We start from the raw sequence: 137,604 nt of genomic DNA on the forward strand, positions 1-137,604 counted from the left end.
CAGCCAGCAGCGGTGAGAGAAGAAGGCCAGACTGCCTCAGCCTGGTCCCTCTTCCTTTTCAGAAGAGAAGCTGTGTGCATTTGGATCTTTATATCCTGAGTGTGTCTTGGATTTCAGCAGCCTTTCCCCAGGACTACAGTTGCTATCTTAAATGAGAGATTTTAGGGAAGAAAACTTCAAAAATGGCTATTGTTTTTTCTAGTATAAAATATATGCTCATTAGAGAAAAGCCCAAAGACTAAAAATCTGTCTTTCCTTCATCTAGAACAGAGCTAGACTTTGAATTTCTTTTCAGTATTTAAAAATGCATAAATATGTATATTTAAACAAAAAAGAAGGTCATATATACATAGGCAGGTTGGTATTCCAATTTTCCCCCCTCATGTACATGGTGTCACAGGTAGCTTACTATGTCTTTAAATCTTTGAAAATGAATTTCTAGTAGCTGTGCCTTCCTTTAGTTTATCCATTCTCACCCTGCTGAAAAATTCATTTCAGATCCTTTGTTATCACTGATGCTATGATAAACTTTCTTGTGTCTATCTTTGTGACCCTCTCCTTGGTGATTTCTTCAGGGCAGAGTCCTAGAAACTGTTGTGAGGAGGGGGCCTCTCATTGCTGGACTGAGTACAAGTTGATATCACCTTTAGGAATGTGTGTCATGGGGATGCATCTGTGACCTCTGAGGGCCCCAGTGCCCTGACTGAGCTGCCATGTGAGTGGCAGTGAGGGGACAGTGGCAGAACAAGGCCTTTCGAATGCCCCCAGTTACTATCTTGGTGGCCTCAAGCTCTTCTCTGCTTCTTTTCTGTCTCCTATCCTTTATTCCTGTGTCCCTACCTACCTGCAGTCACTGTTTTGGGTTTTTTGGGTTTTTTAATGGTTTATTTTAATTTTTTAAAAAATAAAAAATTTTAATTAAAATAATTTTTTTCTTTTAAAGATTTTTTTTTAAAGTAGATAAACCATTAGTGATTTGCCATCTAAAGTGAATGAGGCACATATTCAGGGATTTGTTTCCACTTGAGTATAGCCATAAGTTACTTATTCTTATCAGTGTCATGGGTAGATCAGATGACAAAATGTGTTCTGGTGAAATAAAGCCATTTTAATCCCTTGTTTTTGACTCTTAGAAACTCAGGAGACACAAAGAGTTTCGGTTTAGCTTCTTAGTCTGTTGTTAGTTGAGGCCCCAACATCGGACTATAGGTTAAATTCATAGTCTACCCTGCCACTCTGGGTTTTTCACTCCCTTCTTCCTTCTTTTCTTTATTATATCTCATGTTTATGAGAGGTAACTTTTTTCCAAAAGAAAATTTGCTAGTTTGCTAATTATTAGGTAGTACCAATTATGTTGTATTTAAAATGAATCCTTTTTTCTGGTTGTCTTTTCTGTTGTAAGGTGGTCCTATTTAGACTGCTGTATCTAATCCTTCAAAAATACAGTGAGAATCAGTTTTCTGGGGAAAGATGAGCTATAAAGGGTGTAAGAATGATTCTTTATATGATTAACTCTTGATCTGAATAATATAAATATATAATCCCCCAAAACTCTTACTTAGGAATTCACTTATGCTTTTCAGGCACTCTGGAGCCCAGTACCTTCTGCCTGCCCCAGTCTTGGAACAGCTTTGTGTCAGGTAACAGAGCAGGGCTGCCTTGCAGCCACTGGCCCAAATGCTCTGCAGTACCAGTTCCACTCACCTGCTGGGAGATGCATTGGTTACCCACTTTGCTCAGAGCACTAAGGCCCTTGCCTAAATGTCAACTGTGGTTAGAGGGTCCTATGCTTGCTCTCTACATAACTGGACAAACTGGGTCATCATTTGCTTGTTTTTTGTTTGTGTGTGTGTGGTTTCTTTTCTTTTCTTTTTTTGTACTTGGAATTGAACTCAGGGACTCATGCTTGCCAGGCACACACTGCACTACTGCACTGCTGAGCTACATTCTCGGCCCTGTGTGTGTGTGTGTGTGTGTGTGTGTGTGTGTGTGTGTGTGTATTTTCGTACTGGGGATCAAACTCAGGACCTTGCACTTGCAAGACAGGTGCAGTGCCACTGAGCTAAATCCTCAGGCTTGTGTGTGGTTTTTTTGAGACAGGGTCTCACTGTGTAATTCAGGCTGGTATTAAACTCACTGTGTAGCCCAGGCTGGCCTCAAACTTGTGATCACCCTCTTGTACCCTCCTGCCTCAGCCTTTCAAGTGCTGGGAGTAAAGGTGTGCACCACCCCACCCAGCTGGGTCATCATTTGGGAAGTAATCAAGCCAACTTCCTTTTCACAGGAACAAGAATATCAGAGGATGTAGTTCACATGTCCCTGGTGGTGACCTAGTCTAATATGGTGCATGCTGCCTTAAAGATCGTGCTCTGCCAAGTGGAGGTCATTAATCTCATGCCCTCCAGACTGAACTTGAAGCATTTGTCCTCTTTCCACCCTCCTTATTTGTTATTAATTCTTAACTTTTTCTCACATGCTAGGTGGATAACCTGTTGGCTTTCTGCCAGATAACCTTCAAAAGCAACTGAGTTTAAGTCAGCATTATTATTATTATAATTTTTTTGGTACCAGGGATCGAACTTGGGACCTTCTGCTTTTGAGGCAGGCAGCAGAACCACTGAGCTAAATCCTGGCCCTTATGTCAGCATTATTATAAGCACAATCCATGGCTACTTCTGTTTCCCAAAGGTTTCCCTTCTCAAGCTGCAGCATGCTGGGACAGAGTTGGGATTCCACCAGGATATCTACTAAGTCCTAGATAAGGATCAGAAATTCCAGATTAATAAGCTAAAAGGATTGAGAGGAATGGAATTGGGAGACAGATAGTTTTTTGGGTTGTTTTTTTTTTTTTTTTGGTACTGGGGATCAAACTCAGGTCCTTGCACTTGCGCAGCAGGCAGCGAAACCACTGAGCTAAATCCCCGGCCCGAGAGACAGATAGTTTTAAGGGAGATACGTGTATTTGATTAGTGGGAGTGGAAGGGCTTATTCATGGATTTAAAGTCTATAAAGATTTTGCTTCTTCCTGCACTCAGTTCATCATGTGTTAGAGATTCAGAGGATAATTACCTGGGTTCTGGTTTCACTTACCATCTGTGTATCTCTGGATTAATCACCTTACTTTTCTAGGCTCCTTTCTGTGCTTACAAAGTTAGAAAAACTGTAGCATTCTATAATGCATCCATCACTGCTTCTGTGCACTGTCCCTTGGCACTGTGTAGCTTCTGCTTTGGTGCAAGCTCTCATCCTGCCTGCGGCCCTGAAGACAGAAACTGCGTGGAAGGTGGGAATGAGGAAAGCAGGCTGCCATGCCATGTCCCCTGGCCTCGCTGATGAGGAAAAGCCTCCTCCCTCCATCTCATGCTCCACCTGGGATCAAAATATCCTTCTCAGCAGAGCCGTGCTGTGTGTGGCTCCAGAGAACTCATGTTTCCACTGGGTCCACTGTTTAACCATAAAGAGAGAAATGAAACCTCTATCATAAGCCACATTGCCAGTGTTGGAAGGTTTATTAAAAGGAATGTAGAGTAAAAATGAGGCAAGTACATCTAGTATTGTAGATAGTAGGCTACTGAGAGGAGGAAAAAAAGAAGACTTTGTCCCTTAAGGACAAAAGAGGTTAAATATATGTTATAGAGGGAGAGTTGGATTGGTACTTTAAAAGAAAAACATTAAGACAGAATGTAAACATATTCCTTTTTTATGTTGTCATATCTGTCTGAGAACATGTGAGGTGTCCACAGTTTCAACACACTGTTCTCCACCCCCGAGCCTAGATAGGATGAAGGTGTGGGGATCCTGGGAAGTCTCCAGAGCCCATGTCTCATATAACCCTGGCTTGCTTTGGACTTTGTCTTGCTCACCTATGCCTCTGCCTGGGTATCAGCTAGACAGACATGAGCAAATGTAAAGTGTGCGTTTTATAAGCCACAAAGACCTCTCTGTGTATATATCTATTCCCTGTGACCTGGCAGAACGTACTTCGTCTAGTTCATTCTTGAGCTTAGTTTTAGTCCCAAAGAGACTGTATTAGCTTTACTTTGTGTAACATAGGTTTGTACCAAGCATTTTCAAAGTGGATCTCCTCACAATTGCCTAGAACTGTGATGGTGAACCTATGGCATGCGTGCCACAGCAGGCTCTTTATATCATTGAAAGCTCTAAAAGGTTCGCCATCACTGGCCTAGAAGGAGTCCTTGGTTTCTACCTAATGATCATTTTTGTTGTCATTCCAGAAAAAATAAGCAGCTAGCCAAAAAGAAGGCTCAAGTACATTTCTGGGCCCCCTTCTAGAGGGTCACTAACTGTGTGTAAAGTTCTGATATCTTCAGTTAATATCCCTTAGAGCTGATGAAAGCCCCAGGCAGTTGGCTTTGTTTCTTTTGAATGAAGATATGGGTGTTTGGCCCTGGAGGTGGGGCAGGTCTGAGCCATAGCACTTACGGGTTCCTTTGAGTTCTTGGATCCAATGAGCAGGACTAAAGTTGACTCAGAAAAAGAAAAGAACATGAGTTGGGGTTAGGTTTTCTATTTAAAACATTATACAGATGCAGAGCAGTTGGCTCCCACCCCCCAACCCCCCATCAACAGAGCTTGACCTTGGCCAAGATTTTGCCTCATCCTCTCGGCATTTCAGCATAGAGTTGCGTTTCAGCCATGGAATGCTTAACCAAAAGCACATGCTGTAGTGGTGGGTTCCAAAGAGCAAGTTTTTGCAAAAAGGCCACATAGCATTGTTTTCTCAAAACAACAGCTTTCTCTGAACCACCAATCCAGCAATCCTTTCAATGGTGATTCTTTGGCTTATTTGTACACAAGGGCTGGGATTTTCATCGTTGTTAGCAATACCGAATTGAAGTGCAGTACAGTTAACATACAGCAGATGCACACATCTTAAGGGCACAGCTGGATGAATTCTGGCAAATGTTATACAACCAAATGGAACCACCAAGGGCTCAAGTTCTTGTACTTGATGAAGCACCTATCCTGATGATGTCCTTCTGGGGACTGGAAGATTGTTTATTCATCAAGCAGAGCAAACTACCCCTAAAACAGTAAATCCAGGTCAAAATGTGGACGATTAGGTATACCGAGTCCAGGCAGTTGGCCCACCTCTGGTGAACTTGGTTAATGCAAAGTTGTATGAAGTTTGATTTTAGTAAGTTAATTTTTTTAAAAAAGGTAATATGTGGGCCGGGGATTTAGCTCAGTGGTTCCGGCTCCTGCCTCGCAGCGCAAGGACCTGAGTTTGATCCCCGGTACCAAAAAAAAACAAAAACAAAAACAAACAAAAAGGTAATATGTGCACTTAGTATAGAATTTTTTTAAACATGTATGATGAAATCTTAGTCCATTACCTCCTTGAAGGTAACCAGTGTAACTATTATTTGCATGTTGTACATCCTTCAAAGAGTGCACATACATGTTTTGGATTGATTTTTTTTTCCCGGTACTGGAGATTGAACCAGGGGCCTCATGCATGCTAAGCAAGTGCTATACCACTAAGCTACATCCCCAGCCCTTGGGCTGATTTTTAAATCCAAAGTTTCTTCTTTGACTGTTGACCAAGAATACATTTCTCCACTCTTCATCATCCAGGTTCTAGTCTAGGATGTTTATGCGGAAGCTTCTTAGATCCCACAACCACAGTAGGACTAATTCTGTTTGTTGCATACTGTGTACAGTTCACCCTCTCTCTCAGTCAGCTGGTTTAGAAGCTCGTTCGTGTTTCTCAGGCTGGGGATTTAGCTCAGTAGCACCGCGCCTGGCTGGCAAACACAAGGTCCTGAGTTTGATCCCCGGTAACAAAAAAAAAAAGAAGTTCATGTTTCTCATGGGATTCCCCATGATCTGGTAATTGTTGCTCCTGCTTTTTTGTTAAAGTAATGCTTAATTGCAACCTAAAAGCAAATTACAAGTGAATTTTAGCCCCTCCCTGCCATCCAAATCTGTGATATTATTCACCTACACAAGCCATCCTCTTTAAATATAGGATTGACTTCACATTTATCTTGAAAAGCCAGCTTCTCTAGCAGGCACGACTTGATTAGTGCATTAAGTTCTTTTGTTTATTTTTATTTTTATTTTTAAGACAGGGTCTTGCTATGCATTTCAGGCTGGCCTTGAACTCACTATGTAGCCCAGGCTGGCTTTGAACTCATGACAATCCTCCTTCCTTAATCTCTCGAGTACTGGGATTACAGCCGTGCACCTCCAGGGCTGGCTTGTTCCGTAAGTTTTGCAAGCATGTAAAGAATATACAGAGCAGAGGACTTCTATTCAGCCTATTGAACAGTATTTTTCACAGCTCACTGGCTCAAAAGCCAGGGGGAGGAAATCATCTTAGTCACTTTCCTTGTTGCTAAGACACAATGATAAACACCCGTAACTTAAAGGAAAGGTTTATTTTGGTTCATGTTTTAGACCACTCTTGCATGGTTGACAGCATGATAGAATGGCCTGGGCAGAGGAAAGCTGTTCGCCTCATGGTGGACAGGAAGCAGAGAGTGAAGGGTAGAGCCAGGGAGGAAGCTACACCCTTCCAGGTCATACCCCCAGTGACCTACCTCTTCTGACCAGTTCCCACTTTTTAATAGCAAGACAGCAGTAGCCCCCCATAATCCTAACAGCAAGCTAGCTGTAGCACCTTCCACAACCCTTACCTCTGAGCACATGAGGCTTTGGGGGACATCCAGATATAAACCATAGCAGCCCTCTCATCCTAATCCCATCAATGGAAGAAGGAGCCTAGTTTGCAGGGTGGCTTTCCTTGGCCACTTCTGGCTCCCAGCCTTCTTTTTCACTTCCTCTGTGGCAGACTGCTAGGAGTCAGTTCTCCAGTTTGAGCTTCCCAGAGATCCACTGTCCATGGAAAGGAGTGAGGCCCTCGGTGTTTTCCAACTCAAGGCTCATATGGTTCCCCTTGGGCCATTTTACCCTTGATAGCCTTTTATGCTTTCTCCTTGGTCTTGCTGAAATCTAATCAGCTAAGACCTTTCAGTCATCACTGAGAATATTCCCACTGGTCAGACAGCTCCCTTTGAGCATCTCCTTAGAGCAGCTGTCATGTTTGAGCAACATCTGCTTTCTGACAAGCTTGAAGACAGGATGAAGGAAGTCTTTGGGACTGTGTTCAGCACACTAAGAGCCAGTGGCCAAGTGGCTTGGGGAAGGGTTTAAGGAAGAGGGGTCATTCTAGATGGGGCAGGGATCTTCCCAGTCTTAGCCTGTGGTCAGTGCAGGGTCCTAATGCCGGACTGGTTCCCTCAACCTCTGGCTCCAGCCTCTTCTGGACAGGGAAACAGAATGAGGCAAAATGCCTGGTGCATTTTAAATAAGGCCTGCTTGCTGCAGCCAGCCAGTCCACCCAACAGCTTGGAAGGTGAGTGACCCTTCCTGAGAGATTTATGTTGCGCCAGTGCTTTCGCCTCCAGCCACTTGAACACCAGCCACCTCAGGCCCTCCTGCCCATCTCTCTGACCTAACTGCACTCATGTTAACCGTCCTTGGCTGCTCTTTGGATGGTTTCTCCTCAGGCCTTTGTGGCTTTAGTATTTGTTACACGTTTATTGGTTTTCCCTCTCTGCTTTTTCTTTCCCTGAGGCTGTTTTTCCTTGTGCTCTGTATCTTTTCATCTCTTGGAATCTGTTTGCATCCACTCTACCAAGTGTACATCTCCATCTGCTGCTGCTTGTTTGGCTCGGTCATGGCTTTCCGATTGTCCTCTTGCCCCCACTTTCTCACAGCCTGCTGGGAGACAGCACAGCCCTTCCTGGGTAATGTGCAGTTAGGGAGCCAGGAGAGGCCACCCATTTCAGTGATGGACACTGGGACCAGTAGCATGAGGTCATATTGCTCTAGCACTGCCAGCATACCCAAAGTACAGCACGGGCAGCATGCTGGCCCATGTTCAGAAGGCTTCCTCCAGCAGAGAAAAGCTTATGACTCCAGAGGACTAGTGTGACCTCTTCCCATCCCATCATAGAGACCACTTACAAGACTTAAGAGTAATTTTCAGAATATTTTAACTTTTATCTCAGGTTCCCAATAAGAAGTAATGTGAAGGAAAGAAGTTAGTGTTTTTAATTTACTGGTAGGAGGTTGGCTGTGTTGATCTGGAAAGAAGTAAATGTGGGGAATGTGAATGGAGGGTGCAGGCGGAGGAGCCTACCTCAAGCAATCCAAATTGTGGTGCAAGTGACAGCTCCAGACAGGAAGTGGACCTCAGTGAAGGCAGCTGTTTCTGAGAGTGTGTCCACATGGGAGGTCAGCCAAAAGAGGGGGAATCAGAAGTCAGAAGAGGGGTAGAGGGAAGTAGGGGACACAGAAGTGATGGGCCAGCACCTATCCAAGGTTGTGATTAGAAAAGGAAGCACAAGAGGAAAGCCAGGTTGAGGCTCAGTGTCACAAGGGCAAGCTGATAAGGAGCTGGCATGGGGAAAGGGGGAATCAGGGGAGTGGGACCTGGCCAGAGATGCTGCAGCCCAGTTCTGCTGAGCAGAGGCAAGCAGCATAGGGCTGAGACTTGGAGAAAAGGACTCTTCCATGACTCTCATTCCCCACTCCTCTCTATCGCTTTTTTTTTTTTTTTTTTTTTTTTTGAGATAGAGTCTCAATATGTAGTTCAGGCTGGCCTCAAACTCACAGCAATCATCCTACCTCAGCCTCCTGAGTAATGAGATTACAGACATGTGCCACCACGGCTGGCTTATCCTTTTTTCTTTTATATTCCTGTCCTGTTATATTAGTAGCAGAAAACATACAAAAAAAAAGGGGCAGCCTGTCTTTAAAAGGGAATGGCAAGGGCAGGAGTTTAGTTGAAGGCTGGATGTCCCTTGCTCTTTGCTGGCTTTTTAGGCCTCTTCACTCATCTGGCTGCTGGAGCTAGGAGAGTGGCCCCTCACAGGAACACCCTGCATGTCATCCCTGTGCAGCACAACAGCCCAGCACAGTGCCATGGGAGCCAGGAGTGGCCAAGGGGCAGCAGGGCAGCAGGCTGTAGGCCAAACCAGCTGCAGAGCCTGCTGTGAAGTGGGGCTCCCAGCAAGTGATCCCAGCTGCATCTGGCTCCTCTCCCCCTGGTACTGAGCTGCACAGAGGCCAGTGGTGGGAGAAAGACAAAGAACTTTTTCTTACTTAAATTGTTTTGTAAATGAAGAGGTAGAAAATAGAAAAAAACTAGATACAACAGATACACAGCAAAGCCTCCCTCCCTCCAGTTCTTAAGTGCCCCTCCTCAGAGGCATCCCTGGACCTACCAATTTCTTGTACATTCTTCCACTTTCTCCTTTTTTTAGGTCTGTTATAATTGTAAGTTTTCAGGTTCTTAATCAAAGGATATTTTAAATTGTTCAGATGCATATGTGTAAGACGTATGGGGATGAAATGGCAATAAAGAAAATTATATCCCAGTTATTTGTCAATAACTCTTGCTGGGGCAGGGAATAGTTTAAAATATTAAAATAAGTAAGTATAATCCTAAAATGCTGACCCTAGAAAGGACCTTCTGAGTACTTTTGTACAAGAGTCCATTTATTGATTGAGCGACGATACTGGGAGTTGAACCCAGGGTATCCACACTGAGCTGCATCCCCAGTCCTTTTTGATGTTTTATTTTGAGGACAGGGTCTTGTAAGCTACTAAGTTGCCCAGGCTGGGCTTAGACTTGTGATCCTCCTGCCTCAGCCTTCCAGAGTGCGGGGATTACAGATATGTGCCACCATGCCTGACCCCCAAATCCTATTTAAACACGAGAAAGAGGCTCAGATAGGTGACTTTCTAGGGTCACCAGGCTGGGTGATAACATACCTGTGACTGAAACCCAGGTTTTCCATCTCAGTCATCCTAGCTCCCCAAGAACATACTAAATGCTGTAATTCTAGGTAGTGGCCTTTGTAAAGATGTGATCCAGAGATGGAAGTGAAAACAAACAATTAGATATATACATTTAGAAATTTCCTCATTGTGTCCACTTGAAATCAGTTAATTCCGGGACAGTAATCAGGAAAGAAATCAGTAATTGCAGGAAAAGCCAGAAATTAGAATCCAGTTGAAAACAGTCTGATACACGCCTCCATTCACACACACAGTCATATGCACAGACACTGGCAGAGGACAAAGGTGTTGGTCCCAGCTGCAAAGTCTTGTCCATTTCTCCTGCCGGACTCCAAGCTAAGGTCAGGGGTCAGGCAGAGCCTCTGAGCAGCAGCACAGTGCCACCCTGTACTGGAGGACCCACAGCCCTTGGAACTATCCTCGCTGCTGGAAGCATAGGGTGGTGGTATTTTCTTTCTGGGCAGGCAGTAGAAATGTCAACCTACTAAGAGGAAACCTGTGTGTGGGCATGGGGCAGGGATTCCAAGGGAGAGGGAAGGAGGTGGGGAGGAGGTGGCTCTGCCACCTCAGAGCTCCACCACTGCTGGCTCCAGGAGCCCTGACAGACAGCCTAGCTGCTTACCACCACCTATCAGGAGGAAACTCAAGATTTATGCACTGATAAAATGGCAGGATGGTTTAAAAAAATCCTTTCTGCTCTGGCAGCAGCTCCAGACACTATGGACAATTTCAGTGTCCAAACCAGATTGATGGGCTTTTTCATGGCTTTAGAGGGTGGCTTCAGTGAGAGGGGACATGTATGACTGTAAACACTGGTTGTAAAACCCTCAATTGCTTTGAAATGGTAAATTTCCAGGCAGTGTGATCTGGTGTTATACGCCTCCTGCATTAACGGCTTTTTCTTCCTGTTCAATTATTTTGACTTGTAAGCGAATAGAAATTACACCCAAAATACATCGATAGATGTTTTCAACCTGAGAGCTTCAAAATATATACCAACCCTGGGAAAATTCCCTTAATTTCCACTTCCCAGTTTCACAAGGTAAATGGAAGTATCAATTTTAGGCACTATTGGACTGAAGAAAGGCAGGACTAGGATAACACACCTCTTCAACTCATATTCTCTCTGGCCTTATCGCCTGACCTCTTTGATACTGAGCCGAAATTTGTACAAACTCTAGATCTAGGGCTTCATCCTGATGTGTACCAGGTGGTGAGGTCCAAATGAGTATTGCTAAGAGTGTGGTCCAGGGGCTTGAATCCAGCCACCTCACAGAAGCAGAAAAAAATGGCAGTTCTCTGTATCTTCATCTTCACACAGGAGATGCAGAAGCCCTAATTTCTGATGTACATTGTCTCCCCCATACCTCAGTACTGGGCTCATAAGCAGCCACCCAGCAACCTATTTGTCCCACCTATGCTTCTGGTTTTTCATCTCTGACTGGCCTGTCCATTCCTCTTCCTTCTCTTCCATTCCTCTTCCTCTGTCCATTATCTTCCTGAGCTCCAGATCTGCATTTGTAGATGCCTTCCTGGAGCAACCACAGAGAACTCAAGTGCAGTTGAACATGCCTTTCAAACTTGCTCCTCCTGACTCCCCATTTCTGTTCATGGTTATCTTACACCAAAACACTTCTCTGCTATGCAAGAAATTTACATGTTATTCTCAAATATCTTTTTCTCTCTTCACCTCCAAGATCACCAAATCCTCTGAATCCACCTTTTTCTCCAGCTTACGTTACTGTCCAAATCTAGGCTCACAGTGTTGTTTCCTTGGCTGCTTGCAATATTATAATGATGCCCCTTCACTAGTCTTTATTTTTCTCAATGAAATTTATAACCAATCACGTCACCCTGTTTTAAAATTTGGACATTTCTTTTAGACTTAAGTACAAATTTCATCAAAGGCCTAGAAGACATATCAACTGGTCTATGTCCACCCTTCTAACCTCATTACCATCGCCACCCCCTCTGCCATACACACCAGGCCGCTCACCATTTCCTGTGTTCCCGGATACTCATGCATCTTAGCAACTTTGGCTTGCTCCTCTTCCCAGAATTCCTTTCCAGATCTATCTTACCCACCTGTTCATTCTTCAGGGTTTCAAATGACTTCTGACTTGTGAAGATGCCCCCTACTTTGCTTCTATAGAGGCTATTATATCATATTTTGATTTTTTTTTTTTTTTGGTACTAGGGATTGAACTCGGGACCTTGTGCTTTGGAGGCAGGCAGCAGCACCAGTGAACTAAATCCCCGACCCCAAATTGTGATTATTTTTGTATCTATCCCCACTCTCAATTACAGGACCCCTTAGAGGCTAGGGGTAGACCTTGTTCTTTTTTTGGGTACTGGGGATCGAACTCAGGACCTTGCACTTATGAGGCAGGCGTGGTGCCACTGAGCTAAACCTCTGGCCCTCATTTTTGTATCCCCAGTTCCTAGAAGTACCTGGCATGGTCAGGAAGAAAAGGAATGGACTAGAACTCACATGCCAGCAGGCAAACAGGCACTGGTTCTCTGAGAGGATGATTTGGGGCTTTTATGGGATTTTTATGGGGATGGTGAGTAACATCAGTGTGTCACCCTAGATATTTATTCACTCAATCACCTACTCTGCACAGATATTTAGTGGGTGCTGCCAAGATGCCAGTGCTAGAAACTCAATATACAGAAGTTGCTGCCAGTCTCTGCTCAGAGGAACTCCCATTCAAGATGGAGAAGCACATGGTAGGTGCTGGCCTGGCATTCGGTGGGCCATCTGGCCTGTCTGAAGACCTTTGCCACTCAGCTCTGCAGAGGCTGTAGAGAAGGGGAAGAGGCAAGGGAGAAGGTGGCAGAGAGGGCAAGGTCAAGAGCCTTAGAAAGGGCTCTGCCTCTGAGACCAGTTGTGCTGACCAGTTGGCTTTATTTATGCATTTCTCTTTTGTACGAATCCCTTGCTGTTAATAAAGAACATTTGACACATTTCTAATTAGCCCACAGACTCTGTGGGCCCATTATTCCCAAGTGTGACAGCTGGGGCATTTCACGATCAGCAATAACATTCATAGTTCTTGCAGTTGTCCACCAGAATCAAGGCCATTCTGTCTCTGACTTCTGATAGGACCACAGAAGACTTTGTCACACTCTCTTGGGGCAGCAGGGTTTGGCCCCAGCCAGACAGCTTGGGGAGGGAGTGAGCTGCTCTGAAAGAAGCACTATTAGGAGAGTTACTACCCTGACCCACCCTGACCCTAGATGAGTTGTCCCTTTATCTGGGCTGTAGTCCTACACCCATGTCTCAGGTGCTGAAGAGAGAAGTGCATGCTTCACAGAGCTACCCTGCCTTTTTTCCCCCTTCCCTTTCTCCTTCCCTCCCTCCCTTTCATCAACAAATATTTAATGAATGTATACTGTATGCCATTACTGTAAGCACTGTCCTAAGCACTAGAGAAACTGGTGAACAAAATATAGAAGAACCTCTGAGGCCTGGGTCTGCAGTTAAGGGGTAGAGCACTTGCCTAGCACGCTCTCCCCTTCATTTATAGTGGTTTATAGAAACTCAATTTATAGATGACTTTTCCTTAGAGACAGTTGATATATTCATGCAGTCAGGTGGCAGTAGGTGGCATATGCTCCCTTGGATGGTTGGTGACCTTTGCAGGCATCAGTCTCCTCATCTGTGAAATGGGGATAGAGCACTGAATTCTGAGATTGTGTGTCTTCACAGTGTTACCTGGTAACACACGTTCTGTTCACCATCCCAGCCTTCTTTCCTGCTTAGAGCACATGTGGGCAGTGCAGGAAGGAAGAGTTCAAACCAGATCCCTCACCTATCCTCTGGGCCTCTGCTGCAGCCAAAGACAGAGCAAGAGGCTTCTGTGCTGGCCCAGGGTTTCAAGGGTAATGTGTAGACAGGCCGGGGCCCTGCCTGCTCTATGCTTCTCCTCTGCCTTGCCTCCAGCCTGCTCCACACAAACTCTGGAAGAGGCAGTCACCTGGCTGTGGAACAGGACAGTCTGTCCTTATTGGCCTGTAGGTGCACTGGGAGAGGTCAGCCTGGGGTCTGTGCTTGGCAGCAGTCCCCTGCATGTGCCCTGACCAGGCCCCTCAGGAGTCCGATCACCACCAGCACTGGCAGCAGATCTGCAAGGGGGCCTCCACGAGACGGGAGGTTGCAGGCACTGGATTTTACATGCCTTCGTTCATCCAGTTGCTCCCAGCAATACCCAAAGTTAAGGGTTGACAATGCCCCCATGTTACAGTTGGCAACTTCCTGCCCCTTCCTGCCATCCCCTAGGAAGCTCCCACCTCAGAGAGGGCACCTGCCACTCCTTTGTGGTGGCAGGGGCAATCCTCTCTTGGGGTCAGAACTGTCAGGCAATGACAGCTGGTCCCAAGTCCTGGGCAGTCAGTAGTGAGACTTGTAGAAACCCTGTACATTCTAGCTCCTCCCTCCCTCTCCTCACTGAGCCTTCTTTCTTTAGCCACCAGAAATCCCTACACTTGCTGTCAGCCTGGCATGGCCCAGCGTCATCCCCTACACCTAAGGGTGAGTGTGGACCCTCCCACCATGGGTTTCGGGGATGTCTTTGGATCCTACATCCTTTTACCTGGTTCTCTCAAGATCAAAGGCAACCAGACACTTGTAAACCATGCTGGAAGAGGGGAGCGGCCTATGACAGCAGAGCCTTGACCTCCTGAGAGCATGTGTGAAAATGGAAGCACTGGGAGGGCAGTTCCCTTACATGTCAGTTGACTGGAGATGCCTCTGGAGCCTGATTCCTAAGGAACGTCTTCCTTGGCCTCCCTGGATTTGCTCCATGATTCATATGGAAACCAGGCTGGATTGAGAGTGGTTTTCCCCATCTATGCCAATGAACCCTAGCCCCAAGATGGTCAAATTAAATGTGTCAGGCAATGAAGATACGGAGGAGTGAAGTTGGCCTACTGCTCCAGGGCCGGGGCATCTCTGCCCCTTGCCCCTGTTGTTTGTGACTGCTACACAGCTTGTGCCTCAGACTCCCTGTTACTTCTGTAGCCCCTTTCTGAAACCCTCTTTGGTGTACCCTCCTCTTTGTAGGGTCACAGTCCTGATTGGGCCACTTTTGGACTTGTCTAGATGTCCTTGTAATTAGTCTTCTTAGTCAAGGTATTGTAGTCGCAATGATAACCCTAGGTTTTCTGGAACAAACAAACAACCGCCTTGGATTGTTCTCACTTTAGTAGAAACGTACACATCTATTGTGTACATGGTTTAGTCCCCAGTGCTGGAGAAATGGAGAAACAGAAAAGCACCACACTATTTCACTTCCACGCCTCAGTAGGGCTGATGGTATGGTTGGGTAGGACATGGCCCTGAGACCACTGTTTGCTTGATTCCCACAGGTGGCTTTATTTGCAGCCCCAACCCTACCTTCAGAAGAGCCACGATATCCAGCAGCATCAGCAGGGACCAAACTCCCTGCCAACTCCGCCCTTGGGATCCAATGGCTTCCTGAGTTCAGACTCTCCCTGCCTGGCCAACCTCAATTCCACCAAATCCTTCCCAGCATCCAGTGCTCTCCCTTAGCTCGCCAAATACTTCCACCTCTGGACCTTTGCTGGGGCTGCTATTCATATCTCTGCCCTCCCCTTTTCCAGTCTCTTAAGGATTTATTCAGATTTGTCCACCTTTTCTGAGAAGCCTCCCCAAAGACCACCTTGCACTAAATGATGTCCCCCTCTGTGATCCCTACTTCCTTATCTCATATCAGCTGCCCTGTGCCAGATGCTGTCTGATTTTCTAGTGCTGATCCCAGTCCACATTGTTTTCTGCTTGGAGTGAGAGTAGTTCACAGCTGATTCTCATCACCTCCAGCCCACTAGCTGATTCTCCATGAAGTCTGTGTCCTTGTCTCTCAGCACTGGGTTTTGCACTTTGTCGAAGAAAAGTGTCAGAAGACTGGCTCTGCCCATTAATTAGCTCTGTGCCCTTGGAGAATCATAGTCACACCTCTTTCACCTCCCTTCTTTCTCAGGAAATGATGATGATGACACGAGTGTTGACCCCTAGACAGTGAGGCGGGGTGGAGGGAAGCACCGTGAAGGCTGGGACCCCGGGGCCAGTGAGAGACATGGAGTGGCAGTATCCTATTCTCCTTGCTTTGGCTGCCAGGCAGTGCCGTCTTCTCTTCTCTTCATTCTCCCTGAATGTCAAGTGCACCAGCTTCCAATCCCTCTCTGGAGCGGCTCGAAATCCTAGGCTGCAGAAGATTCCAGTGCAAACTCAGACTCTGCTCCCCGCCCAGCCACCCCTGCCCAAGGACTCTCGGAACACACCTTGAACCCCCGCGCCAGAGCGCAGTTCGTAGCGCCGCCCGGAACTGCAGCTTCGTGGCGTGGGCCAAGGCCGGGGGTCGCGCATCTCCAGCCGGTGACTCAGGGTTGCTCAGTCAGGGGTGGGTGTGGGTAGGCGGGCCCGACGAGGGCAGCGCTAGGGCAGCCGCCGAGCGAACGGTCGCCGAGCTGTGGGAGCCGAGGCTAGTTCAGGCCCGTCGCCATTCCGCCGCGGGCGTCCGTCTCGCCGGGTCCCCAGACGCGGGAGGAAGGGCTGCGCTACTTCCCACCGGGCGCGCTCCTCTGCTAGTGCGCAGCGGCCAGGGCGGCCGGCGGCGGCGGAGCGCGGAGCCGGTTCCGCTCCCGGATGAATGGGCGCCGGGAGACGCGCGCCGGGTCTGAAGGGCATTAGGACCGTGAGGATCGCTCCGCGCTCCTGTCTCTCCCTAACACCCGCCCGCCCTCCTTTTTCTGCTCTGCAGGACTGAGCAGCCAGGCGCGAGAGAAAACAAACAGCTGGGGTTAAGAGCGCCCCCGGCCCGTCCCCGGCCCGGAGAGCACGCCGGCCCTCAGCCCGGGCGCCCGTCCGCCCACCATGAGGAAGATCCGCGCCAATGCCATCGCCATCCTGACCGCAGCCTGGATCCTGGGCACTTTCTACTACTTATGGCAGGACAGCCGAGCCCACGCAGCATCCTCCGGTGGCCGGGGTGCGAAGAGGGCCGGAGGGAGGCCGGAGCAGCTCCGCGAGGACCGCACCATCCCACTCATTGTGAGTCCGCCCCGCGCGCCGGGCGTCCCGGGAGCCGAGGGCGCGGGGCCGGGCCCGGAGATGCGTGCCCGCCGCGCCGGGCCGGCTTTGTAGACGCTCGAGCATTCCAGTTCGTTGTTATGGCAACCTCTGCCGGCAGGGCGCGGGGGGGGGGCCTGGGTGCACGGATGGAGGGAGGGTGACAGCGGGTGGGGGCTGGGAGAAAGTGCTGCAAGTTTGGTGGGCCCGGCGTGCACGCGCTACTGGGAACGTGGCGGCTCCCTCGGCACTGCGCCGCCCCGGCTGGGGGCTGGCGGCTGGGGGCTGGGGGCTGCGGCGCTTGGCCTTGTGCGCAGCCGGAGCGCGGTGGGAGTCGCGCCGCCGAGCGCGTAGGTGGCGGTGCGAAGCGGGTCTCCAGCCTCCCGGGGGTAAAGGACGTCGGGTTGGGGGGTGGGGATCGAAGGGTCGCTACGCACCGCTCCTGGCTTAGCGCCTTCTTCTCACCCCGGGTCAACTTGGACTTGTTTCTCCGGCATTGACACCCCCGGGGCTTCTCTGGTTTGGGGAAAGGTCTCGTCCTGTATGCGTCCCTCATCCCCAACATTAGGGTCCAGCACCTCAAGTGAGCAGCAGCGTCTGCACTGGGCTGTGCGATGCCTTGGCATGAAGTCCACCCCGTTGTCCTGGCCAGCCGGGAACAAAGGCGGTGTGGCACGTCCGGGCCCTCGGCGGAGCTGCGGGGGCCCTCGGCGCTCTGGGTACTCGGGAGAGGGCTGCGAAGACCCAACCTCCCTGCAGGGGGCGTTCCTGCTGCCACCTTCGCCCAGGCTCCTGGTGACAGCTCCTTGTAGCCAAGCAGGGCACCTGTTGAGGGAGGGGACTCTGGGATCTGCCGAGAGGGCAGTGCCCTCCGTAGCGCGTTCTCCCAACGGGAGCAGGTGGTGAGTGAGATTCTGGGATGACCCTCGGGACAGACTGCTGGACCCGGGCAGCCTGGCTGGAAGAGGACAAGAAGTGAGGCGGGGAAGGGTGCGTTTTTAACGTAGAAAGATCTGGGCCTGGAGGAGGGGTGAGGAACCCTTTGGGGAGGTACAGGATCAGGAGGGCTGAAGCTTGTATGGAGTAGAATACAGGACTCTTGTTCAAAGGCCACTTTGAACCCCAGGAATATGGGGAGGGTTGGTGTGGACGAACTGTCATATTCTCATCCTGCCCCAGATTCCACTCCCATCACCCACTTGGGAAGAAGTAAAAATCCTCTGCAAAGGAACCATTATTTCTGGGCCTGGCCTGAGGGGATTTAGGGGTCTGGGACTTTATCCCAGATCCCAGTCTGGACGCATCTTGGGGTAGCCTAATTAGGGGGAGTGTTTCCTTCTGGGCTGTGGCCCTGTTCCTAGGACACTGCTCCCAAAGCACTCGTCAGTGTTTGGACAGAAAGAAGGAAAAGCCTCTTGTGCTAAGACCCCAGAGTCCTGAGATCCTGGTGAACTGACCGGCTGGAGCAGGAACCAGCCAAACGGATAGGGCCACGCCCATGGAGCCCGGGCACTCCAGGAGTCCCAGCTGCCTTCCTTCTCCCTGGAGGAGAGGACCAGCCCTGCTCTAGGAAGGTGGCCCCGGGCCTGACAGGGTAGAGGCAGGCTGGCCAGAGGCTCTGTCCCTCTCTCTGGTGATGAGATGGGAGGTGGTTAAGAGTCTGAGGGAGGGCAAGGAGAAGAGAGAGGGCGCTGGGAAACTTGTCTCTGAATCCAGACCTTGCTGGGCCCCTCTGTCCTGCTTCTTCCAGATGAGAGCCCACAGTGTGTGTGTGTGTGTGTGTGTGTGTGTGTGTGTGTGTGTGTGTGTGTGTGTGTGTGTGATCACTACGGGGGAGATACAGCACTAATTTCAAGGCGTTGAAATTGAAAGTTGTGGCAGGACATGCTAGTGAACAAGCTCTTGCCTCTTCTGATTCCCATGGCAGGTTAGAAAGGGGCTAAACTTCAAGTGTGAAGGAGAATCTTAAAGAGCCTAGGAGCTGGGAAGTGAAGGTGAAGGAAGAAAGGAAGGATGGAAGTACCCAGGGGTGGAGTGGCAAGGGCCTTCTCTACCCACTGAGGTGCACAGCCAGCTCCCCTTCTGTCTTAAGCTTTAGCCTTGGATGTCTGCTCCTCAGCATCAGTCCTGATCATGCACTGCCCTTGACGCTACCTTGCACTGTATTCTTGTCTTTGAGTTGGTTCACTTCCCTCTAATTCTCAGCTATGCATGCAGGGACTATGCTGGAAGCTCCTCGTATCCCCACATCGATGCACACAGCAAGCAAGCTTAATAAGTACTTCTTTTATAAAGGAGTGCAGTAGGATTCTTGCCTATTTCTGGGAGTAGTCAATGGGCCAAGCTTCGGATCCTCTTGATAGTTATTTGCAGCTCTGCTCTGACCAGGTGAGGAGGTGAAGAGTCCACGCTCAGTCATCTCCAGGAGTCCAGCCCTTTGTTTACCCTAAAGGGGCAGGTGCAACTGAGCATTTGCCTTCTTCCTGAAATTTGTGGTAACCACTTGCTACCCTCTCATTTCTAAAACATTTCTCTGTCTGGTTGGGCCAAGACGTTGTGTATGGGTTTTCAGATTCTTGGAGAATGAAGTGGCCAGCCCTGCTCTCAGAGGCTGAGCAAATTCAGACAAGCGTCATCATCACTTGCCCCCTGGGAAATCAGAGAGCTGGGAAAGGGAGGGGCCGCATGTGAGCTGGATCCAGAGTCGGCTCCGTGTTCACACTGTTGGGTTATTTGAAGCCAGCCACATTGCTCCTGGACCTCTGAGACACTGTTTAGGATTGTGGGGTGTCGGTATGGCAACTGAAAGGCCCAATTTCTCAGGGAGGTCCTCAGTTTTGCTATCTATCCTACTGACAGTGCATGTGTCGCAAATTTCCATGTGAAAAATTTGGTCATAGAATCTGTGAAAGTAAAGGGAGATGCTGATTCCATCCCTGTCTGGCTGCTTATGATGTGGCAAAGTCTGTGACCTTTCCATGCTGTACCTTATGGGCCAGGCCGTGCATCTGGGGACATCCCCTTGAATCTCCACTGACATCCACTGGCACAGGGAACCCACTTGTGCAGGAGGTGGAGCAGACGTGGCTGAAGTCTGAGCCTCCCAGTGGGGGAGAACGTTTGTGGTTGTTTTGATCTGGGACTTAGGTTTTCCATATGCCAGTTCTTTAACAGGCATGGGTGGGAAGCCAAGGTGTTGCAAGGAATTTCACTTTACATTATTAAAAAAGACTCCCCATTATGGGTGTTGTCAGCATAGATGTACTAATTTGCAACAACAGTTTCCTATTTAAAACCATGAAAGATTTAGGCAGGAGTTTTCCTCAGTTGGAGTTTCTTATCCTGAAAGTGAGGTACTGCTGAGTAACCATGGACAAACTATTTGCCATCTCTGGACTTGGTTAATCTCTGTGTTAAATTTCAGTTGAATGATTGACAAGGTCTACTGATGCTTTGACAAACCAATGACAGTTTGCTTTCTAGAATAAGTAAATGGCTTTAAGGAAGCTCTCCTGTGAGGTTTCACCTACTGAGGGACGTGTGCCTGCCAGAAGGTCTTCCAGTGACCTTTCAGGCCTTGCCTGGATCCCTACTTACCTAAAGGGGACACTGAGGATGGCTTTTCTGGCACTGTTTTCTGAGAGCAGAGGATGCCATAAGTTCTGGGTGAGTTTATATTTTATTTATAATGTGAGCATTTTGGAGCTGTAGAAATATGATTTGCATAAATGACAGAAAATTGGTTTGTATTTAATTTTTCTAGGTGGCACAGGCATGAAAGAGGGTGGGGAGGGAGAAGCACAAACACCCACAGTTCCCTTTGCCAATATGTTCAGATTTAAAGAGCCCAATTTCCTGCAATGGAGTGTATTTCTGGGCCATTTTGAGACCTGCCCATAGGGCACAGGGACAGCCTACAGGACTCTGAGCTTGGTGGGGGTACAAACAGCCTAAGAATCTCCTTTCTGGGAGGCCCAAGGCCCAAGGGCAGAGGATTAGTTTGAAGGTGCTGCTCATTCCTGTGGTAGGCCCTTTATTTCTCTCCTAACAAGAATCCCCCCACCAGCCTCATGGGGAAGCATGGCTTCCTTGTGTGGTGGCTGTGTCTGTCAGCTCAGCAAGCAGAGGAATCCCTCCAGTCTTCAAATGCCATTGAAGGCGGCCATGGAGGGGGCACCTCTATCAAGGCCAGGCCAAGCTGCTCAGGGGACTGTCTTGCTATAATGGAGAAAATCACCCTGAGGTCAGAGGGGAGCCTTTGGCCAAGCAGTTCATTACAGTTACAAGATTGAAGATTTATAATCTGCCTGCTTTTTGAGAAGACCAGAGGCACCTTCTCCATGACCAGCAGGGCAAAGACAGACGGAGGTTAAACTGACGCAATCCCCGAGTCTCCTGGAAAGGAGCAGGGGAGCCAAGCTTGCAGACAAGAGGCCAGCAGTGATTACACTCAGGCACTAAATTTGGTTCACTTAATCAGACAGTGCTTTTGCCTGGTAAGGTTGCAGTCTGCATATGGCCCCCTCTGAAAAGGGTTTCAAGTGGCTTACTCTCTCCCTCTGAATGCCTGTGGTCTTTGATCATCTGTTCCTGTCCAACCTTTGTAATAACCATCTACTCTGTACTGTATTTTTGGTGGCTTCATTCGTTGGATACTTTAATGGTGTGTAAGTATCTTACTTACAAGCTTTACCTGTTTGAATCCCTTCAATGACCTAATGAGCTGGGTACCACTATTAGATCCATTTAACACACAAGTAAACTGAGTATGTTTGAATCTAGGTGCTTGTAACTCTTAAGCCCAGCTCAGGCCTTCTTTTTCCTGGAATATCTTCAGGGCAAGGTCCAAGTCCGATAGACCATTGGTCTTTCATCTCTGCAGGCTCCACCTCTGGGATTCAACCAACCGTGAATTAAAAATAATGGGAAGAAAATGGCATCTATCCTGAACATTAACAGACTTTCTTTTTTTTTTTTGTACCAGGGATTGAACTCAGGTTCTTGTGCTTGCGCAGCAGGCGGTGAAACTACTGAGCTAAATCCCCAGCCCCAGACTTTCTTTCTTGATCTTATTCCCTAAATAAAACAGCAGAGTGACTATTTACGTGCATTTATGTTGTGTTAGTCATTATAACCAATCTGGACAGGAGTTGGAGTATACGAGAGGATGTGCGTGGGCTCTAGGCAGATTCTTTGCTATTTTATATAAGGGACTTTGGTATCAGTGGATTTTGGTATCCTAAGTGTGGGTCCTAGAGCCAGTTTCCTTTGGATTCCAAGGGACAGTGGTATCACTGTGTCTTTCCTGATGTCCCTAGACCAGTACTTTGCTTGTATGCACTCCATAAACACTTGTTGGGGAAGACTAGGGAGTGTAGCTCAGTGGTAGAGTGCTTTTCCAGAGCATGCAAGGTCCTGGGTTCCATCCTCAGTACTGGAAAAAAAATTTTTTTTAGGAGAGTGGAGATGGAAAAAACCATACAGAACAAAATGTTAGCAGTAGGAAAGCAGGGTTATGGGTGGGCAATACCCTCTTCCATTTCTTTTCCCCCAACATTTTTTTTTTTTTTTTTTTTTTTTTTTTGGTACTGGGGATCAAACTCAGGACCTTGCACTTGCAAGTCAGGCGCCAGAACCACTGAGCTAAATCCCCAGCCCTTCTCAACATTTTGTAATAAGCATCTATTAACATTATAATGATAAAACCAGTAACAACATTATAGTGATAAAACCACTAAAAGTAATTATTTAAAAATATTTGATGACTCGATTAGAATTACTCTTGACTCCTCAAAGTATAAACTTATCTGCACCCCACAACTTCTGAATCCCCCCCATCAGTCCTTAGCATAGAGCCAACAGAGAAGGCAAGAGCCTGATTTGGATTACACTGTGGGTTCCAAGGAATGGACTGGACCAATAGGTAAAAGTTCCAGGGAGAGAGATTTCCCTGCAGCAGAGGGAAAATTTTTCCAACATTGGAGTGGCTCAAAGGCCACCAGGGTGTCTCTCCAAGGCTGTCAGCAGCAAGCAGCAGGTGGGGGAGAGAAAAAGACTTGCTGTTCTGAAAGAGGGGCCAATTATTGCACAGCAGGAGACCTGGCACCCGGGAAGCAGGGCCAGCCTGGCCCAGCAGGGCCCAGCACACTGAGCCCTGGAGGAAGGTGAGAAAAATAAACCTTTAACTGTTGCAACACCGTCACCCTTCCTTTAGTGCAGCCAGGCAGGGAGGGAGAGAGGGGTGGTCAGAGGCAGAGCTGTAAAGTAGGAAGCACTGGTAGTCAGCACCTTTCTTGCTTCTCAGACTGGTGCTACAGAAGTGTTTCTGCCCAGTAGAGTCCCACCTTCCTATACCTCACCTCCTCTGTTTCCCCAGTCCAGCCCAGATACGGCTGGTGAGTTGCCTGTCCTGTCCCCCAAGGCCCTGACCCTTACTTTCCAGGGCAGCGCTGGTGGCAGAGCCACTGAGCTGTATGTTTATGCAGGGGGTGCAGCCCAGGCCTGCCTGTCTCTCTGCCCCCCTAGAATTCAGCTGCACCCTTGAACAGTGTCTGGTGGAGGCAGCATGGCCACCTAGAGGGCTGCTGTGAACATTTCAGAACAGGTAGGAGTGGGGGCTTGGGGATATTGTGGGGACATGGGAACCCTGCCCATTACACTATGAGGCAAGTCTACCTCAGGACCAGCCTCTCCACTTTTCTGAGCCTGTGAGGAAAAGCTTCGCATTGAGCTTCAGGGCACCAGCTGTCTGTGCTGCTGTTTCATAAAGTGAGGTGTGGCTCCATGTGATCAGGGACCACACTGTCTCAGAGCTCAGAGGGGAACACCTCTCAGTGTCGCAGACTTGTGAGACCTGCTGTCATGGCATTCCCCTGGCCCAGGATGGAAACAGGTGCTGGCCGTCGGAAAGGTAGGTGCCAGCAGTTAGAGAGAGGATGTGAAGGAATGCCGTGTGAGCACTTCCCGTGAGTCCCTTCTATTCTTTGGGCTTTGGTTTCCTATCTGTCAGATGAGGGTTAAACTGCAGACCCCAGCTCAAAACATATATTTTTTTTTGTTAGTACTAGGGATTGAACCCAGGACCTTCACATTGAACTATATCCCAGCCCTTTAAAATTTTTTATTTTGAGACAGAGTCTTGCTAAGTGGCTAAGTTGCTCAGCCTGGCCTTGGATTTGGGGTCCTTCTGTCTTGGCCTCCCCAAGTCCTGGGATTACAGGCATGTACCATGCCCTGCTTCTTTCAAATCATCTTTGACTTTGTTGAGCATGCCCTGCAAAAGTGAGGTGGCCCTCAGCCAGGGCTCCAACCCTCACGGTGCTTGGCCTAAGGAGAATAAGGCCAGAGGGTGAGGTGATCAAAGAGCCAGACCACTTGTGTATAGAAATGCTTGAACCGGGCTGGGGATTTAGCTCAGTGGTTCTGCTGCCTTCCTTGCAAGCGCAAGGTCCCGAGTTCAATCCCTGGTACCAAAAAAAAGAAATGGTTGAACCCATTACATTCTCTTCTCACCTAGCAGTTGAAAGTATCTGTGCTCACATCTAGGGTGCACACAGACCAGAAGGAAGGTACAAAGACCCTGTCTTTGTACACACAAATAGCACAAAGAAATACAAATACACACAAATAGGGCACAAATAGCAGAAGACAGGCATGGAATTGCCCTGAGGCCAAGCCTGGAAATTAACTGTGTTTAGAAAAATCAGTTGAAGTAGCTTACTAGTTGGTCATCTGGCAACCTTCATCTTTTCCTTGGTTACAAACACAGCAGATGAGACAAAACAAGAGGAGGGAATTGCTAGGAGCTGCCGAACACACTGAAAGGTGATGCCAAAGGACTGGGCCAGGAAGGGGCAAGCTAGGCGGGACCTTTCTCTCACCTGCACACACACAGATCAGAGTGCTGAAGGCATCCTTTATGTATTTCCTGAGCACCTTCTATGTGCCAGGATTGTCACAGGCACTGGAGGTAACAAAATGAGTAGACCTGGAACAAGCTACCATCCTAGTGGAGGGAGGAAATAAATAGACAAACACAGTTCATTAGGAAGTAGCAAGTACTGTGAAAACAAAAGGCAGAATAAGGGGGCAGAAAAATGGGAGAAGGTTGGCCAGGAAGGGCCTCTCTGGTGAGTTGGCATTGAGCCAGGGTCTGAATGGAAAGAGTGAGCCTCGCAGACATCTAGGGAGAAAGTGTTCCAGACAGTCAAGGCCCGGCCGCCGTCCACAAAGGGTGTGTGCCCAGTGTCCTTGGACAGGGCAGCTTGAACAAGCAGAAAAGCAGCCTGAAGTGGAGGCCACATCATTAAGTCCTGTGGTAAAGTCAGCCTGAAAACATGTCCCTGAACCACCAGGAAATGATACATTACACTCAGCATACAGGCGTGGTACGTCAGGGAGCTGTGTCATTCATTTCAGAACATTTTCCAGCGTGATGATCAAATTTGTTTGTAAGAATTGGTTCTCAATGTTCTATTGCTTGGACTATTTTATTTCCTTAGAGCGTGGGGTAAATGAGGTACTTGTGTGTGTGGTGTGCGTGTGATATATAGATGGTATGTGGGTATCCTATGTGGTGTGCAATGTCCCTGATGTGTGCATGGTGTGGTGTACTGTATGTAGTAGTGTGTGTGATGTATGGTATGTGTGTGATGGTGTAGTGTATTGTGTGTCGGTGTGCAATGTGTGGCACATGTGTGGTTTGTTTGTGATGTGTGCCTGCTGTATTTGTTATCATGTGTGATATATGGTGCGTAGTGTGTGATGTGTGATGTGTGTGGTATGTGTATGGTATGTGTATCATATGCGATGGTGATGGTGTATATTGTGTGGAATGCATGTGTGATGTGTGGTACGTGTGATGTGTGCACAGTGTGTGTGTCATTTGTGCTGTGTGCCCGGTGTGGTGATATTGTGTGGTGTGTGATGTGTGTGCGGTGTGGTATGAGACTGGTGAGGGGCAGAGAAAGGATGCTGCTGAGGAGGTTCAAGACAGAAGATGAGGGGCCCTTGTTGGGGATGGTTGGGACGGGCCGCTCTGGCTGGAGAGGCCTGCATGGGCAGGAGCGCTCCCTGTGCTGATACCTGATTGAGTCGCCTTTGTTTCCTGGTCAGGTGCACGGCGGTCTCTTCAGGTATAGCTCAGACTCTAGAACTGGTTTTCAGGTGATACAGAAACTCGAGGTTTTTTCCCTTCTGAGAAGCTGAGTCCCTGAAGGTGGGAGGCTTCCTGAGACAGAGGTCGCACTGTGTAGGGTGGCTGAGGCCTGCCAGCACCGGGGATCCCATGCAGGAGTGGATGCAGGGGCTGCTCTGTGTCTGAGGTTCAGGTGGCTTCCCCTGTGCCTGGGTGACCGGTTCCATGTGTGTCCCCGGCACGCTTCGGGTGCTTCACGTTTTTGTTTCAGGTCCCCAGACTGCTGCCAGTTATGCCCTTTCTGAGCTCTGGTCAATACTCTTATCCCTTTATTTTCTCACAGCAGTGGGCTTTTTGCTTCTTCAAACAGACTGTTGGGGAGGGCTCCTGACATTTCAAGGTGCCCGGCCTGGGATGGCACAGTGGGGAGAGCTCCTGTTGCTCTCCACAGTTTCCACATCATGGTCAGTTCTGGGGGGTTTGTTTCTGGTGCCTCTCAAGTCTGGGACCTGATTCTGCTTGGAAACCTTTTTTCCCTCTCTGTGAAATCTCTCACAGGAGCTGGGAGATGGAGGCTGGTGGGGGCTTGGGGAATTATTCTGGGGGTCGGGGTAGGGCCCAGCCTGAGGCTTCGGGAGAAAAAACACATTGTTCCACTAGTGATGTCTGCTGTGGTTTCAGTGGCTTGAAGGGGTGAAGTGGTCAGGACTGATCATAGCCCCTAAACAGTTCACCAACCTAAGAGGACAGATGAAGAAAAGGAATCAAAGTACAGGGCCAGCACCCTGCAAGGACCAGGGCAGACAATGCAGGGCATTTGGGAGCAGGAAGTCCAAAGTGACTCTCCAGTAGAAAGCAGAGGCTGACCACGGTAATGTTCTAGTACAGTCCTGGTGCCAGCTGTAGGGACACAGAAATAACCGGGGCCTTCCCAAAATACCAGCAGGAAACGACACATCCCTGGATGCAGCCCAAGATTGCCAGTCCCTGGTTTGGATAGCCAAGAACACAGCTTCACCTAAATAGCCCTTGTAGACAAGCAGGGTTCCTGAAGCACACCTGGACGTAGCCTGGGGCTGGGGCTTGCAGAGCAGTAGGGATGGCCCCCAGGAGGACTCAGGAGGGAGCCCAAAGAGCTGAAAGCCAGTGCTGAGTGCAGGTGAGGGCCAGCCACAAAGAGCGTCTGAGAAGGGGCTGCAGAGGGTAAAACCAGTGTGCGGCCACAGGCCCGAGCAGGAGTGTCCAGAGGAGCTGGCCCATAGGTTCCCCAGAAGCCCTGTGAAGAGCAGCAGGGCTTCGAGGAAAGCTGGCATGCGCCCAAGGGTGAGGTGAAGCCCCTCCCCTGGCCCAGACCTGTCCCAGCCTCGTGATAGCCACAAGGCACATGGGGATATTGGACATTGACAATGTGGACAGTACAACCAAAGAACAGAATCTTTAATTTCATTTAATTTTCTTTGATTTACACTGTAAAGCAGACACTCATTTCAGTTGTTGGAAAACTTTTAGTAGTGTTCAGAAGAACTTCGACTTGTGGAATCTATAATCTCCAACCCTTTTAATGTTTTGAATTTGAGATGGAGTCTCACTGAAGTTGCCCAGGCTGGCTTTAAACTTGCAATCCTCCTGCCTGGGCCTCCCTATTAGCTGGGATTACAGGCGTGCACCACCACGCCCAGCTCACATGTACAGATCGTACACTTTTTTGTTTGTTGTTTTGTTTTGTTCCGTACCTGAGATCAAATTCGGTCCTTGTGCTTGCAAGGCAGGCGCTGGAACCACTGAGCTAAATCCCCGGCCCCCAGCTCACATGTAATTTTTATGAAATCTCAAAACAGATAAAATACTTGTTATGAAAATTTAGTATCTAGGTTGAAATGCATTGTAAAATACACACTAGACTTCAGATGTAGCATCAAAAAAAGAAAAATATTTCACTTTTATGTTGAAATGATGTTATTTATGTATACTGGACTATATATATATAAACCCAGGGCCTTGTGCATGCTAACCAAGCATGAGTTGTACCACTGATGTACTCCCCCAACCCCTATTAACTATTAAAATTAATTTCACTTGTTCTCTTTTACTTGTTTCGTGTGGCTACTGAACATTTTAAATTACATGTGTGGCTTGCACTCTGTTTTCATTAGAAAGTGCTGGTGCTCACGCTGGTCTGGTCCTTTCTAGAGCGCTAGGAGATTGTCCCAGGAAGGTTACACAGACAGAGAACAATGTGTTTGTACAGCCCAGTTTACCTTCTCTTCGAGATAAGTCCTTTCTGGTTCAGTTGCTGGGGAGCTGTTGGTAACTAATTCGCCATCATCGGTGAGCACAGGACACCTCCCAGCATGTGCTTGAGTTCTTATATCATCATTAAAATCAAGGTCAATATTTTCTTCAGCGTCTTCTCTTTTAGAAATCCCTTCTCAGCTCTCACTGTGATGAAAATGAGTTTTGGAGGAGGAGTAAGAGCAATGGAGGCAGGAAGCCTTTTACTCCCCTGGAAAGGAGAGGGATTAGTTCTAGTCTGTTGCTTTTGGTGTTTCGTCTTTGTCCTGTTAGAGCCAGAATGACAAATAGGTTTCAGCTTTAATGCCAGCTCAGAACTTGTGAAAGTGGCAAGCTGAGGCACCATGGTGAGAAAGGTTCTGAAACTGCATCTAGGCAGAGTGGGCAAGAGGCTGTGATCGATTAGCTATGTCTGCACAGGGCTTGGAAGGGGGCCGTAGAACATATACCTTGTAGTTACTAATCCTGTGTTAGATGAAGTGGTCTTCCTGGGGTGATTTGTCTCCACACTGGAGAGTGGTTATGCTTTAAGATACTGGCCTCTTTGAAGAACCAGGATGAGGTTTCCATGGAGTCAGAACATGGGCAGAGAAGATAGTAGTCATCTCCTAGGCTAGATCCTAACTAAGGAGATGTGCACAATTTTACAAAGTTTTTCTGTCAGGAAAATCTCATCTTCCTTCCTCTTATTTAGTGAGGGAAACCTTGGCTGTAGTTTGGGACCAGCCTACTGGCATCAAGGAGGCAGAGCCATAAACCCAAGAAGTACAAGAACCTGAATGGTCTGGGATACCAGGGGTAGGCTGGCACTTGGTCTTTTTCTTTCTTTTCTCTTCTTTCCTTAGAAGCAGGTGCTGTAGATTTGAGAACATTTGTGGCTTTTTGATGTGAAATTTATGTTTATGGCTTTGTTCAGGATGCAGCTTGGGGGTAGTATTATGAGCACAGACATTGGAGCCAGCGTGTTGGGGATCTGTGTTCCAGTTCGGGCACTTAAGAAGTTATTTAAGTATTCTGTGCCTCCGTTTACTCACCTGTAGAATGGGAATTCCTTCAGCTATAAAGATGAAATGAGTTAATTCGTGTAAGTTCAGAATTGTGCCTAGCACAACTGTGCTACTATCCAAGCATTAGCATCAAGTTGTTAGCAATAAGTTGTTATAGTTTGTTCGCTTGTATGTTAGTTATCTGGCTATATAACAAATCACTAAGATTTACAGACTTAAAACAATATTCATTTATTTTCTTTTGTTTCTGTGGGTCAGGAATTGGGGAGTGGCTTGGCTGAGGCCTGGGGGTTTTCTCACAAGGGTGCAGTCCCATGTCAGCTGGGGTGTAGTTGCCTGAAAGACTGAAGGTGTTTGTCCCAGACAGCCGGGAAGTTGGTGCTGGCTGCTGGCAGGGTGACCTTGGCGGGGAGCTGGCGGGTGGGAGTGCTGTGGTGGCAGTGCAGGCTGGGTACTGAGTGTGGCCTCTAGTGATGCTGGGGTGATAAATCGGACTGAGCCCTTCTATATGACAACATGCTGGTCAGACACAGGCAGCAGGAACGTCAGTGGGGCCTGAGCAAGGGCTTGGTGTGGCGATCCTGATTCCAAATCACCTGGTAAGGTCATCCCGGAATGGTGGAGGGCTAGGCCAAGAAACAAGACTGGCAGTGGGGGAAGAGACCTGAGTTCACCCCGAGGCCACTGTTCAGTCCCCAGGTCACACAGACTCCGAGAAAGCCCAGCTTAGAACAAGGTGCTCAGGCTCTGAGGGGGCCACCCTCCCTGTATCCTGAGGTAATGGTAACATTCATGCCTGCTATTGATTTCTCCTCATTTAAAAAAAAAAATATCTCTGTTAAGATACACAGAATATAAACTTTACTATTTTAATCATTTATAAGTGTACAATTCAGTGGCATTAAAGACATTTATTCACCTTATAAAACAACCACCACATCTGTTCCCAGAACTTTCCTTCCCAGACTCAAATTCTTTCCCCATCCCTGGTTTTTGTTTTGTTTTGTTTTGTTGAGACAGGGTCTCGCTATGTATTTCAGGCTGGCCTTGAACTCATTATGTAGCCCAGGCTGGCCTCGAACTCACTATAATCCTCCTGCTACCATGCATGGCCTCCTGGACTCAAAATTCTGTTCCCAATAAACACTGAATCCCCATCTTCCCACCCCTGTGCAGCCACCATTCTACTTCCTGTCTCTCTGAATTTCATTATTCTAGGTACTTTATACAAGTAGAATCATATAAATATTGACTTTTCGTGGTGGTTCATTTCACTTAGCTTAATATCTTCAGTGTTCATCTGTGTTTTAGCATGTATCAGAATTTTCTTCCTCCCCCCTGCCCCGCCTTTTTTGCTGTACTTGAGGTTGAACCAAGCTTTTTAAAATTTAATTTAATTTTTGTATTTTGAGACAAGGTCTTGATAAGTTGCCTATGCTGGCCTCAGACTTGTAATCTTCCTGCCCCGGCCTCCTGAATAGCTGAGATTACAGGCATGCACTACCATGCCAGGTAGAATTTCCTTCCTTTTTAAGTGGAACAGTATTCTATTGTATATTCATTCCATTTTGATTATCCATCCATCCACCAACAGACTCTTGGGTTACCTCTGCCTTCTGGCTACTGTGGATAATGTTGTTTTGAACGTGGGTGTTAAACTGTCTATATCTATGCAAGATCCTGTTTTCAGTTCTTTGGGGGACATACCCAGAAATGGAATTACTGGATCATATGGCAATTGTATTTTTAGTTTTTTCTGAACTGCCATACTGCTTTTTTATTTTTACTATTTTTACCAGATAAGGGAGTGCCAGGCACCCAGAGTGGTGCTTTCCCCTTTTGAACATGCAGAGAATCTCGGTGGACTGCACAGGGCTCCTGGAGGCTCAGTAACTTGCCTGAGGCCCCTAGCTGGTGGAGGCGCTGGGATGAGCCAGATTCAAACCCAGAGGCCAAAAAAATCTCTTTCCCCCCATCCTGTACTGGTTCCTGAGAAGGCCAGGCTGTTCTCAGTACCAGAGAAATGTCCCTTTCCTCCTCATGGGGCACAGCTGGGGACATGGCCTTTAGAAGAGTCCCCTCCCCTTGACTGCAGTCAGCTGCAAAGACTGCGCTTGACTGATGTGATTGTAGTGACCCGGGGAAGGAGAAGAACGTCAGGCAGGTCACAGCTGCAGTCACTGGAGTCAAGGAGGAAAGCAACAGCTTGGGCAGCTCAGGACTAATAAAATTCCAGGGTCTGTCACATGCCTGAGACCAGGGCAGCAGCTGCTGCGTTGTCCACAAGCTGTGCTACACATGGCTTCTCCTTAGCCATCCTCTGTACGCCAGATCGGCAAGTCAGCATTTGCTCTTGACCTCCACCATCCTGGTAGACAGTGAGCACTCAGGACTCCTGCAGTGACTGAACCTCCAGGGCCTCCTGTGTGCCAAGCTGGGGCTAAGAGCTTAAGACTAAGGGTTGCCTGTATCCCCACTTTACAGATGGAAAAACAGGCGCAGAGAGGCCAGCTCCTCAGTAGCAGGGCTGGCAGAGAAAGCTGCCAGCTGGGCTCTGAACCATGCAGGCAGAGCTCTCTGCCAGGAGACACCCTGTTTCGGCTCCAACCTCTGGGGCCTGGTGCATGTGGTCCCACTCAGAGCCCTCACTGGCTGACTCCTGGAGGGGCATGGAGGAAAAGGGGAGCAATTCCAAAGCTGGGGCCAGGTCCCTGCAGTCTGCTCTACACGCAGGGCACGCAGGGCCCTTGAGCCTGGTGGGGGTGTCCCTCCCCTTCGTCTCAGTGGCAGGACTGGAGCTGCATCCCTGTGTCACCCTGGCACTGGCTGAGCCTGCCCTGCCTCCCGGCTTCCTGTGCTGAGGTGACCCAAGGAGCCGCGGCTGCTCACGCACACTGACCTCATTCTCAGTTCATCCCAGGACACGGGCATGTGACTCATGGTTCTTAAGTCTCTTCCTAGAGCCAGTACTGTCTCCCCACTGCTCCAGATGAAGTCCTCAGCTTGGGGATGGGCGCTAGGTAGAAGCTGAGCTGTGCCCCCAGCCTGTCTAAATCCCAGGCGACCATGATGGTCATTAAAGAAGCGGTTTCCATTTTGAAACTGCTTCCTGCTAGTAAGCACTTGTATACACAGAGCACTTCAAAGCCCAAGCTTTGGGGTTATTAATTTTCCTAAGTTACATGGTGGGGTTTTTCTCAAAGGACCTATGAGAGACATCAACTGATGAAGATTATTTTTATCCTAGGTGAGTTTTTCCCTTAAGTGTAGATCATCCAGTTGCATGGGAGGTCTTGTCTCTTTCAGGGGTGTAAGCTGGGACCATCCTTGTGGTCCTCCGGAGGCAGTTCCTTATGTAGTTCCCGTGCACACTGCCTGCTCGGACATAGTGTTGTATGGAGGCCACAGCTCTGGAATCTACTGGGCCTGGGCTCAAATTCCCCGCTTTGGTGATCTCTGTTGTGCCCGCAATTCCGTGTTCCAGCCACACAGCCCCCTTTCTTTCCATCAGCACATCTAGTCATCCTATCCCAGGACTTTTGCACAAGCTGTGCCAGGATCACCCCACTCCAGGTTGGCTTCTCTTCCCACCCCACATTTATTGCTTGTAGAACGATACTGTTGTTGTTTTGGGTTTTTTTTTAGTTCTTTTATTGGTACATTTTAGGTATACAATTCATTTACATTTATCATTGGCTGCTTGTACCTGTATATGATGTATTTTGGTTCTTATTTTTTCCCCATTACCTGTGTGCCTTTCCCTATTTACATAGATTTCATTTCCTTTTTTTTTTCTTTTCTCATAGTTTTTCCTTTCCCTCTTTTCCTTTCCCCTTCCCCTCCCTTCACTCCTTCGGCTTTGGACCTTTTTTCCTATTTCAAATGATCAATGATTCATTTTAATCATTTTAACCCTTGTTTACACTTTCAGTTTCTCACACTAGAGAAACTATTCGGTATTTACACATGTGTGTCCTATTTATTTCACTTAAGAGTATGGCCTCAATGTGCATCCATTTAGCTATAAATGTCTCTAATTTCTCGTTTTTTATGGCTGAGTAGTACTCCATTTTATAAAAAAACCACATTTTCTTTATCCAGTCTCCAGTTGATGGGCACTTGGGCTGCTTCCAAGCTTTAGCTATTACAAACTGTGCTGCTATGAACATGGGTGCACATATATCACTGTGATATGATTCTTTTAATTCTTTTGGGAAGATACCCAGCAGGGGAATAGCTGGTTCAAATGGGACCTCTACTCCTAGTTCTTTGAGGTATCTCCATACGGATTTCCACACTGGTTTACACTCCCACCAACAATGGAGAAGGGGAACGATACTGTTTATATGCTGCTTCCTGCCCTCTATCTCCCCGCAGCTGCTGCACATGCAACTCATGAGAGAAAAGGTGTTCACTTCAGGGCCACCAGAACACCCTGTCATGCAAATACCTGAAAATATTGGCCAAGCAACCCGATGTCTCTGAACCTCAGTTTCTTCATCACTACACTGGCCATAATTGTGGCTGTGGGGATTCCTTTAAAAGATGCTCACCATCGTGCTGTGCCTGCACTGAACAAGCCCATCACAAAGGAGAGGTCAATTAGTGACATTCACTTGGCTACTTCTTGAGTCCAAGCTGTCTGTCTGCTGGCTGGGCGGGGCCTGGGCGGTACCTGGCACCCAGGCATGCAGTAAATGCTGGGTCAGAAGAATGTTGACCACTGTCAGGATGGCCAGTGTCTCTGCCCACAGCTTGGCCCTTCATGGGCTGTAGAGTCCATGCCTTTGTTGCCATGGTCACATTGGCCTCTTCCTGGTCACACTTAGGCTGACTCTGGCTCAGGCTGGTGCAGAGCTTGGTGTCATATTCCAGGGAGCTTTTCCAGGGTAGGAAAGAGTGTGACCAGGATTAAGACCACAGACTTGGGATGGGGGTGTAGCTCAGTGGTGGAGCACTTGGTTGATATGAATGAGCCCCGGGGTTTCATCCCCAGCACCACAAAAAGAAACAAAAGAAAAAAAGACTATGGACTCTGAAGTCTGACTGGCTGGGTTCAAAGCTACCTGCCATTTACTAGCTGAGTGACTTTCAGTAAGTTCCTTAACCTCCCTGTGCTCTGTTACTGTAAGTGGTGTTAGAATGATGCCCACCAGTTACTGTTACATCATCATCCTCCTCCTCCTCCTCATCCTTCTGCTTTCTCAGCTTCCTTGTGTCATGTATTTATTCATTTATTGCTTAACTACTTAAGCAATTTCCATGCATCAGGAACTGTGCAGGGTAAGCCAGCCATGCTGGCACACACCTGTATTCCCAGCACTCTGGGAGGCTGAGGCAAGAGAATCACAAGTTCAAGCCCAGCTGACACCATTTAGTGACTTAGTGAGACCTTATCTCAAAAAATCAAAAGGCCTAGGGATGTAGCTCAGTGTGAAGGCCTTGGGTTCAATCCCCAGTACTGCAAAGGAAGGCAAGGAGGGGAGAGGGAGAGGAGAAAGAAGAGGAGGAGGAACTATGCTGAGAGCCAAGGAATCCCTGGAGGAGTTTACAGAAAGACTGGGGACAGATGATGACAGAGGTGTGGGAAATACCAGAGGAGAGTGCAGGTTTGGAGGAATGGATTCCAGTGTGTGGTGTTCACCCTTGCCTTGTGCTCCCTGGCCCCCTTCTGAGGGAGTTAGATACTTTACCTTTTTAGAGCTGGATGGGGCCAGGAAGACCCATGATTTCTTCCCCATCTCCACCCGAGCACCTGTGAGGAAAGGATGCCTGCTCTTCAGCCACAAGGCACAAGGGGCAGAGCCACCTCCTTGATGCCACCATCCAGATACCAGGGTCCACCACTGTCAGCAAGGACAGGTCAACACCACTATGAAGCAGGAGCCTCTGGTGGCACCTTTGGTCATTCACCCTGCAACACGTGTGGAGGAGGGGCACTTCCCGAGCAGGAGGTGCTTTACATGGGGCTGCTAGCTGGAGGCAAATCCCCCCAGACAGAGAACTTAGGGGTCAGGCCTGGAGCCATGAACTTGGGCAAATTATTGCCTCTGTTCTGTCTGTTTGCTCAGTTGCAAAATGGGGATAAAGTACCTGCTGCATGGATAGTACTGTCATGAGGATCAAATGAGGTTATGCATGTAGAACGCGTGGTACTGTGCTTGGCTTTGGTATTGTTATTGTTGTCATAGCTACCGTCATTTTCCAGGAACAGTTGGCTTGTGTGTGTGGCCATCACACAGAAGTGGGACAGCTCTCTTTGAGATGAGTCCTTTAACTTTCACATTAAACTATTGGGTTTGTACCTGTGCTATCCACGACTGTCTGTCTGGCCACTGTGTCTGGGTGCTGTTGTCACATGGAGAAAGCCTGTTCCAGCTCCCTCTGAGGAAGATGGCTTTGTGATGACACAGAGACCAGGACTGTGGTTGGCACTGGAGGAGGCCAAGACCCTCTGGCTCATCCCTTCCTTGGCAATCCCGTCGTTTCTTGCAGTGTCTGCCTGCTGGGCTCCCACGAAGTACTCCTCCTTGTCCGTGCTGCTCCAGCCTTAGGCTGGCATGTGGCCTATGATCACAGTGACCCAGATCTGTCGCAGGCCCTGCAGCTCAGCATCCTTGTCTGACCAGCAGGGTCTCAGTTTTCTACTCCCTGAGAACCCTCATAGGCCCAGCCCTCCCTGCTGAGCCAGGCCACAGACATCGAGGGTCACTTTCCCCAGCACCTGCAGGTGCTGTCTTTGGGTCAGGTACTCAGTCTGGTCAGATGGCTGTTAGAGCAAAAAGGGTCCAGGGAATGGGGGCAAGGGCAGAATCTCTTAAGAAGGAGTGGATGAGATCTTCTGGAGTGGTGTTAATATTTAGTTCTTGGTAGTAATTTGGACTAGAAAGGTACACGCATTTATCAAAATTCATCCAAAGGTATTTGTAACATAAGTGCATTTTACACACACACACCATAAACACATATTGGATTCTAGTTAATGGTATGTATGCTGAAGAATTTTTAAGTGAAGTATGCTGAGATCTCCAGTGTCCTTTGAAATGCACCACAAAATTAAGATGAGTTGATTGACAGATGAAAGGATGGATAGATATATGATAAAGCAAATATAGCCAAACCTTAATGTTAGAATCTAGGTGGTAGTGCATGGATGTTCACTGTATAATTCTTTAACTTCTTGGTACACTGGACATTTTTTATAATAAAATTAAACATATTAATAAAGGGAGTTTGAGAAGGCAGGCGGCAGCATCTCAGTCTGCCCTTTTGCCAGTCAAAAGCACAGGACAGGGCCGAGGATTTGGCTCATTGGTTCAGCTGCCTGCCTCACAAGTGCAAGGTCCGGAGTTTGATCCCCAGTACTAAAAATCAAAAAACAAAAACAAAAAGCACAGGACACTTGTGCCCCAGGCCCCTACCAAATGCCGGGCATATCTCTGGCCAGTGCCTCACTCCTGTCAAGAGCTGAGACAAATCACAAGCAATCAGGAATCTCCAGGGTCTGTGTGTCACTCACTGCCCCTGGTTTTCCGGATCAAGTCCCCCTTAAAGCCAGGTCATGGGGATGTGGTTTGATGTCCTGACTGTGATTTATGATTTTGCCCATCTTTGGATTGCACCCTTTCGCCCATCACCATCAACATCACTGTGGAAGAATCCTGCAGGCAGAGGGCTCAGCTCAGCCTGCTGGTCGGCCCAGTCCTGGCCTGCTAGCCAGATGCTCAGTAAGTGTGAATGTGAACCAGCTGGATTTGAGGGGGAGTGAACTCTGGACTCAGTGTAGGAAGCTGTTTTGCTCTCCTGGCTGATTGGAAAGCTTTCTTTTGGCAAACAATGAGGACTAACCAGCGCACAATGCTTCCCTTTTGGTGCAGCTAGAAATCCAATCCAGCAGTGACAACTGCTGCAGTAGCCTGGGCTCACTCCCTGGGCGTGGGAAGGGTACTTGTTCCTTCTCTTTTCTGTCTGTGGAGTTGTCTTCCTGTAGCTAATGCTACAAAGAATACATAATAAATAAATGAATAAAAATAACCAAGTCCAACCTCTCCATTTTGCTGGCAAGAAAACTGACTCAGAGAAGTTAAGTGACTTGTCCAAAGGCAAAGAGCGATCTGCTGGGCAGCAGAGCCACTCAGATCCTGCCATCCCTCCACAGTTCTTTTTCCTACGACACACTGCCTCTTGTGTTCTGGTCTGAGGTGAAACCACAGCATGGAAATGATTTAACTGCCTGTAAGTGAAATGTGCTAACAAAGCTCAAACTGCAGGGACCAAATCCAGTAGGGAATTCTCCACTTGGTCCTACCCGGGCATTTAATGACTAGATCTGAGGACTCAGAGGAGCCCCCATAGTGCCGGGAGCTCTGAATTCTCCCTGAAGTCTCCTGAGTTCTCAAAGACTGGTGCTAAGAACCCCAAATGTTGCTTGTACTCGGGAGGCCCCAAGTCCAAAGCACACCAGCAGCTGCTGCTGACCTGTAGCCCTTGCACACTGCCTTCTAGCAGGGCCTGAGGGAAGGCCCCGTGGATGCTAAGGAGTGGCCTGGAAGGCCTCCCAGAGGCCATACAGGCCAGGGGAGAGCAATGCTTGTTTGAAGTCACACAGCTCATGCAGGAGATTAGAGCTGAAATCCAGGCCTCCCAGCCTCTGAGCCACAACACTTCCTGCTACACCATGCTGCCTCTTCAAAAAGCCACAGGACGTTTGTTCTGCATTAAGGCAAACCAGAAACAGTTGGAACAGATTGACAGCCAGCTGCAAGGAAACCTCTAAGGCAGCTGGTGGTGAATGGGTGTTAGTGGGGGTGCTGCCCAACCAACCCCAGCGACATGCCAGGCCCACACAAGATGACACCCCACGGCAGTAACGCCAGCACAGTGTTCCTACAGCCCCCATACCTCCCCCGGTCTTGCGGCATTGATGAGACCACATGGGGCCTGGCCAGCCGCAGCCCCAGACCTCACTAGTTTACCATCTGCAGGCACTCGGTGATAATGAGATTCAGGGGGACCTTCATAGGGCACAGCCTCATGCTCCAGAAGCTTTCAGTCAACCCAGAACTTGTCAGTCTCTACAGCATCAGAAAGGCCTGGAAAGTCAGTACATAGAGAATGAGAGACCACCCCTGTGGCCAGGGCCCCGTTCAGATCTAAGGCTGGTGGGTGTTGTTTTCACTGCTGGCCAGAGGGGCTTTGTTTTCCTTTCTGGTTGTTGAGGGATAGTGGGATGCTAGAGGCCTTGGAGAGGCTCAGGATGGCCTTGCCAGGGTGCAAGTCATCACTTGGATGGAACCCCTGAGACTTGGACTTGTGAAAGGTCCAGTGGGTCCATCTTTAAGTCTCTGGGTGTAGTAAGTCAGTGATGAAGGTGTCTTTCCGGGAACCAGGCTGCTTGGGTCTCTGTGGCTGGCACCTCTGAAGGTTTTGCCTTGCTGGCAGGCTCAGACTCCACATGCTGTCCACTGCTGCTGCCAACCGAAGGCCAGCTTGGCTCAGCCTAAGTCCAGGCCCTGGCCTTTGGTGGGAAGAAGTGGGTGGTCTCCAAAGGGTCTCCAAGGGTGGTGGTGATGGTGGGGGCACACCCTTGGCTTTACCCTCCTGGTGAGGCACCCTCCCAGGCAAGAGACCATGCCCTGCAAGGAAACCCAGTGCTCTCAAGAAGGGAAGTGGATATTAGGTTGCCCAAGACAAAGGTTGTCCTTCATACCAGTGTGGAAATTGTTCCCAGTTATTTTTGTTAATTAATTTAATATGAATATGTGCTTTGCTGGTCCATATCAGCAGTCTAATGTGTGAGCTGTTAAGAAGTGAGGGATAAAAATAAAGAGCAAAATAAAAGATGATAGAAGTAGGGAGACAGAGCTTTCTCAGAGGGAAGGAGGATTGAGATCTGGAGGGAGGGAAGGGATGAAGGAGGAGAAAAGGAACTAAGATGTGTTGTGTACACGTACCAACTCCCCACAAGGAACGTACATTGTGTACCATACACACGTACTAAGAAACTCAACTAAAAAAAAAAAAAGAGTGTCACAAAATTAAAGAAGAAAAGATGAAATCAGTTTCAGAGAATTGAGTAGTCAAACTGACTTTTAATTTCACATGATTTTACTTAAATTTTTTTTTACTATATACATACATTTATTAAATTAAAAATTACTGATATTTTATCACCTGGAAAAAAAAAGAAATGAACTGAGGTGTCCTGGGAGTGACAGCTGTGTCCCCACACTGGTGTTCGGAGACCTCTTTGACCCCAGCAGGGATCCTGGGAGGCAGTTGTTCTTTTGCCAAATCTGCCACTCCCGGAAGAAGGACATTTTGACTCAGGAAACCAACATCTTGGATAGTTTTGCAGCCAACAGGAATGTAGGGGAAGAGCAAGCTCTCCCAGGCCATCGGAATTGAACCCAGGCCAGCTGCAGCAGGGAGCAGCTCTGCTGGGAAGATTCCAGAATCATCTGTCTGGGGTGCCTCCCCAGAGGAGCAGAGGCAAGATGTTGTTTTGCTGTTGATGATTTGAAACTGAGAGAAGCAAATAGAAAGGTTATAGAAAAGTAAGGCTGCCATTGACTCCCATATGCTATAGTAGAGAGTGATTGAAAGATTCACATTAAGAATGTGGCCCTTGAGAGCTGCCCCCAGTACAGAGGAGGTGAACCTTCCCGGTCACCGTACCACCATCCCCAGCACAGAGGAGGTGAGCTCCACGGGCACCAGCAGCACACATCCCACCCCCGACCTTGAAATGAGAAGACATGTAAACAAGTCTCAAAACCAGACTTCCAGATCACCTAAAGCAACCCCAAAGGGAAATGAGATGGAACAGTCTGATATTCAACCACCTGGACTCCCTGAACTGGCAATAAAAGAGGATCTAGGGGCCAGGGATTTAGCTCAGTAGTTTTGCTGCCTGCTGTGCAAGTGCAAGGACCTGAGTTCAATCCCTGGTACCAAAAAAAAAAAAAAAAAAGAGGATCTGGAAAATATGAAATCAGAAATAATTTCTCAGATAACAGCAGTGATTGTGCCCATAGTGCAAGACATGATTAATAAATCTAGAGAGGACACAGATTTAAAAAATAGAGGAGCTGAGGAACATGATGGAATCCCAACATAGGAAACAAATGGAATCCTTAAAACAAATGCAAACAGATTTCCAGGAGATTAAAAACTCCACTGAAAGTTTACACAGCAGAATGAGCCAATGTGAGGACAGAATTTCAGATATAAAAGATAAGATTGCAATTAATGACCAGGAAAAGAAAAATTTCTTTAAAATAGTAAGGGACCACAAGAAATCATTCCAACAGCTGCTAGATGATGCAAAGAAGAATAACAAGACTGATCAGAGTCAATGAAGAAACAGGAGAGAATGCAGATGGCATTAAAAAACTGTTCACAGACGTGATGGCAGAAAACTTCCCAAGCAGGGGAAAAGAACTTAATATAAAGATAAGTGAGGCATATAGGACTCCAACTAGCCTTGATCAAAAAAATCTACACATAGGCATATAATAGTTAAGATTCCAGAAACCCAACAGAAGAACAAAATTCTACAAGCAGTTAGAGAAAAGAAACAAATCATATACAAAGGAATGCCTATCAGAATCGCAGCAGACTTCTCAACGCAAACCTTCAAGGCAAGAAGAGTTTGGAGTGACGTATTTCAAGGTCTAAAGGAAAACAGCCTCCAACCCAGACTGATGTACCCTACAAAACTATCTTTCAAAATGGATGGAGAAATAAGATACTTTCATGACAAAGAGCACCTTAGGAACTTCATGAATACCAAACCAGCACTCCAAAAAATTTTAGACAATATCCTAGGAAAAGACAACGAGGACCACAACCCCAGGAAGGCCAGCAGAATGGGTCTGTGGGGCATGACAAGAAATTAAATGCAAAGGGGGAGAATCCAACAAAAAGAAAAAGTCATGACAATGATAAGTCAATATGTATCAGTTATAACCATCAATGTTAATGGTCTCAATTCACCAATCAAAAGAAAGACTGGCAGAATGGGTCAAAAAGCAAGATCCAACAATATGCTGCATACAAGAAACACACTTAATTCAAAATGAAACTCATAGACTGAAAGTTAAAGGGTGGAAAACAATACTCCATGCAACAGGAACCTGAAAAAAAGCAGAAGTAGCTATCCTCTTTGCAAATCAAGTGGATTTCAAACCATAATCTGAAACACTTCTGGTCCCAAGAATTTCAGATAAGGGATAGTCAACTTGTACGTAGAAATCTATTGTGAACATGTGTTTTCATTTCTCTTCAGTAAAAACTTAAGAACAGAACTATTGGTTCTTAACAGTAATACAAGAAATTTCTATATTGATTTCCAAAATGGTTTTATCATTTTACATTCACTTTAGCAGCAATAGAAAGTTCTAACTGGTTCACACCTAAGCTGACATTTGTTCTTTTAAAACTTTTAACTTCATCTCCCTAATAAGTGTATAATATGATCTTGTTATTGTACTGATTAGTATTTTTCTGATTCTAGTGTTGTACACATTTCCTTGTGCTGTACTGGCTATTTATCATCTTCTTGTGTCTACTCTTTTTTAAAATTCTTAAGTTCTTTTATTGGTACATTTTAGGTATACAATACGTTTACATTTGTTATTGCTTGTACCTCTACATGATGTATCTTGGTTCTTATTTTTTCCCCATTACCTGTGCACCCTTCACCCGCTCCACCCTTCCCTATTTACATAGACTTCATTTCCATTTTTTTCTTTTCTCATAATTTTTCCTTTCCCTTCTTTCCTTTCCCTTTCCCCTCCCATCACCCCACCCCTTTGGACATTTCTTCCTATTTCAAATTATCAGTTATTCATTTTAATCATTTTCACCCTTATTTACACTTTCAGTTTCTCGTACCAGAGAAACTATTTGGTATTTACACATGTGTCCTATTTCACCTAAGAGTATGACCTCAATATGCATCCATTTAGCTATAAATGACTCTAGTTTCTCATTCTTTTTTTTTTTTTTAGTTTCTCATTCTTAATGGCTGAGTAGTACTCCATTTTATAAAAAAAAAACCATCTTCTTTATCCAGTTTCCAGTTGATGGACACTTGGGCTGTTTCCAAACTTTAGCTATTTCAAACTGTGCCACTATAAACATGGGTGCACATATATCACTATGGTATGATTCTTTTAATTCTTTGGGGAAGATACCCAGCAGGGGAATAGCTGGGTCAAATGGGACCTCTAGCCCTAGTTCTTTGAGGTATCTCCATACTGATTTCCACAGTGGTTGCACCAGTCTGCACTCCCACCAACAATGGAGAAGGGTTCCTTTCTCTCCACACCCCCGCCAGCATTTGTTATTGGTTGATTTCTTGATAGCAGCCGTTCTTTCTGGGGTGAGGTGGAATCTCAGTGTTGTTTTCATCTGCATCTCTTGAATGACCAGTGATGTTGAACATTTTTTCATATATTTATTTGCTGCTTTTACTTCTTGTTCTGAGAAATGTCTTCATTTCAGCTGCCCATTTTTGAATTGGGTCTTTGAATTTGGGGGGTTCTGTTTTTTTTCAGTTCTTTATATATTCTTGATAGTAGTCCTTTGTCTGAGGTATAGCTGCTAAAAATTTTTTCCCACATTGTAAGTTGTTTCTTAGCTCTGTTGGTGGTTTCTTTTGCAGTGCAGAAGGTTTTTATTAAGATGAGATCCCAGTTGTTGATTCTTTGTGCTAGTTCCTGTGCTACTGAGCTTTTGTTCATAAAGTCTTTTCCTATACCAATGTCTTCAAGAGTTCTACCTAACTTATCTTCCAGCAAATTTAGTGTTTCTGTTTTAATATTTAGATCTTTAATCCACTTTGATCTTAGTTTAGAGCATGGTGATAGGTACGGGTCTAGTTTTAATCTTTGGCAGGTTGAAATCCAGTTTTTCCAACACCATTTATTAAATAGGCTATCTTTCCTCCAATGAGGGTGGTTGGCTCCTTTGTCAAGGATGAAGTGGGTGAGTATGTCTGGAGTTGTTTCTGCATCTTCTAATCTATCCCACTGATCCTCAGGTCTGTCCTTTTTATCAGTACCATGCTGTTTTTATCACAGTAGCTTTGTACTATAGTTTCAAGTTGGGGATTGTGATACCCCCTGCCATGTCTCTGTTGCCTAGAATTGCTTTTGCTATTCTAGGTCTCTTCTGGTTCCAAATGAATTTTTGGATTGTTTTCTCTAGTTCTGTGAAGTATATTGTTGGAATTTCAATTGGCATTGCATTGAATCTATATAGCAGTTTTGGAAGTATGGCTATTTTCACTGTATTGGTTCTTCCTACCCAGGAACAAGGGATGTCTTTCCATTTTCTTATATCCTCTTCGATCTCTTTTTTCAGAGTGCTGTAGTTTTCTGTGGAGAGGTCTTTTGCTTCCTTTGTTAGATTGATTCCTAGATATTTCATTTTTTTGGATGCTATTATAAAAGGAATTGTTTCCCTAATTTCTCTCTCAGTGAGTCTGTTATTTGTGTACGAGAAGGCTATTGTTTTTTGAGTGTTGACCTTGTATCCAACTACTCTACTGAATCTTAATTAAGTCTAGAAGTCTTTTGGCCTAGTTTTTTGGGTCTTCTATGTAAAGTATCATATCGTCAGCAAATAATGACAGTTTAACTTCTTCCTTTCCTATCTTTATTCCTTTTGTTTCTTTCTCTTTTCTAATTGCTGTGGCTAATGTTTCCAGAAGTATATTGAACAGGAGTGCTGATAGTGAGCATCCTTGTCTTGTTCCTGATTTTAGTGTGAAAAATTTCAGTTTTTGACCATTTAGTGTGATGTTGGATGTTGGTTTTTCGTAGATAGCCTTAATCAGGTTGAGATAAAGACCTTCTATTCCAATTTTCTGTAGCGTTTTTATCATGAATGGGTGTTGGATTTTGTCGAATGCCTTTTCTGCATCTATTGAGATGATCATATGGTTTTTGTCCTTGACTCTGTTAATATAGTGTATTACATTTATTGATTTATGAATGTTGAACCATCCTTGCATCCCTGGGATAAATCTGACTTGGTCAGGGTGTACGATCTTCTTGATGACCCTCTGTATTCTGTTTGCCAGTATCTTGTTGAGGATTTTTGCATCTATGTTCATTAGGGAGATTGGCCTGTAGTTCTCTTTTTGGGTTGGGCCTTCCCTGGTTTTGTAATCAAAGTAACACTTGCTTCCAGGAATGAATTTGGAAGCCTTGCTTCCCTTTCAATTTCCTTGATGAGTTTAAAGAGTAATGGCAATAGTTCTTCTTTAAATGTCTTGTAGAATTCAGCAGTGAAGCCATCAGGACCTGGGCTTTTCTTTGTTCGTAAATTTTTTATTACATTTTCAATTTCACTCATTGTAATTGGGGTGTTTAGAATTTCTATATCTTCTTCATTTAAACTCTGGCAATTCGTATGTATCTAGGAATCTGTCCATTTCTTCTGTGTTTTCCATTTTATTGGAGTATAGGTTCTCTTGTGTCTACTTTTTAATTGGGTTGTCTATTAATGAGCTGTAAGTGTTCTTTAAATATTCTAGTCATAGGTTATATGTATTATAAATATGTTCAGTTTAAGGACTACTCATTTTCTTAACAATGTCTTTTGAAGTTCTAAATTTTGATGGAATCTCATTTATCAATTTTTTTCTTTTATACATCATGTTTTTTTGTATCCTAGGAAATTCTTGCCTACCCTAAATTCATGAACATTTTCCCTTATAATTTCTTCTTAAAGAAGTTTTATAGTTTTATTCTTTCATATTTAGCTTCATAGATCCTTTCAAGTTATTTTTATGTATGGAAATAAAGGGTTGAGGTTAATTTTTTACATACGGACACTAGGTGTTCTGGTACCATTTGTTGAAAACACTATCTTTTCCTTTGCTCTTGAGTTGAGTTTATGTTCTATAAAATGTTAATGTTAAATAATCTTTCAGAAATCAGTGGACCATATATGTGTGGTTCTATTTCTAGATTCTCTGTTTTATTCCATTGATCTATATGTCTTTCCTTACGCCAACATTGCCTTGATTACTGTAGCTTTAGAGGAAGTCTTAAAATTAGGTAATAAATGTCTTCCAACACTGTTATTTTTTTTTCTTTTTACTTTTCTAGGTCCTTTTACTCCTACATAACTTTTAAATTTCAATATCCAATTCTTCATTTATAGCAAGTATACATAGACCTGAATTTTTTATATACCTTGTGTTTTCTAATCCTGCTAAATTCAAATACAAGTTCTAAGGGCTCCTAGAGATTTCTCGGTATTTTATCTGTAGATGATCATTTCATCTACATATAAAGATTTTACTTCTACCTTGCCAATCTTATGCTATTTGTTTCTTTTTATTGGCAGACTATTTTGGTTTGGGCCTATGTTTCAAAGTTTAATGGACAAATGAAGAGTAGACATATCTGCCCTTGATCCCCACCTTAGGGAGAAAGCATTGTATCTTTTCTATTCATATAAGGCATTTTTGCTGGAAGTATAGAGTACATGACTTTTATCTGTTGAGAAGGTTCTGTTCTACTTCTAGACTCCTGATAGCTTTTACCATGAACAACTGTAGAATTTAGTCAAATACTTTTTCTCCAACTAGTGACAGGATCATATGGCTTTTTCCTTTCCTCTGTTAAAATGATGACTTATGGGGGTGGACCTTCCAATGCTGAACCAACACTGCCATCCCTATAATAAAACCACTTTCTACATCCTGCCAGATCTGACTTCTAAGAGATTGTTTTGTTAAACAAATTTCTATCTATGTTCATACTTTTTTCTTCTATTATCTTTTTCCAGTTTTAGGATTAGCACAATGTTGATTTCCTAACATGAGGGGACAAGTGTTCCTTCTTTTTTCTGCTTTAAATGTTTGATATAATTTATCAGTTAAAATGTATATGAGCCTGTTGTTGTCATATAGGTAGGTTTTCAAGCTAGGAATATCCTTTCTTTAATAGGTGCTATTCAAATTTTATATTTCCTCCAGAGTTAGTTTCATTAATTTGTCTTCCAAGGTACTTCTTAGGAGTTGTCAAATTTATTTCAAAAAAGATTTTTGTAATATGCTTTCTATAGCCTTTTAAATTCTGTAAAATCTGTGGTAATGTCCTCTAAATCTTGATATTATAATTTTTTAAAATGTATAATTGATATTGTGTAATAGGAAGAAAGGGCCTAAAGGAGTAGGGGAAGTGGGAGGGGTAGGGCAAAGGAAAGAAGGGAAAAGAAAAAATATGAGAAAAGGAAAAAATTGGAAACAAAGTCTTTGCAAATAGGGAAGGGTGGAGGGGGCAAAGGGAGGGCAGGGGAATGGGCAAAAAACCAAGAACCAAGAGCCGGGGATTTAGCTCAGTGGTTTCGCTGCCTGCTACACAAGTGTAAGGACCCGAGTTCGATCCCCGGTACCAAAAAAAAAAAAAAAAAAAAAAAAAGAGCCTGTCTGTCCTGGATCTCTCTTGTGAATTGCCAGGCAAGAGAGGGTATCTGTTCTACTTGAAAGTACAGAGTGATTAGTGAAAGCTGCTCTAAATGCAAAAGTGTTGCCATTTGCAAAATTCCAGTCAACATTTTCAGTTATAGTTCAGAAATCATCAATAGGTGATAAGTCACGATAAAGAATACTAGTGAACTCTTACAGAGGTTAAAGAGGGAATTTAAAAATAAAGCCAGTAAGCATGCATTAAAGTTTAAAAAAAAAAAAAAGAACCAAGATACTTCATGTAAAGGTACAAGATCCCAATGATGAATGTAACTGTATTGTATACCTAAAATGTACCAATAAACTTAATGGAAAAAAAAAAAGAATGTGGCCCTTGAAAGCAGCTTCCATTGCTCAGACAGCTCAGGAAAATTCCCTGTGTGCCTCATCTCTGGGCTCCGAACAAGATTACCCGAGCAGTAATGCTCCTAGAAAATGACCAGCCCTTGAAAATGAGGGTGGAGAACAGAAATGCTATGTCAGCCCTCCCTGAAAGAATTGAATGGGAAAACCTTCCATCCGGGTCCTATGATGGACCACAGTTAAACTGTGTCAGAGGAAGGTACCGTCATCTGGGAAGGCTCCCCAGGTTTCAGGACCCGCAGAGCTGCCTCTGCACATTGGTTCTTGGGGACATTGCAGCCCACAGGACAGGAAAGAGGAGGAGACTCATGAGTGCAAGAGGTTTTCAGGCCCACCCAGCTCCATGAGCCTCTTCATACTTAAATCCTCAACTTCAGTGGCCTTTACCTTAGAGCTAAGGGATAAGGAGGATACTTTCTTGAAGAATCTGTCTTTCTTTTTTGCTAAGACTTAATATATTAAGATTTTACATAGGAACATTTGAAGTGGTTCCAAAACCCTCCTGGAGTCTCGACTGGCTTTTCTTGTCTCTACACTGGGTGACCTAGGAGGTCAAGCCGTGCAGACAGCTGGCTTGATGAAGACACTGCCCAGTGAGCCCGGGACTCTGGGTCAGGACTGTAGGGGGCACCACTGCCACTGATAAGCACCAAGCCCTGCCCTTGAGCCTGAGTCCACCAGGCCTCCCTCCTGCACCTGCCGACCACCACACACAGAGGTTCAGGAGGAGAGCAAGAGGATGGCAGGACAGCCCTCGGCTGCCAGGAAGTCCAAGTCTGTGGAACGGAAGTCCAGGACCCTGGGTTTCAGTCCTCCACTAGCTGCGATACCTCCCTTCACACCCTCAGTTTCTTCATCTGTAAAATGGGTATCATGCAAATACTCGCACGTTCATCAAGTAAGATCTCGGATGAGATGGTGCATGTGAAATGCTTCATTGCAGAAACCACTGTCGTTACTGTCATGAATACCCCAAGTTGTACTGGATGGACCCCAAAGCACTGCTGACTTGGGAGGAGTTCAGATACCTCTCCTAGGCACAGACATGAATGGCCTTCTGGGTCCCTCTCAAGACAAGAACCAAGGTGGGAAAGTGGACTCGAGGGTGGGTTTGTCTCTGCTTCAACGCAAGCTTAATAGTAGTTGCCAATTATGGAGCAGTAACTCTGTGCCCAAGTGTGATGAGCATTTTACACACCAGATCTTTTTCTTCTCCCAGCATCCCTGTGGGATAGATCCTCTAGGTCACAGAGAGGTTAAATAACTTGCCTGAGGCCACACAGCTTTATAAGTGGTTGGGCAAGGTTGTCTCATTCCTGAGTTGGTACCCTTAGCTGGCAGGCCAGACTACCTCTTCCTTCACCATTATCACCTCTGTCCTGAGTTGGAGGAAAAGAGGGGTCAGCAACTTCACTGTGCTGTGCATACTGGACCCTGTTCCTCTTGAGAGAAGAGACCAGGGCCCCTGCAGACATGGCAGGGAGCAGGAGCACCATCACAGAGCTGGGCAGAGGGGATGCACCTGGCTGGTCGTGGCTCAGCCCCCATGCCCTGAAGACACCTGAGGCTCCCTCCATTCCCTTGGCTGATGGCCATGGAAGGTCCTTCATTATGCCTAACTTGCCCCAGCCTCCTACCTCAGCCTAGGCGCAAGGCTCTTTCTTCGTTCTCTTTCTCCATCACAAAGTTTATCCCAAACTCACAGACTGTCTTAAAGCTCCGCATCCTCCTTAGTCTAGGGAGGTGGCCTTGCCCTTGCCCATGTGGTTTGCAGGGCACCCTGAGGAGAGGTGGGCAGATGCCTTCTGGGGACAGTGGCTAAAGTCCCCCTGACCCCTGCAGGGTGGTGGCAGGTGGGCCTACTGGGAGGGTCAGATCCCAGTGCCGACAGCAAATCACATTCGGTTCATCTTCCTCTGAAAGTACCGCAGTTCCTTACTGAGCTGCAATAAGACGCACCTGTAGGCCACGAGAAAATTAGGTAGAAGAGAACAGCATTCATCTGTTAAGCCCTAAGTATGTGTCAGGAACCTGTGCTGAGCACACTGGGCATCTTCCAGCGGGAAGATTCTCACACCTCCAGGCAGGAGTGCTTTTCAACCTATTTTACAGTTGAGGAAGCTGAGGCTGAAGTATCTTGCCACTGATCCGGTGGCCAAATTGATAGAGGAGCCAGGATCAAAGCCTGTTCTGTGTTCCCCAAAACCTGGGCTCTCAACTCCTCAGCACAGGGCCTCACTGTCTTGCAGAGAAGACCAGGCATGTGGGAACTGCATTGAGTTCTTTTTGCTCTCCCCATCCTTTAATGTCTAAACCAGACAGAAAAGGGATTCTTTATGGCTGCTCTGTAGAGTTTGGCACTTTTCTTTCAGACAGACTATTTCTTAAACAGGCTTGGCTTTTTTCTTCCTGAGCACTACAAAATACAACTGGACAAATCTAAGCCATTTGTGTCAATTAAATAGTGGTTTTCTCTCTGGCAAGCATTTACGCAGCACTGATTCTATATCAGGCCCTTTGTATTAATTGCTTTTATTTAGTTCTCATGCCAAGCTGCATTAGATGATGTCATTGTAAAGTGGTGCAAGACAGTGGTTAAGCATTTGGCCCTGAAAATCTGGCTTCCTCTTACCCTGCTGCTTGCTGGCTGTGTGGCCAGTATGACCATGGGCAAGTCTCTTACTCTGGTTCCTTATTCGCAAAATGATTATAACCATAGGAGACTTAGAAGCTGCAAGTGGGCTAACGTAAGGGAAGTACTTGGATCAGTGCCTGACATCACGGTAGCTTTAGTTACTGTCAGGACTTTACATACAAGGACATTGGAAAGTTAAAAAAACAAAAAGGAAGAGGAAAGAAGGACAAAGTGGAAACAACGATTTGTAGTAAGGAGGGGAAGAGCAGTTGAAGGGAGGGGAGAGGAATGGGAAAAGAAGAAGAATCAAGATGCATCATGTATGGGTACAAATTCCCTGTGGTGAATGCTATCATTATGTATATCTAAAATGTTCCTATCTCTGGGGATTTAGTTCAGTGGCATGGGCACCTGCCTGGTAAGCTTAAGGTCCTGAGTTCGATCCCCGGTACCAAAAAAAAGAAAAGAAAAAAATACCAAAAACCAAACAAACAAAAACCATGAGCATTCCTAAAATGTACCAATAAACTTAATTAAAAAATAAATTTAAAAAATTACTACTATGACTTTGAAAACTTTCAAATGCCAAAACAAAACAAAGTTGCTCAGCCACATAGGGAGAGCTGGCATTTTAAGCCAGTGAGTCCAGTGCCAAGACGTATGCTCTTCACCTCTCCTCCTTCTTAGTAGCTCCAATTCCTTCATCTTTTTATTCTGTAAACACTTGAGGTGTAACTTACATACCGTGAAACTCACTGATTTCAAGTATGACTTACTAAATTTACAGTTGTGTGACCATCATCATAATCAAGTTGAGAAAATTTCCATTGTCCCCAAAGGGTCCCCAGTGCATGCTTGTGCTTCCCGTTCCCAGCCCCAACCCTGGGCAACCTCTCCTCTGCCTTCCACCTCTGTACCTCGGCTTTCCTTTAGGGTGGGGCTTCCAGATGAATTCCTGATACAGGGTGCAGTCTTTAGTGATTGGCTTCTTTCACTCTTGTGATGTATTTGAAGTTCATTCATGTTGTCATTTATATTAGTGGTTTGTTCACTTTGACAGTTTGCCTTTGTATGGATAGACTCTGGTGTTTTTTGTTCACTGGTCGATAGACATTTGGATGGTTTCCATCTCTGACCTTTATGAATACCTTTTTAACTGTTAATAATTTATTGCGAAAAATTTCAACCATATAACGAAACCCACAGACCCAGCAACTACTTTCAACCTTGAACATGAACATTTGGCATTGTTACTTCATCAAAACTTCTGCTTTTTTGGGGGCATGCTTTATAGCAAATCTCAAACATCATATCATTTTATTTTTTAACTTCACTCTTTAAGCATATGAATTTTTATTAATTTCAAATAGGTAATATAGTCATAAGGTTCTAAGAACAAAAAATGTAGAAAGGTATGTGGTTTCATTCTAGGAAGTCCTATCCCACAGCTGCTCACTTTTCATTCAATCACTGTTATTTTCATGTATCCTTTCAGAATTTATTTTCCTTATGTAAAAAAAAAAAGCCAGGGGTCAGGGATTTAGCTCAGTGATTCTGCTGCCTGCCTCGAAAGCTAAGGACCCGAGTTTGATCCCCCGTACCAAAAAAAAAAAAAAAAAAAGCCAGGGGTGATGGTATATACTTGTAATGCCGGCACTCTGGGAGGCCAAGGCAGGAGAATCACAAGTTTGAGCCCAACCTGGACAGTGACTTAGTAAGACCTGGTCTTAAAATTAAAAATTTTAAAAAGCGTGGGGATGGAGCTCAGGGCTAAGGCCCCAGATTCAATCCCCAGTATGCTGTATCTTTTCCCACTTTTTACAGAAAAGGAGGCAGGTGTACTATTTCGTACTGATTTTTTTTCTCTTCATAATGTAGCTTAGAAACCTTTCAGTATCAGAAGATATTTCTTCATTCTTTTGTAATTTTCCAGCCACATATTAATTCATCATAGGGATATGCCTTAACTTATTTAACTAGTCATCTGGAGATGGACATTTGGACTATTTCCAGTCTTTTACTAGTACAGGCAATGTGCAGTTCTTATTCTTGTGCATATATCACTTCTCACACTAGAATATTTTATAGGATAATTTTGAAAAAAAGAATTGCTGGGCCAGAGAATATAAGCATTTGTAGCACTTGAAGTCTTCATTAATTTGCCCACTTTGGCACTTGCACCAGTCTATACTCCCCCAGCATTAATTATAAGCACTTGATACCCTACTGTCTCTTTTCTTCAAGAGAAAGAATTAACTGACTTTTCACCTCTTACATAAGAGTCCTGTTTCTCAGTTCTTGCCACATTTTCTTTCATTTTACTTTTTTCTTTAATTTGTCCTTTTTTTGGTTTGCTTTTTTTTTTTTTTTTTTGAGATAGGATCTCACTGTGTAGCCCAGTCTGACCTCAAACTCCAGATCCTCCTGCCTCAGCCTCCTGTGTGCTGGGTTCACAAGCATGTGCCCCTACTCCCAGAGAGTTTATACGTTTTATGTTAAGCTTCCCTGTTCATTTGTTTGTCTGACATGAGATCTTATTATGCTGCCCTGTTGGTCTCAAACTCCTGGGCTCAAGTGATCCCCTTGCCTCAGCCTCCTGAGTAGTTGGGACTGCAGGCACATCCCACTGTGTTAAGATTGTTTGAATGGATTATTCTTGCATATCTTTATTCATATTTTAAGGCTTTAAAAAAACAGCTTCATTGAGATATAATTCACATAGCATACAATGCATCTAATTAAAGTGTACTGCTCAGTGATATTTAGTCCATGGCTCATTTTTACTACTCATCTCTAACCTTTAAAAAAAGGGTTTTTTTCTAATTACAGAGGCATTACATGTTCAGTTTAGAAAAGATAGAAAAACAGATATGACAGTGAAAAATGTAGCACTGTAGAAATATCCACTGGTAATTTTTTTTATAAAAACCAAAATACCATAAGGTGTGTACTACACTGAGGTTTGTTTTATGAATCTGAGTTCTTTTAAGCCTCTCAGTTACAACTCATGCTGCAGCTCTGCTCATGCCAGACCATCACTGGTGACAGCAATAGCAGAAATAAGGACAAGACCCCCACTTACTGAGAGCTTCCTGCTATCAGGCCTTTCATACTTTACCTACTGGATCTTACATGATCCTCAAAATAATTAGGAAAGATTGGCACTATCCTCATTCCCATTTTATAGCTAAAGAAACAGGATTGAAAAGGTCAAGTAGGCAGGGATTTAGCTCAGGGGCGCCGTGCCTGCCTGGCAAACACAAGATCCTGAGTTCAATCCCTGCTACCAGAAAGAAAAAGGTCAGGTAAGGACTGGGAATGTAGCTCAGTGGTGCAGCACCTGCCTAGCTAGCACAAGGCCCTGAGTTTGATTCCCAGTACCAAAAAAAAAAAAAAAAGACACCCCCCCCGCCCCCCCCCCAAAAGGTCAAGTAATTGGCCTTTTAAACAGGTGGCAAATAAACTCCTCTTACTGGTGTGACTTCAGAATCCCTGGTCACTGGGCTGTACTTCATCCTGACTGGAGACATTCACCTCGGTCTCAGGAGAGTCAGGGGGCACAGCGGTCTCAGCCCGCCGGAGTGGCTGTTTCTGGGCGGGTGCTGGTCAGTGCCCTCCTCCTGCACTGGCCCGGGGCGAAGAGGGCCCTGCCTCCTTCAGGGGCGGGAGGCATCCCTGGAGAAGTGACCTGGGGCACGGCCACAGACTACGTGGAGCCCTCTGGGACCGGCCTCTCCCTGCACCCCATTGATGGAGAACAGAGAACTGGAGAGCAGTTCCAGTTCCGGGGAGCTCAGAGCTGGGTGCTTCGCCAACACCTTCCCTCCTCCCTCACTTCCCACGTCCCCCACTGTGGCCCAGCTTGTTCAAGTCTATCTTCCCCAGCCATTCCCCGAGCCAGACAGCCAGCAGGAGGTTCGTGGCTGTTAGCTAGAACAGCGGGCTGGCTGCTTGGTTGCTGTGGCAACGGCTGTTGTAAGCAAGTGGTCCTTGTGGCAGAAGACAATTTAATAAACCGAATCTGGGGCCCCAGTGCAAAGGTCTGGCAGAAGCGTTATTGGGCACCGTCTGTGGTGAGAAGCTGTAGCGTGGGGGTCCTTGGGAGGGGGTCAGAGTACACGGGGAGGTAGTACCTGTGGACCTGGCTCTTGTCCTGCAAAGGCAGCTCAGTGGTAGGCGAGCTCCGGTGTGTCCTCAGAGATCCTGAGACTAGTGTGGCCATCACCCAAGGCTGAGCCTGCCCTCTGCTTCCAGCTAGGACAAACTACTTTGTATCAGAAAAACACTCACCACCCCCAATTGGAAAATGTAGGCAGGGCACAAAAGATGAAGTTGAAACAAGGTGAGCAGGCCGATGTCCCACCTAGGGGTGGATCTGAGCCCCCGCAGTGCCCTGGGGAGACAGCATGCTACCTCTGGGTCTGTGCTGCAGTAAAATAGCAGAGCCCCCAGGAGCGCTGTCTGCGCCTCTGTGCTATTGCTCTCCTTGCACTCTCTGGAATCCTCTCCGGTCCAGTTTTCAGCCCTGCTGTTCCCCAGACTACTCTTGTCAAGGTCTCCATATATGACTAGGTCCCCTAGGTAACTCCAGGTCCTGATCCTTCTTTTCTGTCAGCTGCTTTTGCCACTGTTGGTTCCTCTCTCTTCTCTGTCACTCTTGGCCTCAGGGGACTACACTCACTGGCCGTCCCCTTGGCCCTGGTGGGGCTTCCTCTGCCCTGCTCCGGAGCTGGGGGACCCGTGGCTCATGGGTTGGTGCTGTTGCTCATTCTAACTTTGATTCTCCTGGGAGCAGCAGCCTCTGAGACAGGTTTTTGGGCAGCAAGTTCCCTGGGCAGTGCCTTGGGTGTGTCCCTGTCCAGGAGCCAACTCAGGATCAGGCAGGGGAGAAACTGTACTGCAGGAGAGGCTCCAGGAGACCTCCAAGGGGCTGGGCGGCCTCAGTCCCCAAGGTGGGGTGGGGACAGCAGAGCACTGTGATTCGAATGCATCACCTCATGGACTCTCCCTAACCCCTCAAGGAGGAGGTTCTGTCACTGTCCTCGCTTGCAGGTGCAGGGGTTGAGGCTGGGTGGAGTTTTACAGCCACTGTGGACCTTGAGATTCAGGTGAAGCTTTGCCACTCTCCAGAACCCTGCTATCACTCCTGCTTCACAGAGCTGCTATGAAGTGTACAGAGGAAACTCCAGGGCCAGGCCCCTGGGACTCCTTGTCAGTCTCCCAGCTCTGCCGCCTGCTCCCTGCCCACTGACACCACACTTGCAGGGCTCCCTGGGGCGCCTGGGAGAGGGAACTCAGCCTCCTGAGTGGGGCGGGACATGAAGCCCCACAAAGCTTTGGGAATCGGGGGTTATCTCAAAATGGGGGAGAAGTTCACACCATCTTCAGTTTAGTAGAAAAACAATGTCCAAACCCAAGAAGAAAGGATGCTGCATAATGCCTTTCCACAGCTCTGGGAGGATCCCCTCCAGGTCCTGGGCCTCCCTTGGTGAGTACCGAGCTAACTCATCTAACGGGCTGAGGACTGGCCTGGAGTAGATGCCTCCTTCCCATCCTGAGCACTGCCACCCCTCCCCTCCTAGCCGTCTCCAGGCCACAGCCCACGTTCCCCGGGGCTGGCTGCTGAGCTCCCAACGGCTGTATGGGACTGTCGGCTCAGGGCAGGTGGGTAATGGTGCCCCAGAGGAGAGGGGCTTCCCTAGATTCCATCCTTGTTCCCTCTTAGGACAGCCTGGGATGTCACACTGTTTCCACATCTGACGAAGATGTTCTGAGATGTCACAATAATCAAGCGGCCCCAGAGGCAGGATGAAGGATGAGACACCAGAGAGCCAGGGGTCTCTCCCTCAGGCCCAGCGGCTGCTTTCAGCATGTGTGTGCAACTGTAGGAAGGGATATTTCATTTGATGCTGGCTGCTTCCTCTCACATGGTTAAGACATTTAGGGGAAAAAAATCTATTCTAAAATAAGCAAATCTCTAGCCAGTGGGAGCCACTCTGTGCCTGAAGGGCTTTAGTATCCACACACGCACCTATGCTCTGATACACACAGGCCCGTGTCCACACTCAGGCACACTGGCTACCCTCATGCTCACTCACACACTGCACAAACATGCAGACCCAGAAAGGGAACCGCTGACCAGAGTAGGGGCAGGATGAAGCCACTCCTGCCCTTCCTGCCAGTGAGGCCTGGGGTGTGGGTGTGCTGTTGCTGCCTGCAAGAGCTACAGTCCCCACACAGTGCTCTCCAGTCCCTCAGAAAGCTGCTTTTGCCTACTCAGGGTCAGGGTGACATTTGAAGCCTGCAGGAGTGGTTGATTTGAGGGATGTGCATTGAATCATCTGTGGTATTTTTGAGGGAAAGAAGAGCAGTGCTGGAAATGGAACATAGGGCCTTTGCACTGAGCTACATCTGCAGTCCTTTATTATTTTTTATTTTGATACAGGGTCTTGCTAAGTCATTAGGTTGCTCACACTGGTCTCAGACTTGGAATCCTCCTGCCTCATTTTCCCACAATGATGGGGTTACAGGCATGCACCACAGCATCTGTAGCACCTTTACAGTATCAGTAGGGACGTGCACATTTACCATCCAGATAGCTGCTGCCAAGGTGCCCACCCCTCCCTGCAGGCCTTCCAGCTCCCACAGCCTTCTTCACCTTGTCAGGTGTCGAGGCACTCAGGGGCCTGGGGCCATAGATTAGGTTTGTACTCAGTACAGCTGCTTGAGAGATCTTCAAAGCGAGCTGGTGGGCAATTTGGAATTGAAGCAAAACTCCAGTGTCTTTCCCGAATTCTGCCATCCAAAGGCACAGATCAGAGGAAGTAAGTGGCACCAACTCTGAGGTTCCCTTGTGATTCTTCTTCCTTTCCGCAGAGTCCCCCCAAATTGAGTGCTCCTCAGTGGTGCTCAGACCCCATCACACTCTCCTGCTCTCCCACCTTCTTCCCCACGGAGCGCACATACACGGGGCTCTTAGCCATGTCAGGCCTCCAGGAAGGGCCACATCCCAGGGGTTCTGAACCCAGATTCCAAGAATGGTCCTCAGGGGTTTGTGACCCTCCAAAGCCACTTGCAGTAGCGTGGGAGTGTGTGTGCTTTTCCTCCTGAGGGAAGAGCTGCCCCCAGCCAACGGGGTCTCAGAGCAGCTATGTGACCACCCTGATCTCCTGCTGACCCCGAGACAGGGTCAGGAGGCTTAAGGGCAGGCCGACTAAAAGGACTTCATTACAGAAGAACCCAGAATCCAGGGAGGGGAGGGCTGGTGCACAAGTGTGCAGTGAGGACACCTCTGAGTAGAACCCAGAGCTCCCACCAGGCCCCCAGTGGGAGACTGCATAACCCTCAAGGTTAAGAGTCACAGATACAGAGATGTAAGGTTAAAGCATTAATGTCACCCAAGAGGGTAGATATGTTTCATAGTGAGTATTTTCCCAAATGTAAATATATTAGTTCATTGTAGAAAATATGAGAAAAATCTTCAGGAAATCTAAAAATCTTCTGTATCTCCAGACTCAGAGATAATATCTACCTTTTTAAAAAGGTTTTTTAAAGTCTTAATTATACTCATTTTTAATGTATTTTTCTTTTGCTTAATTTTTTTTCAGCACTGGAGTTTGAACCCAGGGCTGCTCTACTGTCCCTTTTTATTTTATTTTGAGACAATGTCTCACTAAGTTGCCCAGGCTGGCCTTGAATTTTCAATCCTGATTCAGCCTCTTGAGTAGGTGGGATTACAGATGTATTTCACTGCCCCTATCATAATATTTTATGAGCATTCTCTCCTGTTATTAAATAATTTTCTAAAGCAGTGGTTTCAGACTTTTACTAATGGAATTCTTTTTTTTTTTTTTTTTAACTAATGGAATTCTTACTTTCAAACTAAGTCTTACACAGAAGTCTAAAATATGAAAGATAGGAGAAATTCTACTTCAAACCACAGGAAGAGAAGAAAACATAATTTGAAAGCCACATCTAAAAACATGAGTTACAATGGCTATATAGTATTCTATCATATGGATGTGTGGGTGCAAGACATTCAGGTAAATTAGATTTCAGATAAACAGCAAACACATGTCCCAGCTTGAACTTCAGGTAAACAATGAATACTGTCTTAAAATATATCCTATGTAATAGTTGGAACATACACTAAAAAAATTATTTGCGGTTGTCTTAAATTCTAATAATTTAACTGGGTGTTGTGTATTCTTTCCTGGAAACTTTATATGATATGCCATAATTTATCTAACCAATCTCTCCTGTTAGGCATTTAGATTATGTTCAATGTTTTACTATTATAAAAAATACTGAATAATCCGCCTTTGTACTATATCTTCGTATCCTTATTATTTATAACACATCAGAATCAAGATTGCTAGACCAGAGGTTGTGAAGGTTTTAAAGGCTTTGGATGCATTTGCTGAGACATGTGGCACAAAGCGGTCCCATCCCTGCCCCCCAGAGCTGTGTGCCAGAGCGCCTGGTCTGGGAGCAGTTAAACACGCATCCGTCTATCATCACTGGTTTCCTTTAGCTTTCATCCTGCCCCAGAGCAGGGCAGCTCTGAGGTGTGAAGCTTCGAGGCTGGCAGGTTTGACCCATGGAGTCCAAGGTAGCCAACAGAGAGGGCCCTGAAGGTGCTGGAGAACCCAAAGGGAGGGCCAGTGGGCCCAACCATATCTGGGTGCCTGGGGTCAGGGCTCAGGGCTGCTAAGAAATAGGGTAGTAATGGTAGAGACTTTAACCAGCCAGGGCCAGCCATGAGCTGAAGGGGCCACCCCTTCCCCATGTCAGGTGCCAGCGAGCTGTGACCCCAGCCCATGGAAGGCGGTCTTTTTAGTAAGCAACCTTACCATAAAGACAACCATTCCAAGGACAGCAGAGGCTGCAGAGGAGCAACTCTGAAAGGAATGTTTTTCTTCTCTTAAAAACCAAAAACCGGGGATTTAGCTCAGTGGTTTCGCTGCCTGCTGCGCAAGAGCAAGGACCCAAGTTTGATCCCCGGTAAAAAAAAAAAAAAAAAAAATCCATAGTATCTGAGCTGGGGATTTAGCTCAGTGGTTTTGCTGCCTGCTGCGCAAGCGCAAGGACCCGAGTTCGATCCCCAGGAAAAAAAAAAAAAACACCAAAAAATGGGCCGGGCATTTAGCTCAGTGGTTTCTCTTCCTGCTGTGCAAGCAAGCACAAGGACCCAAGTTCGATCCCAGTACCAAAAAAAAAAAAAAAAAAAAAGCTTAAAAACCAAAAATTACATAAACATAGTAACAACAAGTGAAAAGGACAGAAAATCACCCATAATCTTTCCATCCTGACAAATCACAGTTTTTATTTTTTGCTGGGCCTTGCTTGCCAAGGTCCATAATTTTTACAAAACTGCAATCACAAAGTATATGCAATTTGTGTCCTGCCCTCTCCTCCCCTTATTGTGTGAGTTCTCTGTGTTGCTACAGGGCTTTCAGGGATGATATTGTGAATGCTGTTTTTCTTGACACTGTAATAATTATTCATTAAGATAAACGAGAACACCCAGAAAAACAAAAATGCAATCACAATGCACATATTAATTTGTAGCTTGTTTCTTCTCTCCATTTAACTGTGCATGGTGGACATCTTTCTATGTTAAATATTGCATTTCCACATTATTTATTTGTTTGTTTACAGTGGCAGTGGTGGGGATTGAACCTAGGGCTGCCAGCATGCTAAGCACATGCTCTGCCATGGAGCTACACTCCTAGCCCCTCCATATTATTTTTAATAATTGCAATTCATTCCATTTAAAGGAGATCCCATAACTTTTTTCCAGGTCCCATTAAATTTTATAAATGAAGAGATGGAAATTTAGAAAGCATGTGGAACTTTTAGTAGACCATCTGTCAACAGGTAGGAGGATGCAGATCTATTAATTCCATACAAAGTGTTTTTTAAAACCTTTTTTTGTAGTATTGGGTATTTAACCATTTAACCTAGGGACTGCTGAGGTACATTCCAAGCCCTTTTTATTTTGAGGAAAAGTCTCACTAAGTTGCCCAGGCTGGGCTCGAACTTGTGATTCTCTTATAGATAGGATTATAGGTGTACATCACCATGCCCAGCCCATAGATAGAGTTTTCTATTTTATTTTACTTTGTAATGAAGTGTCTTATATTGTAGCTTATTAAGTGTTGTGTTGTTTTTTTTCCAGTACTAAGGATTGAACCCAGGGCCTACACACTGAGCCACACCCCCAGCCCTTTTTAAAAGTTTTTATTTTGAGATAGAGTTTCACTAAGTCAACTAAGTTGCCCAGGCTGGGCTTGATCTTGCCATCCTCCTGCCTCAGCCTCCCAGAATGCTGGGATTGCAGGTGTGTGCCACCATGCTGGGCTTCAATGTGTTTGATTGTAGTTAAGCGTAAGAATACTTAACATGAGATCTACCCTCTAAAATCTTGAAGTATATAAAACATAACTGTCGATTGTAGGTACAGTGTTATGCAATGGATCACTACAGTTTATTCATCTTGTTTGATAAAAACTTTATGCCTATTGATTATTAACTCCCCACTTCTCTCTACCCCTAGCTCCTGGAAACTGTGAATTTGGATGTTTTGATGCCTATGTGTTTGACATTTCAGATGCCTCAGATATTTGTTTTTCTGTGATTGGCAATTGGTATATTTCACTTAGCATAATGTCCACAGGTTTCATCCATGTTTCACAAATGGCAAGATTTCCTTATTTTTAAAGACTGAATAGTACTTCATTTGTTTGTACCACGTTTTCTTTATCCATTCATCTGTTGGTGGACACTTAAGTTGTTTATGTCTCTTGGCTATTGTAATACTGAATCGAACATAGGAGTACTAATATCTCTTTACAATCCCCATTCCATTTTTAAAATAAATCCCCTACTCGTTTTCCCATAAGATACAGCAAATATTATAAATGGCTGCTAAATATTCAGTTGACAACATAAATTACTCTTTTCCCTGCTGTTGACATATATATTGTGTATAAATTTTCATTCTCATAAATCAGACTGTTAAGAACATCTTTGTGCCTAATTTTTCTCTATAATTTTAATCATTATTAAAATAGAAATCCCAGGAGCCTGGTATGGTGGTGCACTCTTGTAATCCAAGCACTCTGAGAGGCTGAGGCAGGAGGATTAACAATTCAAGTCCAGCCTGGGCAATTTAGGGGCTTAGCAAGAGGCTGTCTGAAAATATTTTTTTAAAGTGTAGGGATTTAGCTCAGTGGCACTGCACCTTCTTGGCAATCATAAGGTTGTGAGTTCAATCCCTGGTTCTGCAAAAAAAAAACTTTTTAAGGGCTGGGAATATAGCTCAGTGTGAAGGCCTTGGGTTCAATCTCCAGTACTGAGAGGGGAAAAAAATGAGACTCTCAGGGCCCGGGGATGTGCTCAGATGTAGTTTACTTGTTTAACATGTGTAAGGCTTGGGGTTCAATCTTCAGAATTGAAACAATTATAATAAGGAGGAATCTCAGGTGAGAGCGTCACCAGCTAGTACAAGTTAATAGCTGCACATAAGATGAAATCGTACACGAGCAAGGTTCAAGGCTAAAATAAAATACAAATTTATTATACAAAAGAACACAAACAGCAGAGGTGGCCGCTCCACAGACAGAGCAGCCCCACCCAGAGAAGGCCTTTCACTTTTACAGGGTCTCAAAGGATACCATTAATCATTCCTGGAGCTGTGGAAGGGGTGGAGGCCTCTGGTTGGCTGAGGTGGAGTTCAGTTAACTTGCCTGGGTTGTGTCCAGTTTGCCCTGCACCCTGCACCCCTGTCTCAGGAAGAGCCTGTCTGGTTCCAGTGATTAACCTCGTGCTTTCTTCTTCCTTGTATCACCCTAACGTACAGCAGCCTGCTTGTTTCTTATGGGTTGGCTGCCTCAAAGTCCTGTTAACTCCTAACCTCAGTTAAACACCTGAGCTCTCCAGTTAGACTGCCTGGATCCAAATCCATCTCTAGCCTGTGTGCTTTTTGGCCTTGACCAAGTGACTTGGCCTTCTTTAAAGCCCTGTTAGCTCTCCATACAGAGGACATATTTACACATGTCTGTCCCTCTTTCCAAAGTTAAACTTAAATCTTCTGAGTGTATGGGAGATTTGGGACTTTCTGCCAAGGCTAGGCCGAGGTAATAGAATAAACTAGAACAGGCCATGTGCCAAGGATATAGCGCTAGAAATGCTAGGCTGTTTTCCAAAGGGGCACAATTTAATCACCATTCTGGTGGCTTAGTGTAATACTCAAAGATAGTAGGTAAGGAGGAAAAGCACTGTCTGCTATTAACCCATAATGTCACTCCCTACGAGGACTCTTCCACCACATTAAGACACCTGTTTCTGTCCCTTCTGGACCCAAAGCCAACATCCCAGTCTGCCTAGCTCATGCACCTGGCAGGAGCCACCAGAGGGGCTCACATAACAACCTGCTTCCTGGGGTTCCCCCATTCTAGTGGTTGTTTGTATTCTTTTCTCTTGTCCGAAGTTCAAAGCCCCCTGAAGGAGCAAGTCTCGTTTTGATGATGCTTCACCCGCACTGCTGGCCAGCGTCACAGTAAGGAGACTTCTCTGGGGCACCGTGTACCCATCCTGCGCCGACACACAGAGCACCCACTGCAGGGCACGCACAGCTATCGGTCACCCCCACAGAAGCTCGGCCTCCTCTGTGGCCTTGTCCAGAGCCCTGGTCCTCCCTGTTTTGAACATTTGCTCCCCAATCTGCAATAAATAACGATGTATGGAACCACAATGAAAGGAGTGGATGTTGTTACAGATTATTTGACGTGCGAGTTGGAAGAGGCCTTCAAGATCTCGGGCTCCACGCCTGACCTCTGTGCTGTTGTGCAGGGAGGCCTCCCGTGGACGCCATGCGATGGTTTTATTTAATGCGCTCCGCACCTCCTGAGGCCAGTGCCATTACCCGCTTCCTGCTGCAGTGTAAACCGCACACTGCCTTCACTCGCAGCGCTGACAGTGGCGGGTGGACTAGCCCGAGGGCCGACAGCGCGCCTGCCCGCCCCCTTCCCCCACTTCCGCGGAGTCACTGAGTTAAGCACACAACACCGGACACTTTAGAAAAGGTATTTTTAAAGAGTGTTTAAAACTGACAGAATGGAAACGGAAATGGCACCGATCACTGTGTGTCTGCTTACCGACCTCTTCAAGGTGTCTCTGTGGTCTGGGTCTGCAGCCCAGGGGAGGCCGCTGACCCTGATTGGGGCCTGGCTTTTGAACCCCCACCCCATTCTGGTTTTTATTATTATATACTGACAAATTATAGCTGTGCCTGTTTATGAGGTGCACGGTGATGCTGTTATTTTTTAATACAATATGGGTTGACTAAATCAAGGCAAGCAGTCCGTCCTGATTCACCTCAAACACTTGACATCCTCTCCACTGAGAACGGTGGAGAGCCACCCTCCCACAGCGCTGAATGTACAGTGCTCAACCCTTAGCTGTATCTACCACGACTTATTTCTCTTATCTCTCTTGTCGGGGCTTTCCACCTCTCATCGTCCCATTCCTCAGCCCCACTCTCCGTTGTTGGCTTTGAGCTTCAGGAGAGGTCAAGTGGGGTATCTGAGCCTCACCTGAGTTCACCTGCACAGGCACCTGCACGCCCACGCCACCACTCTGCCCGTCACCTGTCGTGTAGCCCTCCTGCATTCCCAGGACCATCAGGAGCGCCCTGCTGGGTCCTCTGCCAGCCCCTGGGGGTTGCAGCCTTGTGTCACTTCATTCTTCCCTGGGACTCACCCCAGGTAATGGTGGTGATGGCAGCGCTGAGCTCAGCCCTATTAGTAGAGAGCTGTGGTTCATTCAATTAGGAAAATTACTATAACGCAGTAAGTGCTTATTTATTAAAAAAAAAAATCTGCCTTCTATAAAGAGAAAGGTAAAATTCTCCAGTTTTTCCAGCTCATTCCTGCGCTGCTTCCCAGAGGTGACCACTGTGGAGCAGTCTACCATGTATTTTCCCGAGTGTACCTACGCATTTGCATATGTATGCATTTATGAGCCATTTATACAAAATGAATACTCACTTAACTTATTCCTCCTAACACTCATTTAGAATTGTAATGCAAGGATAAACTATAATTTAGTTAATCAGGCCTCTACTGATAGGCACTTATCTCTAGTATTTTCTATTATGAGTAACACCGCAGTACTGTACCTGTCCATGTCACATACACATGTGAGTTTAATTGTAGAGTTAATCCCTAGAAATGTCAAGTGATAGTATAATTTATCACCTGAACCAGGACAAATGCAGCCTCGGAGGGGCTCCTAAGAGCACACGTGTGCTGGGACTGTCTCATTTAAAGCAGCTGTATCTTTATCTAAAAATGGAACTGCGACCACGTCAAAGAGTAGAATTTAAAATGCTAATGTTCTAAAGCAACTTTCCATCACAGTTGTACCAATTTATAGTCCACCGTGGATTGATAAGATTTGTTTCTTCAAACTGTCAAAATTCTGAACATTGATAATTATTCTTTAACTTTGCCAGGTGAATTAACAAGAAACTATATCTTGTTTTAATTTGTACTTATCTAGTAATTAGTGAGATTGAACATCTTTTTATTTATTATTGGACATTTGCATTTCATTTTTGTGTTAGCTGCTTCTTCATATCCTTTAGGTCCAGGTTTCTTTTGATTTATTGGTCCTTTTCTTATTTGTTAAAAGCTCTTTGTATATTAAAGAAGTTAGTATTTTATCTTTAGATGATTTGGCTAATATTTTTTCCCAGTGTGGTGTTTGTATTCGACTTTTTTTCCTTCTAAAAGTGGTAAGTTTTATATAATGTTTTCTTTAATGGCCTTTGGTCTTTATGTCCAAATTTGAAAAATTGAAGTACTAGTATTTTCTTTATACTTAGTGAAATTTAAATTTTCAAGACACTTGGAATTTATTTTCATTTAAGAAATGAGTTCTGATTTATTCATTTCCACATTGTCTAGTTACTTTTCCTAACATCATTCACAGAGTAACACATCTTTTCCTTCCCATTCCCATTTGAAGTACAACTATGACTTTTTTTAAATTTTAAAACAGGTCTTGCTAAGTTGCCCAGACTGGGCTCAAACTTGTGGTTCTCCTGCCTCAGCCTTCCAGAGTGCTAAGCTTACAGGCATGAGCCACCACGCCCAGCTGCAACTATATCTTGTGCCAACCTTGTTATGTATTTGGGTCTACTTCTGACCTCTCTGTTGTCTTCAATTGATCTGTTTAGTCTTTTGCCAGTTGAATCTTGTCATACATAAAGTCTGTAGTACAATATATGTTACTATCTGACACGTCTATTTGCCTATGTTTAATTTCTTTTAGATTTTCTCTGATTGTTTCTCATGTTTAAACTCACCAAGTGAACTTCCCCTCCCAACACAGTTGTTATTTGATCAGGATGGCATTGAATTTTCATATAAAATCAAAGAAGATTTACATCTTCATACTCGCGAGTCTCTTCCAAGAATAAACTCTATCTTCCCTTTCAGGCCTGCTTAACTACAGGATGGGGGCCCTGAAGACATGGACAAACCCATAATAAGTGCTTCATTCAGACTACATTACAATATATGTCATGGAGTTACTGCTTACTAGCAGTATCTGGTTCAGTGCACTGTGCACCAAACAGTGTGTTTCCCCTGATCCTTTCGTGTGCATCTGTGATGTGCTGTGATCAGAAAATGTATGTCTCAGGGATAGGGGTATGGCTCAGTGGTGGAGCACCTGTGTGGCATGTGCCAGACTCAGCAACATACACACACACACATACACACACACACACATGCATGCACACACACACCTACACTGTTACAGTTTATATCCAGATATCCTCCTAAAGCCTCTAGTGCTCATAAGTGGGGCCTTTGGGGGGTAATTGGATCATGGGGGCATGATACTCATCAGTGGATTGGCCGACTGATGAGTTCATAGCTAAATGTGATTTGGGAGGTGAAGCCTGATTGGAAGAGATAGGTCAGTGGGGGTGTGGCCTAAAAGGATCTATTTCCCTTTCTCCTCCCTTGATGGTCTCTGCTTCCTGTCTGCCCTGCCCTGAGCTGTTTCTCCTCTGCCATGCTGCCCTGCCTTGGAGGCAGCCAACTATTGTCTGAAACCTCCATAAACTGTGAGGCAAAATAAACCTCTCCTTCTTTAACTGGTGGGTGTTGGGTATTTTGTCCCAGCGATAAGCAAAAGTGACCAAGACACAATAAAAGTATGTCTCTGATTTCTCACAGAATAAAACTGCACCTTTAGCATATTTCAAAAGTAACAAATATGTTCTGTCTTTAAAATATATTATTTACCCCTGTTTCCAGATTTTATGGCCACTTTGTATATTGTACTTAGATAAAATACTGGGTTCAGGGGGTGGTACAGGTCCAGGGGGATGGTCCTGGTGAGGAGACAGTTACACATGCTGTAACTGGGTACCAGAGACTGGTAGCTTATAAACAACAGCAGTTTGTTTCTCATAGTCCTGAAGGCTAGGAAGCCCAAGATCAAGGTACTGTAGGTATGGTGTCTCATGAGGCCTGCTCTCTGTGCTTCCAAGATGGAACCTTGTACCCGCTGGAGGGGAGGAGCTTGTTCTCACATGGTAGAAAGTAGAAGGGCAAAAAGGGCAAACTCTCCCTCTGGAGCTTTTCTTATAAGCCCATTCATGAGGCCTTAATCACCTCCCCAAAGGCTTCACCTCTTAATACCTCCACAATAGTGATTGAGTTTCCACAGAAATTTGGGAGGGGACACCCACAGAACCTCACAGATCCTTGAAGGAAGTCTCATGAGAGGCAGGCTGCTTTTCCCCACATTTTCTTTTTGCTTCTTCTTTTGTTTTTAATGTTCAGTCTAATTCCAAAAGTCTACCTTTGTCATGTTCTTGGCTATCGGCAGATATTTTGCAAAGAGTACTACTTAACTGTTTAATTCCTAGTCACAAACCACACATAACGTACTTCTGGATTTGACCAGTGATGCCAAAAATATACCACAACAGCCACCTGTCTGATTTGCCCCATTGTTCTGAAAAGCGTTGTGAACTGAGATGCCTGTCTGGTGTCCGGGGCCTTGCTATGTTCCAGTGGTTAAATTGATCGTGGCTTGGATGGTCCTGACCTCAGACTGTGGGGTAGGAAGTCATTACCACCTATGCAAAGGTATGTGTTCTATGTGTTATGTGGCTCATTATTCCACGATCAATTTTATTTTGCCAATTAATTCCAACAGATCCAACTTCAATAGCTTCTGACTCTGAAGCCCCTGAAGTGCAATGATAGTGTGGAGACCATGACATTGTGCACTTGCAACTTCACGGAACAGGTGCTGATCAGCGCCATGTGTTGGCCAGAGGATATTTGTGGGGACATGGGGAGCCCTAAGGTTGCCTTGACTCAGAGGTTCCTTCTGCTCCTTTCCTCTCTTTTGCCCAGTGTGCCCAGGTTGTTGTGGAATCAGTATGACCCAGCAGACAAGGCCTTGAGCAGGAATTGGTTTTGTCTCCTCTTTGATGTGGCTGTAGCCATCAGTCACCGAGACCAAGGATGTCCCTGGCTGGGAAGACCCAGGAGGGGCCAGGCTGATGCAGGGACATCTGGTTATGTGCCGTCTGAGAAACATGAATTCTTCTATTTTTATTTTTTTCCATGTTCTTTTGAGCCATGAGCCAAGAAGTGCTTCTAAGCCCATGGGCAGGCCAAGAGGTGACAGCATTGGGCAAGTCCCCATCTGAGCCATGTGCCAAGGAACGAGGCAGCTCCAGCCTGTGCTTGTCAGGGTCTGGGTGTGTTGGGCACTGAAGGCCAGCCTGCCCTAGAGCTGAGGAACTTGGAATTGGGAGGAAGTGCCAGGAACATCTGGGCCCAGGAGTAGACTGAAGGCAAGAGAGAAGGCTTTGTGGTAGGCTCTGTGGCCAGACAGCCTCTGTTCCAGTCCCAGCCCAGCCCCTCAGCTGCTGTGTGATCTTAGGTATGCTCTTGTACTTCCCTGGGCCTCAGTTTCCACTTCTGTAAAGTACGGATAAAAAGAGTGTGTATTTTACAGGAGTATGTGGAGATGGAAATAAGCATCTAGCATAGCACCCAGTTCATAGTAGACTCTCAATGAACAGTCAATATGGGCCCATTATTATAGAAGAGGCCTGATACTTCTTTATCCCCTGGGCTATAGCCACTGTGGCTGGAGACAAGGCAGGGTTCTGGTATCCTGTGCAGGCCCAGGAATGCCCTACCCAAGCTGGATAAGCAGGTGGAAACTAAACTGTCTCACCACAGATCTTACTGGGACCTGCTGGATCTGAGTAGAGCCAGTTTGGAGTGGTGGTCTGATGCTTTGTCCCAGCCCTGAACCCTGGCCTGGTTCCCTAGAGGAATGGGCCGTGGCCCTCACGTTCTCAGGGAGATGGCTAGAACTGCTGGGATGGGTAAGACCACTAAAGCTTTTTCTCGGAGGGGCTATTACTGTCATAAGCTGTGGGGTCATCAACATCCTCTGTGGTGGGAAATCTAACCGGAGGCCCCAGACGAGTGTCCCCAGGAGGTCCTTATCCTGTGCCTCTTGATATGTGGTGGAAATAGAGCCTCCTGGGTCCCTGGGATGGAAGTGCTGTGATGGTGGGATTCTATGGAAACTAGGCTCAAATTGAGTTAGGTTGGCTTCTCTGATGGTCGAGGTCGAGGTCAGTACAAATAGAGGTCGAAAACCAAACTCACTGTGAGCCCTGCTAGGAAGGAGGGTCCGGGAGACAGCCTCTGAGGGTCTCCCTGTTCTAAGATCCTGTGGTTCCACCAACCCATGCCAGGCAGTCCCTCACCATCTCCACAAAGCAGCAGCTCTCTGGAACTAGCTGGAGAGTATCCAGAACTCCTGAAGCTTGTGTCCCGCCTCCAGATTCTGATTGAATTTGTCCTCAGGATGGCCTGGACTTTGGGCTTTTAAAAATCTTCCCAGGTCTCTCTAAGGTGCAGCCAAGGTTGAGACCCATTGGTAAAAAGATAGCACATGCACCAGGCCCTGTGCCAAGTGCATTATGTATGTCATCTCCCTCAAGCCTCATGATAATTCCCATTTTCCAGATGAAGAAGCACACTCAAAAGGGGAAGTGACTATCCAAGACCAGAGAGCACTGAGAGCTGCCATTCCATCCCAGGGCTGTCATATTTCAGAGCCCAGGCTGGCCACCTCTTTAATGATCGCTTACGAGGCAGTGTTGAGTGGGATACAGGGATACATCTCAGGCAGGGCCTCAGGAGCCCTTGATAACCTACTTAGGGGTCCCCTGTGCCCATCCTGGCCCTGTGCAACCCACAGCATCTTGACTAGTGGGACGAGAGCACTGGCAGGTGTCAGGGAAGCCCTGGGGAATCTGCCTTTTCATGTGGGAGAGCTGGAACCTGAGACCTTGCACTCAGAGGGGTTGAATCATGCACTTACCTTCCCGCTTCTCCTAATGAATGGCAGTCTTTCAACCTGGGACAGAGCATCAGATGAGATTTTGTTCCCAGGGCATGGCAGAGTGGTTGGGAATCACATTTTGTTCACCAGGTGTTTTGGGTTTATAGCAGACTCAGAAAAAAGTCAGAAGCCATCCATAAAAGAGGGCCAGAACCTTTTTATTTGCAGTTTCATTGAAATTTAGTGAAAGGCAAACCCAGCAGGTACCTGTTTTACTGGCAGTAAAATGAAATTGGGCAGCAATTATTTAAAAGGAGTTGGAGTTGTTTAAATCTAAAATTTAGTGGTATGTGTATATTTTAAGAAAAAGCTTACAAGGCTTGGGGATTAGGGTTGAACTGTTTTTGATGAAAATGACATGGAAAATATTTTCCTTTCTTATTTTAAACCTTCCCCTTTGCTGTTTGTTTTCTAAATTTAGCAGTCCACAAAGCAGTAAGCAAATCTAGCTGAGGAAAAATCTGAAGCAAGTTAGGCAAGTCTCAAAGTTTCACTGAAGTGATAGACTGAAATAGAACTCCCCAAGATGAGAAGTCATTCTTCCCATTTTATAGAGCACAGTCATTATTTCAACTTAAACAACTTCAGATGTGATTGACCTTATTGGACATGGAAGTGCGGGATTTGATATTCCCTAAAAGGACAAAGACTGGGGAGAGAAGTGGCTGCCTAAACTTCAGCCAAGAACTGTCTGCAGGGGGCTGGAAGGATGTGGGAGGCTCATCAGGCTGTCACTCAAGAGCTCCCCAGCGATCATTCCTCACCATGGCAACGCAAGGGCTTCTGAAGCATGGTCCAGATGGAACCCCCACCCCAAAGTCTGAACACAGCCCTAATGTGCTGGGGACTGCTAGCAATGCCTGACCCAGCCCTAGACTTCTGCCACTGGGCCAAATGCCAGAGACCAGCCCGATGTCCTGGAAAGGATGGATGTCGTCTGCACTGTATCGTTGCCACCAGTGGCTCATTTGGAGGTTTTTACGCTTGATTTTGTATTTTACTTTTGGAGAATGGTGGACAGAAGGACTGATATCTGACTGATATCATTTGGTTACTAGAGCAGGACACATGACTCAAACTAGTTTAAGAAGAAGAAAGGAAAGAAAGCAAGAGAGAGAGAGATAACTGACTCAAAGGACCCATATCTTATTAGAGATTTTTCTTTTCATCTCTTGATTCTCACTGTTTCTTGGTTTCATTCTTTGGACAAGATTTTCCCATGTAATGGGCAAGAAGATCCTCTTTCTCAGTAGTAGAGTCCTTGCCTAGCATGGGCAAGGCCATGGGTTAGAACTGATGAAAAGTGCTCATCATATAGAAGAGTCTCAGGGAAGCGTAGTAGCTACTTGGGAGGCTGAAGCAGGAAGACTGAGAGTTTGAGGCTAGCCTGGGCAACTTAGCAAGACTCTGTTTCAAAATAAAAACATTTAGCTGCACGTGATGGCACGTGCTTGTAACAGTACTCCGGAGGCTGGGGCAGGAGGATTGCTGTGAGTTCGAGGCCAGATGGGCCATCTAGTAAATTCAAGGCCAGCCTGAACTACATGTCAAGATCTTGTTTCAAAAAACCCAACCAACCAAACAAACAAATAAAATGAAAAGTTTTAAAGGGGTTAACAATATAGCTCAGTAGTAGTCATTCCCTAGTGAAAAAAAAAAAAGAAATCTTATATTATGATTGGCCCAGATTGAATCAAATGGCCATTCTGGGCTAATCACTACATCTAGGGGTGCAGCGATCAGATTGGCCTAGCCCCAGTCTGGTGCTCACTCCTGTGAGAATGCTTGTGGCTTGGTGAGACAAGGACACTGAATGACATTCTCACCAGGAGCACGTGATAGGAAAGGAGATCCCTAAGGCAGCGAAAAGCACCCCACCCCCTGCTTGGTCCATTGAAGTTCCAAGTGTAGTAGTGTTTAGCCAAGACAGGGAGTGTGGAGGGAGGCTTGGGGTCGTGGTCACTTATCACTCCTCTGTCCATCAGCTATAGCAACATCAGCATCAACAGTCCAACCCCTGGTTCACCTGGAAGAGGCTTGGGCTACTCAGAAGCTGTGTGCCTGTGGAGGGAAGCCTGGACTTTTCCTGAGAGCAGTATTGAGCCTAGAGGGGGAGCTTCTCTAGAGAGCACAGCCTAAGCAGAGATTGCCTGTAGCCTGGAAGCTTTGAGTGAGGCGCAGGAAGGCTGCAGGCTGAGGAACCATCTCAGAAGGAGTCCTCCCACTTCCTGGCACATAGACCATGCTCAGTGGAGCTTTGTTGAATGAATGAATGAATGAATGAATGAATTCAAAGATTCCTAACAAATGAATGAATGCTTAGGTGATCCTTGGGACCCACTGAAGTGTGCCCCAGGGCCCGGGCAGATGGCTCTCAGTCAGTGTTGATTGGGCAGCAGGGGAGTTTGAATGGAGAACTCAGAGGATGCCTGAGCCCACAGAGTGGCCCTACGCCCTAAGTAAATAAACATGGCTGTTTCCCACAGTTGGCTTACAGGGAAATGAAATGATGTATTCTCCCTTTAGGAGCTTCAAAAATTCATTCCTCTGTATGTTTTGTTTTTTAATTTTAGCTCTTGAGGCTTCTTTCTATTCCCTTGACCCAGAGCTTGGGGGAGGCCTGCGTGGGCAGCATTATTGTCCCAGGTGGGAAGGACACAAAGGATCTCTCCTTGTCCCTTCCCACCCTCAGAGTTGGACAGCCTGGATCCTTCTAGAAATCCAAGGCTCAAGCCAGAACAGTCCTCTCCCCTTTCTCTCCCTCCTTTCTTTCTCATCTTATCTGAAATGGTTTTTGAGGCCATGAGGGGTCCCTGCCACATCTGCTCAGTCCATGGCATGGCACCAACTCAGAATACTGCAACACAGTGGCCACAGCCAGGTCACTGTCAGCATACACACCCTGAGCATTGGTGACTAGCGTGGAGCCAGCCCCAGGGCACATATGGAGATCTCCCTCTCTGGCTGTGCCCTCAGGTAGCTCCGAACAGGCTCCTCAGGTAGGGGACCACCTGGGAAGGTGACAGCACCACAGAGTGGCAGCATGTAGGAGACAGAGCTCCCTGGACCTGTGGCATTCCTGTCCAGGGAGTTGGGTTGAGGCTCTCAGGGAAACATGGGACTTTGAGCTGCTAGTGGGACTTCCCAGGGTCATCCCACACAGCAGTCCCCTCCCCCAGGTCCCACTGCCTGCTGGGAACATCCCACAGGATTAGTCCTGACCGAGTCCTCAGGCTTGGGTTCTGTGAGTGGACAATTCTCACCCTCCTTCCTGCTGCCTCTGGAGGCCCAGGGCTGCCGTTGCTGGAGGAGTTGGGATCAGAATCCACTCACATTTGATGATATTTCAGGGTAATCTGGGGGACTCTGGCCAGCAGTTTGGTCCAAGTAATAAGATGTCAGAATGCATCCATCCATCCATCCATCCATCCATCCATCCATTCATCTCCAATGTGTCCTTCTTCAGTTTCTCTCTCTCACTGAGGACCCTGGGAGCACAGGCTAGGTTGTGGCTAAGGAGGGAGAGGCTGAGCCATGGCATAGGTCATCCATCACTGCTAGCACTTAGCAGCAGGAGGTTTGGAAGATCTGATATGGGCCCACCTCAGCACCAGGCAAAGGCCCCAGAGAAAATGCCTCACTGGGTGTTGGGTCTGGTGGCTCTGGCATCATAGATTGCTTGTCCTTGCAGCAGCTGGGCCAAGCCCTGGGGGTTTCACGGTGAGGTACCCACTATGTACCTAGCACAGTGCCAGGCCAGCTTGTGCCCAGGAGACTGTCATTCTGCAGGGGCCTTGGCAGTCTCCATTCTGGTATCTAATTCCCTCAGAACACCTTGCCTTGGGGTCTGGGGCTCCCTGGAAACCTCCCCACTGATATCCAGCAAAAAGCACTGGATAAGAATATGGGCTTTCAACCTAGAATGACCAGTTTGAATCCAGACTTTACGACTTACAAGCTGTCACCTTGGATGCTTTTTAAAAAAGCCTTTTCAGCCTCAGTTTCCTCATCTGTACAGTAGGGGACAGCTGGGATAAGGTACAAATGAGGTAAAGCAGTTGGCTCCTGCCTGGTGTGTACTAAGCATTTACCACATAATGGAACCTTCCTGCCTGTGGCTCCCTCTGATGCTGACCTTTGTCTCAGGTGACAGGAACACCCTCAAAAGGCTTTGACGAGAAGGCATACCTGTCAGCCAAGCAGCTGAAGCCTGGAGAGGACCCCTACAGGCAGCATGCCTTCAACCAGCTGGAGAGTGACAAGCTAAGCCCTGACCGGCCCATCCGGGACACCCGCCATTACAGGTGTGAAGATTAATCTTAATTATTAACTTGATTTGCTTGAGGGATGCATAGGAAATTAGTAAAATACACTTCTGGGTGTGTCTGGATGGGTCTTGGGGTATGAACTTGGGGGACTGTATCTGGTCCCTGTCCCTTCCTGTCTGGCTCTTCCTGCTCTCTCTACTTCCTGGCTGCCAGGAGGTAAAGAGCTGTCCTCTACTTTGTCCTTCCTCCATGGTGCTTCTGCCTTGGAGCCGCTTACCATGGACTGAAACTTCTGAAACTGTGAGCCAAAATAAACCTCTCCTCCTTAAGTTGTATCTCAGGTATTTTGGCCCAGCAACAGAAGGATGACTGATACAGCTCATATGGATGGCCCCCATTGGGTGGACAAGAAGGAGGGTTGAGAAAAGTCCAGCACTATTCAGCTGGTTTTCTTTCCTTCACATGCATTGGTCCAGTGATTTAAGATTCAAAAGCTCTTACCCTCAGTGGCTGTCCTGATTCTTTATTTTATTGGCTGACTCATAGCCTTCAAAGGCCAAGGAAACCCCCTAGCTGGGACCAGGGTGGCCTGTGGCACCTCATCTGTCATGCTAGCAGGAATGACCTGCCAAGGACCACAACGAGGTCCCAGGCAGTGGGCAACCCAGGCAACTGAAAAGGAGCCTCTAGCCCTGGCCTGTGACAAGCCCACGGATGTCCCTTGCCTCCTGCCTCACTGCCCCACCTCCTCGGTGACTCCCAGAAACTCTGCTAATCTTGTTCTTAGTACTCCCAGCATGGAGAGTAGCAGAGGTCCTGGACCAAAGACAGGGAAGCCTCACTCCAGCCACTCCTCTGACTAGCTCCAAGTAAGAAACCAGCCTCAGACAAGTCACTACCCTTCTCTGTGAGTCAGGCCTTTTCGTGTCCTGACTGCAGCAAGTCAGCCCTCCAGTCTGTCCTCTTCCTGTTGTCACATGCAGGGACAGCCTGTCTTCTTCTGCTGCAGCGTCACCCCCAGACCCCGGCCCCGTCTACCCAGAGGCACTTACTGTCCTCGAAGTCCTGCACTCCCCTCTCCTCCCTCCTGGTCTTCCCATGTGCTGTTCCCTCTGCCTGAGCACACTTCCCCCACCCCTCTTCTATCCTTCAAGACTCAGCTTAGCGCCCTCTTCTGCCCTCTTCTCCAGGGAAGGTTCCTGGCCGACCCTGGCTGGTTCTGGGGTCCTGCTCTGAGTTCCAGCCGACTGCTCTGCTTGATGCTCCGCATGACAAACAGGAGCTGTGGGGGACCCAGCCACAAGCACAGAGCTGTCTTGTCCTGGTTGGTGGGTAGGCAAGAGTGATTTCTGAAGCAGCCACTCCCTGGCACAAAGGATGGATGTGAGAGAAAGGGGCAGAGCTGGTTCTAGCACCTTCCCCATTACTCATGGAGGCGGATCTGAGGCCCAGCGGGCTTGGCAGCTTGTGCAGGGTGAGATGGATGTGGGACAGGCGATACCTAGACCTCCGCCTCTCTGTGCTGCCAGGCCCCAGAACCCCTTCATGCTACCAAATAAGGAAGCAATTCTGTGACTGGACAACCTCTCCTCTCACCTGCAGGTCTGAACAGCCCTGTCCATGCCCCAGGGAAGTCCTTTCTTAGTCAGCCCTGGGGCAGTTCCCCTCATGTCCATCTGCTCCACCTGCAAGGTGAGATCCACACAGCTCTGCCTGCCCTTCCATGAACAGCCCTAGCCATGCTCGACCTAGGCCAGTGCAGAGCCTGGAGGATCTGCTGATCCAAAGCTGTGAATCAAGGGCCTGGCCTGGTTCATCTCTGCCTACCCTCCCAGCTCAGGGCCACCCTGAAGCTTCCTAGCGTTCACTGAGAAATCAGAAGGGGGAATTGTCCATGAGGGGAAACACGTTTTAAAAATGAGACTCTACACGTAGGGCAGTGATGAGTTGGGGAGGTGCCACAGGACTGAGGTGGACCAGGGTGTGTGTGTGTGTGTGTGTGTGTGTGTGTGTGTGCGCGCGCGCGCGCGCACACGGGCATTTATGCGTGTCCATTTACACATGTGCGCCTGTGTGTGCATATGTGTGGCCATATGTGTGTGTGCTCATGTGCACGTGTGTGTGTGGGTGGAGCCCGTGTGCTGGTATGAAGGATGTCCTCCCACGGCAGTTTCTTCTGCTAGACTCAGAAGTGACAGGCTAATTCCTGGTCCAGCCCTCAACCCAGGGAGCCCCCATCAAGGGAAACAAAGGGACATAACCCACAGAAGACAGGCCTATCGGGGTCAGAGGGACAACCTCACCAGCCAAAGTCCAAGTATAGGTAGGGACAGGCCCCTTCCAAGACTCCTGGCTCCTGGAAGCTACCCTGCCCCATCGCCATAGATCTACAGAAATCCGAGAGGAATGCGGGAGTCGGGTGGGGCTCAAGTCCACCCTCCAGACAGGACACGGCTCAGCTTGTTCCCTTCTGGAATAGAAGGACATTGCTATCCAGACTCACTCCTTCCCGGACACCTGATTGCTGGAGAACAAGGACAAAGAACTGGGCCCCTGGAGGTCAGAGCTAGGGGCTGGGAGCCAGCAGCCCCTTTCTCAGCTGGCCCAGCCCACGCTTGCCCCCATTCCAAAGGCCTGGAAAGTACGGTTTCTGGGGGCAAAAGGTGGCTTTCCCTCCCCCACCGCTGCCCCACATCCCTCTTAAGGAAAATTATTTTAAAGCCTGTCAGGCTTTCTCCTCTGGGGGTCCCAGGCTAGAGGGACTCCTGCCCAGCTGACCCGGTCTACTCTGTGGGGCAGGAAATAGGCCTGGGAATTCATGCTGCAAGCTGCTGTCAGTGGAATGAATGTCGTAATGAAAAAATAGTTGCTGTTGGAATAGTCAGGGAGCAATTGTAATAAAGAAGATCGCTATGAGAATCAGCGGAGGCGGCTGCCTTCCAGGCGGCTGGGAGCCTGAATAAATGCAGTAGCAGAGATGACAGGAAGGTGGCAGGGATGGAGTGCTTTCATTCCCCCTCCTGAGGAAGGGGGAGCACAGCCCAAAGATTTGGTATCTTGCTGGTAGCACCCAGGGCTGCTGGGGAGAAAGAGGGTGATGGGAAATGCCCTGGAGGGTCTTCTCAGAGGCTTGTCTCCTCTAGAGCCCGCCCCCTCCCTGTGTGCCCTGCAGGGCTGTTAGGTCCCTCTACCCCAGAGAGAAGGAGGGATCCCCAGCAGACGGGGTGGGAATTGCTGCCCAGATCCTGAGCTGGGAGAAGAGAAGAAAGAAGCCCCGGGAATCAGGAGACAAAAGAAAGGTGGTTTTCTTACCCTGTACCCCCATTTTGTTGCACTGGCCTGCCCAATGGGCAAGGACCTCTGTGAGGATCCAGGCTCCTCCTGGGTCCTGGTGCTGGACCTGTCCATCCATGGTAGGGAGTCCTCCTAAATAGACAATGGAGGTGGGGCTCCCTGGGTGCTCTAGGTCTTTGGTAAAGAGCTCCCAGGCCCGGGAATGAACCCCAACCTGCTGCTTCCCTGCTAGGACTCCAGGATAGGTGGCACCTGGCTGCTGGGCCAGGGTAGTTTAGAGTGTGGGCATGAGAGACAGGGGCCAGCGCCCTGGCTTGCCCCAGCCTTCTCTGCCTCACAGAAGCATTCTAGGGACCAGCAGACTAGACCAAAGAGAAGCATGGAGCCCACTTGCTGTTGCCTCACAGCTGGCCCCTGATCTCCCCCTCCCTTCCAGTTGCCCGTCTCTGTCCTACTCCTCGGACCTGCCGGCCACCAGTGTCATCATCACCTTCCACAACGAGGCCCGCTCCACCCTGCTGCGCACAGTGAAGAGGTAAACTGGCCAGGGCCCCTTATCTTGGTGCTGGTGCCCCCATGGTCTGCCTAGTCTGCAGAGCCTCTGGCCAGGCAGGACCTTGAGATCGGGTGCTGTGGTCAGGCAGCATGAAGACCAATGGGCACTGGGAAATCGAGTTCTGTCCTGAGGAGTAGGGGCTGGTGAATCAGGGTCAGAAGATCCAGAAGTCTACAGTAGGTAAACAGAAGGCCAGGGAAGGGTGGGAATGCAGGATTCAGAAGCAGAGGGAGACAAGGAAGGAGGAGGAGGGTGAGAGCCAGCCAAGTAGGTACCTGCTGGTGAATCAGAGAGAGGTGCTCCTCGTCCTCCTCTAAACTGGTTCTTGTGGTCAGGCCTAACCGCCACTCACCCCCTTTCCTCAATGAACTTAGGCCAGAATGGGATTTGGAAAGGTTACCCTGTGGTGTTTCATAGACTTCAGAAGTCTGAGTGCCCTTTCCCAGAGAGACAGGGAGGAGCGGGAACAGAGCAAAGGCAGGAACAAGGACCTCTTGAGAACACCTCTCCCACACTCAGGGACAGCAGGAGCCTGACTGGCCGCCTGTGCGGGCAGCTGGGCTGTCCCTGGGCAGCCTGGTAAGCTCAGCAGTCCCTGCTTCTGCCCTGACAACCCAACTGGTGCAGTTTCTCCATCCTCGGGGGCTGTCCCACGTCCCGAGGGCCCAGGCAGCGGTGCCAGCACTTGCAAGAGCCTGCGGTCACAAGCGAGTCTCAGCTCCTCAGCAGGGCCCAGAAGTTTGCAAGCAGTTGCAGGAGCCAGAGCGCTGGCCCTGGAGCTGGGTAGTGGGAGCGACCCATGCACAGGGAAGGATGGATGGAAGGTGCCCCTAAATCTGGGCTCCTTCTCTGTCCCCACTGCTGTCCAGTGTCTTGAACCGGACTCCAGCCAGCTTGATCCAGGAGATCATTTTAGTGGATGACTTCAGTTCAGATCGTAAGTATTCACTGTCCTTCTTTGTGCCTTTCCGTCCCCACCCCACCCCACTTCCCGACATAGAAGTGAACCATCTTCAGGATGTCCAGGCTATAATGCCCCAACCTCTCTGCCAACAAATAGAGACCTGTGGTCTTTTTCCTAGGACCTGTACCCAACCCTAGAGGGGAAAAAGTGATGCTGCTTTGGATGGAACACCAATGACATGACATTTAAAAAAAAATTGGAACAACATCAACAGCATCCTTCATAATTACAACTGCCAAGTGCAAAAGAGCATCCCTTCTGTACAGCTTTCAGGAAGAGCCGGGCTGCCCGACAATGCTGTGCTCTCTGGCGCCCCCTGGTGTGAGGCTGGGGAACGCCACGGAGATGGGCATTCCTCAGGCTGGCCTGGGCTGGGGGCGGGGCATTCCTTGGCAATGAATCCATACTCCCCGGTCCCGGTCCTTCCCCTGGCCTGGTAGGGGACAGCTTCTGGGCAGTTCCACGTCAGCCAAGCCACTTGTGGTGTGATGCTCACATCTGAATGAACTTCCTTGCACCCTCAGCTGAAGACTGTCTGCTCCTGACCAGGATCCCCAAGGTCAAATGCCTGCGCAACGACAAGCGGGAAGGTGAGTGCCGCAGTGCACTGTCTCTTACCGCCCCACTCCTACCGAGCCAGTGCGGCCCTGCTGCCCTCCTGATGGCTGAGGCCAGGGTCTGGAGAAGACCCTCCTTCAATCCTGGATCAGCCCCATCACCGCACAACTGTAGGCATGGCGCTCCACTTCTGGCTGCTTTCGTTGTACCTTCTGAGAAATGGAACGATGACAGCACCCTTTCTGCTTTACAAGGTTATGGTAAAGATTAAATAGGAGAGGCCCTGTGGGCCACGCTGGAGGAGGAGACTCTGTACGCAAAGGCCCCAGTCAGCGAGGAGGGCACACAGGGTCCAAGGAGCATCCACTTGGCCCACATTCTCCCATTTGATCCTCATAAGAGCACAGTGTCCCCATTTTGCAAATTGGGAAATTGGGGTTTCTGAAGTCTCAGTGATTTGCTCAGCTTGATGAAGAGAGGGCTCCAGATTCTAACCAGATTCATCAACGTGAGGGCCAGCCTCTTAGCCTCCCTCTACTTAGCCTCACTTCCCCTGAGAATCCAGGTCTGGTCTGCAGGGAATGGGTGGAATCAACTGAGAAGGGAAAGACCTTAAAAGCCAGAAGGAAGCATTTAGACTTGAGAAGGCAGATAGCAGAGAGCCACTGAAGGCTTGACAGGGAGAGAAGAGTGAGACAGATGTGTGCAAGGAAGACCAGGCAGGCCGAGGGGCCTAATGACTGGAGAGAAAGCCTTGTGGAGAATTGTCTCCTCAGCCAGCGCATTGTGGCTGCCATCAGGCCTGCGAATATGCCGTCCACTGAGTTCCAGAATGGATATAAATTCAGATTAGATGCTTTCTGGATACCTTTGGAGTAGGAGGATGGGGCTGTCCGGCTGTTGCACAGGTAGATGGCTAGTTAGATAGGCAGAGGCACAATGTCAGGCAGAAGTGTGGCCAGGAAAATCTCTCCAAGTGGTAGCTTGTATCAGAGGGCTCAGAGCGAGGCCCTTTCCTCCCCCGCAGCTCCCAGGCCTGGATGGCAAGGGCAGGACCAGCTGGGTCTCCTCTCTCCTGACCAAACGGGCCTCAGCCCTGAAAAGCCCATTCTTTGCTTGCCAGGGAGCAGCTGCAGAGAACACTGGGAAAAGGGGGCAGAAGGCCAGAACCAAACATATCTAGGTCCCAAGCACCAGGCTCTCCCCATGTCATCTTTGATCCTGACGAGCAGAGCTCATTATCTCTCTGAATCTTATAGATAAGAAAACTGAGTTTCAGAGGGATTAATGCGCTCAAGGTGAGTGAAGGGCTGGTATACAAGGTCAAGTGTATCTCAGTCTGGAAGATTCTCTCCACGTCACGCCTGGTGGTGTGACTGGTGGGGACCACCCAGAGGTTCCCAGGGGAAAGGGCTTTGTTTTCTGGGGTTCCTTCAGGACCAAATCATACTTTATTGATTTTCCACACACTGAACTTGACTGTCCATCAGTGCCTGGCCTGTGGAGATGGGTAACGGATGAGGAGAGGAAGAAAAGAAGGGAAGGAATGAACTAAAGGACAGGGGGAGGCTGAATAGTACCTCAGCCCCTGAAGGGAAAGGGAGCCCCAAGACTTTGGGGCACATTGGGAAGCAGATTGGCTCAGTCCCAGCCCCAGTTGCTTCCTCTCCCATTCCAGGGCTGATCCGGTCTCGAGTTCGCGGGGCAGACGTGGCTGCTGCTGCCATCCTCACGTTTCTGGACAGCCACTGTGAAGTGAACATCGAGTGGCTGCAGCCTATGCTGCAGCGGGTGAAGGAGGTGAGCCGTCGTCCCTGGGCAACCTGGGCGTCCTTAGGATTTCCTGCCAGGTTCCTGGTATGAAGGAGGATGACACAGTATGTGGAGTACGATGGGCATCCAAGGAAGCCTCAGTGATGTGCTCTGTGGTCTGCTTCCCCAAGGGGCTGGACCTCCCTGAACTCTGTTGTCTGGAAGCAGGGACAATTGCCCTGTTTGTCCACGAGTTGTTGTGACAACTTCATTTAATGAAAGCTCCCACTGTGCATAGGTTGGTTTTGATCCTAAGACAGGCAGGATTCTGTGCTGGGGGAGCTGCAGCCAGGCTGGGGAGCCCTAGAAGGATACAGGAGAACCTGTAGTTCTCATGGAGAGGAGAGGGTGGGAGGGCTCCTGTCACGTCCCTGCTGCTCCCCAGAATGAGAGCATGTTGACAGATGGCCAAAAAGGCTCAGGCCGCTAAAACTCAACCAGAAGGAAACAACAGCCCAACTTTAAAAATGAGCAAAGCACTTGAATAGATATTTCTTCAAGGAAATATTCAACTAACACCATGGGAAGATGTTCAATATTATTAATCATCCAGGAGATGCTACCCTAAGCCATAATAAATACCACTTTATATCTACTAGGATGGCCACATTAAAAAAGATGGACAGTAACAATTGCTGACAAGGATGTGGATAAGTAAAAACCTTCATATATTGCTGGGGAAAATATAAAATAGTGCAGCCACCTTGGAAAATAGCCTGGCACTTCCTCAAAAGTTTAAATAGAATTACCATCTGAGCCAGCATTTCCTACGGCTAGGTGTGGACCCAAGAGAAATCAACACCAAAACCACACCCACACAAACACTTGCACTGGTGTATTCAGAGAGACACTATTCGGAACAGCCAAAAGATAGAAACATTAATCAGCTGATGAATGGATAAACAAATGTGGTATATCCATGTAATGGAATATTACTGAGCCATAAGAAGGAACAAAGCACTGATGTATATCACAGTATGAATGAACTTTGAAACCTCAGGTGAAGTGAAAGTCAATCACAAAAGGCCATGTATCATAAGAGTCCATTTATGGGAAATGTCCAGAATAAGTAAATCCATAGATTTTGTTGGGGGGACGAAAATGTTAAGAACTAGAAAATGGTGATGGTTGTCTAACCTCGTGAACATACTAAAGACTGCTGAACTGTACACTTGAAATAGTGAGATTTATGGCATGTGAAATCCTGTCTCAGCCCCAAAACATCTCAAACAGGAAGCAGTAAGGCCCCCACAGAGCAGCAAGAAGTTATGCATGGTCTCCCCTGCTCAGTCCCGTCTCCTTCCCCTGTTCAGTTATGCTGGGGATGTATGAACTGCATGGCAGGGCTGGCTGCATCCCAAGCTACAGACAAGAGGGTTTTGAGGGTGAAAGAAGAGTGGCGAAGAAGCAGAGGGAAAGATGAGGCTATACCCACAGAGGGTAAAAGGAAGGGAGCTATGAAGTGTGATTAAGTTTGCAAGTGGTTTATGACATAATCCACTACCACCCAAAAATAGTGAAATCCATGCTATGTACTTAGCAGTGTTTCAGGTTGGACTTGTGTTTTGGAAAGTGATGAACAGTGGCCAGTCTTTCCTGAAAGGGGATGTGGCATGAAAGGAGTGGCCCCCCATCCACCTCATCCAGGAACCGTGGGGTCCCTGCCCTCAAGCTGCTTGCAAACCAATTGGGAAGACTCAGCCCAAATGTGTACAGAGGTGCATAGTGCACAGAACAGCGACTCCAACCAGCAGCACAAGAGCCACCTCAGGCAGCAGATGAGTCACTATCCCAGCCATTGTCTAGACTGTGACTATGAGAGCAGCTTAAAAGATGGGTATACTTCAGATTCAGCATCAGTGAAGGCTTCACTGAGGAGATGAGACCCCAGTGGGGCTTGAAATGATGGGAGAAGAAGAGGCCAGGGGTGCCTTGTGCCCAGGGGATTCCAGTGGGGCTGTCGAGGAGCCAGACACAATTCTGGGTGGCCCTTGGGATATCTAGCAGGAAGCACTGGCTGCCATGTGTCCCAGAGAGACCTGCTCCCCAGATCAGGAGGCTGAGTGATTTTTGCAGGGCAATCCCTGGCCTCACACCATTTTGCACCTCTTCTCCTAGGACCACACTCGAGTGGTGAGCCCCATCATTGATGTCATCAGTCTGGATAACTTTGCCTACCTGGCGGCCTCTGCTGACCTTCGAGGAGGTGGGTCCTTCTCCCAGGGGAGGGGATCTGGGCCTGAAAAGGAGCAGGCTGAGGCCAGGCAAAAGCCCTGGCTCTGTGCTCTTCCCAGCTGTGCTGGAGTCTGACACTTCCCGCTCCCCCAACCCTTCCTTCCAAAGATAAAATGAAGAGGCCCTGGGGGACCCCTGGGTTTGAGGTCAAAGGGCCAGAGAAGACAGTTGCTAGCTCCTGGCACAGTCATTAGCAGAGCCAGGCCAGTCCTAGTCTTTCCCTCGCTGAAACTGGCAACAGCCTTCCCAGATGCTGCCAGACCAGGGCCTGTGGCCAGTCTTGGCACAAGGCCATCTGACAGCTGTCTCTAGCATAGGAGAGGGGAGCCTTTGGCCTGGCATGAATTCCTAGGATGCTCAGCCCAGAGATGGTCAAGACCTTGCTGTGGGATACAGTGGCTGTTAACCACAGTCGGCCGAGGAGCTCTTGAAATGTGACTTGTACTCAAAGGTGACTATTTGGAATTGAGATGTGCTATATTTACAAAAAACACACTGAAGCTTGGAGTTAATGTGGACGAATGTAAAATATCTCATTAGTATTTTTATATTGATTACATGTTGAAATATTATTTGAAATGTATTGCATTAAGAATATTTTATTCAGATTAACTTCATGTTTTTGTGGGGTTTTTATGTGACTCCTAGAACATTCACAATGACATACGTGGCTTAGGTTTGTGGCTTGCCTTGTATATCTTTCAGACCATTCTCATTTTGACTCCAGAGATGTGCTATTTGTTCACAGTAGTCAGGGCTACATTTGACTATTGATATTTAAATTAATTAAAATGAAATAAGATTTACAATTCCATTCTGTAGTTGTACTAGCCACGTTTCAAGTGCTCACCAGCCACATGAAGATTTGCTCCCACATTAGACAGTGCAGAGAAAGAACATTTCCACCCTTGCAGAAAGTTCTGTTGGACACTGCTGTTCTAGAGACTGTGGTCGGGAGCTACTGGGCATAGAGGATTTCCTGTTCAGAGCCTGGGCTCCCGATTCTGAGGGAAGCCAAGTATTTTCCCTTCGAGGGAATCACCTCAGAGCCTTTGCACTTGCTTCTGCCCCTGCCTAGAATTCCTTTTCCACAGATAGCCTTGTGGATCCATCCTTTAATCAGGTCTACACTGAAACATCACCTTTTCAGAGAGCCTTTGCCCACTATCCTTACTAAAATAGTGTGGGCATCTACTTCTATATACTCTTTTTTATGCACTTTTCACCCCAATTGAAATATTATGTTTATCTGTGTAGTGTCTTTCTTGCGGTGGATCATGAGTCCCAGGAAGGCAGAGGTCAACTCATTCTCTAGGAAGGAAGGAGTCACGGCATGCGGAGCCCAGGGCCCTCTGGGATCCAGCTGTATCGATGGAGACTCCAAGGGGGGGTGGAGCGAGGGGGACAATAGCACCCACTGGACTTTGCCCTGTGCCCCATCCTCACCCTGCCCTGTCCCTTAGGCTTTGATTGGAGCCTGCACTTCAAGTGGGAGCAGATCCCTCTGGAGCAGAAGATGACTCGGACAGACCCCACCAAGCCCATCAGGTCAGGGCTGCTGTGGGCTTGGGGAGCCCCGTCCTGGCCTGGGAGCCTGGGAGGCGTGTGCGAGGCTGGATCAATTGCAGGGCTCCTGAGGATGCTCAGCCTGTATTCTGGGTCCTCGGAGCCCTGGGCCCTGCCTGCAGGGATGGGGAGGGCAGAGGCCTGGGAACCATTGTGAGAGGCCCTCAAGTTGGCCACACATCCTGCCCCAGTGATGCTGCAAGCAGGGACTGGGGACAAATGGCCTGGGGTCTTAGAGCCGCTGAAAGGGCTCCCAGCTTCTCCAACTCAGTGTTGCCCCTTCCTTCTCTTTGTCCCCAGGACACCTGTCATAGCTGGAGGAATCTTTGTGATCGACAAGGCCTGGTTTAACCACTTGGGAAAGTATGACGCCCAGATGGACATTTGGGGAGGAGAGAATTTTGGTGAGTTGGGAAATAACAGTAAACACAACTGCAGTACTGATAGCACTGCCTGAGCATATTCTATGCAAGCCATTGAAGGACTTTACACATATTAACTCATTTAAAACCCACAAGAACTTTGTGAAGTAAATACTGTCCTCCATTTTCCCAATTAAAACCTGAGGCATTCGATCCCTGGTACCAAAAATAAATAAATAAATAAATAAAATAAAACCTGAGGCACAAGCTGGGTGTGGCTTTGCACACCTGCAATTCTAGCATTTTGGGAGACTGAGGCAGGAGGATTGAAAGTTTAAGTTCCACCTGGACAACTTAGTGAGACCCTGTCTTAAAATGTTAAAAAAAAAAAATCAAAAGGGATAGGGATGTACTTCAGCCTGGGTTCAATGCCCAGTACGAAAGACAGAAAGGAAGGAAGGAAGGAAGGGAAGGAAGGGAAGGAAGGAAGGAAGGGAAGGAAGGGAAGGAAGGAAGGAAGGAAGGAAAAGAAAGAAAGAAAAGAAAAGAAAAGAAAAGAAAAGAAAAGAAAGGCATTGAGGCACAGAGAAGTAAAACAGTTTAACCACAGCCACATAGCTATATCTAGACAACAAAAAAGCTTAGGTGTTTAGAGGGAGGCTGTGACCACATGACTAGAACACATGGACAGAGCATGGAGCACAGCTGCTTCCCACTAGAAAGGCTGGGCAGGTGCAGCAGGTAAGCTGTGGGGTTGGAGGCCTGGGTGCCAGCCCTGGCCCTTCCACCTTCAAGCTGTTTGGTTTGGGGCAAGTTAAAGTCTCCCTGGACCCCAGTTTCCTCTGGAGGTTGTTTGAGTAGGAAATGAGATGATGATAAAATGTGTCCCACAGGACTGGTGGCTGCCATCGCTGAAAATGAGGCTGTAGAGACCACACCATCCCTAGCAGGGCAGGAAGTGGCCTGAGCCCCCAGAATAGCAGAGGAGGAGCCAGCAGGGGTAAAATGTTCACTAGGGAGCGTGATTCACTGGCCCCCACACCGCTGCTTAGCTGGGTGCTGGGGCTGCAGAGCTCTACAAGTGGTCACCAGGTCCCACATAGGTGTGCTGACTGGTGGCCTTGGGTGAGCAAAATACAGGGGACCACAAGGGACAGGATTATCCAGGGTGGGGCCAAGACTACAGGGTGCTGTCACCACCCTGAGGTCGGGAAGACAGGAGGGAGCACCCCCGACAGGTCCTGTGGCCTTGGCCCTCAAGCAGCCAGCCCAGCTGGAGGGTGTTGGGGATAATTTCATCTCCTACTGGTGCCTGCCAGTGGCCAAACCCATCATCCAGAGGGAGGGAAGCCCCATGGCGCAGCCCATACGAGCAGGTGAAGTAGGGCAGCAGGCCAGCCTAGGGCCTTGAGAAGCAAGAGTAGGCCCTTTGCATCCTGTAAAATACAAAGGCCCAGTTCCTGCTCCTCCCCTCCTTTCCTGCTGTTTTCTTTCGCATCCTGACCTTCTCTCTTTAGCAATGAGTAGGGCTAGTGGCACCTCGCTCATTTGGCAGGTGGGAAAACTGAGGTAGGTGCTGCCTTCCAGGTTTCAATTAGGAATCACCACATCTGACAGCGCCTGTAGCAGAGCCACTTAAGCACTGGGGGTGTTTCAAAGTCAAATCTGTTAGGAACGTGCTTTCCCCCTCTTCCCTGACAGGAGACTGAAATGTGCTTTCCCTGAGCAGAGAGGCTGAAACCAAGCCTGCTTGGTGCCAACCACATGGGTAGACACGGGTGTGGGATTTTCTCCCCTTGGACTTACTCTTGGAAACAATTTCCAGGCCGGCATTGCAGGAGTGAATTCTGTGAACCGGGGCTGCCATGACCCGACCATCCTGACCTCCTTTCCTGTGTTTTGGTCCTAAGTGACCTCCTTTGTGTCCTGGGTCTCAGCCTGAAGCCAGGTTTGACAAAGCCGGTTTCCTGTAAAGACTTTGAAAGCTGGGAAAGGAACAGGCTCCTCTGCTTCCAGAGACCTCTTTCTTTCTCTTTTTTTTTTTTGCGGGGGGGGGGGGGCGGCGGGGGGGGCGGGCGGGCTGGAGGCTGACAGAGTAACAGTGAATGATCAAATAGCTGCTTCAAACTCTGCCTGAGGCAGGGGTCAGTGGTTGGGGAACTTGAAAGGTGGACTGCAGAGTTGTTCTGGAGATGGTTGTGTTTCTGAGGAGAAATTCAAAGGACTGGCTGGGCTGCTGTGGTGCTCAGATGTTCAGCTGCCGGGACTGATTTTGGGCTGGGAGACTCTTGGCTCTAAGCCTTTCATTGCACTCCTTCTTGAAGGAAGGGAGATGCCCAAATGGAGCTGTGTTCCTGTGGCCCCCAAACTCAGGAGCCAGAGGTCACCTCGAGTTGGGCCTAGAGAATGGGAAAACCTTGGGGTTCTCCTTAGAGTTCTTTTTATTTTTATTTGATTTTATTTATTTTGGCAGTGTTGAGGCTTGAATCCAGGGCCTTGTGCATGCCCTGGCACCGAACTATGTACCCCATCCCAAGGAATCCTTTTCAAACGCAGATGGATCATCTCTCTTCTCTCCTCAAACCCTGCAAGGGCTCCCATGCCACTCAAAGCGACATCCAAAGTCCCCACCCTGGCTACCAGACCTGTACTAGCAGGGCTTCCCCTCAACCACACCCCATGAATTTCATCCCTGTCTCCCACTCCTCTGGCCCTGCCTCACTTTCCCTGGCTGCCAGGCCTCCTTGCTGGGCCTTGAACCTGTGGTCACTCTCTTTGATCTCCAACCTGGAAAGCTCCTTCCTTGACAGCCATATGACTCCCTCTGTTACTTGCTTCAGGGCTTAGCTCAAATATCCCCTTTTCAGTGGAAACTCCCCTAAATCAATCTAATTAGAAATTTAGTCCCCCCAACTCTGTGTGCTCTCTTCAGCCCCGTTTTCTTCATTGGACTTACCACCCTCTGATATGCTACATATGCTACACGTTTGCTCACATGCTCATATTTTCTGTTTCTTTACTGAGTTCCTGTCTCCAGAGTATACTAGAGTATAAGGAAATCTAGAATAGCATATGAACAAGTCACTGAATACCCTAAGGAATCTGATTCAGACAGTTTAGCTTGCTGGACAGAGTGTAAACTTTGTGTTGCATTTCTGGAACTGAATAGTTGGATAACCTTAGTGAGGTTATTTTAACATCTTTGAGCTTCACCGGACTTATTGAAAGCAATATGAGGATAAAGCTGGGCACTGTGGCATGCACCCTTGTATAGTCCCAGCACTCAGGAGGCAGACAGTGGAATCAGTTGACTTCAAGAGTTCGAGATCAGCCTCAGCAATATAGTGAGACCCTGTCTCAAAAAGTGGTGTAGGGGGGTGTTTTTCTGACTTCTCATGGTTGCAGGGAGAGTTAGATAATGGATATAAAGAGCATGGCACATAGTAATGCTCAGTAAATGGATGATGGTTACTGGTATTGTCATTGCCATTGCTGGCAATAATAACAACTTGATTAGTGACAGTGTAGACTCTGGGATGAGCTGACTTAACTAGTGTAACATTAGTCTGGCAGAAATGGAACCAGAATGCATATCTTATGCCCTCTTGGTCTGTCCCAGTTTTACACATCAGTTCCTAAGGCCAGCTGCAGAGTCTGCCCAGGAGAAGGGCAGATGCCTGGCAGTTTATGGGCAGGCCCCAGCCTGTGTGGACCCAGATAAGTGAAGTGGCCTGTCCTGGTTTGAGCTGCACCTGGACATAGCCTGGTGTACACTGGCTGCCCAGAAGGGGGCGTTAGTCCTGTTCCCTCCTTGCTAGTCACTAGGAGGGTCCCACCTGCTGTGCTGCCTGAGAGCTCCCAGGTTTGGCCAGGGACTGAGAGTCCTGGGGGTCAGCTGGGAAGTGGGAGGAGAGACCAAGACTGGAACTCTTTTTTTTTTTTTTTGTACTGGGCATCAAACTCAGGACCTTGCGCTTGCAAAGCAGGCAATGGAACCACTGAGCTAAATCCCCAGCCCCTAGGTTGGAACTCCTGACAGAACTGTCTTCCTCTTTTCAGGGTAGATTTTCTGGGTCAGGAAGAAGTGTTTAAACATCACAGGTGTCCAACTAGAGGGCAGATATGGAGGAAAGCAGGGAGTTGGAAAGAGATCATGTGAGGCTCTGCCAGTGACCAAGGTGGGTCCTGGCCAGAAAGAGGGGTTGGAGAGGGAGAACAGAGAGGGCACCTTGTGACGTTCCCTTCTGGGAAGCACATGAACTCTTCTAGCACCTCTCTACGGCTCCCCAGCAGTGCTCCTTCAGTCATCTGCAAAAGCCCTTTGGGCTCCACCACCTCTCAGAAGGAAGTGTGTCAAGAGAGCCAGCGACAGCCTGGACATGGAGCCTGTCTGGGCCTAGTAGCCCACTGTCCTAGTGGCCTGCGGACAGGCAGAGAACTGCAGCGGGGCAGCCCGTGGGTGGCTGGCAGCCAGTTTCCCCACCCTGAGGGTGTGCAGAGCTCTGGGCTTCCGGCACAGGCTGCAAATGCTCCTTCTGCACTCGGTGCAGATCTCTGTTCACAGTTCTGGCTCCCTCACCTTTTCCCATTGCTCTCCTAGGACTCAGCAGTGTGTGCATGAGTGTGTGTGCACATATGTGCATGGGATGAGCGTGTGTAAGGGGTGGGAGAGCCCCATTTAATCAGCCCCAGGAGCTCTGACTCCAGCAAGTACCTCCAGTGAGACCCCAAAGAGAGGGAGGCCAGCCCCTCCTAGCCTCTCTAAGGGGGACTTGTCAAGGGGCCCCTTCCCCCTCCTGATGGCATGGTCTCCTGCAGAGCTCTCCTTCAGGGTGTGGATGTGCGGAGGGAGTTTGGAAATCGTCCCCTGCAGCCGGGTGGGCCACGTCTTCAGGAAGCGACACCCCTACAACTTCCCTGAGGGCAATGCCCTCACCTACATCAGGTAGGTCCCAGTGGGAGTAGCCCTGGCGGGGAAGGAGGAGAACATGCCCCTAGACCCCACCCTGCTGATTACCAAGCAACTTCAGCTGCCATGCTACTTCTTGGGTCTCAGTTTCCCCATATTCCCTCCCAGGTCAGATATTCTAGGTTCCCAGTACTTCAAAGGATAAAAGGATGAAGTTGGGAGTATTGTCACCAGCTGTCTCTTGACTCCCTTTGCCCGTGAGAGTCTTGGAAAACTTCCCCAATAACTCCCCAGGGACTGAGTGTCACCCTCCCCCTAGGGAACCCTGGTGCTGGTCATGGATGCCAGTGTCCTGACCTGGACCTGGTCAAGCATTTGTCCATTTATTCCCCCAGCTACAGGGTCCACTGGGTCTCACAGGCGAGTGGGCAGGTGGGCAGTCCTGGAAGCCCCGCTGTCCTGATAGGAGTGGCAAGGGGAGGGTGAGGGGTTGCCATTCGAGTGTCCTCTCCGCCTAAGGGTGATTCTCCACCGTGTCCAGCCCTGGATTCCCCAGTAGCTAACTGAATGGCCTGGGGTTTTATTTTGCCCCTCCCACCCCCCTTTTTAAATAATTATAAAAATCATATGTATGTTCTGCAGAAAACTCAAGCAATACCAAAATAGATTATATATACGTATCTATATTATGTATTCACTTTTTATATTATTACAGAGAAAAAAGTGAAAGTCTTTTACCTATTCTTTCTGCTGTGCATATTCCACTTGCCTCGTCAGAGCTAACCACTGTTAGCAGTGGCTAGCCTATCATTTTAGGCCTTTAAACAGAACTAGCCAGTGTTATTAGACCGCTGACCTAACCTTTCAGGCCTTTAAATATTTTTCTGTACACAGCTCATGCATAGAGAAACACCCACTGCCGTGCATGTGTGCTAGTAGGTGAGCTGTGTACCCCTTCAGTGACACGCTCCTCTGCCCCAACCCTGTGTCACACCCATATGTGTCCAAACCCACTCACCATGGTCCTTTTCTTTGAGGTTGCCTTGTTCTCCATCATGTCACACAGTTATTCTCCCTTTGAAGGGCATTTGGATTGTCACCAATGTTTTGTTGAACAAATATTCATATAGCGGTCCTTTTTGCCCACATGCAAGTATTTTCATAGAATAGATTCCTTCAAGTGGAGTCAAAGAGTAGACATAGCTACAAAGCTTCTGGGTACTGGCAGAGTGTCCTCCAAAAAGATTGTGCTAATTTGTACCACTGCAATCAGCACTGTGTTGTATATTCTCCTGAGATTCTCATCTGAGCTACACAGAGTTCAACTTTTTTTCTTAAATATATATTTTTAATGGACAAAAGTCTTATAAGAGCTGAACTTGATCCTAACCTTAACACTGTCTCCTCTCTGTGACCTTATTTTGCTCCTTCCCCTCTTTTTAGGAATACCAAACGTACTGCAGAGGTGTGGATGGATGAATACAAGCAATACTACTACGAGGCCCGGCCCTCGGCCATTGGGAAGGCCTTTGGCAGGTGGGCCCCCACCTCCCTGGTTGCCTCCTTCCACTCATGTTAGCTCAACCCCAGCAAAATACGAAGTGGTGTGCACACCAGGGAGCCACTAGCAATCTCCCTAGCAACTGAGCCTCCCCTCTTGTGGCTCTGGAAGCCAGAGAGGGGTCCTTGAGGGGCACACACCTTATCAGGGTGTATGAGAGCATCGCCATCCCCAAGCTGCCATCTGCAGGAGTACATAGGAAGGGGTGCCTGCAAAAGACATTTTGGGTTTTACCTCTGTCCCTGTTCCAAATTGTCATCCATCAGCCTATTTTCCTGTCAGGGATGGTTAGGGCTAGAGTCTAGTTAAGCATTTTCAAAATGCAGATGGCTTGTGAAATCAATTTAGTGAGTCGTGACCAGCATTACAAAAGAGGGGGGAAAAACACACCATAGATTAGATTAGAACAGAACAAAATAGAAAATCAGAGTTGATTGTAATGAAGGGTAAGTACTGTTCCATGAAACTCATTTCTCGGGTGGGTGTGCGCATATGCACCTGGGGACACTACACCACACGTAAGATCTACTTACCTCCTCAGGAATGAGGTCAGGAGAGTTTGAAAACATTGTTAAATGACTGATTGTGAATGAATCATTTTCCCTGTATTTATTTATAGCTATCCCTTTAAAAACAAAGTTACGTTGCTAAACATTTCTTTTAGTGGCAAACTAACACTTAGCAAGGACTCACCCTGGCCTAAGTACTTCACATCCCCCTAAATTCATTTGATTTTTCACAAAAACTTTCTGGAGTGAGTGGTCGTGTCCCCAGTTGACTGTAGGAGAAACTGCGGCTTAGATAGGAGGTTGAGGGGCCTCGGCCGCGGTCATCATGGTTGGCGCAGCTGAGGAAGATGAGGAGACTGAATGCCGGTGTGCCCAGCACACACCGGATAGTTCTTACCGACCAAGATTCCTCAAAGACGTTTAAAGGTTGCTCTTCTTTTTGTTAGACCCTTTCTCCTAAACTGGAAGGCAGGAAGGGGGAATTTGTTGTTCATGAATTCTCTGGGAAAATAAGGACCAACTGGTGGTGTGTGAACTGAGGTCTCTAAGAATGAGAAGCCCAGGATCCCCTGCAAGCTCCTCAAAAAAGTGAGCTCAGAGCAGGATTTGAGCAGAGGAGAGAGGGAGACCCAGGAGGCCTGAAGTGACCTTTGGGTCCCAGGATGATGCAAGCAAGTGGCCAAGGCTGGGCAGGGCAGGCCTCCATGGCTCCTGGCCTACGGGAAGAGAGAGGCCTCCTGGGGCCTGGGCAGGGGCCTCTGTGTCATCCCACCCCACTCCAGGGCCTCATCTCCTCCTTCAGTGTGGCCACGAGGATCGAGCAGAGGAAGAAGATGGACTGCAAGTCCTTCCGCTGGTACCTGGAGAACGTCTATCCCGAGCTCACGTGAGTGCACCCTCAGCTCTTGTGCCACCCCCATACCTCCCACCCACAGTCTGGCCCCTTTTTCTGCCTGAGGGCTGTGGAGGAGCTGGGAGGCCATTACCAGGAGTCATCAATTAGGTGTGACAGGAAGCACATTCCTAAGACTGGGTCTTGGACCTAGAAATGAATATCATCCCTTTGGGAAAACACTGGATTAATGCAGCAAAGGCCGAAGAACCTTTCCTCGCCCTTGACCCAGTTCTCCCCTTTCTGGGAGTTTATCCTGAGGAAATAAAGCAGGCAACACAAAGAGTTGCTGACAGGCAGATACTGCAGGCTTATCTGCTCCCCTCGAAAATGGAGAAGCAGCTAACAATAGGGGCTGGGCTCAGTGAATCCTGATACATCGATTTAAATAAATATTATGCATCTGTTAATATTACAGTCACAAAGGCTGTGAGAAACATGGGGAAATGAGGAAGCAAAGTACAAATGGGGTACACACTGGAACTATAATGGCCCCCTAGGACAGGCCCGTGCGGCTGGTGGGCCAGCCAGGGCTCCTTTTTCCTATGTCCTTTCTGGTGCTGTGGTCCATCCCTATGGTTCATTGCCTCGCCTTCAGATCTTGACCCCAGCCTCCCCTCAGGGACACTCTCCCTGAATACTGACCTGGCAGCAGCACCTGGTCCCCCCCATTTGGATTTTCTTGGTAGGCCTTCCTGGCACCTAGCATATATCTGACCAGTTATATCTGTTGTCACCTCCCACACTTGCCTCTGAGCTCCATGAGGGCAGAGGAGAGGCTTCAATCTGTTTTGTTCGTTGCTTTATTTCCAGCACCTACAACAATGCTTGTCACAAAAGAAGCACTTAATAAACATTTGTTGACTGAATAAATGTCATAGTCGGTAGGCCTCAAGAATGTCTGAAGGTAGCATTCTCTGTGGCTGTCACAAGTGGGGGGTGTGGCTTGTCCTGCTGCTGCCAGCATCATCCTAGGGATGCTGCCATGGCCTTCTGGGAAATTCCACTCCTCAGAGCCAGTGTATCCTTGAAGGAGGCAAATCTTTGCCTTTGAAGACACATTTGATTTCTAGAAAGCAGCCACAGTTAGGTGGTAGCCAAGCCCAGGGAATGTGCTAGACGATAAAACCAGATCAAATCATCCAACATTCCAAATACACACACATGCCTTGAAAGTAATGAGACAGAACTGAGTCTGCAGATGTTTCCAAGAAATTCCAGGACACTATGAGCAACAGCAGCATTGTTGGGAGAAAATTGGCAGCCTGGACAGCCCCAGCTCCCTGGATGACAGCTGTGAAGGGAAGAACATTAAATTATGAAATGTAAGGAGTGAACATTTCTTGAAGTGACTGCTTTAAAGGGACTGAGCTCATCCACTTGTGTCACTTCTGACATGCTGAGGTAAAAAGAGCGGTTGTTTCTCACAGCATTGGGATGGAGCCTGTGGACCCCACACCTTGGGCCATGAGTTGGGAGACCTGGGATTTGAGCTCAGTGAGCCCTGACCTTCCTGTTTTTTCGAGAGAGGCTAGATTCATGTTTTTCTCTGTTATCTTAAAATTTACATGAGGGGTGGTAGCCTGGAATCCCAACACTCTGGAAGGCTGAGGCAGGATGCTCACAAGATATTCTTTCCTATAATTATTTGTAATGGCCTAAGGCTTTTCTGCCTTATGGCTAGATCCGAATTGATTCAGCCCTTCTCCTATTGTTGGATAACTATTCCAGTGTTTTCAGTGTCACCCACTCTGAAATGAAGATCTTTTAACACACCTATAATTATCTCCATAGGTTAAGTTCCTTGAAGTGGCATGGTTAGGTCAAAGGTGTGCACATTTTTAAGGACATTGATTCTTAATTTCACACTGCCCTCCCAGAAAGCTGGAATCATTTATGTTCTCACCGGTAAAATGTGAGAAGATCCAGTCTCACAGTTACTACCAACACTGGGCATTGTCATTAAAAAATACCTGTGTGGGGCTGGGGATTTAGCTCAGTGGTGCCACCGCCTGCCTCGCAAGTGCAAGGTCCCGAGTTCGATCCCTGGTACCAAAAAAAATCCCAAAACACGTATACGTATGTACTCAAATATATATGGTAAACAAATAGTGGTGACTCTCTAACATGTATTTCTTTAATTGCTGGCGAGACTGAGCAGATTTTCATGTTTGTGTATTTCAAGTTGTCCTCTTCAAACAATGGGCTCCCTGTCATTTTGAGATTTGGTCACGAGCCCAGTTTGGGCCCCATCTTCTCCTCAGGCTTCCTCTTCTGGACAAGGAGCCCTATGTTTTGGCCTGAGCTCTCCCCTCCAAGGTCCTCTGGGTCTCAGGCCTGGCCTCTGGGTGGCCCCTGGGCCTCGTGGAAGAACCTTCTGGAAGCTGAGGCCCAGTCTTCCCAGAGGTTGCTCCTGCCCTGCTCCCATCCCCACTGGGCCTGTGGCTCACAGAGGCCTTGGTGACCAGGCCCTGTGTTCTGGCAGAGGGTATGGGTAAGCAGGGAGGGCAGGCCCCAGCCTGATTGCTGTCTTTTCTCTTAGTGTCCCTGTGAAGGAAGTGCTCCCTGGCATCATTAAGCAGGGGGTTAATTGCTTAGAATCCCAGGGCCAGGACACAGCTGGTGACTTCCTGCTTGGAATGGGGATCTGCAGAGGGTCTGCCAAGAATCCCCCACCACCCCAGGTAAGCTGCTGAGGGCCTGGGAGTCAGGACTGGGGGCCGGAGAGAAGCCAGGGGCGCAGGTCAGGAAGGGGCCAGGGGCTTCATGCTGCTCGTTTTGTCTACACCCTCCTCAAACCCTCTTCTCATGGGCCCTCACACTCTGCATACTTTCGCCATGCACTTCCTCCTTGTCACCCAGACAATGACCAGTTCTCCCTGGAGTGCAGCTATGATTGGCTCGTTTGATAAGCAGCAACCTTCAGGACTCTGCACATGAGTGAGCACATGAATGTCACCCCCATCAACACTAGAGCCAGGGCCGGGGATTTAGCTCAGTGGTTCCACTGCCTGCTTCGAAAGCACAAGGACCCGAGTTCGATCCCCGGTACCAAAAAAAAAAAAGAAAGAACGAAAAATAAAAAACACTAGAGCCAGCCATGAAGACCTCAGCAGGGCCCACTTCCCGGGCTGCCCTGGTCCCATGTCCTGGTCCCATTAGCCTCTCCTGTCCCCATTGTATCTTGACACCTCCTTGATTGCCCTCTGGTTGGCTCCAGCTAAGCTTCCACATCTCAGTATTTGATAATAAACACTGTTCAAGTTTATAGAAAAAAATGAGCTGGGTGTGGTGCATGGCTGTAGTCTCAGCTCTCTGAGAGGCTGAGGCAGGAGGCTCTCAAGCTTGAGCCTAACCTGGGCAACTTAGCAAGGCCCAGTCTCAAAATAAAAAATAAAAAAGGCCTGGGTATGTAGTTCAGCGTGAAAGCCCTCAGTTCAATCTCTAGTATGGAAAAGGAAAAAATGAAAGCTTGAGAGATATGTGCAGTGAATACCAATATACTCTCCCCTTGCTTCTCTAATTATTTGTGGAAAATTCTACAACAGTATATGTACCTGCTTTATCACTGGTCTTCCCACTTCCATCCAGAGCGGTCCTTTCCTTGTCTTGCAGGCCTGGCTGTTCAGTGACCATCTCATCCAGCAGCAGGGCAAGTGCCTGGCTGCCACCTCCACCTCCACGGCCTCTCCCGGGTCCCCAGTCATCCTGCAGGTGTGCAACTCAAGAGAAGGCAAACAGGTGAGCCTCCAGGCCTGGTCACAGGTGGCCCACACCCCCAGGGGGACGTGCAGCTGGTGGTGGCAGTCCGTGACAGGGGAGCCAGCCTAAGACCCGCAGTCTCAGATATGCCCTCCGGAGTGAGGAGCCACAGGACCTCAGTCAACATCTGGGTCCGACCTATGATTTCACTTGTGAAGAATTACTTCTTTAGGTAAGTATTTGTTTCACAGCAGTCCTGCCGTCTGAGGGAGGAGCTGTTAATGCTGTTTGTCTTGTTAATGCTGTTTCCTAGCCCGCTGCTGCCACACAGCTTAAGTAAGTGGGGGCTCTTCCTGCTAGCCTGTGCTGGGGTCTCACGCGGCTTGTCACTTCCCACCCTCCCTGCCCCCCAGGGATGGGTCCTAGTACCAGCCCTGTTTTACAGGCAAATAAACCAGGCCTTGTTGACCATACATCTGGGACAGGGTAGAGCTAGGACTTAAACTTACAGTCTTTTTTTTTTTTGTACCGGGGATCAAACTTGGGGCCTTGTGCTTACGAGGTAGATGGCGTAAACTCACAGTCCGAACTCGGGTCCTTGTGCTTGCGCAGCAGGCGGCGAAACCACTGAGCTAAATCCCTGGCAAAACTCACAGTCTTAACAGCACCTAGTAGGTCCCCAATCAGTATTTCTTGACTGCTGGCTAACTGGGGAAACTGAGGCTCAGATATGGTGATTTTCAAGCTTATGTGACTGGCTCGTGTGAGGCTGGTCCATTTGTCCATCACTGTCACCCACACTGCCCCCATGAGTCCTGGGAGACAGATCAGGGTGACCTGCAAGGCAGAAGCTGAAGCTTAGAAAGATGAAGCCACCTGCTCAGGACACTCAGCAGCCAGTGAGGAGGAGAACCTGGCTCCCTGCTGTGCCGCCACTTTCCTGGCCAGAAGGGCTCCCTGCTCCCAGGGTGCAGGACCCAAGGCCAGAGGCTGCTCCAGCCCTTGCCCTCCCCACCCTTCTGGTAGCCTCCTGTGCCTGACTGGCCAGCTGCACTAACCTGTAGGGCTTTCTCCCACCCCTTGTCTTCTTTCCTCTCCTCCTTTCCTCTCCCCTCTCTTTCCCACATCTCCTCTTGTCTCTTCTCTACTCTTTTTTTTTTTCTTTTTCCAATACTGGGAATTGAATCTAGGGCCTCCATGCTAGGCACGAATGCCATCACTGAGCTACCTGCCCAGGCATTTAAAAAAATTTTATTTTGAGATAAGATCTCACTAAGTCGCCCAGACTGGACTTGAACTTGGGATCCTCCTGCCTCAGCCTGTCAAGTAGCTGGGATTACAGACATGCACCCCCCCCCCCCAGCTCTCTCACTCCTTTTCTGTTTGCCTAGGTCAGCTCTTTAGGGATGACTGGAAGTTTGCTGTTCCATTCAGGAAAAGCAGCCAGGTCCTCTCCCACCATCCTCTGCCTGGAGTTGTGCGTGTGTGTGCGTGCATATGTGGATGGGGGGCTGCTCGTTGGCCCTGCTGGATGCTGCTGAAGTGCTTTCCGGCTGGGGGATGCAGCTTGTTCTTTCCACCCAAGGTTGCACACCATCTGCCCTGCCCTGTAGCAGGCTCGCACACAGGCTGCCCTTCACCTGGTGCTCCCCAAGGGAAAGCCTTGAGCCCATGCTGCCTGCTGTCTCTTGAGACCAGAGGGAGGAAGTGTCTGCCAGGGCAGCCTCCCCTCGAATAATTTCCTGGGCTGAGGCATCCGTTTTCCCAGCTGGCCTGAGCTGGCCCCTTCATTCTGCTCCTGCAAGTCCTGCTGGGCCGCAGAGCGCTCTCGGTGCCTGTGCCTCTCCTCTCCCAGAGGTACTGGACCAGCAGCTCTCCCTTGCCACAAGAGGCCTCTGGCCTCTCCTGGTCTGCCTTTGGCCCTGTTCACAAGGCTAGCTGGGTTCATGCATCCGAGAGGCTCGTGTGCCCTAGACCAGGTGTGATGGAGGTGGCAGGTCCGAGCTCTCACTCCCTGCACCCCTGAGCCCCAGTCTCCTCCTAAAACAGGAGGCTCCCTTTTCTGCTGCCCTGCAAGGAACCTGCAGAAAATGGAGGCTGTGGATCGGTGAGAGCTGTGATGCAATGTCTTATCTCCAGGCAGTGGCCTGGGGAGTTAGAGAGGCCTCAGATGGCCTGGCGGCACTGTAGGTGTGAGAATCCTGCTGCTTGGAGAGCACCTCCTAGTGCCTGGGTGATTCATTCCTTCATCATGAAACAAAAATGCACTGGGTGTCTCCCTTGGGTTATGAAACGTACAGATCATTTTGAGCACAAGGATGAAAGAAGGACATGAACTGGACGTCCAAGTCACTTACGTGGAAGAGGAGGGGCTGCTATGTTACAGTTGGCTCGATACCGAGGTCACACTAAACCTGGTCACACTAAGCCTGGGCTGCAGCCCTGGGGGAGGGCCCTGCCTGCGACCTGGATGTACGGTCAGCAGGACAGGGGGTCAGCAGGACCTCCTGGGGAGTTAAATGTGAGGGACTAACGGGTGCAGAGCAGAAGAGTGCCATGAGTTGTAGGGGCCCAAGGCCTTTCTCACCCCCTACCCCTGACCTCTAGGCTTTCAGCTGGGATCACATGGCCTCTCACAGCTTCTCATTCCCAAAGGAAGCCCAGACTCCACAGCCCCTACTTCCCACCTTGTCTATCCCCACAAACCCCTGCACCCATAGCCCTGGCCTGCATCTGGGTGCAACTTGTCTCTTTTTCGCTGCCTGCTCCATGAGCCCTTCTGCTCATACCCCTCTAGGCTCCATCCACATGGTCAGGAGCACTCCCACCTCTTATGGAGGACAAGATGGATGTAGGAAGAGAGGAAATGAGAGAGAAATCAGAGAGAAACCAAAAATAGACCTGCCTGGCTATTCATTCTTCCCTGAGACCTGAAACCTGGATCTCAGCTTCTCATCCCTTCTCTGTGTTCCAGGCCACACTTTGTCCTCCATCCAGGCTTTTCTAAAATGTTCTACCCACCTGTCAGACCTGGGGGAGGAAGGCCCCAGGAAGTGAAGGTATGATTGGGAACTTGAGTATTCCCAGCATTCCACTGGACACCCATGTCTGCAAAGATGGCGGTCAGTTCCCATTAGAAGGTATAGGTAACCAGCCTCATGGTTACAGGCCAGGTGAGATGCGTAGGGCTGCATGAAGAAGAAAGCTCATTCAAGGAAGAGATTCATCAAGGCTAGAACTCACAGGGTGCTGGTGGGGAAGTCCCACAAGAGAGAAGTCAGGACCACACAGGCACTATGGCAAAATGGAGAATGAGAGCCCCATCTAAAGCAGAGAGCAGGTAAATCCTGAGCCCTGTCCACTGAGGCCACACAAGAAACTGGGCCCCATCTCCAAGCAGAAACTAAAAATGCAGACTTCTATGTGGTAACTGAGCCGAATTTTAAGTAAACACTGTGCCAGCCAAACAAAATCTAGGTGCCCAAGGGCATCTACATTGCCTCCTCTGATCTGGATAGCAACTAATGCCAAACTACAGAGTGGGGCTCAGAGCTTCTGGTGGGGTGGTTGGCCCCTTTCACAAGGGAGAACAGTGTGTTTTCAGTGAAGGGATTTGCCTAGGCTTGTATACACACATGTGAAATGAAGGTGCAAGCATTATTATTTTTTAATTGTTTTTTTCCCTCTTTCCCCCAATCTTTTCCAGAAATGGAAGAGAAAAGGATCTTTCATCCAGCATTCCATCAGTGGCCTCTGCCTGGAGACGAAGCCTGCCCAGCTGGTGACCAGCAAGTGTCAGGCTGACGCCCAGGCCCAGCAGTGGCAGCTGCTGCCACACACATGACGATAGGCTCGGGCCTCCTGTACCTTTTGCATGAGACTTTGGGACCAGAAGGGGGTTAGGGTGGGGATCAAGTGGGCTGCTTCCATCTCCTCACATTTCTGCCAGGATCATCAGCAAACACCCCTGTGATCTGTTTCTCCAAAGCTTGGTCTAGGGAGGACTCAGGGGGCCACCCTGCCAGGTTCTGGGAGAGGCAATGGTCAGGGTACTGGGTTGTTGCTGGCAGACTGGGCAGGTGCCCTTTGTCCTCTCCCTTGGCCCTTCTTGGGCCCAGACAGTGGTGTGGGGCTCTCCCCTTGTTGCTTGGGGGTAGCAAGGACAGAAGCCTACAGAGGGGCCAACTGGGATCCTGGGGCCAGCGTGGGGACAGCAGGAGAAGTGGGCGGTGTTTGTGGAGAGGCCAAAGGCTGGGAAGAGAGGGAGGGAGAAGAGAGGGGCCACCTGCAGGGGTTGTCAGCAACTAGGAAGGAGGTGAGCTCAGGGGCCTGTGCAAGAGATGCCAAGTCCAGGGGCTTGGGTGTGGCAGGAGTAGGCTCCTGGGGTAAAGGATGGGCACTTTGCAGAGGAACACAGATGGACCGAAGCATTAAAGAACAAGGCCTCAGGACATCATGCCACCCCCTTCTCGCCAGCCCTGAGCTGAGCCTGAGACGCGCCCAGTCCTGACTCTGGGTGTCCACAAGCTCAGCAGGAGGCTGCGGAGGGATCTGGGGTATCGTTTTAAATGGACTCCACTTCGGTTTGGCTGTGTGCCCACCAAGACCTCTCTTGAGCCTTAACGACCAGCTGGGGCCCTGTCTCCTCTGCCTGAGCCCACTGGGAGGATGGGGAGCCACATGCACCTTTGAGCAGCCCCATGCTCACTGGCCTTCTGCTTTCTCTCGGATGGTTGCCTCTGTAAATACAGCATCGTGAGTCAGGGTGGCCAGGAAGAATGGGACCTCCTTTCTGGAGCCGAACATCCCCTAAGTGACTAGGGGCTAAGCTCCCCAGGCCAGACCTCATTCGGTCCCTTCCCCCGACGGGAGGATTCCCTCCAAGGCTCAGCTGTTGCAGTGGGCTGGGAGGCTGGCTGGTGGCTCCTGTTTGGGTAGAGAATTCCCAGATCCTTCTCCCAGCCCCTGAGAACACAACTTCCACTCCTCCATGGCCCTGTTTTGGGATCCCCTCTGTTCCCCCAGGCCCCCGCCCCAACCCTTCCTGCCCTGTGCCACTGGCTTAGGCAGTGTGATTGTCGGGAAGGGTTGTTGGTACTGGAACCCCTGGAATCTCTGTACCGACGCAGACTATCCTGGTGTGGACACCCCTACCTAGTCTTTCAGAGAAAGTACATGCTCATGGCGATTTCATGGATTCCAGAAGGTTTAGGAAACTCCAGAAATTGTCCCCACAGTATCCCATGATGTGTGTGCATATATGCGTTTTCCTGGGGAGAAGGTCTACGGACTTCCCCAGCTCCTTAAAGAGGTCCCTGATCCCCAAAGGGCCCCAGTCTCTGCTTTGGAGTGGAGCCACCATTTATCTGAGCTGCCACCCCCCATATTCCTCCCTGCTGTGCCTAAATCACCATTGCCCTGTTCCCCCCACGTGGCCCTTGGGTGAGGAGCAAGCACCGGTGGTCTGCAGCACCGCCCTGGGGTGGTCCAGTGCTCTCCTCTCACCAGCACCCCTTGGACTGCTCCCGTCCCCAAGTATGTGCAAGCCTCCAGGCTCAGCACAGGGGTCCTCCTCGGTGGCTTCACTGTCCCCTTCCTCTGCTGTGGTTTTACTGCTGCCGTCCCGGGATCTCCTATCCAAGTGGGAAGCCTCCTGCACCAGCTGAGGACAGAACCGGGGCCAGGGTGAAGACTGCTCCTTGGAGCCTCAGCCGGCTTGGCTGTGGGCTTCTCTCAAATGTAAGGACTGCTGCTCAGAGCGCCTTTGAGATCTCTCCCTTACTTCCTGTGGCCACCAGGCTCTACACTCGTCAGCTATCCTTTGTTGGGAACTCAGCCCAATTCTGGTTTTGCTTTTCCTCCTGTTGACCAAAGCATGTGCCACTAGCTGTCCTTGAGGACACTGTCTTTATGAAACACACACCTGGAATAAAACCACTTATTACAAGTTCACATATACCAGCGTCTTCCTTTCCAACTCCCAAGCCTACCCTCCACACCCCCTCCCTCACCTGGGGACAGTCGGGTCTCACCTGTGTAGAAGTGAGACTGCATGGGTTCAAGTCCAACCCTGTCCTGCACATCGGGCCTGCACTGGGAGACCCAGCAGTGGCCCCGCCACTAGGGCAGGCCAGGGACCGGAGCCCAGGGACCAGTGACTGTCAGATTGAGCTTGGCCTCCTGTTGCCTCATTGTGGGACACAAGGCTCATTGCTGAGCCTTGGAAACAGACATCCTGGGACTTCTCCCAATCGATGTGGCCCCACCAACATTGGTGCCTTTAGCCAATACTCTGTCCTTGCCTAGGATCCAGGCCTGGCCCCTCTGAGCTGCCCTTCCCCTCTGCTGCTACGCAAGAAGGCAGTGGTAAAAATTCAGGCAGGATATTCAAAATAATTCTAGAAAGAGTTGTATCAACCTAGGCTTGCTCGATGGGATAGCAGATGTTCTGCCTAATGTTTCCTTGGAAACCAGTTGGAAACCCCCACCATTGCTGTGATCAGAAGCTGAACCTACCCAGGTAAAAATAAACGCTGCTTCATTACACATAGAAACTATGGGCCTGGGTGCCACAAACCTCCCCTGGACGTGGTGATTTCTGCTCCAGTCTCTACTTTTCTCAGGACTTCTGACCTAGGATTCTCTGGAACTTCTGACCCTGGAGCATGAGGAGCCTGGTGCAAAGCCCTGGCTGGCTGCATCTGGCTTGGTTTGAATGTAGGAAGTGAGTCCCCGCAGAATCCTCTGGCTGCAGTCTCCACCTGTCCCTCTGTGCCCCTTCCCCTTGGGGAGCCCAGCCCACTACCCAGCCCTTCTCAGGCTTCTTCTTGGCCAGGCTGGGCCGGCTTCCCCCTCTCCATCCATTGTCACCCAGCCTTGATGGGCTCTGGGATTGGCTTCTCCTGAGCCAGGCTCTCTTCTCTTGCTGTCCTCCAAACCTGACTCTCCTACCTCCCTTTTCTCCCTGGAACTGAGGCTATTTGCCTTTAGCCAGGGCCCCTTAAGGGCTCAGCAAAAGCCCCCAGGCTGGCTGTTAACAGTGGGCTTTACATACCTGGGTAGGAGGGCTGGGTGGCCAGGGACATCTACCCTGGGACTGGCCTCTGTTCCTCCAGTCAGGAGCAGTTGATGATCCTGGGCCTTTGAGACCTGGTTTCTGGTTTGTTTTAGCAGTACTAGGGAATCAAGCCCCAGAGCCTCATAGGTGTGAGGCAAGTGCTCTACCTCTGAGCTATATCCTGGTTCTCTTGGCTTTGATTTTCAGAAAGGCTCTTCCCCAGGCCCTCAGTAGGGTTCTCCCATCTGCAGTTGGGGGAACTAATCCAGATGACATTGCTGTTCTCCAAGGGGTCTGGTACCCCAAGACCTGGGTGAAATGGATGGGGTGCAGTCCTTTCTCCCAGGGAACCGGACAGGCTGGAGTTCATGATGTCCACATGTCAGTCCAAGGATGTACTAGTGTGGATGGTATTTGTATGTACTGCGGAGTCAGTGTCCCTTCAGAAAGTGGGAGGAGAACCTGCCAACTCCTCTCGTGGTAAGAAGTCTTCATTGGAACTTAGCAATGGTGGATCCAAGACATGGCCACTTACTCCTGGTTACGACTCAGCTGGGCTGTTTGAGTAGCCTACTGGATTTGTTCTATCCAAGTGAGTTAGAACAATAGAGATGTGCCACACTCTGCATCAGATTGGAGTCTGTTTATGAAAGCTAGCAGCTGAGAGGGGGCTAATGCCTGGAAAATTCTCTTGGCCCTGAGAAATGGTTTGATTTCTCCTTTTAAATCATGCTTTCAGCTGGGGAGGGCTCAAGGGGAGAGCAAGCTGAATTTTACAGAAGCAGAACCATGCCAGGTTAGTGGGGGGCGAGAGGAAGTTTCACACGCTAGGTGAGCTACAAAACATCCTACAACTGCAGCAAATTGACTGCCAAACAGGATGCGGGGGTTTGGGGTGCTTTGTCCAAGCACAACCACTTTGTCCAAGCACGGGTACAAACTGATGTTGGGGCTCAAGATGGAGTTGGGTTGGCTATCAGAAATTGAGGCTCCAGAGCCACCTGAAGTCAACTCCCTCCCACCAGTCCACCTGTGGAGTGCAGGGAAGAGTGAAACAGACTCTACAGACCCCATTTGCCAGGCCAGCCCCACTCTGCTGCTTTCTGCTGTATAAACTGGAAGAAATCGTTTCATCTCAGCCTTGGTTTCCTGACCTGTAGAACGGGGGCACTCATAACCCTGGAGGATTTTTGTAAAGATTGATTTATTTGATGATTGCAAAGCATCTGGCCCTTTCTAAATCCTAAGCAAATCTACTACGGTATTACTATTATTACTAAGCATTTTCTGAATTCCTGCCACATACCAGGCCCTTTGTAAAGGGGATGACACAAATGTTAACAAGACAGAAAAGGGACCTGGCCTCGAGAGAGCTAATATTCTAGCAAGGAGAATGGGAAGATAAACAACAGTTTATAAACTGTAAGAACTGTAATAACACATGATAAAAGCGCTAGTCATGAGATGCACAAGATGGGTCAGTGAGTGGCTCTGTCCCTCAGAGACAGCTTCCAGGACAGCTTGAAATGACATCATGAGCTATGCCTGTCTTGGGCTGGGTGAGGTCCAGTGAAATCAGCAGCCACCCTAGCCAGGCTGGCAGTGCAGCAGGCCCTTTGCTGGGTGGCCTGTGACTCTGTACACACAGCATCGTGGTGAGGTGGGCCACCCTGTGACTCAGAACTCTGGAAGCCAAACAGACAGGTCTCTGTCTCTTGGTCATGGGGCCATTTCTCCAGGGCTCAGTTTTCTCCCTGTGGGGAGCAGTGGGATTAGGGGGCCTGGAAAATAGTGTTGCTTGTCTGGAGAGAATGAGCACAGTGGTCAGGAGGCTCCAGGAAAGACTTGTTTTTCCTTTGCTCTGATCCCCTCAAACCATCTGAAAACCAATCCCATCTTGCAACAAGTTGTCTTTCAAATAAATGTTGCTCCTGGTGTGGCCCAGATAACCTACTCAGAGCCCATTGAGGTGCCTGGAAATGGGTGTGCTCTGGGCTCTGGCCAGACTGGCTGCTCAGAATTCCTGTATGTGTAGTGAGTGGCCTGGGTCATGCGGGTGCACATGTAAATCTTTGACCCACTGCAGGAGGAGACCTGGAGGCTGGCAGGGGCAGCACTCAGGGTAAGAAGGCCATTCCTGCTGCACTTCCCAAGGAGCCAGAAGAATGTGGGAAGCAGATCTAGGAGCCAGAGACCCAAGCCAAGCAGTGGTGAAGCACTCCCAATGGGGCATTGTTGGCTGAGGGGAGCCCGAGCTGGCAGGAGAGAGTGGGGCCTGGGTCCACAATGAGGGGAGGACTCTGAGGGTGGCTGCTAATGGGCCACACCAGGAGGGTCCCTGGCTGGCTCCTGCCTGGCCTGCCGGGTGGGGCATGGCCAGAACCTACTGCATCCACTTGGTGGGCCTCTTGCAGCTGCAGAGCTGTGGGTTTCTCTGCTCCTTGAGCCAGGATGACTCTGCTTTCCAAAACCTTGGTTTCCAGGGAGGTAGAATAGGGTGGGGAGTTGTTAACAAGGTAAAGTAATGGAGACAGCAGTGGCACTTTAGGCTTTCACTGGATGTGCTCTGTGGCCTGCTGACGTCACATGGGGTCAGCCCGGAGACTGCCTTCATTCTGGGTAAGCAGCTCTGGGCAACGGTGCAAGCCCCTCTGGACTGACCTCCTGCATCACCCAGACTTGGGTGCCTGTGGCAGCAGCATGGGGTACAGCCTCAAGCCCGTGATGGACGGCATGCTGAGCACCTCCCCCACCATGGACGAAAAATGGGCTCCAAGGGCCCTGCAAACTACTATGGTCAAGGGCATCCAGTACCCACCACGTGCCAAGGCAAGCCTGGTTTCAACCTTCTCTCCCTTACCCTATACTCCAGCCAACTGGACTACATTCTGTTTCTCTCTTTTTCTTTTAGCAGTACTGAGGATTGAACCCAGGTACATTCTACCATTGAGCCACATCCCCAGCCTTTTTAGAAATTTTGAGAGACAGTGTTGCTAAATTGCCCAGGCTGGCCTCATACTTGCAATCCTCCTAAATAACTGAGATCACCGGCATGTGCCACCATGCCTAGTGTGTCCAACTTCTTGAAGCTCCGTCCTGCTTTCTCGTTTGTATTTTTGCTGTTCCTTTTGCCCTCTACCTTGTCATCTCCATGAGCCAAATGCTACCCATTCTCCCAGACAAAGGCTGCTTCTGCAAAGAAACCCCTAGCCTGAAAAGACTCTGTCCAGCTTGTTTCTTGGGGTTTCTTTTTTTGTACTGGGGATTGAACTCAGGCCCTTGTGCTTTCAAGGCAGGCGGTAGAACCACTGAGCTAAAGCCCCGGCTTGGGGTTTCGATTGTTCCTCTCCTGCCTCAATCCTCATCATCTTTCATAAGCTGTGATGTGCACCTGTCTCCTCTGGCCATTGTCTAACCTGTCCTACTCTAGCTGTATATCTCATGTGCATGAATGAAAAGATAAAGCATCCAAGCTGTGTTTATTTTTGTTTGTATTTTTAGGATAAAGCATTCTTGGGCTGGTGGGTAGGGTAGCTCAGTGATTGAGTGCTTGCCTAGCATGAATAAGGCTCTGGGTCCAATCCTCAGCACTGGGGGATAAAGAGCACACTTGCATTCAGGAATTAGCACATTGCATATAGAAAACCCTCAATATATGTTTTAAAGTTTGGTCTCTTCACAGCTCCACCCTTCCTACTTAGCAGCCTGTAAGTCTCAGTAACAATTTGCTGGTGCTACTGGGAGCTGATGCAGAGAAGCAAGTATTTCCTGAGTACTAGAATCTTGATGAGGCTCCTATCATGTGCACCCCGTGAGGCAATTCCTACACACCCAACCAATGGGTGAGGGAGTGGAGGCTCAGCTGGGAGAAGAATCTTCCCCAGGGATAAACAGCTGAGTTTGAAATCACTTCAGTGGGTTCCCAGTGTGGACCTGCAGAACAGTCTTTTGAGCACCACCTGGGAACATAGCAGAAAGGCAAATTCGGCCTCACCCAGACCTCCTGAATCAGAAACTCTGAGTTTCCTGAGTCCTCGGGGGATTGTGAGGCATCCTCAAGTTTGAGACCCACGGGTTAGGCAATGGAGATCGTTCTGGTCCCTGACTGGGGGCTGTGGGTCACTCCTGGTACAGCAGGCCCAGTGAGCCGAAGCTCCCGGCCTGGCCTCTGCTAAGCAGGCTGCCTGTCACAGGGGATGGTAACGGATCTTGCTGGGGCAGGGAGTGTGGGTGGGCATGAGGCTGGGCTGAGGGTTGCACAGAGCCAGCTGCCACATGCCAACCTTGCTTTGTGTGATTTATGAGTCTCTGTCTCAACATCAGCCATACACGGCTGACTTCATTCTAGAAGATCTTCCACTCCAGAAGAGCCATTAATCAAGGCATCAGTACCACCTGCCTAGCTGGCAGGACAGGTGCACATTCTACTGTAAGTCACACAGCAAAGTCCTTTCTATGGCTCCTCCACCTGATTACCCTCATAGCCAGTTCTGCCACGTATCGACCAGACACAGTATCACCTATTTTAACTCCTTTAATACTTAGCTCAACCCTATCCTATCAGTCAGGAGTTTTCAATATCACCCTATTGACAGAGTAGGAAATTGAAGCCAAGAGGGGTCAACACAGCCGTCCCCAACCCTGTTGGCCCCAGGGACCAGTTTCATGGAAGACACAGCAGTCTGTGTGAGGGGGACAGTGTGCAGCCTAGATCCCTTGCACGCAAAGTTCATAGTCGGGTTTGGAGTTCACGCTCCTAGGAGAATCTAATGGCCCTCTGCTGCGCCAGGAGGCAGGGCTCAGGTGGGAATGTGAGGATGGGGAGCGGCTGTAAGTACAGGGAAAGCTTTGCAGGCTCACCTGCCACTCACCTCCTGCTGAGCAGCCCAGTTCTCAAGAGACCACAGACATCCGGAATTGGGGGCCCCTGGATTAAACACACTTACTCAAGATTACACAGCTGGTAGGAGGTAGGGCCAGGATTTAAAATCATGAAGTCTGACCCAGGGTTCTGAGTTCAAGCCAACTCTGAATTTTTTGAGCCGCAACTCCACATCGCACTTGAGGACACAGAGGCCCCAGGCAAAGCTCTTGTGGTCTCCCTCTGAAGCCCAGCATGTTTCCCCATCCAGCTCCTTGCCTGGTGGGGTCTGAGAAGCCTGAGCAGAGGGTGGCGGAGGGTGGCTGGTTTTAGATAGCAATTTAGATATACATAATGATCGCATTCATCATAGGGAATTTGTTCCTTTACATAATATATTTTCTTTTCCCCCAGGTCTTCTCCCCTCCCTTCAACCCCTCTTCCCCTCCTTATTTACAAAAGCATTGTTTCTTTTTTTGTTTCTATTCTCTTTAAAAAAATTTTTTTCCCTTCCTTTACCCCTCCTCCTTCCCTTGTCCCTTTCCCATTTGAACATTTTCTTGTTATTCTCAATATCTATTATACATTTTGGTCCTTATTTACCATTTCGATTTCTCACACTAGAGAAACAATGAGATATTTAAACATGTGTGTCTGATTTATTTCACTTAAGAGTGTGGTCTCCAGGTGCATCTGTTTACCTAGAAATGTTTCAAGATTATCCTTCTTTATGACGAAGTAGTACTCCACTGTATAGAAAAACATCTTTAGGGGTAGGAATTTAGCTCAGTGGCCCCACACCTGCCTGACAAGTGCAAGGCCCTGAGTTCAATTCCTGGTACCATAAAAACAAAAACAAAATGTATAAAAATATTTATCCATTTGTTACTTGATGGGCATTTGGGTTGTTTCCAAAATTTAATAATTACAAACTTGTGCCAATATAAATATGGGTGTGCATATATCACTGTGGTATGATGCTTTTAATTCTTTTGAGAAGATACCAAGAAGGGGGATAGCTGGGTCAAATGGAACCTCTAGCTTTAGTTCTTTGAGGTATCTCCACACTGATTTCCACAGTGGTTGCACCAGTCTACACTCTCATCAACAGTGGAGCAGGGTTCCTTTCTCCACACCCCTGCCAGCATTTGTTATTGTTTGATTTCTTGATAGCAGCCATTCTTTCTGAAGTGAGACGGAATCTCAGTGTTGTTTTAATTTGCATCTCTCAAATGACCAATGATGTTGAATATTTTTTCATATATTTATTTGCAATTTCTACTTCTTCATCTGAGAAGTGTCTGTTCATTTCAGACGCCCATTTTTGGACTGGGTCTTTAAATTTGGGCGATCTGATTTGAGTTTATATATTCTTTATATATTCTAGATATTAGTCCTTTGAGGAATGGCTGGTAAAAAATTTTTCCCACTCTGTGGGTTGTCTCTTCACACTGTTGATGGTTTCTTTTGCTGTGCAAAAGCTTTTTAATGAGATCCCAGTTGTTGATTCTTTGTGGTATTTCCTGAGCAATCGGGGTTTTGTTCCTAAAATCTTTGCCTACACCAGTGTCCTCAAGACCTATTCTGTCTTCCAGCAGATTTAGTGTCTCTGTTTTAGTATTTAGATCTTTGATCCATTTTGATTTTAGTCTAGTGCATGGTGATCTCCCATGCTTTTCCCTAGGTGCCTGGGGGGTCTGCATACTCACCAAACAGTGGGGCTTATTTGGAATATATTATAACCAAATGTATCCATCCCAGCAGGGTGCACAGGAGAGTTCCAGCCTTGCAGTAAGAGAACAATTGCTCCAGCTCTGGCCCAGCCATTTATGAGCTGGGAGGCCTGCAAGTTAGGCTTCCTGAGCCTCGGTGTTCTAACATGAAAAATGGGCGTGCTGTGGGGGCAGGTCGAATGAGGAGACACCTGTGGTCAGGCCTTGTGCACTAGAAAGTATGTGCAGCAGTCTGAGGACTTTTAGGGAGTATTCTCCTGCCCTGCGCAGGCCAGAGCTGCTAGATCCCAAAGTGGAGGACTTTATAGTTGGTCAGGATATTCTCCAGCCATCAGGGCAGGGGCTTGCAGCTAAGACATGGTGGCCTGAGGGATGAGAAGTAGAGTAGAAAAGGAAGATGAGGGAGCCCAGGCACCACTTCAGACTTCAGCTGGAGACTGCTGATTTGGCTATGAAAACTTTTTTTTTTTTTTTTTGGTACTGGGGATCAAACTCAGGTCCTTGCGCTTGCGCAGCAGGCGGTGAAACCACTGAGCTAAATCCCCGGCCCTTGAAAACTTTTTTATAGCATTGCTTTTATGTTTGTGAAGCAAGAAAAGTAAACTGAGCAAAGGGACTTGATGTTCCGACCAAGGCTTGAGAATCTTCAGAACACTGGGATTAGGAGGGAGGGTTGTGAGGCAGAAAAAAGGAGTTGTTTGAGGTCTTAGAGCAAAGCTGTCCATCTCTTCTCTGCATCCCCTGCACGACAGAGGAGAGAGGAAAGCTGGGATACAGTCCTGGGCCAGTGACCTCTGTCTGTGTGGCCATGCAGAAAATGGCCTGGGTGCTCTCAGAAGGCCCCACAGATCCCCCTCAGGACACAAGAGCAAGCGCTGCTGGGAGGCTCATTTCCAGACGAGGACTTGCTCTGCCTGACAGCTTAGGAGAAGACCTGAGAAGCTGACCTAAGTGAAACCTGGCTGTTTCTCTCACTAGCTGGGCAACCTGGGGTAAGTTACTTTAGCTTTCTGAAACTCGGTCCCCTCACTGGTAAAAGAGGAATAATAATACCTGCTTCTTAGGGAATTTGTGAGATGAGGAAACATTTGTAAATGAGCTGAAGTAAATGAAAGAAAATGAGGCCTGGTGCTAACGGAGCACCCAGCTCTCTGAGGGTATTTGTCTTGCTTTCAGCTGGGGCACCAGGGCTCAGTACGGAGAGGTCATCAATGAGCGTTTGGTAACAAATGAACGAATGAATGAATGAGGTTCTGGGCCAGGCAAAACAGGCTTCCTGGGAAGCCCCGGACTCCAACTCCAGCTCCAATGCAGGGTTCAGGACTTGAAAAGGTAGCATGTGTTCGAGGCAGGTGCACGTCCTGCTTGTTTGGAGACAGAGAAATCCTAGCAGGGGTGGAGCAGAGAGATGGACAAACTCATGTAACTCATGGGCAAGAGTGCCTGTCCTCGCTGACTCTCTAGCCCATGCCTAGGCATCCTGGGGGTTCCTGAATCCCTCTACTTCCCCCTTTCCTTGAGTCACGGTTGTACTGGAATTGCCTGCACTTTTTTGTGCTCTCATTGTGTAGCAGATTGCACAAAGACAAAGACATCCACAGCACCTAGAGTAGTGCCTAACAGCTAGGTGCTCAATGCTTGCTGGATGAATGACCGTGAGGAGAGGAGTGCAATAAAATCCCGTTCTCCCTCGCTTCTGAGAGTCTCTGGGGTTTGGGATGCATGTCAGTTTGTTCTCAACTTTCTCTTTTAATCTTACTGTTGACTTGGGTTTTCCTGAAATCAGCTGAGGCTTGACCCAGTGGAAATTCTTTTTCATTAGGAGCAGGAGACTCAGCATTTGCAAGTTAATGCCAAATCAGTGCTTGATTAAACAAAGAATGTGAGAGCAGTGAAGAAGAGGCAGCAGATGCAGACAAGGATGCCTTTCGCTAGTTAGAAAATTGGAAAACCGTCTTATACACTAATGAATTCCTAGCAGGCTCAGCAGTGCAGGAGCCACAGCGTGGATTATCTGAGGTTTTCGTTGGAGCTGGCCTTGAAGAGAAAGGGACACAGACTTCTCTGTGGTCCAGAGTCTTCAAGTTTTGCCCAGAGCCATGTCTCAGCACAGGCCAGAGGAGTCTTTGGTTTATTTGCATACAAATTGTAAAGATGTACAAAGTCTTCGCTCAAGCAATTTTTAAGTGAAATGTTATTGCTTCCCCGAAGGCTATAATCCCTTACTTTTTCTCTTCAATATTCTTCTCACTCAGCAGCCACTCACATTGACCCAGATTCTCCAGCCCAGGAGTGCACAGGACAGAGGAAGGAGCCAAGAGAAGAGGGAGTGGGAGCCAGGTGGTGGAACCTGAGTTTTAGGGCGCCCGGAACCTGATCTAAGGTGCTTGAAGTATTATCAGTTCTCAAGCCAACTCTAACGGCTGGACAGTACCATCTTCTCCATGTGTAGTGAGGGAATTAAGGTTCAGAGATGTTATGTGAGTCTCTCAAGGTCACACAGCTGAGAAATGATAGGGCTGGACTCCAAGGATGTCTGACTCTCAGAATATACTCTTTTCTGTGCGCGCACGCGCGCGCGCGTATGTGTGTGTGTGTGTGTGTGTGTGTGTGTGTGTTACTGGGGATAGAATCCAGGGCCTTCACACTGAGCTTTATCCCACCCCTTTTAAAGAAAAGTTTGAGACTTAGTCTTGCTAAGTCATTAGATTGCCCAGTCTGGACTTGAACTTGCAGTCTTCCTGTCCCAGCCTCCCGGAATGCTGGGATTACAACAAACATGTGCCATCACCTACAGCCTCAGAATTTTTTTCTTAAACTACACTATCTCTGTAAACCACTTTGTGATGGCTAACTGATTGTGTCAGCTTGAGTAAGTAATGCCCAACTAAATTGGCTCAGCATAGTTCTGGGTGTGGAAGACCCACCCTAGGGAGGATTATTGTCAAAATGGTTTAAAAGGGAAATGAAGAAAGAAGGATTGCTTCAGTTTCCTTCAGGAGCTCCAGTCTTCACTTCCGCCTTAGATGTCATCTCTTGGCTTCTGGCGCAGTCTTCAGCCTTCTATGGCAGACGCTTTGACCTCATGATACAAACTCACATGAAACTACACAGAGCTCCAGGCCTTCAACTGGCTCCTTTGGATCCCCAGTGTGCAGACCCTCTGCACTATTCTACACCTGACTCTGTGGGCAGCCGTTGTAGGCCAATCTGTAAATTCTTATGTATTTGTATATCTTGTACTAAATCTGTTTTTCTAGTAACACTGACTGATACACACTCTTTACAGTTCTCAGATACTTTAAGCAATTATGTTAAAATAATTCACAATAGGGCCAGGAGCCATAGCACATGCCCAATCCCAGCTACTTAGAAGGCTGAGGCAGGAGGATGGAAAGTTGAAGGCCAGTCTGGGCAACTTAACAAGTCCCTGTCTCAAAATAAAAAGCAAAAAGGACTGTGGGTGTTATTCAGTGTTAAAGTACCTGCCTACTATGTGCACAGCGCTAGGTTCAAACCCCAGTACTGAAGGAAAAAACCCCAGTCGTGTGCAGAATGCTGACTCGTCCCTAAACTGTTTTCATCTGAATGTGCTGGAGCTTTCTAGAATTAAAGTCAGAGTAGGATTAGTCACAAAAGTTTGGGGTTTTATTGCAAAATGAAAATATAGATCATTTAATTCATGAATTAAGAATTCCTAAATGACAGCAGAGCATTAAACCAAGGGTGGTAGCAGTGTGTGGTGGTACATGCCTGGGAGGCTGAGTCAGGAAGTGCCCAAGGCCAGCTTGGGCAATTTAGTGAGACTCTGTCTCAATAGAAGTGTGATATTATGCCAGTGGCTCATCGCTAGAATGCTTCCCTAGCATGCACAAGGCCCTGGGATCAATTCCCAGTACCACAAAAATAAAACAACAAAAGAGCAAGAGTGAGGCCCTTCTTCCTTAGCATAGGACCCGATACAGCTGTGCAGGTCACACGTCCATGCAGCTGGCCCTGAGTTCCAGGGGCACACTTATGTGTGTCCCAGGACCTGGCACTGGGTCTGGCACATGGCAGATGTTAAAATGTGTTGGCTAGTTAAATGAAAGAATGAAGCAAACATCACCTGCTGCGTATCAAGCAGTGCTCTAGGTGCAGGGACAGGCAACAAACATCACCCATGAAGCCCTGGCCTCGCAGCACATGTTGTAGAGGGACAAAAAGTCAACAAAAGAGAGATAAATAGCGTTGTGCAGAAAATAAAGCGGGGCGATGGGACTTACTGATGAGAAAGGTGTCCAGGGAGGACTGAGTCCAGGTGGGGCAGGCGTGGGCTTCCGACGCGAGGTCTCAGCGCCTGGTGGGTGAGGGGGTGTCGAGCTCAACCAGCGGAGGGGTGCACTGGCCGGAATGAATGAATGAATGAATGAATGGCACGGCAGGAGCAAGAGAGTCCCCGCCAGGGTTTCCTGTGGGGTTTACAGCTGGAGTCCCCGCTGTCTTCCCACCCACGATGGCCCTCGCTCCCTGCCCAACCCCACTCGCCTTCCTGCCCCTCTGCCGGTCTCTCAGCCGCCCCCACCCCTCGCCTGCTGGCCCCTCCCCTTTCAAGTCACCGCGGAAATGTCAGAGCTCAGAACACCTTTACTCTGTCTCATAAAACCTGAGTGGTTTCCTTCATAATAGCAACCAAATTCGATTTTAGTTTTGACCGTTAGCTCCACGTGGGTGTCATGGATCGAGGTCATGTCGATTCCATTCATTTATGAACCTCAGTTGAGTTGATGGAAACGAAAGCTGATGGGCCTTTCTGCCCCACGTTCCTTTATAATAGAAGCAGTGTTAAGAGGCAGAGGCGAGAGTAATTCCTTGATACCGTACCTCAATTAATTAACTAGCTGATTAATTAATCACAAACATATATTGAGAACCTGTTACTTGGAGGCACTGGGGATTCCAACAGGAATCAAAGAGCAGAGAGGTGGACAGTCTCGCCAGCAGTGTGCTTTTATTCCACAGGGTGGGAAGAGCCCCCGGACAGTGCAGCAGCCAAACTCAGGAGGAAGGGTGAGGGACAGAGTCAGAGAAGGCCTCCTGGCCATGGTGCTCCTGGGGAACTTCGAGAAGTGTGGTAAGGGCAGGGAGTAGGGAACAAGGAGGGGACCTGGTGGGAGCTGAGTTTCCAGTGTCAACCTACATAAAACCCAAGACAGATTCTTCAAAGAATATTGATGTTTATTTGGGAGTGGCAGAGCAGTTCAATGGGCATACATATGCCGTAGTAAATGATGGAAATACTCAAAGAGGTTCAGTTAAGGAGGAGGTTTTAGAGACAGCAATGGAAAAGATTACAGCAGATATTTTGAAATAATAGTCCTTGGTCGTAAAGAGCAGTAACAAGAGTGGAGTTGAACGGAGTCGCTAGGCAGATGTTCTCGGAGAAGCACTTTCTGGGTGTAAAGTTGTGGTTCTGGCAGAGCCATTTGTGATGATCACTATCCAGCAGTCATGTGTAAGAACTCTTCATTTATTACTTTCCAGGCGTATTTGTTTTGGTAGCGTTGACACAAGCAATTTTGATTCTGAGAACTTTCACATTTTGTTGACAACAGGTGCAGACATTTCCTGTTTAAGGGCCAAGTTCTGTTTCTGCAAATACATTGTTAAACGAATTGGTTGCTAAATGAGGACTTGTGTATAGTAGGTTCATTACAATATTCAGAACAAAGAAATGGTCAAAGGAAGCTCCAACTTGATGACTTTGTTTTTATTTGCATAACTCTTACATGCAGTACTGTAATGTATGACAGAACATAAAACTACTGTACTGTTACATATAGTACAGTCAGCAAAAATTACAGTACTGCATAAACAAGGTGTCCTGGGGGCCGGGGATCTAGCTCAGTGGTGCCACTGCCTGCCTCACAAGTATGAGGTCCTGAGTTCGATCACTGGTACAAAAAATAAATAAATAAACAAGTTGTCCTGTACATAAAAAAAAAAACAAAACACAGTGCCAGGCGTGTTGGCACATACCCATAATCCCAGAATTTGGGAGGCTGAGGCAGGAGGATCACTGCAAGTTCAAGGCCAGCCTAGGCTACATAGTGAGATCAAGGCCAGTCTAAACTACATAGCGAGACCCTGTCTCAAAAAACCGAAATAGCAACAACAACAAAACAATTGGGGCTCTATAAACAAGAGGTACACAACTGTTAAACCCATCGTAAATCTGAGTGGCAGGTCTAGGTCTGAACAGTCATTAATTAGGCCATTAAATGAGGAACGACTCTAGTCAGGTGCTAATTACTAAAGGCTTTGGGTGTGGAGCTAAGAAATTCGGATTTATTTGTATGTTGAAACCCTAACCCTGATGGTATTAGAAAGTGAGTGTGTGGGGAGGAGGAAAACAGGAATGGGTCTCTCCAAATGGGATTAGTGCACTTGTAAAAGAGACCCCAAGGCTGCTCCGGGGCTCTTCCCACCGGTGAGGATTCTAAGACACCTGTGAGCTGGGCCAGAGCCCTCACGAGAACCAGACCACGCCGTCACCTTGATGGTGGGTTTCCGTGCTCTGGGTCTGTGGAAAATACATTTCTGTTGCTCGTCAGTCACTCAGCCTAAGATACCTTGTTACAACGGCCTGAACTAAGAATACCAGAAGGGTTAAAGATTTCAGGCAGAAGCCGGCTGCAGGTGCTTGCACCAGTAGTCCCAGCTACTGCAGAGGCCGAGACCGGGATCCATGAGAGCAAGAGTTCAGAGTCAGCCTGGGAAACCCTGAAAGACCCCATCTCAAAACAAGCACAGAAACAAAAACCAAGCAGGAACGTGACATGATCAGTCTGAGAGAGAGGGAGAGAACACCTAAGGGGGAAGCTGCAGTCTTTCTGTGGCTTGGTATTGGTAGGCGATCCCATGCGTTCTGCTGCCCCCAGGAAAAGGACCATTCATGAGTCCACCTTCACACACAAATAGGGGTTTAACTGGGGATGGCGGCACACACCTGCAGTCCCAGGTAACTGGGAGGCTGAGGCAGGAGGAATACACGAGCCTAAGAATTCGAGACTAGCCTGGGCAACATAACAACCTCCAATCTCAAACAACGACAAAATTGAAGGAAATAGGACTAGAGGTTTACGCCAGGGCGTGGCTACCTGAGGTGAGGACTGGTGGGGGCCATCACAGATGTGCCCGCCGTACAGATCCCACCTCATTCTTATATTAGGTGGCCTATGCCAGGCCAATCAGAATATTTCCTGAGATTTTAAACTTTTTTTTTTTTTTTTTTTTTCAGAGACAGTCTTGCCAGGCTGGCTTTGAGCTCACTTTGTAACCCAGGCTGGTCTCAAACTTACAGCATTTCTCCTGCTTCAGCCTCCCTAGTGCTGGGATTACAGACGTGCACTGCCACACCTGGCCTTTAAATAATTTTTTAAACTAGTCTTTATTTTTTTATTTTATTTTTTTTTAATTAAATTCTTTTATTGGTACATTGTAGGTATACAACACAATTACATTTCTCATTGGGAATTGTACCTTTACATAATGCATCTTGGTTCTTATTTTTTCCCCATTCCTAGCCCTCCCTTCACGCCCTCCACCCTTCCCTATTTACAAAGACTTTATTTCCATTTTTTCCATTTCTCATCATTTTTCCTTTCCCTTCTTTCCTTTCCCCTGCCCCTCCCACTACCCCTACCCCTTTGGACCTTTTCTTCCTATTTTGCATTATTGATTATTCAGTCTAATCATTGGTACATTTTAGGTATACAATATAATGACATTCATCATTGGAAATTTGCACCTTTACATAGTCTCTCTTGGTTCTTATTTTTCACCGTTGCCCAGCCCTCCCTTCAACCCCTCCATTCCTCCCTATTTACAAAGATTTTGTTCCTATTTTTCCATTTTCTCATATTAATCCCATTCCCTTCTATCCTTTCCTCTAGCCCTCCTACTTCCTTCCCCTTTGCCCCTTTTCTTCCTATTTCACATTACCTATTATCCATTTAGTCCTTATTTACACTTTCAGTTTCTCACACCAGAGAAACTATTTGGTATTTATTCATGTCTGTCCTATTTATTTCACTTAAGAGTATCGCCTCAATGTGCATCCACTTAGCTATAAATGTCTCTAATTTCTCATTTTTTATGGCTGAGTAGTACTCCATTTTATAAAAAAACCACATTTTCTTTATCCAGTCTCCAGTTGATGGGCATTTGGGCTGTTTCCAAGTTTTAGCTATTATAAACTGTGCTGCTATGAACATGGGTGCACATATATCACTGTGGTCTGATTCTTCTAATTCTTGGGGAAGATACCCAGCAGGGGAATAGCTGGGTCAAATGGGACTTCCAGTCCTACTTCTTTGAGGTATCTCCATACTGATTTCCACAGTGGTTTCCCCAGTCTACACTCCCACCAGCAGTGGAGAAGGGTTCCTCTTTCCCCACAGCCCCGCCAGCATTTGTTATCGGTTGATTTCATGATAGCAGCCATTCTTTCTGGAGTGAAGTGGAATCTCAGCATTGTTTTCATTTGCATCTCTCAAATGACCAGTGATATTGAACATTTTTTCATGTATTTATTTGCTATTTCTACTTCTTTGTCTGAGAAAGGTCTGTTCATTTCAGATGCCCATTTTTGGATTGGGTCTTTAAATTTGGGAGGTCTGATCTTTTTAAGTTCTTTATACATTCGAGATAGTATGTCTCGAATCTGTTGTCTGAGGAAGAGCAGATGAAGATTTTTTCCCACATTGTGGGTTGTCTCTTCACACTGCTGGTGGTTTCTCTTGCTGTGCAGAAGCCTTTTAATAAGAAGAGATCCCACTTGTTGATTGTTTGTGCTAGTTCACGGGCAACTGAGGTTTTGTTCATAAAATCTTTTCCTACACCGATGTCTTCAAGGGTTCTACCTAACCTCTGTTCCAACGGGTTCAGAGTTTCTATTTTAATATTTAGATCTTTAATCCATTTTGATTTTAGTTTAGTGCATGATGAGAGATACAGGTCTAGTTTTAATCTTTGGCAAGTTGAAGCCCAATTTTTCCAGCACCATTTATTAAAGAGGCTATCTTTCCTCCAGTGAGGGTGTTTGGTTCCTTTATCGAAGATGAGATGGCTGAGTGTGTCTGGCGTTGTTTCTGCATCTTCTAATCTGTTCCATTGGTCCTCAAGTCTGTTTCTTTGCCAGTCCCATGATATTTTTATCACAGTAGCTTTGTAGTATAGTTGCAGATTGGGGATTGTGATACCCCCTGCCATGTCTCTGTTACCTAGAATTGCTTTTGCTATTCTGGGTCTCTTCTTGTTCCAAATGAATTTTTGGATTGTTTTCTCAAGGTCTATGAAGTATGCTGCTGGGATCTCAATTGGAATTGCATTAAATCTATATAGCAGTTTTGGAAGTATGGCCATTTTCACTATATTAATCCTTCCTACCCAGGAGCAGGGGATGTCTGTCCATTTTCTGATATCATCTTCAATCTCTCTTTTCAGAGTGCTATAGTTTTCAGAGAAGAGGTCTTTGATTTCTTTCGTTAGGTTGATTCCTAGGTATTTCAATTTTTTGGATGCTATTGTGAAAGGAATTATTTGCCCTATTTCTCAGTGAGTTTGTCATTGGTGTAGAGGAAAGCTATTGATTTTTGTGTGTTGACCTTGTAACCAGCTACTTGACTGAATTTGGTTATTAAGTCTAGAAGACTTTTGGTGGCGTTCTTGGGGTCTTCTATGTAGAGTATCATGTCATCTGCAAATAATGACAATTTGACTTCTTCATTACCTATCTTTATTCCTTTTATTTCTTTCTCTTGTCTAATTGCTGTGGCTAATGTTTCCAGAACTATATTGAACAAGAGTGGTGATAGTGGACATCCTTGTCTTGTTCCTGATTTGAGTGTGAAGGATTTCAGTTTTTGACCATTTAGTATGATATTGGCTGTTGGTTTTTCATAGATGGCTTCTATCAGTTTGAGGTAGACACCATCTATTCCAATTTTTTGTAGGGTTTTTATCTTAAATGCATGTTGGATTTTGTCAAATGCTTTTTCTGCATCTATGGAGATAATCATATGGTTTTTGTCCTTGGCTCTATTGACATAGTGTATTACATTGATTGATTTGCATATATTGAACCATCCCTGCATCCCTGGGATGAATCCCACTTGATCAGGGTGTATGATCTTCTTGATGATTTTCTGGATTCTGTTTGCCTTTATCTTATTAAGGATTTTTGCATCTATGTTCATTAGTGAGATTGGCCTATAGTTCTCTTTTTCAGTTGAGTCTTTCTCTGCTTTGGGGATCAAGGTGATGCTTGCTTCCAGGAATGAATTTGGATGTATTGCTTCCCTTTCAATTTCACTGAAGAGTTTAAACAGTAGTGGCAGCAGTTCCTCTCTAAATGTCTTGTAGAATTCAGCAGTGAAGCCATCAGGGCCCGGGCTTTTCTTAGTTGATAAGTTTTTAATTACATTTTCAATTTCATTGGTTGATATTGGGTTATTCAGAATTTTTAGGTCTTCTTCATTCAACTTTGGTAATTCATATGTATCTAGGAATCTGTCCATTTCTTCTGTGTTGTCCATCTTATTGGTGTATAGGTTCTGGAAGTAGGTATTGATGATCCTCTGGATTTCTGTTGGGTCTGTTGTAATTTCACCCTTTTCATTCCTAATTGCATGGATTTAGGCCTTTTCTTTCCTTTTTTTTTTTTTTTTTTTTTTTTGGTACTGGGGATCGAACTCAGGAACTTGTGCTTGTGAGGCAGGCACCAGAACCACTGAGCTAAATCCCCAGCCCCTTTTCTTTCCTTTTTCTGACAAGGTTGGCTAAAGGTTTGTCAATTTTGTTGATTCTTTCGAAGAACCAACTCTTGGCTTCATTGATTTTTTGCATCGTTCTCTTAGTCTCCATTGCATTGATTTCTCCTCTGATCTTTATAATTTCCTCCCTTGTATGAGCTTTGGGGTTGTCCTGCTCTTCTTTTTCTAGAAGCTTGAGGTTCAGCATCGGGTTGTTTAATTGGGCTCATTCTGGTTTCCTAATATGCGTATTCACTGCTATGAATTTCCCTCGTAAGACTGCTTTCATTGTGTCCCATAGATTCTGATATGTTGTATTGTCATTGTCACTTAATAGAAGGAATTGTCTGATTTCTTCTTTAATTTCCTCTGTGACCCATTGGTTATTGAGAAGTGTGTTGTTCAATTTCCACATGTTTATGAAATTTTTTGAGTTTCTTTTGCTATGGTTCTCCAATTTCATCGCACTATGGTCTGATAATATACAGGGGATAACTTCAATTCCTTTGCACTTACTTAAACATGTTCTATGTGTGAGTATGTGGTCTATTTTGGAAAATGACCCATGTGCAGCTGAGAAGAATGTGTATTCTGATTTTGTGGGGTGGAACACTCTGTAAACATCTGTTAAGTTCATTTGTTCAAGAGTTCGATTGAGTTCTAGTATTTCATTACTTATTTTTAGTCTAGTTGATCTATCTATTTGTGACAGTGGGGTGTTGAGGTCCCCCACTACAATTGTGTTAGTGCATATGTGACTTTTCATGTCTGTTAGTATTTGTTTTACATAGTTGGGCACACTAGTGTTTGGTGCATATATATTTATGATTGTCATTTCTTCCTCTTGGATTGTTCCCTTTACTAGGATATAGTGTCCTTCTTTGTCTCTCTTAATCAGTGTTAGTTTGAAATCCACTTGATCTGAAAAGAGGATAGCTACTCCTGCTTTTTTTTCAGGTTCCTGTCGCATGGAGTATTGTTTTCTACCCTTTAACTTTCAGTCTATGAGTTTCCTTTTGAATTAAGTGTGTTTCTTGTATGCAGCATATTGTTGGATTTTGCTTCTTGACTCATTCTGCCAGTCTATTTCTTTTAATTGTTGAATTGAGACCATTAACATTGATGGTTATAACTGAAACATATTGACTTGTCATTGCCATGACTTTTTCTTTTTGTTGGGTTCTCCCCCTTTCCATTTAATTTCTTGTCATGCCAGATGGGTTCATTCTGCTTTGCTTCCTGGGGTTGTGATCCTCAATGTGTGTTCCTAGGATATTGTGTAAAATTCTTTGGAGTGCTGGTTTGGTATTCACGAAGTTCCTAAGGTGCTCTTTGTCATGAAAGTATCTTATTTCTCCATCCATTTTGAAAGATAGTTTTGCAGGGTACATCAATCTGGGTTGGAGGCTGTTTTCTTTTAGGGCTTGGAATATGTCACTCCAAGATCTTCTTGCCTTGATGGTTTGTGTTGAGAAGTCTGCTGTGATTCTGATGGGCTTTCCTTTGTATGTGATTTGTTTCTTTTCTCTTACTGCTTGTAGAACTTTGTTCTTCAGTTGTGTTTCTGGAATCTTAACAATTATATGCCTATGTGTAGATTTTTTTTGATCAAGGCTATTTGGAGTCCTATATGCCTCACTTATCTGTATGTCCAGCTCTTTTCCCCTGCTTGGGAAGTTTTCTGCCATTATTTCTGTGAAGAGATTTTTTATGTCATCTGCACTCTCTCCTGTTTCTTCATTAAGCCCAGTCAGTCTTATGTTATTCTTCTTTGCATCATCTAGCAGCTGCTGGATTGATTTCTCATGTTCCCTTATAATTTTGAAGGAATTTTTCTTTTCCTGGTCACTAATTACAATCTTGTCTTCTATATCTGAAATTCTGTCCTCACATTGGCTCATTCTGCTGTGTAGACTTTCAATGGAGTTTTTCATGTCCTGGAAATCTGTTTGCATCTGTTTTATGGATTCCATTTGTTTCTTATGTTGGGATTCCATCATGTTCCTGAGCTCCTCTTTAGATTTATTAATCATGTCTTGCACTAGGGGCACAATTTCTCCTGTTATCTGAGAAATTATTTCTGATTTCATTTTTTCCAGATCCCCTTTGGTTACCAGTTCAGTGGGTCCAGGTGGTTGAGTATCAGAGTGTTCCATCTCATTCCCCTTTGGGGTTGCTGTAGGTGATCTGGAAGTCTGGTTTTGAGACTTATTTACGTGTTTTCTCATTTCGACTGGGGTGGGGGGCTGTTAGCGCCTGCACGGATTACCTCCTCTGCACTGGGAGAGGTGGGACAGGGGCCGGGAGCAGCGGTAGGGATGGTGACCCAAAAGCCCTTTCCTGTGGGCTGGGAGCAGCGGGAGGGATGGTGGCCGGGAAGCCCCTTCCTCTGGACCAGCAGCAGTGGAATGGCAGCTCAGAAGCCCCTACCTCTGGGCCGGGAGCAGCGGGACTCAGTACTTTGGTCTGGTGGTCTGGTGTCCTCTGCGTCTTTGTAGTGTGGAACCAGGTGGCTGCCTGTCTGCAGCGGGGTGATTCAGTGTCTTCCGCACGACTCAGGACCCACTAGTCTTTATTTTTTAATGTTGTTTTAGGTTCACAGTAAAACTGAGCAGAAGGTTCTGAGATTGCCATTTACCCCTTGCCCCCACCAGAAGGGGACACTTGTTACAGCTGATAAACCTACACCTACATGTCACTGTCACCCACTGTCCAAAGTTCATTCGGCTTCACTGTGGTCTGGACAATGTAGGGTGACATCTGCCCCCCATCATGGTGTCACAGGGTGGTTTCACAGCTCTGCCTACCCATCCTTCCCTCCCTGCCACCCCCGGAAACTGCAGGTCTCCAGTTCCGCCTTTTCAGAATGCCACTGCCAAACACTGTGTTTTGATAGAATTTACACATGGAAAATGCCCAGATCTTAGCAGTGATCCACATCGCAACTAACATATGGACCAGCCCGTCACCCCAGAGAGTTCCCTTGTGCTGCTGCCCTCCCATTCCATTCCCAACTAGGCATCTACTTTTCTGACTTTTTAAAAAACCACAGATCAGTTTGCCTGCTCTGGAATTTCACCTAGATGGAATCATACAGAATGCATCTTTCATATTTGCCTTTTCTCACTCAGCATGCTTTTATGTTTATAAATGTTGAGACATTTATTAGTAGTACATTCCTTTTAAGTACTGAGCAGTATTCTGTAACATGAATATGCTATAGTTTGCTTATCAGTTGTCCTGCTCCTTGGGATTTTGGAATTTGATGGAAAGAAGGAATCTTTTTCTCTCTTTCTTTTTTTGAGATGGAGTCTCACTATGTGGCCTAGCCTGGCCTAGAACCCAAGGCAATCCTCCTGCTGCTCAGCATCCAGTGCTGGGATTCCAAGGGTGCACCACCACACCTAGTAAGAAAGAATCTAAGTAGCAAAATTTAGCCAGGCATGGTGGCACATCCCTGTAATCTCAGCACTTTGGGGGTCTGAGGCAGGAGAATTGCAAATCTGAGCCCAGCCCTAGTGACTTAATGAGACCCTGTCTCACGATAAAAAATAAAAAAGGGCTGGGCATGTAGCTCAGTGTGAAGACTCTGCATTCAATTCCCAGTACTGCAAATCAATCGATCAATCAATCAATCAGGAAGGAAGGAAGGGAGGGAGAGAGAGAGAAAGGAAAGAAAGGCAGAAAGAAAAAAAGAGAATAAAGGATTTTTAAGTAGAACAATTGGCATCTCTAATAGCTCATTAGCTTCTAGTTCCATTTGACTCTTGAGACTCACCTGTGCTCTGCTCTTCTTGTAGTTTGGGTACATGAGTCAGTAAACCGTGGCCTACACTAGTTCAGGGTGAGATTCTGTGATTTGTAACAAGAGAATGATAACTGACTGACTAATGGATCCAGAGTCACATTGAGGTAGGAAGATCAAGAGAGTGGTGCAGGCGAGACCTGATGACGGCAGAACTAAGGCACGGGGTTGGTGGTTAGGGTGCAAACAGAGAACACAGAAGAACCGAAGGAGGGGATCAGGGTGAGGGCTGTCTTATTCACCATCGTGTCCCTGGGGGAGTCTGGCATAGTAAGTGTTCAGTAAACATTTGCGGAAATGAATAGTCTAATGAATGAATGTCGGCAAAGGGGTAAAGAGAAGACTTGCTGATGAACAGGATAAAGAAAATGAGAAAGTGAGAAATTAAATGCAGACCCAGGTCTCAGGCTGTATTGGACGGAGTCAGTGGGGAGGGACGCTGGGTTCAGTTTGAACTACTGGCACGTTTGCAAGGTGAATGGCTGATGGTAGGGGCCAAGGACGCCCTCATGTCCTTGGCCTCCTTAGTTCCGCCCCTGTAACCCACAGAGTGATGCGTCTGCATGCGCTCAAAGCCGCCCCCCCCCTCCCCGGGAAAGACCTACTTTCGCAGATAGACAGAGATCGCGGCTGCCTCAGGGACTGGTGGTCCTGGATTAGAAAAGGTCTAAAGTTAGTCCTGCAGAATCGGCTGCCAAGTGTCAGCTTAATGAGTCCGTCCGGTCCCCAGCACAGGCGGCGTTCTCTAGAGTTTCCCATGTAACAGCTGACTCCTCTGCCACACTGCGAAGATCACGGAGAGGGTGAGAGGCCTGAAACTGGGCATTTGGTGCACGCATTTGCTTTTCTCCTTGGGAGACGCCTCCTCCAGGGCTGGGTACCGTTGGCAGCCTCATAAACGGCTCTCAGAGGTGGGCACTGTTCTGCCGTGTATGGGCGCCGTGTGTCTGCAGTCTGGGGAGGTGGTTAGGCGGGAATTGTCAAGGGTCCCCCGGATTGATCGGCGGTGCTGACTCTTTGCATGCCTCTGCGAAGAGGCGAAGGAAGAGGCGAGAATGTGTCAGAAGCGCAGCTCCTAGCACTTCACACATCCCGGCTGTTCCCGGCTTGCATAGTGCTGCCTGACACAGCCCAGCCCCCTCGACTTGCCTGCAAGCTCCTCCTGCTAGGCAGCAGCAGACGGTGCAGAGCCAGGCCACTCAGCACTGAGAACACAGTGTCCGGCTCTGGCCGAAGGCTCCAGGCAGTGCCCAGTGAGGGGGCAGGGTCATGAGTGGTGCGGCCTAGGGAGGGCGAGGGTGGTCACATGCTGCCAGGGTGGGAAATGCACCTTTTGGCTTTAGCACTGGAGCTAGGCAAGAGGCAAGGTGGAATATAACTTCCCTATTTCGTCTTTTTATCTTTTTTTTTTTTTGGTACCGAGGATCGAACTTAGGTCCTTCTGCTTGCAAGACAGACGGAGGAACCACTGAGCTAAATCCCTGGCCCCATCTTTTTATCTTTTAAAAATTGTCATTATGGAGAATTCAAGTGTGTAAAAAAGCAGATCCCAGTATAGAAGGAAAAAAAAGCAAAGATGAATACCTACCACCATTTTCAACAAGTATCAATTTATGACCAGTCTTGTTTCATCTACACCTTGCCATAGAATTATTGAAGCAAATACCAAGTATTATGTCATTTTATCTATAAATATTTCATTATATACTCTAAAATGATACACTGAGGCTTTAAAAAAATACAGTGGTAGAGCACTTACCTAGCACGTTTGAGGTTCAACCCCCAGCACTACAAAAAATGGTAGTGATAGTAATAACCATCTAACCATTATCAGACCTAAAAAGACCACAGTAATTCCCTGATCCTGCTGGACTCTCATACCGGCACTACCTTCTCCTTTGCCCACCATCTCTAATGGAAACACTCTGTCAAATGCAAAGCAGCGTTAAAGGGCGAGGGACCAGGCAGGGCAAGAGTCCAGGCACTCTGGGATCTTCAGTGATGTGCTTAGCGACCTTAGCAATTTAAAAACATTTTTTGAAATAATGTAATAGACAAAGCAAAAACAGTGCTCACATTTTCATCAAACCTTTTGGCACTCACCAGTGCTACAAAAATAGTCCAGCAGAGAACCAAGAATGAAGGTAAGCAAGATCCGTTGTGTAAGTAAACAGCTGGAGGCTGGACGGCCCACGAGTCCCCGTCCCCTGCTGAGCTGCAGAGGTGCATTTTAAAATACTTCTTTCTTATAGTATTTTACACATAATAGCATTCAATATTTCTAGGGAATACATTTTATGAGAACATAATGTACATATAGAAAGTGCCAAACTCCAAGACTTTAATTGTTTTGTAATAATAGTTGTAACTTACAGAGCTCTACATTTATCCTGAAGATGAAATTAAATGGTGAAAATGAGGTTAGAAATAGCACAACAGCTGATCATATAAATGTAAAGTCGCCTTTAGGATGAGCAGGTGTCCCCGTTGCAGGAGTGGCCTGCCTGGGGTAGTCAGAGCCCGGGCGGGGAGAGGAGACTGTTTCTGCAGAGTGTGGCTGGGGGCAAGGGTGGCAGGGTCAGAGCCTCATGTTTCTGTCAAACCTTTGGCACTTACCAGAGTACAAGGACAGCTCAGGAGAGAACCAGCTGTTGGAGGGAGGAGTTGTGGGTGTGGGAAGCCTGGGTGATGCTCTAGCACTGCCTCACCTGAGGTCTGCTGAATGCTGACTCAGAATCATCTAATAAACTATATGGTCCCAGTGTCCACACTATCACTTGCACAAATAACTGGGTTTTTACAGATGCTCACCCATCACACACGGGCCACACAGGCCTCAAATACTTAATAGTGTCAGGACTGATCACTACACTTTCACATAAAGGAATGAGGTCATTTGTTAATGACCTATTGTGATGTTACAGCTTTTGATCTTTAGATCCCTTAAAGCCACATCAGGACTTTATTCTCACATGCATTTGTCCTCAACAGCCTTTCAGGACCAGTGCCTTTGGATCCATTCCAAACATTCCTGCTACTACACTGCCACCTCTTCCTGGGCCTGGCTTAGTGGCTAGAATGAGCTCTGTGCCAACCCATTCTGGAACTGGATCAGAGGTGGAAGTGGGTGACCATGCTTCTGACAGGCATCTAGAATCATTAAGGGCAACACATTCTCTAGAATGGCCAGGGACACGGGGGTGGGGGCAGCACCCTTGCATTGCTTCTGCCTGTTCACCCTGGAGCAGATACTGGAAGACTCAGCCATTCTCTTTTTTTCCAAGACCAGAGGGACAATGTAGTTGGCCAAGCCTAGGGGTCTTGCAGCAGAGCCGGTACTCCAAGACAAAAGCCTGTAGGTGCAGGTAGGAGTTAGCATTACCATAGCAACACCTCCAACCCCAGGTTTTCAAGGAAGAAACTATGATCTATCTCATTTCTTTTAAATTACAGTCCAGAGACCTTAAATTCAAACATCTGTTGACAGGGACCCAGGGCCTGTCTCAGTTAAATGATGCAATCAGTTCTTGTTAGCCTTCTCTCTACCCTCTTGAAAAGCATAAAGCAAATTACCTTTGTCACAGAAGAGGCTCTTAAACCAACCTTTTCTCAATATGTTTCAAATTCAGCATCCAATGGAAGCATATAATTACAGAAAAGAAAAGCGTGTGCTAGACGAGTTGGTTCAGGCTCTCTAAATGCAACCAAAGGGACTGCTATTGTCTTCAAAGGTAAAACATCTTTCTTAGAGCAGGCTTAAAGTCAGGCTGTATGGGAGTGGACAGGAAAGCAATCACTAGGAAATTATCCTGCTCTCAGGTTTTTGTTACTGAAATTGCACTCAGACGATCAGCTAGCTTTTTCCAAATGTCTTATGATCTCAGACTCTCATCCTCTCCTCTCCCCTGGTTCATCACTCACTTGCCTTAATGCCTACCTATAGCCTGGCCTTTCCATATTATACCTGTTACCTATGATTCCTGTTCCCTTCACCAAGCTGTCTCTACCCCAGTGCCCCTCGCAGAACATATTTTTTTTTGGTATTGTTCCTTGTACTGAAGTTCCTTGTACTTTCTATCCATACTACCTAGGGCATTCTTTGTACATTATTGTAGCCAATTATATCTTTCAATGTTTACTCAGATATGATCACTACTGTACATCTAAACACTACTAGGCACTTTTCCTGTTATCTCATAGGTACCTTGCTACTCAAAGTGTGGTTGCCTGGAAGTTTGTTTAAAAAGCAGAACTTGAGCCCACTTTACACCAATTGAATAAACAAAACTCTCAGGTCTGTCACACTCAGAATAAGTACTAATACAATGTACATCTCTCCTGAGAAGATTTTTATCCCATGTATTTTGCAGTTCTGTTATTGGATGCGTATATAATGTTTCATCTCTTGATGAATCCACCCTTTTATCATTAAAATGTCCCTCTTTGTCCTCAGTGATATTCCTTCTCATGAAGTTTACTTGCCCGCTACTAAGTCTAGCTACTTCAGCTACTTAGGCTTAGTGCTTGCATGGCACGTTTTTCCCCCAATCCTTTCACTTTTAAACTTAGTTGTGTCTTTATACTTAGAGTGGGTTTCTTGTAGACTGAATCTGATAGCATCTGGCTTTATTAATTCAACCAGATCATCCAGGCTTTTGATTGGAGTGCTGGAGGCAGCACCTAACAATCTTTTATCTTGCCTCAGATATCCCCTCCTTTGGTACCGGGGATCAGAGTCACATCTTGCACATGCGAAGTGTGTGTTCCATCACTAAAGCACATCCTCTACCCACTGCCTTCATTTTCACATATTTTTCGGCTCGTAGAATTTTAGGTTGAGTTTTTTTCTCACATTTAAGAAACATCATTCCATTGTCTCTAGGCTCACTTTTTTTTTTTTTAAAATAAAAAGTCTGCTGTCATTCTTGTTTGTCCCTGTGGATCTAATTTTTTTCTCTGGCTGGTAAGAATTTCTCTTTATCATAAGTTGTTAGAAATTTAATTATGATTTGTGTTGGAGTGTGTGTATTTTTTTTTATTGTATTTGTCATCACTGGGATTGGTTTAGCTTCATGGATCTAAGAGTGCTTATAAACTATGCAAAATTATGGCTGTCATTTTAACATTTTGTTTTCTATACCTCTGCCTTATTTTTCTTGAGACTGCAATTACATGTTAGACCACTTGCTGTTATACTCCTGTGTCACTAAAGCTCTGTTCTTTGTTCTTTTCAATCTTCTTTCTGTATTTTTTAAAGTTTATATTGTTCTATCCTTAACTTTATTGCTTTCCTTTTTTTTACTTTATTGCTTTTTTCTGTAATATCTAATTTGCTGGAAATCCCATGCAGTGAATTATATATATATATGAAATTTGCATTTTAATGCATTAGAATTACTAATTTTATTGTTAAACTTATTTTAATTGACAAAAATTGTATATATTGGGCCAGGAATTTAGCTCAGTGGCACTGTGCCTGCCTTGCAAGTGCAAGGTCCTGAGTTTGATCCCTGGTATGAGAAAAAAAAAATTGTATATATTTATCTCGTGGATGTTTTAAAATACTTACACATAATGAAATGGCTAAATCAATCTAATTAACATATGCATTAACTTACCTCACATACTTACCATATTTTTGGTGTGTGGTGAGAATGCTTAAAATTTACTCAGTGATGTACATTGTTAACTATACTCCATCCAGTGAAATTTTCATTTCAAATACTGTATTTTTCATTTCTAGAAATTCTATTTGTTTCAAACATATCTTCTGGGCTGGGGATTTAGCTCAGTGGTGCCACGCCTGCCTTGCAAGCACAAGGTCCTGAGTTTGATCCCTGGAACAATAAAAAAACCTTCTATTTCTCTTTTAATGTATTCATATTTGCATTTAAATATTTTTACATATTTATAATAGCGGTTTTAAAGTCTTTTTCTGGTAGTTCCATCAACTGTCATTTCTCGGTTAGTTTCTATTGAGTGATTTTAGTCTCTGGTTATTTATGACTAATATTTTCCTGCTTCTTCCTAGGGCTAGTAATTTGAATGCTGCACAGCTATGAGTGTTACTTTATTCATCTTCTTTTAATGAGTGTTGGATTTTATTTTGGCACACAAATTATTTGAGGATCAGCTTGACCTATCAAGATCTACTTTTTAAATTTTCCTAGGGAGGCAGGCCCCACCATTCCAGGATTTTGCCCTGCAACTCCCAGCTCCCTCAGCTTCCCCCAACTCCAACCTACTTCCTCAATTCTGCAAGACAGCTGGACTGTTTGCATTTCCCCTCCGTTTACCCGCCTTCCAGAAAAATGCCTTGGCAAAAGTGTAGGACTCTCCTTTCTCTTCACTGAGGGCTCAGAGTCCTGTGCTGCCTGTGCTTGGGATCTGAAAAATCTCCACATCCCTTCACTTAACTGTTCAATTTCCCAGTTTTTAAGTCTGAACCTTGTTACTCCGTTATAGCTACACGTGGAAGTCAGGGGAGCTTCCAAAAATTTATTTTCCCAGGTACACATCCAGATTGACTGAATCAAATTCTCTAGAGCAGGGACTGAAAAACTACAGCTCACAGGCCAAATCCAGGCGAGTTTATTTTTATATGGCTGGCCTGCTAGAGTGGCTTCTGCATTTTTAAAGGATTGTAAAACAAAACAAAACAAAACAATATGTGACACAGACTACAAAGTCTAATTATTTGCTATTGACCCTTTAAAGAAAATGTTTACTGACTCAAGGAAGTTGTCTGGGAACCTGGTTCTGAAAAAGGTCCAAAGTGACTGTGTCATAGACATCTCCATGCCAGTCGGTGGACCAATATTTGGGATGCATTAGTATGGTGGAAACAATGTGATCTTTGGAGCCAGAAAGATTTGGATTTTACTTTATGACTTTGTATAACTGCTCTTAAATAGCTGTGTATTCAGTTGTAAAATAATTGATGCACAGGAACAAGGATGTGAAATAAGGTATTCAGTAAAACGTGTGGTACAGCATAGGCCACCATATGGATTATCTTTTAATTTGTTGAATAAAAAGCATTCAATACCTAATTTCCTCCTTTCTTTCATTAGCTGAACATTTCTTGTGAAACCCACAAACTGCTAGCTCGTTCTACTAAAAATGTGTTAACCTCCTTATACTCCTCACATCATTTAAAACTTTTCCCACTATCCTCAGGGGCCCCTGATGTATGTATTTCTTGACTTCTCCAAGATAGTGACCTATTTTACCTACTTAAATAGACAAACCCAGCTGAGCGGTGGCTCATATCTGTAATCCCAGCTACCTGAGAGGCTGAGGCAGGAGGATAGCAAGGTAGAGTCCAACCTGGGCAACTGGGCAATCTTTGTCTCAAAATAAAAAATTTTAAAAAGGACTGGGGATGCAGAGCACTTGCCCAGCTAGCATGTGTAAGTTCCCAGGTTCCATCCCTAGTATGGGGAGGGAGGATGCTGCTGTGGGAAGACAAAACCCCACCAAATTCCATCTCCCTTTCTCTTCTGAGGGTAACCATTCTATCAGAACACCTGAATATGTATTTCCTTAAATGGCAACACAATCTTTCACTGTTGTTTTTCATACGTTAATACATACATTTTTTAAAAAGTTTGGATCCTTCTACTTAAATATATGAATAAATTGGCTCTATTTAAAAAAATACAAACTCATGCTCCTAACTTACCAGTCCATATTACCCCTGTCTTTTAAGTGTTTATTGGATTTTGTCTTGCCTATCTGTACTTTATAATTTCCACTACTTTTTTTTTTTGCTGTGCTGGGCATCAAACCCAGGGCTCCATGCATGCTAAGCAAACATTCTTTTTTTGTTGTTTGAGACAGGGTCTTGCTGTGTAACTCAGGTTGGCTTTGAACTGTGTAGTCTAGGCTGGCCTTGAACTTGTGGTTACCTTCCTGCCTCAGCCTCCCTAGTGCTGGGACTACAGGTGTGGGCCACCACGCCCAGCCAGGCAAGCACTCTAGTGGTGAGTTACACCTTCAGCTCTTTTTATTATTATTATTATTGGGCCGGGGATTTAGCTCAGTAGTTTTGCTGTCTGCTGTGCAAGGACCCGAGTTCAATCCCCGGTACCAAAAAAAACCACAAATAAATAAATAATAATTATTATTATTAATTTCAGACAAAGGTCTTGCTGAGTTGCCCAGGCTGGCCTTGAATTTGAATTCTTCCTGCCTCAGCCTTCCAAGTAGCTGGATTATAAATGTGGACCACTACATCTGGCTCTCCCTTATTTTTTAACTGCAAATCTGCTATTTGTCCTCATACCACACTTCTGAAAAGACCTCCTAAAATCCAAATCCAAAGCCCATTTGTAATTTCTCACCTTACTTGTCTCACTGAAAAACTCTCTTGACTTAGCTCCCAGGATATATTTTCTGACTTTCCAATCCAGTCTACAGAGTAGTGTTTTAATCCTCCTGGTGCAAAGATTTGACAGGTTATGCCTGAAAAATCTTTTAAGGCTGCTAGCAATCTTCAGAATTAAACTGAAACCCTAGCTTTCTGTTCAAGGCCCTCCAGCTGTAGCTTCCCTGGCCTATAATCCCACTTCTCTTAAACATTCCCTTTACTCCATGATAGTTTTACTTGCTATTCTTCAAACATTTCCAGTACTTCATTATCTCCTTATTATTACTTCTATCCTATTTTCAAAGTGTAGCTGTCTTTCCAAGTCCAGATCAAATGCCACTTCCCAGTTGGGCAGTGGTGCCATGTGACTGAAGTCTCAGCTACTCAGGAGTCTGAGGCAGAAGTGTGGCTGAGACCAGGCTATCCGAGGCTATCCAGGGCAAAACAGCAAGACCCCATTTCTTTCTCTGTCTCTGAGCCACTCAGAGACAGAGCCAATTGGATGTGCCATTTTAAATATCTGTAGATAAAGCATTAACAAAACTGCTCTATAGAGAAATTTGTGGGTTAGTTTTCCAGCTCTATTCCAGGAAATATGGCAGTATAATTTATTACTAGGCAAAACTGTTTATGATAAAAATGACCCCTAGTTGGTAAATTATACCTGGACTGGGAGAAGGGACAAGTATCTGGAAGACACAGCCCTGTATCCCCCAAACACATGTCTCTTGCAGGGACCTAGACACAATGTCTATGGAGCTCTGCTGGGAGATGGCGGCTCTTATGTGTGAAGCTTCTTAGCCAGGGTGGCTCTTGCACTTGCCTAAAACTTGGAGCGGGCAATTCTTGGATGGAACTTGGAGTAGGCAATTCTTGGATGGCTGTGTGAGTTGCCACAAAAGCTCCTATGGAGAAGTATTTGCTGCTGGGCTGGCAAGCTGTATGTCTCTGAGCAAAATGGTGTTAAGTGTGACTTCTTCAGGTCTTGTCAATCCAAATATTTGCTTGAGTCTAAAAAGGTTCTTCTGACGGGTACCAGACATCCATTATGTAGCTCACAGCTGTTCATTGTGGGGTTCCCCACACCCTTCATAATCTTTGAGATTAAAAACTGTTTCTTCTATTTAGCAAAGTTTCTGTGGTATTGCTATGCAAACTTGGATAAGTTAAATCACTTAATCCGAACCTATTCATCATTAAAATAATCATTTCCTACCTTAAAGGGTTGTTGTGATGATTAAGATATGAATATTTCCTTTGCAGCAAAATGCATGCTTAAGTGTTACCACTATCATCATTATGCTACCACATAAACTAACATTTCCCCACTAATATGGTAATATTTATTGGACCTGACTGTAGCAGACACTTTTGTCCAGTATTAGCAAGCTATAGTGGCACAAGCTTCTTGCCCCTCCCTAATTCGACTGTGTAACATTGGAAATAGCAGTTTGGCTGCGTTCACTCCCAGTCAAAGTCAACTGACTCCAACGAAATTCTTCCCCTCTGAATTAACTGTTTGCTCTCTTCAGCAAAGATATGTTTGTGTCCTCATTCTACAGTCCCGCCTGCTTGATACTTGTTATCAGCAGGTGTCCCAAGGCCTGCCCAGTTTGCCCCCTTTATTACGTTTGTAATAAATAAACACTAGATGTCCTAGGAGTCCTTTGTCTTTTCTGCCCAGAGCAGCTTAGATCAGCCCGACTCAGTTTCTCTCAAGTTTCTGTCCGTGTTTAATTCCTACTTTCCTCTCAGACGTCATATTGGCTTGCAGGCCAGGACCCCTGTAGGGGTCTCTGGCAACTCCCATTACCCTTTCCCTATACCTGACCACTCCTTCCTTCAAATAATAAAAATCTGATAAAGGACAGGGGCATCCTGATGCAAAGCTGAGGCAGCAGTATGGTCTGTCTTCAGAACAAAGCTATCTGTTCATGCCTTGCTAAAAGTAAGACAGCAGCCGGGCATGATGTAATCCTGACTTGGGAGGTTGAGGTAGGATGACCCCAAGTTCAAGGCCAGCCTGGGTTACATGAGTGAGTTCAAGGCCAGCCTGAACTAAATAGTGAGATCCTGTCTCAAAAAACAAACAAAAAATAAAACACCTCACCACCACTCCTATCCCAAACAGGACTAAGAGACATAATTTAGGCATTTAGTGAGTTCCTGAGAATCTATTTTTTTGGTACCGGGGATCTAACTCAGGACCTTGTGCTTGCGAGGCAGGGTCCGGAACCACTGATCCTGAGAATCTTATTTAACCAGAGAACTGGAAAAGAAGTGATAGTTGAAATCCCCCTTTCATACTCCTGTGGCCTCTTAGATCAAGCACTAAAGGACAAATGCAGCCATTACCAAGAACCATTTTAGAAATTTGCAGTTATATACCTTCCTTTTATATAAGAAACCCAAAATATAAATAAAGAACAAAAATAAAACATAGGTAATAGGATAATAGGAAGTAGGGAGATCTTTTTCAAATGGGAAGGGAAACAGAAATGGAGGGAAGAGGGAAGGACAGAATGAAAAGACGTGGGGGAAAAAAAAAACAGAAACAGAGCTTTTGCAAATGGGAAGGGGGTCAGGTATGGTGGTGCACACTTATAATTCCTGCAGGCTGAGGCAGGAAGATTGGCATGAGTTTGAGGCCAGTGTGGGCAACACAGTGAGTTCAAAGTCAGCCTCAACTACATAGCAAGACCCTGTCTCAAAAAAAAAGAAGAAGTAAGGGGATCAAGTGTTGGAAGGAGTGCAGAGGGGAGAGATAGAGTACAAAAAAACCCACATTGAGATGTTATGTACATGTACCAAATCCCCATGATAAATTGTGTACTGCAAACATGTAGTAATAAAAAAAATTCTCAGGTATATAAAACAGGGTAAAATATAGAATCAGGAATTAAATAAAAACTTCTGGTAGGTTCCACCAATAGTTAGCAGTCTTTATCACTTACTAGCCCCAAACCAAACCTGTTTTACTTATGGTTGGGGAGAGGTAAGAAACTTTCCAAATCTCATGGGACGTGGACAGTGGGTGTAGCTGGGCCAAACACTGGATGTTTTGTCACAAACTTCACTTTAACAACAAAAAGGTACTTTTCTTCTTACACAGAAGAAATGTCTATTTCTCTGTATTTCACTCTTTCTTATAATGATTCAAAATACTGTGCTTCCTTTTTGCTCCAATCACCCAATACTTAGGACCCAAATGTTTTTTTCACATTCTTTTTTTTCCTGTTAGCCCAATTGTATTGTATCTGAGAATCAAGGGAACCCATTCCCCCGATTTGCTCTAGACTTTTTTTTTTTTAATCAAGTCAAAATCATTCCTGTTAGACAGGCCAAGCGAAAAGCAGGATCATCTTACTTTTGCATCTATTTCTTTTTCTGTGAGATTTCAGCTTTAAAATTTGACTCATTCAGAGTGAAACACACTGATAACGTTTTGTTAAGTACCTTGATTTTTTATTTTTGAGACAAGGTCTCATTATGTAGTTCAGGCTGACCTTGAACTCTCAGCAATCTTCCTGCCTCAGACTCCCAAGTGCTGGGACCAGAATACCACTGTGTCTAGCTGGTACCCTATTTTTTTCTTTTGTACCAGGATTGAACTCGGGACCTTGTGCCTGAGAGGCAGGCAGCAGCACCACTGAGCTAAATCCCCGGCCCCTCAGTACCCTAATTTTAATAATTTTGACACAGTGATGCCATTTCATTAACTATTAAAGAATTAAGCACACATAAATACTTAGAATTTGGCTTTGCACAGAACAAAGAAAAATAGCTAAAATACTCTAATGTGGAAGAGTGGGGACAAGGGAGTATTGTGCCAATCATGAGCCTCTCAAAACAATGCCAATTGTCTGATGTGTGGAGAGACTGTTGGTGAAGTGGTAAAAACAGAATGAGTGTTCATGTACTTGATGACAGGAAGTTTAAGACTGTATGTTCAAGGGCTGGGGATTTAGCTCAGTGGTTCTGCCGCCTACCTTGAAAGCACAAGGTCCTGAGTTTGATCCCCAGTACCAAAAAACAAAACCAAACCCAAAAGACTGTGTTCAAGTCACACGACCAACTCATTGTCTACGTTAAAAGCAAGACTATCCTGTAGTTTTCTGTGGACTTTCTCACCCTCACAGCTCCTACATAAGAATGGGTAGTTAGCATCCAACTGCTGCAGGCTCTGAAGGGCACAAGGACCTCCTGGAAAGAGTACTTGGTCACAACTGAGGGGCTAACTTGGCTGTTGCTGCAGACAAGCTGTTCTGCTAAAGTCTTTTAAGACAGTCTGAGGGAAGATGGTGTAAAAGCAATAGGCACTTGGTAGAAACTATTTTTTTTTTTTCGGTACTGGATATCAAACTCAGGACCTTGCGCTTGTGAGGCAGGTGTGGTGCCACTGAGCTAAATCCCTGGCCCAGAAACTATTCTTGAAATTGTGAAGTTTGATCTTTCCTCAGGATAGCACTGTGCAGTATTAT

General features: G+C 47.1%; 1 protein-coding gene across 3 annotated transcripts; it reads left to right on the top strand.

Moving 5' to 3' along the window:
* Window positions 1-15,867: 15,867 nt before the first annotated feature.
* On the top strand, window positions 15,868-102,455 carry Galnt16 (polypeptide N-acetylgalactosaminyltransferase 16). 3 transcript variants are annotated; one of them, XM_004837329.4, is made up of 16 exons: window positions 15,868-16,231; window positions 16,617-16,906; window positions 73,462-73,619; window positions 77,314-77,412; window positions 78,303-78,370; window positions 78,922-78,987; window positions 80,634-80,755; window positions 82,886-82,973; window positions 84,466-84,550; window positions 84,869-84,972; window positions 89,749-89,875; window positions 91,283-91,375; window positions 92,712-92,795; window positions 95,344-95,485; window positions 96,417-96,542; window positions 100,210-102,455. In XM_004837329.4, the coding sequence occupies exons 2-16, from the start codon at window positions 16,730-16,732 to the stop codon at window positions 100,345-100,347; spliced, it is 1,677 nt and encodes a 558-aa protein (XP_004837386.1). In that variant the 5' UTR covers window positions 15,868-16,231; window positions 16,617-16,729; the 3' UTR covers window positions 100,348-102,455. The 3 variants fall into 3 exon arrangements, with proteins under 3 accessions (XP_004837386.1, XP_087051438.1, XP_012922993.1); XM_087195312.1 differs by lacking the exon at window positions 15,868-16,231 and having other exon boundaries at window positions 16,317-16,906; XM_013067539.3 differs by lacking the exons at window positions 15,868-16,231; window positions 16,617-16,906 and adding an exon at window positions 20,444-20,590.
* The last annotated feature ends 35,149 nt before the right edge of the window (window positions 102,456-137,604 follow it).

The sequence above is a fragment of the Heterocephalus glaber genome, unplaced genomic scaffold, assembly GCF_053883595.1.
Source record: "Heterocephalus glaber isolate CG9 unplaced genomic scaffold, H.glaber_assembly_v1.0 deba00001608, whole genome shotgun sequence".
Lineage (NCBI taxonomy): Eukaryota > Metazoa > Chordata > Mammalia > Rodentia > Bathyergidae > Heterocephalus > Heterocephalus glaber.

What these genes read in the sequence shown, in the direction of transcription:
- Galnt16 (XM_004837329.4), top strand. Translation starts at nt 16,730, where the DNA reads ATGAGGAAGATCCGCGCCAATGCCATCGCCATCCTGACCGCAGCCTGG. An exon ending in CTGCTGCGCACAGTGAAGAG is followed by an intron (nt 77,413 to 78,302) that starts GTAAACTGGCCA and finishes ACTGCTGTCCAG; the next exon opens with TGTCTTGAACCGGACTCCAG. An exon ending in AATGCCCTCACCTACATCAG is followed by an intron (nt 89,876 to 91,282) that starts GTAGGTCCCAGT and finishes CCCTCTTTTTAG; the next exon opens with GAATACCAAACGTACTGCAG.